Raw genomic sequence first — 144,179 nt, 5'->3', positions numbered from 1 at the left:
TCAACATTAGTTCCAACCAACAAGATCCATACACGTCATCATTTTCCCACATGTAGACTTATTATTGGATGATATTATGTTACTCGAACGTGTCAACCGGCGAAGAAAACTTCCCTCCCTCTTCAAAAAGCCCGATTCCAACCCTCCCTTTAGAATTCCTTCACAATACAAAACCGCTAACTTTCCGATTAGATCTGAAAACAGTTTCCTCCACCGTGGCGCCGTCGGGGCCGCAAGCACTCTCTCGCAGAAAACCATCTCAGCCGTCAAGTCCAGGTGCGAGCAGAGAAGATCGAAAAGAACAATTTAGAAAGAGTACGTCGATCGATTATCCATTTTGGCAGCAGAATTGGTTCATTGGATTGTTATTCCTGATGGCGATTGGAATCTTAGGTTTTGGTCTCTTCTTCTTACTCACAACCGGTTTCGATACAGACTCTCCTTCCTCCGCCTCCGCTGCCTCCTTCTCCTCCCAAAACGTCGAGGTTTTTAAAAATCACTTTTCAATGATCTCTCATGCTTTTTCTCTTTAAAAATGATGTTTTGTTTCTTAAATTCATTAAATAAAATGAATGCGATCAGATTACTTATGGGACGGTCCTAAAGCTAATGCACGAGAAAACGAAAGTTAGGCTACATTCACACGAGGTGCCGTACGGTTCTGGAAGTGGACAGCAATCCGTTACTGGCTTTCCTAGTGTAGATGACTCCAACAGCTACTGGGTACTCTCTTGTCCCTCTATTACCACCTGTTTTTCATCTTTGATCTGATTTTCTGAAGTAGTTTCCGAGAATTTTATTTTTGTTGCAAATGTTGTGTTTTTTTCAAAATATTTGTTGATGGTTAATCTAGTGGACCAATGAAAAATCTCAAGCTAATAGTAAACATTTTTGTTTGTTTCAATCACGATTAACCATATGCATATATCATTGTTTGTTTTTTTCATTAAGAATTTATATGATATGGTTCAAGAACATGAAATTCTTTGTTTCTGCAATTTCTATGTTTATGCTGACCAGTGCTATTGTTTTGTTTCTACATTTCTTTTCTTATATAATTTGAAATAATTTGATAAAGTTTGGATTCAAGTTTGGGCTTTTACTACTTTGCAATCAAAATCTTGACCAATCAAAATGCTTTGCAGATTGTTAGGCCTGAACCTGATACATCTGCTAAACAAGGTGATACCATTCCTGATGGAGCAATTATTAGGTTGCAACACATGAGGACTAGAAAGTGGCTGCATAGCCATCTGTATGCATCTCCAATATCAGGAAACCTAGAGGTTAGCATTTTTTACGGTTTCAATGGCCGATCTTAACTTAAACTTCTCAAACTTTGTCAATTTTTAAGCTAATGTTCATTTATGTTGGTAAACCGTGGCGCTTTCTAAAATTGGTTAACAGATGAATAATAGCTTTCAAAGTAGTGTCCATGCTTTCAATCATGCAAACTTACTGATAATGACCTTATCCTGTGGTGTTGGGTTTAGATTAGCTGCTTTGGAGGAGAGTCCGAATCCGATACTGGTGATTACTGGAGGTGAGACAAACTTTTCTTTTGCCAAGTTTATGTTTATCTTTCTTGGTTTTCTGTTGCGCTGATGTTTCATTATTGGACAATCCTCTTCAGGCTTGTTATTGAGGGAAATGGGAAGACATGGAAACAAGATCAAAGGATCCGGCTTCAACATATCGACACCAGTGGTTACCTGCATAGTCATGACAAGAAATACTCCAGAATTGCTGGTGGACAGCAAGAGGTAAGAATGGAATTATCCTTTTAATATTAAACATAAAATACATATGCCTCTTTAGTCTATCATAAGTATTTAAGTAATGCTTTTTTTTCTTCTTTTCTCTCTACTAAATTTCAATCAAGGAATATATATATACTTTCTAAGCTCATCATTTAGTGTGAAAGCTGCACTTATTTATTCTATTATACTTTTCTAACATGGATTTCCTTTTATGAACTGTTAATGGTGAAGGCAGTTGACCAGAATGTATATTTCTGAATTAAATCGGCATTTGCTACTTGTTTGTATGTTAAACCATTACAACATTTCGGTGTAGGTTTGTGGCATTCGAGAAAAGCGTGCCGGTAATGTATGGTTGGCCGCAGAAGGTGTGTATCTCCCCATTACTGAAAGCAAGTAGTCTATACATATGTAAAAGCAGGTGCATGGGTTTTGGATTTTCAGGTGGACACTGCCTGCTTATTTAGTACCTTGCGAAACACTTTTCTTTGCTATATACACTATAATGCATGCTTATGCAACTTCGGATTATATGTATTGAGTAATTTTTTTCATTATAAAGATATTAAATTTCCTCTTTTTACAAAAAAAAAACTTTACCAGTATGAATGAGGAAAAGAGGATAAATATTGTAAGAAAAAAAATGTGAACAGTGTCTTAAACTGTGGCATTGCTCAACTCTGGTCAACAAATGTGACCTTGTTGAGGATATATACAATGTACAAAATGAGTTTGACACTGCATCAGCAATATGTGTAGGCAGATTAATCCATGGGGCATGGTAAACCAAGCTACTTTCCTTTATGAATCACGACAAAATGTCGTTCTGAATATGTTAAGATACCAACGAATGAAGAATGTTTACTCTTTGTTTGTTCACATGTGGCAAGGAAACTTTAACACCATGATTTTGACTTGTTCCAAATCTAAACCTGAGCTTGAGGGATAGTTGTTTCCATAAATTGGCAAATAGCGAAGGATGTATGGATTATTGAGAAGACAGAAATCATAGAGGTCTCCTCGAACCACCGAGATCATACGCAGAGGCGTGGCTGAGGGTGTGCAAAGTGTGCGACCGCGCAGGGGCTCAAAAAATAGGAGCCTCGAAATCGAGTATATCTATCAGTTGTTGTCATTAAGAAATCCAAAAAAATAGGGGTCCAAAAATCGAATATATCTATTAGTTGTCATTAAGAAGCTCCAAAAAATAGGGGTCCAAAATAAGTTCAAAATCTAATGGTTCCTTTATAAGAATTTGCACAGGATCTCCAACAATCTAGCCACGACCCTGATCCTACGAGTGAATAGATAGCTGGTAAAAGCTACAAATACATCTCTATTACTTTACTAGGTTACTTAAATTATCAAAAATAAATCAATGCATCACTGGCCAAATTTGATAAAATGTTGTGGCGGACAGGTATTATCTAGAGTGGGAATATTCATCTCAGACTATTCAAAAAATGGCAACTCAAATAAAATGTGAATAATCAATATTCTAATAAAATGCTTGCAAAGCGTCTATGAGACAATGCATATAAGGAATAACTCATGCACACTAATTTGACAATTCTTAGCATTTAGAGGTAATCTTCAGAGATAACTTATGGATCGAAATTGTGAGGTAAAAGGAAGGGTACGTATACAGATTGTGAGTAGGTTTACATGCATATTGTAACTGAAGTCTAAATGAGAATAAAAACAATATAAGCATCTTTTTTTGTTCAGTTTTCTTACATCTGTTCTTCCTTAATTACTACAATTAATTATAGGTACAAAAAGCCATGAGAGATTTTTTTGGCATTTTTATGGTCTGTTTTGCATACCAAATAGGTCGTGGATTCTTCATTGTGCAGGCAGGTGTGTATCATATTGGTTACATTCCAGATAGACAGAGACGACAGATTTTAGTTACATTCTTCATTAACGGTCAAATTCATATCATATTGTATTGACGACATATTTATATGATTTATTTTTAAGTAGATATAGAAAAGCACTGTTCCGACAATACAAGCTTCTTGGATCATATGCTTCCAGAAGTATTTTTTTTTATCAGGGATTTATTAGATTATGATTGTCATTATATTTTTAAGTGTGTTGTGTTTACCGTAATTGTGATAATAACAAGTGTTATCTTTAAGTAACCTATCTGTAATTTTAACAGTATACATTTATTATATGTAAATAACTTAAACTTTAAGGTTTAAAGTTAAAATATCACCGCATAAAAATATAATACTATGTTTAGATTGTCAAGACGATATATTTAATAATTGATCATGAATAAAAATATTTAATATATTAACTTTCAAGTGAAAGACCATAATACCCAAATAAAATAAGGGTAAAGTTTACAAATAGTTTCTAATTATAAGATACTATTTTGTTAAATCATTCGATTATTAAAAGTTATAAAATGATCATTCAATTATTCTTATTCATGCGACAAAAAATAATATTTAAAAAGTACTTGATATGAAATTCTATTGATTTTTTTGAATAATTTCTATATAGGGAGAAAGGGAGTAATTTTTGCTGGTATTGAACCCACAACTTAAAGAAAAAATGAGGTATAATTTGAGAGGATTCAACCACTTGCTCTATAGATTGTTGATAAATTTTATTAAAAATAAAAAATATAGATTGCCATTTTATTTAATATTTAATATTTAATATATTAATCCTCAAATGAAAAGACCATAATACCCAAATAATTTTGTTGCCCTTAATTACCATAAAAATAAATATAACGTATAATTTTAGCCAAATACATCCTCTCAAAATGTCAAAAATGTCTTTTACAGCCTGTAATTGCAATTAAAGTGCGATAATACCCATCCTAATAATCCATATTATCATGTTCCCCATAGTAATTACGTCACTTCATAAACCGAATAAAACCCGGCGGTTCATGTTAATTTTTATTTTATATTTTTTGCACGGCATCGGTTATTTTCTTCGCTACTTTCCTTCCCCGCCCCGGCCCACCACCGTCTCTCCGGCTCTGGGTCTGACGGAACTTCAACGTGCTTGAAGGGAGCTCAGATCCCTTAATTCTTGGTAATTTGCTTCTACCTATCTTGTACATTTTTTAAACGTTTTGACATTCCAGTTATTTGATTCTAGTGCCGAAGAATGCTGGAAATGAGGTTTTGATTTTAACTTCCATGAGTTTTTATTTGTGGATTGTTTCTTTCTGTATGAAATTTTGTGTTTATATCAAGAATTTTTTACTTAGATATGCTTTGGTTTAATTTTTGGTACATTGTTTGCTTGTCAGCTTGATAGTTATTTTTTTAGGGTTGATAATTAGGTCATTTCGTATTTGTTTTGTTTGTTAAAATATTCATATATGTGAGTGTATGCCTTTGTTTCGTGTGCTTGGAGTGAAATTTGATTCAAAGTTATTGATCAGTTTAAGGAACATGTATGAAAACCTTTAGTTTATGGTTGTTTGATGGTAGATATGTGAGTGGAAATGTCTTTTGCATTAAGTTTCAGCATCTAGGGTAATTTTTAGCTTCAATCCTGTCATTCTCTTCCCCCTTTTGTAGATTCTGTACAGTATGGTGACTGGATATTTTGATAAAAGTTTCAAGATCTATGAACGTCGATTTGACGATATGAGCTAATCTGTGTCGTTGGATGTTGTTATGATGCATGTTTTCCTTCTTTCTTCTGTGTATTTAATTGCTGTTCTGAGTTTATTTACTGTGCCATTATCCAATCAGGTATTTTGGGGGTGTCTTGTCACTTTTGGATTAAACTACATGCTGGTTTATCGACTCAAAAATTTTCTTGTTGTGATCTGAGCTATTTTCTGTATTGACCATTTCCTTTGTCTTCCTGTTTATCATACAGTGTTTCTTGTGTTACGTATAGGTGGCTGTGCTAATTGCACAAACTTATGCAATCATGATCCATTGAGAGACATACACTTACGAAGTATGCTCTCTGCATTTTCGTTTCACGTGCATGCCTATTTTATGCATGAAACGCTTTTAATTAAATGAACACCGAGACAAGGAACATGATCGGTTGTTTATTTTTTCTTTGTTGATAGAAATTGGAGGTCTCATTAAAAACTCCCTTCGTATTCGTTCACATACTAAGAAGTATGTTAACGAACATTGGAAGGAAGAAAAGAGTACCTCATAGTTTATTAATAATAATACCCAATACAAAAGACAACACGGAAAATCCTCCTATGGTGATCTACACCATTACGACAAACACCTTAAACTCATATATCCTCATCCTAAGCCACAGTCGAATAACCTTAATTCTAATTACACCTCCAGCAATTGGATTAAAAACAACGCAAAAGAACATAATACAAAGGAAAAGCAACACCTGCAATCATTTAAACTAAATCAAAGCCACAATTGGAGAGACGAGATCTAATGAGATTCATCTTCTTCAGGAGCCCAAGAGTTTGGTTTGAATGAAGGCTCTATCTCGTGCACCATGATCTTGAAATCTATGTTGTGGAAATTCAGTCTTTGCGTTGTGAAAAGTGCTGATGCCTTGGATAAAACAATGTTGGCATTCTGTTACTCTTTAATTTATGTTTTTTGTTTGTTCAAATTTATAGATATGGAACATACAAATGGTTCTTCGTAATTGGTTTTACTACCCCTTTACCATTTTTAATGATTAAAATCACAGAGAAAACTCCTGTCAAGCCTGTGGAGAGACTGAGAATCTCTTGAGTTGTGCTACATGTACTTATGCATATCATCCAAAGTGCTTACTTCCTCCATTGAAAGCTCCTCCTCTTCATGACAACTGGAGATGCCCTGAATGCGTATGATTAAATAGTGCTTTCTGATATTGTTACTACCTCTATATATTGGATTTCTGTGAACCGTTCACAGCAGCTTAGGGTTACCTTTTTTTGCTTGCAGGTTAGCCCTCTGAATGATATTGACAAGATACTGGATTGTGAAATGCGTCCTACTGTGGCTGATGATAATGATGCTTCCAATACGGGTTCAAAGCAAACTTTTGTGAAACAGTATCTTGTTAAGTGGAAGGGGTTATCTTATTTGCATTGCACTTGGTAATTTTCAGATTAATTATGTTTATAATATTGTTTATAGTGAACATTAACTATATATCTACATGGTGATGTTAGGGTACCTGAGAAGGAGTTCCTAAAAGCTTTCAAGTCCAATCCTCGTTTAAGGACTAAGGTGAACAACTTCCATCGACAAATGGCATCAAAGAATAGCTCTGAAGATGACTTTGTTGCCATTAGACCTGAGTGGACTACAGTTGATCAAATTCTTTTTTTTTTTTGATAAAAGTTGGAGGCCTCATTAAAAACCTCCCTAATGGTCGTCTATTTCCTGAAGGAAAAAGACAACCAGCGGAAAGAGGAAAAGAGTACCTCAATTTATTAATATAGATGAATTACAAAAAGTTTAGGAATTACACCAGGAACATAATATTTCAAAGAAACACTAGGCACAAACCTAAAACATAACCCTTACAAATCACCCAATCCCCTCCTTTGCTAATTGATCGAATTCTTGCTTGCAGGTTCACTTATCTAATAACATTTTCTTATGTATACAGCCATATGCATGTTATACATGTATATCGTAGTTCTTTTTCCTTGATTTTGGTCATCTGATTTCAATAATCATCTTCATGCACAATTGCACATTATCATCTGAATTCTGGATATTTATTTACTTTACTGTTTGTGAATCTGGTTGGTGTTTTTGTGCCATGTTTTAAGCTTTATTTCTGGTTCAGTAGCTAATGTACCATATGAATGTTTGTTATGGGTACTGATTTATTCAGGGGAGATGAGGATGAGAAGGAATACCTTGTTAAGTATAAAGAACTTCCTTACGATGAATGTTATTGGGAGGTCGAATCAGACATATCTGCATTTCAACCTGAAATTGAGAGATTTAATAAAATTAGGTCCAGATCTCGTAAATCTGATAGTCAGCAAAAAGGCAGCCTTCGAGATGCTGTTGAGTGCAAGAAAAAATCAAAGGAATTTCAGCAGTGTGAACATAGTCCCGAGTTTCTTTCTGGAGGTAGATCTATTTCTTTTTCCCTGCAATCTTGCACTTGTCTGAGTATGCTCGCACATAGTCTGTCATTATTAATTGCTAAAATCATTTAAATGGAATTCTAGGCACATTGCACCCTTACCAGCTTGAAGGGTTGAACTTCTTGTGTTTTTCTTGGTCCAAACAAACACATGTAATTCTTGCTGATGAAATAGGCCTTGGTAAGTCCTATTTGCAAGCGGGTATTTTTTTTGAAGGAATTTGAGTTGCTTATGTCTTATATAATATGTTGCAAATGCTTTGTCTTTTATGCTTGCAGGTAAAACGATCCAGAGTATTGCTTTTTTAGCATCTCTTTTTTGAAGAGAAGATTGCTCCTCATTTGGTAGTAGCACCACTTTCAACATTATGGAACTGGGAACGGGAGTTTGCAACATGGGCTTCCCAAATGAATGTTGTATGTACATGAAAAATATAAAATTACCAGTTACAATTCCCTACATATGCTATTTTAATCGAGAATTCTATGATGCAGGTTATGTATGTAGGTTCTGCCCAAGCTCGTGCAGTAATAAGGGAGTATGAATTTTATCATCCTAAAAAGGGTCATAAGTGTAGATGCTCGTTTTTGTCCTAGGTCCAATACAAGACTCAAAGTGGATTGCAGGACTAAAATAAGTATGACAGTTTGTAATACCCAGTGAATAACCAAGTCAGATTATTTTTGGAGCCACGTAAGAAGCAATGAGGCAAACGGTTATGGAAAAAGAGAGTAAAAACTGAAGAAAACAGTTTGTAAGTGGGGGCACGACTTGAAGAGCAGTTTTTGGGAAGAGTTAAACTAAAGGGAGGGTCAGTTGTTAAGGGGAAACTAACAGCCATTGACAAGGGAGGGGAAGAAAAACAATCAACGACAGCGAAACCAAAAACAATCCAAAAAAAATAGAAATCACCATTCTAAAAATCAAGAAAAAAGACTTACCTCTTGAATCCAGAAGCCTTGGTCGTCTTCTCTAGGAACTCACGACCCGTGAGAAGGTAAATCCTTCATTTTTTTTGTTATTTTCCAGTCATGCATGCTGGTTTTAAACCTTATTTGATGGGTTTTAAGTAGGTCTCGGTCGGGATTGTCCTCGGATATAGGGGTTCTTGTTATTTTCTCGTCGAAACTTAGGGAGAAGGAAACCTACAGTGGACGTAGGTTTGGTTTTTGAGGGGTCTCGAGGGTTCGATTAGAGCCTAGGCGTTGGGGCTTTGGTTTAGCGGTTGAGAGGCTAGTTGTCGGGGAAGTTTGGAGGTGGCAGTCGTGGTGGTTGCCATGGTCGTCTAGGGTTTGAAGGATGAAGAAGGTGAGGTTGGGGAAAAAACCAGAGAAAAGCGGCGAGGGGGGGAGTTGTCTGGCTTAGGGGTTGAGAGAAGAAGTAAATTAGAATCATATGTCAAAACGCCGTCGTTTCAGTCGATACTTTCCTAGTTTTTATTTCTGACCCAGTATTATGCGCGCATTCCATTTCGGTCCCCAAAATCAGGCATTTCGAGCTTTGTTGTTATTTTAATACTGTCTCTTAATTTTAAGCGTTTTATATCTTAGCCCATAATCATGTTAGAGCTTTTTTTTCACTGGTTTTACATTGGTTATGTAATTTACGGAACTTTCATTTTGGTCCTTGAACGAATCTTTTGTGCCTTCTTAATTTGGTCTTCACATTTATGAACAGTTTTCATGTTAGTCCTGAAATGTTTTTATGTTTTATTTATGAAATGTAATTTGTAATTTGGTTGTTTGACAATTTAGTCACTTAGCATGCTTTCTTAATTTAATGGTTAATTCCTACTTTACATGCTTAGTTTAATTTTATTTTATTATGGTCCTTCATGGTAATTTTGAATGTGAAGTCGAGTTATTAATAGCATGTTTTATTGTATATATTGTTTTATTCTAATGTATGTTAATGTCGTAAATACATATGATTTTTTTTATTTATTTATAAGAGTTAGAAGTTTGTTTGAGTGCAGGGCATATTTTAATTAATTTTGTTTTTGCATGACATTATTTTGCATAATATGCATGATAGCTTCATTTGCATAACTCGACCGTATTCATAATTGGATTAAGGGTAATATATTTTTAATTTAAAATTATTGAAGTGGGCAGTCATAACTGATTTGAGGTCCGCTTTTAATGATTTTAAAATAAAAGTGTATCCCGAAAGTGAAACAAAAAATTGATTTGTCATCTAAAATTCGGGAACGAGAGAAAAAGAAATGTTCGTTTATTTAAATATATCGAGAAAAGGTTGTTATATCTTTAAGATCCGGTCTCGATATTTGTAAATAATCGAACATTCTTTATCTTTCTAAAATGACTTGGTAATTTTAATTTAATTCGTTTGAGTGTTCTTGAATGTTTTAAATTTACATTTTTGTTTTATGGGATCAAAATTCAAATTAACTTCGAATTTGTAAAGTTCATTGCAAAAACGTTAATTAATCGATTAGGTACCGATTTAGGGCGTTGTGGGGGTGCTAATCCTTCCCCACACGTAACCGACTCCCGAACTCGGATTTTGGTAACGCAGATCTCAATTTGTTGTTTTAATAAAAATTAATTTTTATTTAAAATAACAAACATTTTTGGGTGCCCAATCACACCCTAATCAAAGATTGGTGGCGACTCTTTGAACTATATTTTTTCGATCATAAAGGAAATTTGATTTTTTTTGAAACGAAAGGTTTTTAAATCGTATTTGTTTTTAAATTAAAAATCAATTGAAAGAGATAAATTAAAAATTAATGTGGTTTTTTTAATCTCACCTTTTTTCACATTTAAGAAAAAATCGTTTCGACAATAAGAAGATAAAAAAAAGAAGAAAGAAATCTGACCAAATTGTTAGTGAAAGAAAACTAGATAGGATGAATTTTGATGTTCTTCTAACGTCATATGAGATGATTAACTTGGACACAGCATCGTTGAAGCCAATAAAATGGGAGTGCATGGTATATCTTGGTGCTCATTGAGTCTATTTGGTGGTTTTTTTAGTGAGTTTTTGCTCATACATGATTCACTGTGTAGATCGTTGATGAAGGACATCGGCTCAAGAATAAAGACTCAAAATTGTTTCTTTCATTGAAACAGTATACCAGTTACCACCGCACTCTTTTGACTGGAACTCCTCTTCAGGTTTGTTCTTTGTTTTGGTATTACATTAGAGATCACAAAAGTTATCACAAATAACATTAAAATTTGTTCAATAAGTCACGAACATGTTTTCCCTCAGCAGCACAATTATTTGCATGTTATTCCTTTCATATCATGTTTTGCTATATATCTTTTTATGTCTCAATATGAATGCTGCTTTCCTAGCCTTTTATTTATCTCTTCTACTTACCTAAAAGCCAGTAAACTCCTATGAGAAAATTTTCGAATTTAAAAGTTTGATGTTAAGAAATAAAGTCAGGCTGCATTATTTCTCTTTTGTAAGTAAGAGTTCCTAACCATTGAACTTAAAATATGTCTGCAGCACCTTGTATTTATTTCTAAATAAAGTGAAAGCTTGTTTACAAATAAAAAGGTTTATATTAAGCAGTTCTTTGAATGACTTTGTTTCTGTTTATATTCTCCTGGCCCATCAATTCTCTCCTAAGGATGCAAGAAGCTTACTAAGTTTGTTCTATTTTGGGTTTTTCGTTGCTGGTTCTTAACCTTTTATGATTATTTCTGTTTGTCTTTGTTTTGTGTTTTTCTCTCTCTCTTTTTTGTGATTATCTCAGAATTTACACACACTCATTTTAATATATTTATGATATTTTTTATTTATGACTTACTCGTGGACATTTGTTTGATTCTAGAACAATCTGGATGAACTTTTCATGCTAATGCACTTTCTTGATGCTGGAAAGGTTAGTATCAATTTAGTTATATGGAATATGGATTTTTATTAACGTAAAGTTCCTGGAAGATTTTAAAGTTTCTTGAGCATTTTCGAAAGCATTTTTTTGGTTCACCTATATGTAGTTCGGAAGTTTAGAAGAGTTCCAGGAGGAGTTTAAGGATATTAATCTGGAGGAGCAGATTTCAAGGATTCATACAATGTTGTCCCCACATCTCCTAACTACTTAGCTGAATTAGTTTTTTCCTGGATTAGATATCTCTAATCAATGTGGTTATGGAGTTGCGGAAGCTATGTTGTCATCCTTATATGTTGGAAGGTGTTGAACCAGTTATCGAAGATGCAAATGAAGCTCACAAGTAAACTTATATGCAAGCTTTTTTGCTAAAATTTCTTTTTATTATCATAATGTTTTTCATTTTTCTTCATCTTAATCTACTATTGAAACTATTCTTCTGAAATTTGTACTGAACCAGTAAATGTCTGCTTCTACCTTTTCTTTATGGCTTTTTACAGACTGCTCCTGGAATCTTCTGGGAAATTGCAACTGTTGGAAAAAATGATGATAAAGTTTAAAGAGCAGGGACATAGAGTTCTTATATATTCACAATTCCAGCATATGTTGGACTTATTGGAGGATTACTGTACTTACAAGGTAATATTTGCATTAGCATGAAGATTTTATGGTTAAATTGTTGTTTCACTGAAAAATTAGGAAGTTTTACTTATTATTGGTGCCCCTTATGTATTTTTCAGAACTGGCAATATGAACGTATAGATGGAAAGGTTGTTGGAGCTGAGAGGCAGATACGCATAGATCGGTTTAATGCCAAAAATTCTTCCCGGTTTTGCTTTTTGCTTTCTACTAGAGCTGGTGGCTTGGGTATAAATCTCGCGACTGCAGATACAGTTATCATTTATGATAGGTCAAACAATTACCCTCTTATATATCCTTTCTGTTTTCTGTTTCTGCTTTTTTATTCTTTTAATTTTTTCTTGTAGTGGGGGGTTATATTGATTGAATTGCATTCTTCCATAATTGTTGATCGGTTTAGTTTTATGCTTTATTTCATTTATGTAGGGTAAATCTTGACTGCTAGGTAAAATTAACTTGTCTAGGAATTGGGATTAGAGCATAAAGTAACAGTAAGAAAGTGTTTTCATAGATGATGGATAAAGACAGACTGCGAAGATGGAAGGACTTGATTCTCAAATTTAATGTAAAAGTCGTAGCAACTCAGTAAGTTGTATATTGTGTTCTGGACGCAACCCGAATGATCAAGAAGCACAAACCTGATATTGCCTTTACAGTACCATGTGACAGAATATTAGGTTTCTCATATTGCAGAGCGAATGGTATAAAGGTTACAATATCACGAACTATTGCCCGTTTGCTGATGTAATGTTGAAACCTTTTTTTGGTGACTTTCAGTTTGTTTATTTGTTTGTGTAATATTTTAAGGTTTAGGTATATTGCATGCTCCCTTTGGTTTCGTTCAATTGAAAAGTGAAAATATGGGTCCTGCCTCTACAGTGATTGGAATCCTCATGCTGATTTACAAGCAATGGCTAGAGCTCATCAAGAAGCACAAACCTGATATTGCCTTTTCAGTACCATGTGTCAGAATATTAGGTTTCTCATATTGTAGAGCGAATGGTATGAAGGTTACAATATCACGAACTATTGCCCGTTTGCTGATGTGATGTTGAAACCTTTTTTTGGTGACTTTCAGTTTGTTTATTTGTTTGTGTAATATTTTAAGGTTTAGGTATATTACATGCTCCCTTTGGTTTCGTTCAATTGAAAAGTGAAAATATGGGTCCTGTCTCTACAGTGATTGGAATCCTCATACTGATTTACAAGCAATGGCTAGAGCTCATCGACTTGGCCAAACGAATAAGGTCCAAGTTGATTCCTTGATTTATTTAAGGCAACCCATTCTCTCTCTCTCTCTTCCTGTTTTCTTATGAAGAGTATTTTCTGTGTTATAGGTGATGATTTATCGGCTCATAACTCGAGGATCCATTGAAGAAAGGATGATGCAGATGACTAAGAAGAAAATGGTTTTGGAGCATCTTGTTGTTGGGAGGCTGAAGGCTCAAAATATTAATCAGGTACTTCTGATTTATGATATAGCAGTTTATAAAAGGATTCAGAGATTAACTAATTCACGGGTTAGTTATGATGTTATAATGATTACATGGCTCAAGAAGGACCTAACTTACCTAGCTTTAAATAGTATTTTTCATATATTATTGAAATAAATCTCAAAACTACATAAAATCTGATCCAATGTGCAATGTAATATGGGAACTTTGATTTGGTGCAATGTGAACAATGACTAAATCTAACTATTTTCATGTTGTGTAAGTATTTTTTGGTATGCAATAAATTAACTTAAAATTGTACCATGTCGGTATTGTGTTAGTAGCATGTCAAATCAAAATTAATGTTTCATGTATACAATTGCACAAATCAAAATTCCTGTATTATATTGCCCATTGGATTGAAGTTCGTGTGTAGTTTTGGGATTTATCCTTATATTATTATGCTGGAATAAAATGGTTTTTAGAAAAAAAATAGAACCCTTAAATAAATAGATTGCTGGAGAATGACAACACTGTTGGGTTTGATATGAAAGTAGATTGTCATTTGGGATATCCCAACCAATTATGGAAACACATTTGTCCTTGCTAATTGTCTATGTGGTGTAAATAAACCGGTATAGTGTTGTGACTTCTTGAAATTCCAACCGTCTATTTCTCTTGCACATTCTATTGAATGGAAGTTTATGCTCGAAGGAACTATTTGCTGATGAAAACAATGAAGCAGTAAAGTCCCGCCAAATTCATTATGCTGCTGCTGCTATTGATAGGTAATCCATTATTCACTATTGTTTCTACATCTTGATTGATAATGGCCTCTGCCAGTTTAAAGTTAATTTCTCGGTTTTATTTTCCCCTTTGATAGATTACTTGATCGTGAACAAGTTGGCGATGAAGAGGCTTCAGTGGATGATGAAGAGGAAGATGGATTTTTGAAGGCTTTCAAGGTTTTATTAATTTTTATGTCTTAACTTCTTCTGTGTTATTCTTTTACTGGATGATGAACTAATATGGCTTGCAATTATTCACTTCTTGAATTACCAATTTTAGGCTTGACACAAATATGACCTGATACATGTTAATTGATTTTCTTCCCCGGAATTCTCATCATTAAAATTCCAAATTTAGCATATTTAAAGTAAGCTTTTTTTTTTTGGAAGAAAGAGTTCTTATTTGTGTGCATCCTTGGCATATTGGTTTGATTTTTCTTTTTTTGAGTGCCAAAATCTAGTGATTATGGCATTTTGTTAAGCATAATATCTCGACTAATAGAATATTCAGTGCAGTGATAGTTTACTGGGCTCTTGAGGGTTTCAGTGGTGGATTTGTCATTTGAGTGATGAGACTTGCCTATTAATTGTCCCAGATATTTTACTTTGGGAATTAATCAGCACCTTATCATAGTCTGTGCCATTACCATATATGTAAGGCTGTTTATTTCTACATGGGTCCAGTTATTTTAGGGCAGCCATCTGTCAAAATTTCATTGCTCTTTTCAAAGGTTTGATTTCTTAATTACAGGCAACTGCAGCATGTAACGCCATAGCCTGTGCCATATATTTAAGGCTCTTTATTTCTCCATGGGTCCAAATATGTTAGAGCAACTATCTATCAATATTTGCGTTACATAATGCTCTTGCCTGTATTTGAGAAATCAAACATTTTAAAAGAGCTATAGAGTTTTCAAGGTCAGTTACATGAATTGGTGGTTTAATGAAATCTGTTCCAATGGAAAAATTGGAGCTGACATTATCATTGGGTCGTTTTGTTGATTCTTTGTAGACAGTTCATTGATAAGAAATGGGTGGGTACGCATGGTTTGGATGTATTTGGGATGTAGCATATCAACTTTTGGCCATTTTCAATGAATGACATTCAAAACAGTGGTAGGTATAAGTCTGAAATGGTAAAGTTGAGCAAGTCTGACCTATCATTATTCATTTGGCTTTCTTGGACTGCCAAATACAGAACTTTACCATGTATACCGCTGTCAATATATGTTTAGTCTTGCAAGTTTGTTGAATCACGCAGTCTCTCCTTTTTAGACTCACTTTCAGATTTCAGTGCCTTTCGGTTTACTAAAGAAAAAGAACTACTGGTGTTTGCTGCAGGTAGCTAATTTTGAATACAAGGAAGAAGAAGCTGTTGCAGAGGAAGAAACTCAAAAATTGACCACGGAGAATAGCAATACCATGAACAATTCTGAAAGAGCAAGTTACTGGGAATAGTTGTTACGAGACAAATACGAAGTTCAAAAAGTTGAGGAGTTCAATGCTCTAGGAAAAGGAAAGAGAAGCCGTAAGCATGTATGTATATGCCATAATGGCATAGCTCAAAATTTGATTGAGTCAGGAATTGATTTATTTGAGGTGTCTCAGGAGTTGACTTAGCTCCACTCTGGTTATTGATTTTTTGTTAGTAATGTTGTTGCGGTACTTATTGATTTCCTAGCGTTATCTTGGGAAGATTTATTTATTTATTTTGCTAAGACTACTACCCTCTAAATTTCTATAGACGGTCTCTGTCGAGGATGATGACCTTGCTGGTTTGTAAGCTCTGATGGCGAGGACGATAATTTTGAAGCTGAACTGACTGATGGTGATACAACTTCATCTGGAACTCAATCTGGTAGAAGGCCTTACAGGAAGAGAAACCGCGGTATGTTTTGTCTGTCCTCAATGATGGCCATTATTTATTCATATGGTACTTATAATTTCTCCAAATTCTAATCATTGCAGTGGATAGTACTGAGCCAATTCCTCTAATGGAAGGTGAAGGAAAGTCATTTAGGGTGCTTGGTTTCAATCAGAGTCAGAGGGCTGCATTTGTTCAGATTTTGATGAGGTCAGTCTTTCCATTATTATTTTGCGTTATTTAATGGAGATAATTTCCTCTCTGTCCCTTTCTTTATGTGGATGAATGTATTACTTTCCTCTAATATTCCAAGCATCATCGTGTTATTTTGATCGTGATTATTTTATTGCATCAGGTTTGGGGTTGGGGACTATGACTGGAAGGAGTTTGCACCTCGTTTGAAACAGAAGTCTTATGAAGAAATAAGAGAGTATGCAGAGTGGCTTTTTCTTCTTATTTGTTATTTTCTTGCTAGATATGTATATTATAGACGTTTTAAAAATTTAATGGTTAAGTTTTAGTTTCTTGTTATTTTTTAATGGATTTGAATGATCTGTGTGCATATGTCATTTGAGTTTGTTTAACATGCGGTTTAGGAGCTTTTAATTTCCTGCCACTTGGTGTGCTGTACAATTGGTGGTTTTTTTAATTCATGCTAGCATGAATGCAGTTTATGCTTTCTTGATCTCCTTCTCTTCTAATGCTTGGTTTAAGAACATTTGATCAGTTTTTTAAGTCCATTATTGCAATTTGCTTGTGCAGATTTCTTTCTCCAGCTATACTTCTCGTATTGCATGTTGAGAGCATAAGAATAGAAAGTAGTCATTTATGGTTCCTTTTTTCTCTATCTTATTTTCAGATATTGGTTTCTTTTCTTGACGCATATTGCTGAAGATTTAACCGACTCTCCAACATTTTCAGGTTATTGATCAATGTTGCAGGGCATTATTTTTTTTCCTTTTTGTTTTAGTACTTTACCTTCAATTTTTGGTTTCTTCCCTTGGTGTTTGACATTTGATCTGCAATATATACATTTGGCTGTAGATGGTGTTCCCAAACAAGGTCTCAAAATTCCAGTTGTACTAGTGAGGATATCTGTTCTTATTTTACTAAGTAGGAAGGTAAGCTTGCCAGTTTGTATTATTGGAGCTTGATTCTGCTTGGACCGAAAATTGGTTTACATAATCTTAATTTTAAACTATCCTTGTGCGTTTCTGAAGGATACTTCAGAGTTGGTGTTTTGTGCAACCAAAACAATATGGGATATCTGTTCTTGTTATATCTATGTTTGAAATAACAGGTTAAGACTGTCTCAGAACAGCCTGGCACCCCTCTTTTTACCAATGATATTATCATGCGCCATCCAGCATTAAAGGGTGGGAAATTTTGGAAAGAGGAACATGATTTATTCTTACTGAGTGCTGTTCTAAAGTACGCATCTCTGATGTTCTTGGACATACACTGAATGGCTGCACTTATTTTTCATATGTTTTTTGTTTTTTTTATTGAAGTTATTGAAATATTAGTCTGGGTTATCAGAAAATTGATGCTTTTGACTCAATATTTTTCAAAGGTGTTTCTAATAGTGGAGATGCATTTTTGAAGCTGTATCCTTCTCTGTAATAAATGCCTGTTGACAAATTGTGGCCTGTTTTTTGTACTCTTGAAGTCTAGTGAAAGTGGGTGCTTTGATGCCTATGACACTACTCAAATTATAGCCAAAGATAACTGTTTTATTACAATATTACTCCAACCTAGTTGATATTGGAGTTTGGTGGGATATGCTCCAACCATAGTGACCTCTCTGTATGGTGTCTGCTTTGCATGCTGTTTATTACAGGATTTTCTTAGATGTGAAGAAAAGTAAAGCATGTGACCAACATTAACTTCAGATATGTTTATTTTTGCATGCTAAGCTATATTGGCACCTTCATTTCTTTGGTTAGCTTGCTGGGACTAGTCTGTTATATTTCATTGCTAGATGCTTCTGCATTTTTATTTAACCTTTGGCGTACCAAGGTAATCAAAGGCATCTGTTGAAATCTTTGGGTAGCAATTTGCGTAAATTTATGATAGCCTTGATCGACAATCAATTTTATGTGTTATATAGTATACTCTTGCTTTATCTACTGTAATGCAATTTGTATGCAGCTATGAGCGGATTGGAATTGGCCATATGAATATTTTTTCACTTATTTCCTTATTTGATTGTTAGGCATGGGTATGGAAGATGGAAGGCTATTGTTGATGATAAAGACTTGAGGATTCAGGAGGTCATTTGTCAAGAGTTGAATCTTCCCTTTATAAATCTTCCTGTTCCGGGGCAAGCTGGTTCTCAAGTGCAGTATGTCGTTAATGCAAGTAATGCGGAATCTAGTGGAAACCAGACTCGGGGAAATGACTCTGGGAATGGCATAGGAGGTGAAATAGGCCAGGGAGTTGCTGATCCTGTGAACCAAACACAATTGTACCCGGATTCTTCCATTTTGTATCATTTTAGAGATATGCAGAGAAGGCAGGTTGAATATGTCAAGAAAAGGGTGCTTCTTTTGGAAAAAGGGATCACTGCTGAGTTTGCGAAAGAACAGATGGTAAGTTCAATTACATCTAACCGGAGTTGTGATGTTGGCTAAGGTGTTGTTCTATGAATTATAAATGGGCATTGTCTGGCCGAGATATAATACCTGGTTGGAAGTTATGGCCTGGGCAATTACTACGAGCTTTAAGCTTTTAGTGCATTATAGTTTTGGACTTAGTTTTAATAAGATGAGAGAAAGGTATATCATATTGCATTCAAGGACATCCATGGGAGACTTGTTATTGATTACACCATTTCTTTTTCACTCGGAAATGTACCGAGACATTCAAACGATTTTGTTTGGTGCCTTGACGTATGTTTTCTTATAATAATATGAACCAAGGACTAATTCCAGCTTTTACTCCAGTAGACAATCCATAGTTTACTATCTTGTAGACGATCCATTTGGTCGTGTCCAATTGTTGGTTGTTCCGACGATCTTCTAGTTTCTTGTACCATGCTTTCAGGTTTCATGTTAAATATGTTATGAACTTTAAGATACTTGCTGACTTACTGCTCGCTTTCGTCCATAATTTTGCTCGTAGAGGGAATTAAATGCAAATGAGGTGCCAAGTGAAGAACCACAGATTGGACAAAGGGTTGCTGACATGCCAAGTTCAAACGCAAGAGAGATTCCTTCCAGAGTGATTGACCAGTTACCTTCAAATAGATGCAATTGGTAAGCTGTAATTTCTTTTAAGCATTAAACCAGTTGAGAAATTATTACCTACGGACAATATATCAGACACCATTCTCATATGTAGTAGTACCATTGTCATACACAAGACACGTTAAATTCATGATGGTGTCTGAATAAGAGTGATTAGATATTAGACGGCCTATCACCCTCCTGTCACCTTTATATGCTTTATTTATGTTGGTTAAAGAGTTTGTTCCTTGTGTTTTCGATTTACTGTTCCCAAGTATGCTTTGGTTATGACAAAAATTATCCTGGTGCAGCATCAGGGCATTTCCTCAACATTACAGTAAGGTACTTGATTGTGTTTGAAGGGACTCGAATTTGCTATAAGATCAAATGGATAGAATGTTGCAATTTATCCGGCATCTTAGAAATGGAAATTTGTAGCAAGTGAGGTCTGAGGATCATGTTTTGATTTTCTTTCCCCGATTCATTTGCAGATGTGCAAGATCTTGGAGGACAATCCTGATGAGAATCAATCAAGCCTTGATTGGAAGAAATTTATGGGGACATAAGGCAGACTCTTTCACCCGTAGTTGGCACAGGTGCAGGTTCAGAGAGCACTGCTGTTAGGTCCACTTCACCGCCTAACCAACAGTCTGCCGATGGGGCAGAAGTTGAGATGGAGGACACACCGAACGATTCAGAAGCAATGAAACCAGCTACCGCAAATGACGATGTGATGATGGAAGAAGCTGGGAATGAAGGTCATGTTGGATGATTAAAAAGCATTGCTGCAGAGAGGAGCCTAAACTATCATTGATCTTTATTTAATGATCCTGTTAGACTCTGGCTGGCATTACTAATCCAATCTAGGAAACCCACAGGATATAGCTTAATTAGTCACAGTTGTTAGGTTTAGCTTTACAGACATTTCAAGAGATCTTACTCATTGCTGAACTGATGATTATATGATCTCATTTCATGTTCCTTTTCATTTATCATAATTATAAATAATCTTTCAAGCAAACCCACTTCTTCTAATTATTTATTCCATATCCAACAGGAGATAGTTTTTTTTTTTTAATCAAAGAATGTTTGAAGTTAAAACAGTCAAGCCTATTCAAGTTTACATGTCAAACCTATGTGGCTTTTGATGTTTGGGTCTTATAGTGTAAACAAAATGGTGATGGCTTAGGCTTTAATTAGGGCTTTGAGGATGTACATATATTTTACATATACAAAACTTCCTAAATGATTAAAGAATATATAACTTTCATCAATGTCCTCCCCTAAATCTAACTTTCTTAAAAATCATCTATAAAGTAACATGCTATATTCTTCACTTTATCCATGCAGTGCTCGTTACACTGCTGTCCTCCCTACGTGTAAAACTTGCAAGCTATACCCATTTTATTAGTATTAGAATTGTATTTATCTTCTTTTTCGATGCGGATGTAGGTTAAAAAGATAAACTATATTACATATTATCTCTTTTAAGTATGATTAATTTTGTGCTTATTTTGTATGTCAATTACTCTTCATGCACCTATAAACATAGGCAGAAACATATGGTGAGTAGGAGTGTCAAATGTGTCAGTTCACACTCCCAAACTTTTTTAAGTGATAAAAAATGTATATAAAAATATTAAAAATAAATTCATTAACACTCCAATTTTAAATATATATATATATTAAAAATAGTAATACTATTTTAAAAGAATATTGAGATTAATTTTAAAAAATAATCGACACCCCTTAAAAAATTAACATTAATCATTTGTCCCCACTCATATGGGGGAAAACCGTTTTTATATTTTTTATACATTTTTATATCATAATTTAATTTTTTTATTTTGGTCATTGCCTATAAATTAATATATATATATATATATTATACAAATATGTGAATTGATAGATCTAATTTAGGAAATAATGTGGAAAACTGACTACCCTTTCATCTATGTCTTGTCTTTCTAACAAAATTTAGAAGAAAAAAAAGAGTAGGACCTATACCATGTGCATGTATGTTACCAAATCACATGATCGACCATGTGGAGAGGAAATGGTGAACATGAACAAAAGTGGCAATGACATGCAAATGCATTGCACCATTAACCTAAAATTCTATATTTAATTTTAAAAATTAGGGTTTTTTCATGTTTCCAGATATGGTTGGCCTTTTCCGGTGGTGTAGGCCACCAACCTTTTGTTCTACACTCCTACATCAAAAAACAAAAGTGGTTATCCTTTTGGATTACTCGATTCAACGTATCAATTAAAAAAACATGATAAATTCCTCATTACGAAGACAATCATGATACAAATAATTTTAGGGTTTGTTTGAGAAAATATTTTTTATACTTATTCTACGGTATTATCTATTTGAATGACATGTGTCTTATTTGCGATTACGGTTTTAATGTTTAGACGTTAAAGTTTGAGATTCATAATATATGTTTTTAGAGATTAGGTTGTAAGATTAAAATAGATAAGATTGTGTATATGAATAACGTATCAAATAATTTTTTTATAGGGTTTTATAGCCATATGATTATGATTGTCTCTTCCCCAACATTTCAGCATGTGATTCTTTACACCATGATTGGCTTTGACTACTTTTTCTTCACATCCAAGCTCTGCAATATTCAAGGGAAACCCTTTTACTATGGGAGCTTGTCCGACAACAAAGTTGGTAAATTCTTTTCCCTTCTCACTAGGTTTATCATTCCATTTCTTAGACAAGACAAACTCCTGTTATTTTCCAAAGTTTCTTTTGATTAATTATTGGTTTAGACAATACACATTTACAAACAGGTTCCAAGCTTGTTTGTTTAATTTCTGCTCGTTAATTATACATTTGTTTAAGAGATGATTGAGAAATCAAAGGAGTAGCAGTTGAGATACTGAAGGAAATGATTGGATTAGTTGTCCTAAGAGCCAAAACTGACCCGATAGTTTAAGACTCTTTGACTTCAATGATTAAAAAATATATTGGATCCCATATCACTATTTTTTTCATTAGTCTAAGAAGAATACGACGTAATATATGTTTGAATTCAACTATTTGACAATGAACTCTCATAGATCCCTACAGTGGTCGTATATAACAACAATCCCTTAATCACTGAAATCCCTTAATCACTGAAATCACTTAGGGTCTGTTTGTTTAGCTGTAATTGGTTTTTCAGAAAATGAATTACTGGAATTTGAATTACTGGAATTTGAATTACTGGAAAATGAATTACTGAAATTTGAATTCTGGAAAATGAATTACATTTCTGGAAAATGAATTACATTTCTGGAAAACATCTGGAAAACGTTTTATAATGTTTGAAAGATGTTATTTAAAAAAAATTTCGGTATATTTTAGTGAAATAAAATTTTATAAATTATATTAATTATTTATTAAAGTAATAGTACTATATTATATTTTAAAAAATATTAATTAGTATATTTTAATATCTTTATTAAAATATTATTGAAATATATAAATAATATTATTCATTATTAAATATATAAAAAAATTTATTATATATTATTAAAATAAAAATATAATATCTTATATTATTATAATATAATTGATTATTTTATATAATATTAAAAATATTATATTATATTATTATAAATATTAATAAATATATTTTAAATATTTTAATAATTAATATTTTGATGAAAATGATATTAAAATATTTTATTAATATTAAATTCATAAAATAAAATTATTTTGAGTATTTTTGCTTTGAAGTGAAAAGTTCGGAAAATGACTTACGGAAAATGAATCCGTAAGTCATTTTACAGAAAACACAAAGGAAATTCTGTTACTAGGAAAATGAATTACATTCCGGAAAACGAATTACGTGAAACAAACACGGGAAAACGTTTTCCGGAAAACGAATTACGTGAAACAAACACGGGAAAATATTTTCCGGAAAACGAATTACGTGAAACAAACACGGGAATTCGGGGAAAACCAATTCCGTAATTCCAATTACGGGAAACAAACAGACCCTTAATTCAAATTCATTTCGATATCTAAATGCATAATAAATCTTTATTTTTTTTAAATTTAATAATTTGATGTTCTTCTATATTCAATCCTAATTACGTTTTGGTGACAGAGTTCAAACCACGTCATGATGGTAAACTCACTAACATGCCACGATTTTTAATCACCTTTGCTGAATCAAAAGTAGGACGATATCATTGATCTATTCATGCTTTCTTTTAAGGGTTTGTGGGGGAACAAAATCAATTTCCAAACATCATGTATCGAGTGAAAAAGATGAGGTTGTTGAAATTTTGGAATAGGGAATGTAAATAATAATAAAATGGGGTTAAATATTTAAGTATTACGTCTTTTTATATATTAAACTGTAATACCAATTGAATTAAATTAAGATGTTTGGGTATATCTTAATATGCTTCAAGTCTCTCAGTCATATGGATATGGGACTGTTGACTTACCTGTTTTTAACAGTATTGCTATATTAAATTGGCATTGATTAACTTCATATTTATGGAAAACAAACATGGAATAGATTATTTTTTCGATAGTAATGTTATTGAAAGGAATAATTACGAATCCCGAAAGAATGATGCCCCCTTTTGTTCCTCTATGTTGCTGCAGCACTTGGGATGCTCTTCTTGTTGCTCTTGAGAGTGCAGTGGCTGGACGGGCTCCCAAACCATTTGTGATAATCAAATCGCCTGGAATAAATGAACATTACTTGTTGAGGACGGACCTACAAAAATAAAATTCATCAACACTCAATCACATTCAGTATCCCCTTGTCTTTATCCCCAACCCAAAAGCCTGCGCTTCGTTGAAAAAAAGTAACCTAAACCCCCCCCCCTTCAAACCTAACAATTCCAACCAAAGCTGCTCCCTTTTATCATCCCTGAACCCATCACAAAGAAAGTTTATCAAAAGTTACTGCATTTCATGTGTTATATCATTTAAAGTGATGATGAGTTATGTATCACATTAGCAATTAAATATATATAGAAATGTCACACTATTAATATATGTTGACTGTTAGTCAATCAACAATTTTCATCTAATGGTGTATGTTTTAACCAAAATTAAAATGTTTTAAAATAAAGAATATGGGACAGAGATCATTTGTGCAGAGCTGAGGGTAATTTTGTCATTGTATGACCATTTGTGCAAAGGATATCTTAATTTTTAATATAGTAAAGGGACTAAAACTAGAATTAAACCTAAAAATGGTGAACCGGGGGTCCGCCCATCACGCAAATCCTTGTGACAGGGAGTAATAACTAGGTAGCATGTTGCTTATTGTTACATGCGCATTGCTCGACAGTTTGGTGTGTGAATACTTTGAATAAAATAAAAGGACGATGGCGTTGCATTTTTGGCAAAATTAAAAAATTAGAAAAACAAAATTGATGAAAAACTATTTGAGGATTTTGATATTTATTATAATAATTTAGAATTCGTTATAAGAGTATAACAAATTTTATAAAATATATTTTTATTAGAATTTCTAATATATTAGAATAAATACCTTAAATCTCTGAATATTTCAAATTATTTTTAATGCTAACATTATTACGCTAATTTGACCGTATTTTTTTTCTCTGAAAATGACAAGCATGACAGTGCTTAGTTCTAGACAGCTAGCTTGTGAAAATTTTGGCAATGAAAGTAATTTATTACACAAGATTAGGTACCTCGTAAACCCCAAAAAAAGTAGTAGAAAATAGAGAAATTCCCACAACTTCATCCATAATTGGAAACAGAGCAGATGTTAATAATATCATAGTACCAGAAGCTTACTGTACATTAAGCATCATCTCCTACTAGATTGTTGCTAAGAAGAATGAGTTAATATTAGCCAATGCCAAGGGGTTGAATTCTCTAAACATTGCAGAGTTCAATGGAACCATAGTCCAGAAGTTCCTCGATCATCTGCTCGATGTGATCCTCTTCAAGTGGTTTGAACTGCTGCTGGTTGGTTTCCACTTGAGCATTCTTCAAAACCCAATTGCCTTCCGTCTCTTTCACCGGCATTCCGTCTCTCACAGTACGGTTAATGCCGGTGAAATGCGGAGTCGATGCCTTGTTTTTCGGCTCCTGAACCGACTGCTTCTTGGCGATTTCGAGCGATGCCAAGTAGCATTTATGTAGTTTAGCTGTCAAAGTAGCGGAGAGAAGGCTTGAGGATGATGACCGAGGTGCGTTCAGGTTGTAAGGGAAGTTTGTTCTAGTCCTCGGTCCACACATAAGCCTCGCGGCCTCGTCGTAGGCACGGGCCGCGTCTTCCGCCGTTTCGAATGTTCCTAGCCAAATCCTAGTCTTCCTGCACAAAATGAAACGTTCATTTTAGTACTTTTTTCTTGAATATTTGACGTGCTTACAAATTAATATATGTTCAACAAAGAAAAAATAGAACTGCTCGAACCTAAATAAAAGGGAAATCATGCATGGTTTTCGAAACTAAAAAGTAACTTACAAGACAGGGTGGCGAATTTCAGACACCCAAGAACCCCAATGCCTCTGTCGGACACCACGATATCGTTGTTGTGGTCTGGCCATGTCAGGTAAAAAACAAGAGGTTTTCTTGAAAATGTTTGTTGGAATGCCTGAAAGAGAAAAATGATGCTAGGGAAGGAGGGAAGCAGAGGGGCATTTTGTAGTTGACGCTGGACAGACATATGAGGGCAATTTACTGTCATCCAACTTGACAAAAAAAAACCTTGGTTTGGTCCCACAAAAAGTTCAAGGGTCTTCATTGAATTAATAGCACTGACCAAATTCAATTAACAAGCTTATAATAATAATCTTTTGTTGCAGACACAAAGATTTTTGGAATATTAAAAAAAATTATTAAGCTATAGGTGATTATAAAGTAATATTTATTTTAAATATTTTTTATCATTTAATAATGAACGCGCAATCACCCTTGCAGTCACTGGTGCTTGAATCATAATCTCTAAAAACAATAACAATTCCTTTAACTATTAAGATAAGTTAGTTACATTTCAACATATCTTCATGGCTCTTGTTGAACTATAAATCAAATAATAGAAAAAGGTTTATACCTTCTTTTCAACTATTAAAAAAATTATTATAATCATCGATAACTAATTCATTAATAAACTTATTCATATTAAGTATTGCATAGTCTCAATATGGGAATGATGTTTTTAACCCAGGTTTTTATTTTACAATATCATATTTCGAATCCATAATTTTGTTTAAAATATCTAATATCTCATTTAGTTAGAATTTTATGGAACTTATCTTGTTATTATGTTTTGTTTGGGACCAGATTAGCAATCAAGTGGGTGAGTTTGGGCACATATAATATAACATAAAAGCAGCAAATTAGCAAATTGTTCCCTCAAGGAAAGATTCCATGCATCAAATTGCAGTGGGGAAATGATGGAGTCAATCTTAATCTTGGACTGCATGATTACCAAACCAATCCATATGATATGATCGAATCCCATTCACTGTTTATCACATCAATTTGCCCCCCCCCCAAATCACCTGATCTTTTTGGCATAACTCAACATGCCTTTTTAATCATGATAAAGAAGGGTGAAGATAGAATTTTTTGATGTAAAATAAGATGGGTACTTTACAAGTTGAGCATGTAACTTATCGTCTACATAACAAGATATTCTTTGTAATTATTAATATTTAATTTTAATCAATTTATTTGTGTTAGATATTGTAAAAGTTTATTATAAAAATAATTATTCTTGTTCAATTCATTCTATTTATAATATTAAAATTAGAATTTAAATATTGTATATTAATATTTAATTTTATTAGATCAACTTATTGTTTATATAAAATAATTTCGAATTAGTTAAAAGGAGTAATTTGTAATTTTTATACATTTATTATTATTATTATTATATATATATATATATATATATATATATAGATTAAAGGATGAGAAGAGGAGCAGATATAAAATAGGTGCAAATTTATGGGCATTTCAATGAACATAAGGCATGTGTATATGTCCCATATGTTCTGTTTAGGCACGTGCATCAAACAAACCTTCCATGAGCCTAGGTTTGTACTATTCTTCACGTCTGCTCTGCCTTTAGCAATCCACACATCGTGAAAATAGAGGAAATCCTAAAATATAAATCTGATAATAAAATGATAAATAATTGAAAATTTAATTAAGAGTATAATTTTTTATATTGGATATAATAACTTTTTAGATTATATAGTTTACAACCAAGAATGTTATATTTTTTATAATATTTTTTATAATAAGTCTTAAACCCTGTAATATAACTTTTTAGTTGTAACAAAAATATTATAAATTGTATAAACTTTTAAATTGAGAATGATAACATCTTAGGTTGAAATTAAATATCTTGAATATTGAAAATAGTAGACAATTTTTTGTGATATATGTAAAAAGAAAAAACTGCTTTCAAATATAATTATTTAATATGTTTACGATAAATAAATTATATTTAAATAATGATTTCTATATTATAGAGAATATTATTTTGTTCTGATGATACGGATCCAAACAATTTTATATGTGGATTTAAGTTAAATTTAATATAAAAGATACATATTATTTTATGTAATCATATTTATTAAAAAATCTAATAAATTCGATGGAACTGAACGATAACCCTACTTGTTGGTTATTTTATGGACTTTTAACCCTAGAATTTATGGAAAGCTTAGAGGAACCGTTGCAAGTTGTTTTGAGTGATGGAGACGGGAGGATTAAAAAAGTTTGGTTTCATAATCATGCTTGGCTTACAGCTAATTAACCTTGGACTGCTAATAAATAATCAATATTCCATTTCGCAGACGCGTTAAAGATGCAGCTTAAAAGCCTATAACATGGGTGATGAATTCCTGATTTGACATGCTGTTGGATTAAATTAGTTCATTAGTGTTAAAACCAAGCTACTTTAGTAGTAAAAAAAATTGTTCTTGTTCTTGGAGGTCTTAAGTTCGAGCATTAAGAATGTCATACGTGTGAGTGACAATGTCAAATGGTTAAAAGTTACTTTTAAATAAACACTATATTGTATTTATCTCGGATTAATAAAAATAATATTTTTGAATTTGTCAGAGGTGATTACAAGACAATATTTATTCGAAAGATTCTTAATCGTTTGACAATGATTATTTATACACCCTTATAATTATTGTACTGAAACCTATAACTTATAGAGATAATCATCATCATTTTAATCACTGAGATTACTTTATTCATACTGATTTTAAATAAATTTTGAATATGTAAAACGACGTCGTGTTAAAATTTTAAATAAGATGTAGTAAATAAAATCTTCTCACAACTAATTTCACGGTCCACTAAATTTACAAGTAAAAAAAATGTTAACATATTGAAATGATACATTTTAAAATGTTAGTGTTTAGGATTATTTTTTGTTTCGATAAATAAACATTTTTAGAAAAGCTTAAGGCTGCTATTAGAATATTTTAAGTTTAAAATATATTTATAAAAGAAAATTATCGATACACAAAATTAATGAATTTTATTGATTTTGAGGGAAAAAGTAAATTAAAAATAAAAATCAGTTTGATAATAATTAAGTTACAAACAAAGAGCAATGGCAGTCGAACGACGATGGAAAAATATGTCGGTCGTGAGAGAAAAATATTATATTAGATTAGTTTCGTACATAAAACTATCTAAAATGCCATGTTTTGATGTTATAGTTAAACAACTAACTATCGATTTAAAAAAATTAAAAATCAAATAATCAAAACAAAAATTAAATAATAAAAAACGTAGTTTATCTTAAAAAATATAATATAAAAAAAATCTCTAATATTATAGTTTGATATTGTTTTTGAAAAATGATTTTAAAAATGTTGTAACGATATTTTTTAAGTATTTTTAAAAAAATTAATTGTTTGAAATTAATGTTAAAAGATGATTTTAAAAAGATAAAATGTTTATGTTAGATATTATGTTGTAAATTAAAAATATAATATTTGGTGATACAAATATAATTTCATCCAAAAGTGATTTTTCACAGTAAAAGCTAAAAAATTGAGCTTATGATGTTAGGTTAAAAATCAATTTTCCAACCATGATTTTAAATTGGGTGAAAAATCAACTTTTAGATATTAAGATTTAAACTCATAATGTTACTTAAAAGGATTTAATATTTCAATATTCCAAAACCAATTCATTATTGATAAAAAAAAAAAACAGTACTTATCTACGTTTAATGGACAACTAGAAACAGATCACTTTATCAGCGTACGCGGTTTCCTCGTATTACAAGAAAAACATAAGCGATAGGCATTACGCTGTGTTTGAACCCGCAGTCTAGGGGATTTTGTCCTATTTAACATCTCTATCATTTAATTAAAAATTTATTTAATTTGATTCATTACAATTAAATATTTTGTGATTTTATTTAAGTACCAATAAGGTCCTTTATCATTAAAACTTTTAATTCAATATTTTATTTAATTTGATTGACATATACCTTAGAATTAAATAGTTGTGATCTAATTGATATGATTTTAATTTTAGGGTAAAGTGTACACATGATTATAAAATTATGTTGGAAATTATTTTTTTTTATTATTAAAATTTCAAAAGTTATTAAATGATTTTAAAATTTTAAATTATTATAAATCGATCATTATATGTTATAAAACAATGATAAAGTTATCGAATAGTAATATTTGAAAATTACTATAGTTTGCTTTTAATATTTATTATCCAACATGTTAAAAGTTAATAGATTGTTCCAAATCTAAAGCCTTGTTCAAAGTTTAAGAGATTTCAACAAAAAATAAATCTGTAGGTCACTTAAAATATGGCTCAATCAACTTATATTTTGAGTCTAACTAATCTTTCTTAAGTTTAAAATAGGTATTTTACCCTAGTTTTTCTTTTTCTTTAGTCTTGCGCGGCTTGCCTTCTTTTCTGCATTGGTTGGACGATAACGGCATCAGTTTTTATATTGATTGTATATAGTCAGTATTTATTATCTTTTTAATTTTTATATTGTATATTTGATTTTCTCTTCTTTTTAATTTTTAATAATTTTGCTTTTATGGTACAATTTTCTCTGTTTTTTATGATACATTTTCGTCTGTCTTTTGATATGTTTCAGTCTTTTTTATTGGTTGTTTGGTTGATCTTATCGTTTAATTTTCTAGGCTTGGATTTGACATCGCATCGACTTATTAAGATTGTGTTTATTTATTATCGTGATGATCTGCCCTAATTTGGTCTCTCGTATGAATTTGGATATACGATTTGCGTTCAGATATAGTTTTCTCGCGACGTTCGACTTTGATTTACGATTATCGGTGCGATTATCGATGGTCATTCAGTAGTTTAATCTCTTGTTGTGGTTTGTTTGCCGATGCATTCAAATCTATTTGCATATTTATTTTGTTCTAGATTTTTTAATGAGTTTTTATTTCCCCCCTTTATATGGTCCTTATATAGTCTTTAGTAGCGAGTTTCATGTCTATGATTATAGGAAATATCATAATTATATATTTAGTTTACACTTATGATTGTAAATTGTTATTGTAATTTTGAATTTTTCTATTTTAATAAAACTAACGACTTTTATTTGATTAAAAATAAAAGAGTTTAAAATAGGTTCATTTAATTAATTTTTCAAAACACTATTTTTTAAACCAAAGTTTCCTCTTAATATTTATGTGTCATCTTTCTCTTTTCCTTTGATTTTTGTTTAGCTAGCGGTGACACCAATTTTAATATTAGTTGTCAACTGTCGGGGATTATTATTTTTCTGTCTTTTCTATTATTATGTCCTTTTTTTTCTTGAATTATTTTCAATTTTGAATAAGAATCTGTCTTTGTGATATGCTCTGCTCTACTCTTGTGACATGCTTTTTCTCTGCTCATGTGGGACACTTTTTATCTGGTCATGTGGCACGTTCCTTATGGCTTTTGGTACGTTTTTTGCATACATTTGCGGTCGTGTTCGTGTTTGCACAAAGACCCTCACAACATTTAGTTCTTATTGGTTTGCCGATAGTCGCATATTGTCAGATCCCCTCTTTGGTAAGGTTGTTTGATAATATAATTAGAATTTTTAGGTTGCTCACCACTCCTTTATTACTTCGTAAAGCGTCTCGTTCGACGGAGATAAAGAATATTATGAAAATTACTGAATTCTTTTGATGTTAAATGTAATTCTCAAGGGAATGTTTCATTTTTTTCGTAATGAAATTCATTTCATTATTTTTAGTAATAAAATTCAGTTGTCATTATTAAAAAAAAAACTATATTAATTGTTTTATTGTGGAAACCGATCATAAAGGGGCACTTATGCGCGATTAATACTTACTCGGACGGGAGAGTTGGGTCTCCGATGGTGCCACATGTAACAAAGCTCATCAAACGGGATTGGAATTTGCGATTGGTATATGCTCCATGCGAATGTAATCGGGTTTAGCTGAGTTAAAGGAGTCGATTGCTCTCTAGCATGGCTTTCCCCGTGTTGTTTTATTTTAGCATCTGATTTTTTTTTATGAACGTCGATATTTGATTTACTGCGATTAATTTAGATCGAGTTCCGTAAAATCTCATTATGAATGAAATCTTTCCAATCCAATTTGCTTCATTCACAACGATATGATTCGAACCTCTAACTTTATATAAAAAATCTAATATCTCATATCACTAAATCAAGTGATTGCTCATTATTTAAACATATTTAAAAAGTACAATATAATTATATTTAAATTCTTCGTGTCATGTTCAGGTGTAAAATGTAATTAAATAATTATATAAAATAAAAGTTTAAATAATATAATTTATTATAAAAAATATCTTTAAACCCTAAAATTATTTTGTAAATACTTAGCTAAAATTACTTGGATCGAAAAATGTTATAAATATATGTATAATATATTATAATATTCTTGCATATAATAATAATGATTTTTAAGTTGATGTTGTAAGGTATATATAAGAAGTTCATGTGTGTGTATATATATATATAATTGATGTTATAGGGAAAGAAGAAGTGCATGTATTTATAATTATTGTTATTATCTATAAAAATGGAAAAGTTTTATTAACTGTATAATTGTATTAATTTTTATCTATTAGAATTGAATACCAAAATTGAGGGACTTCAACGACACCTAATTAAATGAAATTTATAACTTATAATGATTGTCTAAATATTTCATAACTGTATAATTATATTCAATTACGCTTAAATTAAGTACATATAGGGTGTCCAATTGCATTCTATATTTGTTCATAATTTACATTTAAAATATTATTGGAACCGGTTGGTTGAGATGAATTTCATAAATGAAACTGAACAAGCACTCACAAAGGACTGTCCCAATAAAGGAGTAGCTGGCCAAGGAAGATGATCATTTGATTTTCATGTAAGAATCACGTGACTTTGTCTTCTCTTCCATACCTATGTATGTACGTAGATGGATGAAGGGGAGCGGGGAGGGAAGTGGTTGTTCTCCCTAGAAATTTTAAATTTTTATATATTTTAGATATTTGTTTTTATATTTTTGATTGAAAATATGTTTTTGCTCACCTAAAATTTTATAAATTCGTCATAACTTAGAATTTTATAAGATTACTCTCTCTAACATAAAACTATACGTCCGTCCTGAGTACGTAGCTATTCGCAGCATTGCATGGAGTATGTTTGTTTTCATTGAATGCTTCTGACAGCAAACAAATGTAAGACCAGAAGTCTAGTGTTTTGTCCAAAGTATCATTGTATGAGCAAATCAAGAAATAGGGCCATTTACAAAAGATATGAACAATCAGAAAATCTTCTCTTTCCCCAGAAGGTATGAAACTATCACCAAATCTATGCATATAGCTAGGCAATTTGCAACACAGCAAATACGGTATTGTTTTCGAGGCAAGTTGAGTCGGTTTGTCGGGTCAAGGAGCTGCAGGTTGTGTAACTCTTAGTGTCCCTCCAAGCTCCACAGGAACAAGAGGGATGAGTGAGTGCAGAACATCGGTTATCAACGGACGATTGCACACACAGCACTGCTACAGCAGCAACCTGCATATTACAATCCCACTTTGCTAAATCAAGTTGCCTAACCGAGTAAGCAATGTCAGTCCAAGTCACTAAAACATTACCAACCTGATATAAGTGCTTCAGATCCATGGTATCCCGTATCACCGGATCCACGATGTTCGGGAGTTTAGATCGGTCGGTAAGCTGAGGCATGGCCTGCATTCATAAAACATCAATGGCATTAGATTTTCAAACGTTCTTCCCTTTCCTTTTCACTCAAACCAGCATTAGATTGATCAAGGCCTACCCATGTGACGATCGATCGGCACTGAGACGGTGCTAGTTTTTCCACAGGCTTTCTTCCCAATAGAAGTTCCAGCAGCACAACACCAAACGCATAAACATCACTCTTATCTGTTAATTTACCTAGAAAAAGTAGATAACAATAGTTTAGCATACTCATCAGTGTTTCCGATATGCCATTCTAAGACCCCGGTTTCCCGAAAATCACAGACATCACATGGATTCATACTTCAGACCTCATCTTATCGCATAGTATGACAACTAAACATGTTTTAGACTCATGTGAAGCCAACTTTGGGGAAAACAGCCTAATTAGTGTAAGATGCCTTGGGGATGTGCAGCACATGTGCTGGAAGAGCAACATGTAAACAATTATTGAAGCCTTGAGGATCTAAACCAACTTTTTTATTACTTCCTACAGATGGAAGAGAAAGTATCGAATAACAAGAACAACATGAACTTAAAAAAAAAACTAACCGAAATCGATCGTACATACCGTCTAAAGGTATCCGGAGCTACATAACCCAAAGTACCCGAAAGCTTCAAATTGTTCTTGTCTTGAGCTGCATCATCAGTCACTGCAAGACCAAAATCTGAAAGCTGTATCCAGAAAATGAGGTTTCAATGGATTCCATGGAAGGTGGTCTAATCATTTACATTATTTATGACTATTACCTTTGCATTGAAGTCCAATCCAAAAGTATATTAGATGATTTCAGATCTCTATGGATCACTGGTGGATTGCAATGCTCATGTATATTCTAATCCTCTGGTCAACAATTAGGATTCATTTCAACAACTTCATCAACTAAGAGCCATAAGCAAAGTCATATGAAACGTTACCGTGCCGTATCTAAAGCGATCCTCATCCGGCGATGCCAAGTTAACGACGAACAGTGAGATGGTCCTACGAGTACAATGAAGAACATCTCAGAAACAAAAACCAATACATTAGCCAGAGAATTCATCATTCATTTCTCAAAGATGTTACCATGTAGTTGAGTTTCCAAAGAACCATTTTGCATCAACTCATAAACAATGAACCTTGTGTCATTGTCACTGCTGAAACCCAACAGTGAAATGATATTCGGATGCTTAAATTTACATAGAAATCCGACCTCATTCTGCAAATTTCAAAGCAAGAAAGAACTCAACATAAAACACAGATGAATTCTGCAATAACACATAAAAGAGAAAAGTGTTCCTGCTGAAATGATACCTCATATTCTTTCTCTGCATCTTGGCTTGTACAGTCCAATTTCTTAACAGCAGCAAAAACCATCGTTGAATTGAGCCTTGTAAACACATCCAAATCCACCTTCACCAAGAACATTACCTGGATGGAACTTATTCGTAGCTTTTTCAAGCATCTTGTAATCCATAAACGAAGCACAACCCTGTTTTGAAACCGTCCGCATGGACTTGAATTTACCCAGAATGGTGCCAAACCATGCCCTTTTTCACAATCTTCAACAACAAAGGAGACAACTCTCAAAATTCCAGAACTAAGAAGAAAAAGAGTGGGTTTTGGCTCAAAGAAGATTTACCTGAGCTCTTACCGCCATTTTTAGATGATTTGATTGAGGCCTTCCTGCAATAATCCATAAACAAAACAAAGAAGAGATATTGCACCCACTGAAGAACAAACAATACGAGAGCTATTAACATTTTCTTGGGCAGATCCATTCTTGTATGCTCTTCACTTCCAAATCGATTCCCTTCTGTTTTTGTTAACATAAAACAGTGCAACGTCTTCATCACTGGTAAACACAGTGGAAACTCAAGCAGAAGGAGTGCAAAAAAGAAGTACCTGGAGAGAAGGCAGCCATTGAAGCAGATATTGGACTGGGAATGGGTGATGAAACAGGGCCTTGTATGGCAAAAACAACGATGCTTTCATGAACACAAGCAAGGGAAATAAGCAGATGCAGTAAAAGCTTCTTCTTCTTCTTCATACCTTGCTTATTTTTTTCAAAAATTGATTCTTTGACCATTTACAATAAATAATAAACTTTCATATAGGCATGGGGATAGAGATACAGGAACACGGATAGATGGTATTTTGTCTTTGGATGTTGTAAAAATGTAGACTTTGCCTCTGGGTGTTTATCTTTCTTCTATTTTGAAGCTCTGAAAATACTAGATTTTGTAATGTTTTTATTTTTAATCTTCTCTTGACTGTCATTTTCACAGCTTTGAAAATGTTGAAAAAGCATGAAGGAGACAAAAGGAAGAAGAAGGAAGCTCTTTCATGTTGGAAATGGGGCAAGCTCACACTACAACCATGTGGTTTTCTTTTTCTTTTTCATTTTAATAATTAATTATCCAAACATAAATTAATATTTAATACTGATCTGTTTCCATGATCATGAAGCTTAAGAGTTCCATTTTTTTTTGCTTTGTTTGCATTATCTTCAAAATTACTTTAGAGAATATGTGGATTCTTCAAATAGCATTTATAATTAAAATATAAATAAAGTATTTAATACATATTTAAGTATTTTTTAATGTTCAAATATTACAATTATAAAGTTAAGAGTCGTTTAATAATATTTTGATTATTCTAAAGTGTAGCTTCTTGTTGAAATAGATAAGTGATTTTTTCTTAACCATTTTTTTTCTTTGGCCAATAGTTTTCTTAACCTTAAACCATGAGAAAAGGGCAATTCTTCACTTTCATGTTACTTTCACTATTTAAATGCTAAGCCAAAAATATATTTTTATATTTAATATTTTTAGAGGCTTTCTATCGATAAATTATTTCGTTGAGAGTGAAAATTCAAATATTTTTTTTAAAAATCTCTTTATATTTTAAAATTAAATAAATGAGATCTTAGATCCCTCTGTATTAAATCTTATATTAACAAATTAATAGTTATACCACGGCCATCATTTTTTTTTATTTGTATTTACCCTATAAAGTTTCATTCACTCTATCTATAATCTGGTTTTAAAATAGAAAAGGCCCAAACCTTGTAATATTTTGCAAAAGGAAATGTTTTATTTGTAATGCTTTTAAAATTATTATTATAAATCCAGATAACTATTAAATTGAATTTTCAATGGAGTTTTTTTAAATTCTCAAGAGGAAAATTCTCTAGAACATAGTGTTTTCAAATTTTAAATATTTATTTATTATGAATTAATAATGATTATTTGATTATATTCAAAATTTATGATAGCCTTCATATAAAATATCCAAAATTAATCCTCCATAAAATGATTTAAAACATTAATAATTAAATATTAAGATTTGATGCATGGATAGTGTATAGTTTAATGAATTATAAGTGAATCCTATATTTATATCTTATTATAAAATTAAAATTATTTTTATAATATAATATTATGTAACTCTTTACTGATGCATAAATTACGAAGGATTGTAAAGGTATGGATAGAATAGGAATAAAATAGTAAGAAAGACAAATTATTTAAGTGTAGAATAATAAGAAATTATTATATATATATATATTTTTTTTGGATAAATTCCATATTATTATCCAAGAAGCAGTAGTAAACACACTGCTACAACCAATACAATGCACAAACCAGCACCCACCTCCTAGGAGGATCTAATTCCCCAAGCTAGACAAAGGTCCTTGTTGGCTACACTACTCTGTATGACCATACGAACAGATTTCATCCTAACAACCTCAATAATACAATTCACTACAATTAGCAACATCCCTACTGTGACCCCTAAACTGTCTATGATTCCTTTCCTCCCATATATAGTATATATATGCACACCAGGCAGTTCTAAGTATAAAAACAATAAAAGTTTTCCCCCTGAATCTAGAGACAGCCCAACTTAATTCCTCATCCCAACTTCTCATTGTTCTGTCGATATTACACAATCGATTGATCACCTCCCAAATAGCTTTCGAGTATGAGCATTCAGAGAAGATATGGTTGCGGGTCTCGGCCTCGGCTCCACATAGCCTACACTTATCATCCACCCCAATCCCCATACGGATAAGTCTGTCAGCCGTTGGCAATCTGTTGAGGATAGCCATCCGAACAATGAGAGAGTGCTTGGGAGTGTGCAAAGGAAACCAGATAGCCTTATGCCATTCTACCTTCACTGTCCTCCCTCTAATCTCCTGCCACAACCAACAAGCATTAATTCTGCCCCAGTTCATGATCCCCGATAATAGGGGTTGCACTTCCTCTCTAACTTTTAAGATTTTTCGTATGCACAAACTGAAAGATGGTTTTCTTTCAATAGACCAGAGATCCACTCCCTTAAAAACGTAAGATCTCACCCAAGCAACCCAAAGTGACCCCTTTGGCATAAGAAGCTCTTTAACCAATAACAAAATGCAAGCTTTATTCCAGCTAGCTAATTGCTTAAGGCCTAAGCCCCCCTCAGACTTAGGTGCAGATGCAATCCCAACTCACACGAGCACCCTTAGCTGGAATGTCACCACCCTTCCAAAAAAACCTTGCACAAAGCTGATTCACCCTTCTAACCACTGCTTTAGGTAGAATAAGCTGTATACACCAAAAATTGGTAATGCTAAGCAAGACAGATTTCACTAGCTGCAGTCTACCTGCATAACTCAGCCATCTGTTGGACCAAAGTCCTAATTTTGCCTTGATTTTCTCCACCATGCTAAAACAGTCTTTCTCAGTTAGCTTCCTAGTCACAAGAGGGACCCCAAGGTATCTCACAGGTAGGCAGCCAAGTTTAAATCCAGTAACCTCGTGCACAGAGTCCTCAAATTATCATTCACACCCGCAAGAAAAATTTCAGTCTTTGAAGCATTAAGTCTCAACCCTGACATCTCATTCACACCCGCAAGAAAATTTCAGTCTTTGAAGCATTAATTTCCCCCCAACTATATCAAAAAGTTTTGAGAGAACATTAATGGACATTACAAACAAGTAGGGGGATAGGGGATCCCCCTGCCTGACACCCCTTCTACCTCTAAAAAAACCCACTAGGCTTCCATTTAACACAATGGAAATCTAGAGTTCATAACACAAGCTTCTATCCACTTCCTAAACTGTTCAGGTAGCCCTAGACTTTTCAGAACAGCAAGGAGAAACTTCCAGCTTAAGGAGTCAAAAGCTTTCTGTAAGTCAGCTTTAATAGCACACCTAGGTGAGATGGAACCCCTACTATAACCTCTAACAATATCTTGAGCCAAGAGGGTGTTATCTTCAATTTTCCTTCCTCTCACAAAGGCTGCTGGTTAGGAGCAATCATCCTGGGGAAATAATTGACCAGTCTGTTCACAAGGATCTTAGTAATTGTTTTATAAAACACTGAGCAACAATATATAGGCCTAAAATCCATGGCTTTACAAGAGTTGGGCAGTTTAGGAACCAGAGCAACAACAGTAGAGTTAAAAGCAGGCAACATTTTAGAGGATTCAAAAAAATACCTCACTGCTGCCATAAAATTTGTTCCCACAATGTCCCAGGCAGATTGGAAAAACCCAGTTGTGTATCCATCAGAGCCAGGGGCTTTATCATTTCCTTGGCTCCAAATGGGCACCCTAACTTCATCACTTGTGACGCCTTAACCAAATCAACATTGGCACCTGCAGGCAAGGCATAACCCAACAGGTCACTCAGGAAACGATCTGAACACCCTTGCACATTACTATCTTCAGTACCAATCTGCCTTGAGAAGTAATTCACTAATTCATCAGCCATTAAATCAAAGGTATCCAGCTTATTGCCCCTCTCATCAATCAACACCCTTATAGTATTCCTCTTCCTTTTAACTGCAACTTGAGAATGAAAAATTTTTGTGCATTGGTCTCCATCAAGCAACCAATCAACTTTAGCCTTCCGCTGGTAAAACAACCTTTCTGCTTTTTCTAGATCAATGAGCTCAAAGTATTTTCCTCTCTTCTGCCATATCACTTGGATTTCCACCAGTTAAAGTCACAATCTGTTTTTCTCTAATTGTTCCCTCTTCTCAACAACCTTCCCATAAATGTTAGAATAACACCTTTTATTAAAAGCTCTTAACTCAGCCTTCAACCTCTTCATTTTGCAAAATAAAGCTTGCATGGGGTCACCCTGCACAGCTTCAACCCAAGACTTCCCAACAACTTCCTTGAAGTCAGGATGCAATGCCCAGAAGTTGAAATACTTGAAAGGATTAGGCCTTGAAGCAAGGCTATCATGAGAGTACCATCCATGCTATGGTCAGAAACTCCAGGGGCTTGAAATTCCACATGGGAGTTAGAAAAGCCCTCACACCAGTGATCATTCACTAACACTCTATCCAACTTCCTAGCCAGAAACCCCTCATCATGCTTATTTGACCAGGTAAAGACAGGTTCAAAGAAAGGGTGATCCACTAACCCCAGAGTAGTCATACAATTCTGTAAGTCCTCTATTTCTGAAGATAGGAACCCAACCTCAAAGCTAGAACTTTCCACAGCTTCAGCAGTAACATTAAAATCTCCTCCAACAATCCAAATATTATTTCCAACTAAAGTACTTACCCAGAAAGTTGATTCCACAATTCTTTCCTTATAGCTTTCTGTAAGTCCTCTATTCTGAAGATAGGAACCCAACCTCAAGCTAGAACTTTCCACAGCTTCAGCAGTAACATTAAAATCTCCTCCAACAATCCAAATATTATTTCCAACTAAGTACTTACCCAGAAAGTGATTCCACATTTTCCTTATAGCTCCACTATTACTGCCATACACAGCAGAAACATAGACATTTCTGCCCCCAAATTGCCTTGAATTGTAATAGTTTGATCAACCACTTTAAACAAAACTGCAGATTCTCTTCCATAAGATTCAAATCCTGCCATTATCTAAGCAGCTATAATTCCAACAGTATTCCAATCAGAAACAAATGTGCAATAATTGAGCTTTATTCTCCCTTATTCTGGTTTCAAGCAAACAAAGAGTTTTAACTTGCAACTTCTCTACACGATCCATAACATTTTTTTGCTTTTTGGGATGGTTAAATCCCCTTACATTCCAGAAGATCACAGTCATGAGGCAGAAAGAGTGACTACACCTCCCACTTGCTCACCAGTCCTCTTTGTTTTATCCAGGAAATCTTTCTTTTTGGTTTCATTTCATGCAATATGTTAGCTACACCCTGAGAAGCAAGCCTAGGCTTCCTCCCCCTCCCTCAACCTCTTCCAACAAAGACCCCAATACCTCAAATTTATTGGCAGAACCAACACCAGATGAACCCTTCACTTTTTCACCTTCTTCCCCTTACCTCTTCCATGTGATATAGGGTCAAGAGGCAATGAACCATCAGCCTTAGGGAATATACTACTACTAGCCTTATCCTCAACATTACTCATCTTTAATTTCAGCCCTTTGTAGGTTGTTCCTTAGTATGTAGCTCATTAACCCCTACCTTATCCTCAGCAGGGTTAGAGGCAAAGAAACATTAGCCTTAGCATCCACATTGCCATTTGCCTTATCTCTACAATGCTCAGCACCGAAGGCTTACCAGCAGTCGATTGCGCCTTAATGGACAGCTCACAAAATTCCACAACAGTTGAGCCTTGCCCAACATTAAGAGCCTGCCCCTCAGCTTCAACCACTGTCAATCCATAGCACATCCTTCTCACGAGTCAAACAGCCCAAATTAGATCCAGAAGCCTTATCTTTGACTCTCTATTCCCTTTCCTTCACCACCACCAACATTGCAAGTCTTATCCGAATGCCCGAAGATTCTACACTTAGAACAACATGCAGGAAACCAAGGAACGACCACTTCACAATACAAATTATCTCATCTTGCAGCCTAACATCAATCAACCGGGGCAACCGAGCTCCAGCCTCTACTTCAACACAAACCTTGGCAAATTCCAGACGCTCCTTAGAAGCTGTAACTGAGTCCATGTATAAAGGCATACCAAGGGCATAGCTATATATCTAATCCCTTTCCTGGAGAACAGCTCTAATGGAACACTGAAAAGCGGATCCACACAGGCATCCTTTCCAAATTAAAATCGAGACACTTTAGTTAGGTTCACTTCCTCAGCACCAACGGTTTGTGCTGGAAGTGCCAGGGACCATTCTCAAGGACCCAGTCTCGAGTAGCACCATTCGAAAAGGAGAAAATGTAAAGATTAGAACCAGCAAAACTAACCTTAGTGTCGATTCCCCACACTATTTCCACCAGCTTCTGCAAGGAACCAAAATTGGGCGCCGATCCAATAAATTGACCCACTAAAGAGAATTTCCACTCCGAAATCCCTTATTCAAACAGTATTCGGAGGAACCACCATCATGGAACCCTCACGACACTCCGGGGAGAAGAAATCTAGCGACTGTTCCTCATCACCTACGAACAAACTCCCAATCCATAACCCAAACCGTCACCTAGAATCCATCACGAGCAAAACGCACGAGCCAAATCAGCAAGAACCAGGAAAAAACCCTAAAACCCAAGCATAATAGGCCACTATCGAGAGAGAAAAAACCGTTTTTGGGGTATATATTTATTTTAAAAAATAAAGAAAATAAAACTTTAAATTTACTTGTATTTAAATCGATAAAGACATATAATTTAAACAACTCAAAAAATGTGAAAGATAATAACTTTATCTATTTTTTATATACCTTCGTTACTTTAAAAGTATTATATAATATATATATATATATATATATATATATATATATAAATAAGATAAATATAAAATAGTATAGTTTAAAGACTCTTAATCATTGATAACAAACTTTCGTATTTCTATATACGTAATATTCGAACCAAAAATCATATGAGAAATAATAAAATCTTTTAACTAATAAAATCACTTCATTGGTACAAAACTTACAATCAGAGTTATACAAGTTAAGACATCCGAGAATCCAGAAGATTGCAAAATCTAGGTAGCCTTGACCCTGCAAATGGTTTAATTTCTATATGATCTCTGTAAAAATTTTGAAATTATAATTTAATGAAAAGGTAAAATTCTATTCTAACCCCCAAAGTTTATGATTAATTTCTAGCCCTTAACATTGACTTCTGTATGTCTGCAATGAACGTAGATGGTGGACAGTGGATGTACACCTTGGTCACGTGTTAGGTGAATATTGTGCTAGAAAATCAGGCACCACGTTGCTTGCTAGCTGTGTCTGTGCCACAAATTGCCCAACTATGAAAAAGAAGGGGTAAAATAACATTTTTAGTCTCCCATGTTTACAATTCTTCTCATTTTGACCCTTAATCATTAAAAATAAAAAATATCAGTAATTGAACAATACATTTTTTAATCATTTACAGTAACGTTTTTAAGGGTCAACTTAAAAAAATGTAAACACATAGAGCTAAAATATATTTTATCTTTTTATGATTATCAAATCAATAATTAACGATAAAATTTGAGTGAGATCAAGATTTTTAAATAAAAATATATATACCATTTGATTGGAAGTTGCTTTCTAAGGAATAGAATACAAAATTAGAAATTACTTTCTAAGAAATATAAATCAAAACTAAAATCTATTTTCACTAGTAATTTTACAAAATTTTAATTTCTTTTAAGAAATTACATTTTATTATAGAACTCAAAATTAAAACCCATTCCCATCTATGAACAAAAAGCAAAATAACTTTTATAGTATTCATGTTTAAAATTGCGGGAGTAATTTTATATTGAAACCTTTTTATTTATCTCATTGCTAATAAACATAAAATATGTGCGGAGGAGGCCCAAACCGATAAATCAACTGTAGTAAAGAAGACCCAGAAACAGAAATGCAAAACGGAGGTTGCAGAATTTATTTAAATGATTAAAGAAAATATTTTTTTAAAAAAAATTGTGGATTTAAATTATGACGTTTGTAGTAAAATAAAATGTTATTCTGTCTAAAAATTTTAATAATAAAAATAAAGATTATTCTTTAGATGTTAAATTTAAACAATTATGTCTATAATATATATTCGACACTATAAAGTCCTGTATCGTTAAAAGGCCATGGACCCTGTCTGCCATGTCCGTCTACGAAGAAGGAATTGAATTTTTTAAACAAAGATAAAAATTTTGGGTAGTGAGTAATTTAAGTAATTTTCTCACTATTTTTTTATTTAATTTTATATTATATTATATTATATGTGATTAAATTTATAAAATAATTAAAATAAAAGGATAAAACTATTTCAAATAATATTTATTATTGATAATTTTGTTTAGCTTAAAATAAATGATAATGACATTTTCACTTATATTTACAAACAGTTGCCAATATTATATTATAGTCTATTGACAATATTAAATTTAAACATAATATTGATGTTTCAAAATTTTATATTATCAAACTTATAAAATGGTTTCATGATAAAAGTGAATAATATTTTCTTTAAAGATTTTGTGTTCGGACAGTTTCGTCTACAGGGTACGTTATCATTTAATTAAGAAAATTTTAAACATATGTTATACTGTAATTACTTCATACTATTAAAATATCTTATATTATCAAATAAGATGCATCTAGAAATTTGTTATTTTTTTAAGATTTTGATATAATTAAAAGATAGTATTTATTTTTAAATTCTAAATATAAATAAATACACATTTACAAATAAAATGATTCAAAATTAAATCATTTAACGGAAATGATATTAGGACCACTGTTTGAAGTGGAAGCTGATATGAAAGCCTTCCAAACAAGTAAAAAGCCTTGAACCAGCTCATAAAAGATCCAGCCAACCGGCCTTGCGAAATAGCCGCTCCCATTCTAGTCGGCCTACCGATGAGGGCACAAGTCAACGTCATTCCACCTTTATTGAAACGTGTACTTATACGATTCCTCCGGCCGTCCTCCATAATATATCCCCCCAAGCAGTTTCTTCTTCCACAAATCTCCACTCATCTTCAATAATAATTACAGAACCTACCCCTCATTCACCACTAGGAGATTTATTCTTCGGTTTAAATCGATTTAATTAATCAAACCTAATCAATTCGGCTAAACGGTCATTCATCAAAATTATTTTTTGGTATAAAAAGAATACACGGTACAAATTAAGTGCTCAATTATTCGTCTATAAAGGACAGGCACAAGAGAGAGTAACAGGAATCATTCTAAGTAAATAGGTTCACCATTCATCAACATTTGTTTAGCCAGAGAATTATTATTCAAAAACTGATTTGTTGATGGAATTATTTAAAATTATTAAATATTAAATATATTTTATATATTTTTTAAAACTTAAGTCCACTAAATTTTAACACATAATAGTGTATCCAACCCTAAATAAAAAAAAACATAAACCACAATTTATCCTTAAAAAAATATGGTAAGTATATGAATGATCTCTAATTGTAGGGTTTGTTCTGTTAAGTATTTTGACTATTAAAATTTATAAAATAATCATTCGACTATTTATTATATTCTAAAATTGTCATTTTATGTTAAAAAATAAATAGTCGTCTGAGTTGAACGTTAACATGTTGATTGAGATATGATAGTCGTATGAGATTATGATATCAAATTTTATCATATTTCAAGTAGCATATTAACGTCCAACTCAGACTATCATCATTTTTTTAAATGAGTCAGAGACATATAAATAGTCGAGTGATCATTTTATAGTAACTTTTAATAGTCGATGACTCCAATAAAGTAACGTCATATAATCAAAATAAAATTTCATACTTTTTAATAATATGATGACTCAATAAGATAACACCTTATAATCAGAGAATAATTTATACCTTTTAATAGTCGTAAGACTATATAAAACATCACCCTATCATTAAATGACTATTTGTATATTTTACCCTGCAAGATATCCATATATTATAATTATAACGAATTGAAAGCAATTCTAAAAATTATTTAATTAATTAAATTTTACTTAATTTAATTAGTATTTTTTTTAAAAGAATTCAATTATCGACTGAAATAACTATTCCAATAGTCCACTCACCTCTGGCCTTATTGATTTTAAAGTGGTTCACCCGTTTACTTTACCTTCCCAATACGTGGCTTATATCACTATTACCAAACGTCAACGATTTCGACACGTGCTGGTGTCACAAAGAGCCCAGCCGTTGGATATTTTTGGGATCTCCTTTTCTTTTTTGTAATATTTTGAAAGAAAAAAATACGTGGGCGCTTTCCTTTTTAAACTTTGACGGACTTCATAATGATTACATGCCACGGCCTAGTTTTCTTATATTTTATAAAGTAAAACGGAGTCGTTTAACTTAGTTAATTATAAATACGTTTGCACAATTATATATATTGTTTGGTCAATGCAATTCAAATGATCCCTACAAGATAATTCCTTATAACAATCGTTTAGAACCAAGAAGAAGTCTTAACGATAAGAACAATATTATTTTCTCTAGATAATTCTATTTGAATAGTTTTATCTGTATATTTATAAATTTACTTTTATTTAAAATTGAATATATTAAAAAATCATATGGATTGTTTACAAATTATATTTATTGTTTGTTATTTTATAGTTAAAAATATATAAAATTAACTTAACGTATTTAAATGTGAACTAATTTAAATTTGATACAATAATTAATATAGGCATTTAATTATACCAACAACAAATTAAAAATTGCAGACAAAATAGAAACCTTGACCAGTGGCAGATCTTATGCGTATTTGTAAATAAAGTAAAATATAGGGTTAGTTGTACAACCGGATGTTTGGAACCCACGTAATGGGTCAGAAACCACAGCCCTGATAAACCGAGATTTCCGCCCAAAATACCACTTTCCACGCGCCTCGATGACCGTGATTACTACACCCTCAGATAGTAATTATTTTTCATGAATGATTTGTTAATATTTGTTTTTAATTAAACATCGTTTTCTATTTATTAATTTCATCAAGGGTTTCTCTTTTTAAACAAATATTTTTTTATTAAGTCAAAAGCGATTACAAATATTTCTTTTACTTGGTAGGATTTCATTTTAAATTTCATTTTTATTTTAAAAATGAATATCAAACTAAGAACATATTAAAATAAAATTAATTTAATGATTTAAAATTTTTCTACACTCTTTTTTAAATAACTAAAATATAATAATAATGAATATAAATACAAATAAATGATAGATATAAATAATTTAATAAAAAAATAAATATTAAATTAAAATGATATTGAAACTACATTATTTATTAAAATTACACACTTTTAACAAGGATGTATTATTTGAGAAACACTTTTCAGAAAACAGATTTTATAAAAATTGGTTTTACTGATGTGATATATTTTTCAATCGATTCATATTGACTATCCAAAAATAAAATAAATAAAATGAGAATTGTGAGTCAAAATTTTAAAAATTATACGAAATTTATTGAAAAAATGTTACACATATTTGTTCTAATAAAATTCATATATATATTTAAAATTTTAGCTCATTTATTATTATTTTATCCATTTTGTTATTAGATGACATTAACAAAATCACTAAAAAACTATTATATAATAAAGATATATACTATAAAATATTTCTTTTAAAAAAAATCACTTAAAATATCTTTATTATAAAATTATCATTTTAATAAATAAATAAAATTATATATTATATTCATAAATTAGCTAATTAACTATGAGACATTAACGATTATATCAAATAAAATTGAGAAAGAAATACAGGGCGAGTGGGGTTGGAAACCGTCACAGGGGCGTGTGATAAGCGGCCACGCGGTCAAATTACTTTAGCTCCACTTTATAACACCTCGTTCTTTTCCAACCCTAACTCATTTCTACGACTCTCTCTTTCTTTCTAAAGCCTCATAGTTTTTCTCTACTTTTCCACCTCTTTGATTTCTCTCTGAAAGTTCGTCTGAAGAATTTTTTTTTAATTTGTAGATTCCTTTCTGTATTGCCATGAGTGTTGCTGTTCTAAAGCCAGAAGATTGTTTAAAGCTTCCTAATACCATGAAACACCTAAGAAATTCTCGCCCTAACCCTAACCGGACGAACGGGAGGAAGCGTTCTACCAAAACCTCTTCTCCACCTAGTACCACTGTCGCCCCCCTGAAGGCTCCGGCCATGAATCTCGTGATGGGTCAAGTCAAGATACTCAAACGCGGTGAAGATCTTAAAGAATCTAAGCCGGATAAGCCTATGAAGCTCGAAAACGAAAACGTAGATGTAGATCTGCGTTCCACTAACTCTTTGGGTAGAGATCCCGTGTCAGATCCGACCCAGATCCGACCCAGCGTGTCCGTAAATGACAGCAATAAGGTTCTTCCGTTCTCGTTCTATGCCGGATCGGCCTTTGTAACATCGCCGCCTCCGAGTTCGGTCCCGTTGCCGGCGTTTTTCACAAAGAAGATTGGTGTTGCTTTGAAAGATGATGTTGCTACGAGTGTCTTGAGGAGGATGCTAAGGCTGGAGTTGTAGGGATTGCTGATCTCTTTGTTTGGGTTCTCGAATCTTCAATCCTCCCTTATTTTTTCAAGGGGAAAGATCGAAAAATAGCTAACTCAAGCAAGTAGGTTTAGTTGATATCTAATCCAAGATTCTGTCGTATAGCTTAGCAATTGTTTGCTTCGATATGCATATATCACCTTGTTTTTTAGCGTTGTTTAATTTCGTTTTTACGGTGTATGGTAAGGTAGATTTCTGTGTTTGTATTTAAACTAGGTTCAGCGTGTTGAAAATGGTATATTAGCTTTGAATTTCATCAATAAAATCCCAGTGTTTTGTTTGTGTTAAATCCTCGTCTTGGGTTTTTAATGTCATAGAAGCCAGGAAATGACAGATTCCAGAAATGAAATATTAAGAAAATAGTCTTAAGCTTGCCAGCTTGGGCAGGAAGAAAGTTAAAGCTCTGGGAGACCTTGGAAATGGAAATGCTTTCGAGGAAGCCCAGCCTTATTTTCATAGATTATGTTCTGTTTAGATACGTTAATTCTAATTTTTAAAATTTAGTTTTAGTTTAGGATTTATTTTAATATTTTATAATAAAAAGTTGTTTCAATAGTTTGTAAATAAAAATTTAATTGAGTTGCGTGTATAGCATCATATCATCATCAAAAAAAATATCAATGTATATCATCATTAAAAATATCATTAAGAAATTTAGTGAGTTTTTTAACTTTATTTTATTTAATATATCCGATCTTATTATAAAATAATATATATATGATCTTATTAGAAAATAAAAGTTTTATTGTTGCTCAATTGACATCTTTTGCATTGTTGCCTTTTGTTTTAAATCGTATCCATCTATCTTTTAAAATTTTATTTAACTGACAAATTGTTAATTGTTCAATTACTTATATGATGTGGCAACTCACAACGTTAATGTAGTAGCTTTTGTCCCTTTAAAACTTAATTTAATTATTGAATTTTTCACTTATATACATATATTTTTTTAAAAAAATTAAATAGTGAGAGTGATTATAATATTATGTATATTAAAATATTTTATCAATTTATTAATAGTATACACATCTGCTAAATATAATTGTTAATTTTTAAGGAAAACAACATTTTACTCTCATTTATATCTTTTTATAAATAAGAAAAGTATTATAATTTCAAAATAAATATAGAGATTTCTCAGAAAAACTCAAAATGACACAATGTAAATATCGTTGATTATCAATTAATTAATAATTTTTCTTCTTCATTTATATTAATTACAATTTATAAATATATATCATATTTTAATATATGTATTTCTTAATACTTATATTTAGCTTCAATATTTTTTTTGTTGGACTAATGTTGATACCTTTATGCGTGCTTATCCTTTTTCTTATTACGGTGTGCGATGTTATGTTGTGCAGTGTAAATAAAAATTTTTTGCGTCACAAGAGATGCCCTACGTGAACAAGAATATTAAAAATCATGATGTTTTCATGTCCTCTTCTTCCCTTAAGATTCCATTTCTTGTCTACATTATTCATTACATCACCTTCACTTACCATAGTTTGTGTGCAGAGATGGATCACAACAATTGTCTTTTCAAAATTTTAAATTTTTTATTCTTTTTATATTTTCCATTAAAAATATAATTTGACTCTCTTTAAAATTGTACAAATTAGACTCTTCTTAAATATTATATTCACACACACTAACATAAATTCTACCTGTTTGTTTCTGTGTTTTAAGAAGACCTTCGGTTCAGATGAAGCTTTTCCAAATCCCCAAGTCCCTTATTACAGTCACTTTTCAATTTGATCCAATTAACTTTTTTTAACAATTTATCGATTAAATCTTAAACTAAATAATTAAAATATTTTATCATTATATTTTTAAAAACAATGCTAAATTAGTTTCAGCTTACTTCTTTTAATTCTTAAATTCCGCGTTTAACTAAAAAGATTAAAGATAAACTACATCCAATATCACTTAATTATAAATTTAATAACAAACATGTTAATTTTCTTTTAAAATTTGAACATTCAATTATAATAATGTTACAATCAGGTCATTCCGTCATTAAAATTGATCCCATGTTTTAAAATTTTATTAATTTAATCTTTTTTTATACTATCAAAGCAAGTGAACCAATCGGATCAAAGCAATAGTTGGATAATTGTATTATGTCATAAAACAAAATAAGTTATTGTTAAACTATTATTATACCAAAAAAGTAATATATCATTTATGAGAGAATAATAAGTAATTTAGGAGAATAACAAAAACTATTATTGGTAAATTGATTGTTTTAATTAGGACCAAATGTATAAATTTTAAGAAGTAAAAATATTTTTATACCAAACCATGTTCCTATTTCCGTCTAATATTTAGTGACTAGTGATCCGTTTATAAAATATTTTAATTGAATGACATATATGTAACTTTTAGAAGAAAAAAATGAACTATTTGTTACAAAATCTATTATTAAATGACTTTGTACGTAGTTAACCCATATATTAATGGAAACGGGAGGCTATTAAAAATGAATGAATGGGCGGTCATTAAAAAGCCCAAAAATTACGATTCAAATCTCACACTGCCGCATGGCATCCGTCTGATTTGTCATTTATTAATCATCAAATGCATCTCACGTACTTCGATTATAAATTAAATTTAAAATTAATTACTATTTTTTACGTTTGACTAAATTTTTAAACTTTTAACTTAATCTCCTGTCGCAGTATTAAATTATCAACTTGAATCCGACTTATATTTTAATCAATAGCATAACAACTCCCAAACTTTGAGGCAAATTGTACCACATGTTTAATTGCATAGGTGCATTAACCCAAAAGATAAAAAGGTATATATATATATACATACATATATCAATCATGATGTTAGAAAATGTTCTTAACGTTTGATCTCTATTTTACAGAGTCCAACATTTAATTTTATGGTAAAAAATCATAATGTTGATTAGATAATTATTTTCTTTATATTTTTAATAATATTTTAATCTTTAAGTTTCTCTTTAGAGAAAAAAATATTTATCTTTTAGTGTATTAATTATTTGTTAATTAATGATTTTATCTATGATAGACTTTTTATCACCAAATGAAATATCGAGTGCCAAAATATTTCAAAAAAAAAGGTTAATTGACTATTTAGTCAATTATTAAGAGTATTTTTTCACATTATGCCTATATAGAGTATAATACTTATTTTTTTACTTTGGGTTCGAGATACTACCTTTACATGGTGTGTGTGTTATTATCAATGGTTAAGAGAATTTCTGAACATATACTATATTGTAAATAGTTGTAATCCCTTAAACTGTTTGAGCTATATTTTGTGGATAAACTATTCGTTTACAATATGTCGTCTAATTAATGCTTGAAATATTATGTCGTTGAGTTAGTGCTTAAAAGCAACATTGATGCTAACATCATTAAAATACGATTTTATTATATCACATTCAATAAGTTAACATCTAGCTCAAACGATTATCATTTTTTAACAGAAAAAAATAAATTTAAAACATATAAATAATTGGAAGACTAAAAAAGACAACATCCTATAGTCAGAGAGTTATTTATGTACTTTGTCCTGAAGAATATTAGTTGAATAACTAAAATAGAGATTAATTAATAAATGAGAGATCAAATATGTATATAGTTCACCAAAATATTTATTATATTTACGAAAGGAGAAACCAAATCGAATAAGCTGGAATCAATCTACAAACAAAACTTTCGATTTTTTAATTTTAATTTTGTATTTATAGAAAAAGCCACCAAAAATCGAGCAAAAAAGAACAAAGCCAGAGCGCCCTTCCCTATATAACATTTCTAACTTTCTTTTCTTTTGTTTTCTCTTTTGCCTCATTCTTTCTCTGCCACCCTTCCCCTCTCTCTTCCCAACACCATATATAATTATTTTCTTCAAATCTGTAGTTTCATCAATATCTGGGTTTCTCTTTCTCTCCTCTGTTTTTTTCTTTTGCTTTTCGTTGGCTGGTAGTTGTTATAACGATGATGGTGAAAGATGAGTGGGTTCAGGCGGCCATCAATGACGACAACGTGGTGGTTGAGTTATTGGTAAGGCTCAAGCAAGCCCAGGCGGCACCATCGGCTCCTAAATCTGCCTTGCCTGCACTTAAGTGGGGGATTCGTCACCGGAGGTCTAGACCCATGTTGTTACGCTGCTACGCCAAGAGAGACGGAGGTAGTCCCACCACGCCCTTTGTTGGAGTGGTGGTAGCAGCGACGCCTCTACTTCCGCCGCCGACGTCTTTGAAGAGACCGGTACTCATCTCCTCCTCTCACCTCCTATCGCGCCTTCCAGATCCAAGGTTTTCTTCTCACTCTCCCTCTGGTGGCTAAATCTTTACCATTGTTTTGGATTTGGCTTTGCCTTTTGGACTTCCGGTTTTGATTTGAAATGATCATCAAACCCTTTTGATCTTATTTACGCCGTAATTCATCGTTACCCAGCCAACTCACCGAGTTCATCAGATCTGCCTTTCTTTTACGTTTCTCTTCGTCTTCGAACTTTCAGGCTGGATTCAATCTTTCCGATCATCATCGGGTTAACAGTCTTTGAAACTTTAAAATTATGAACTAGATGTCCTCAAATTATCTAGTCATTTCAAATTGGTCCCTAAATTTTAAAACTTCATTATCAGTCCTTAAATTATGGTCCTGTTCTAAATTAGTCCCTAAATTTAAAATGTTTTATACCAGTCGTCAAAATATCAGTATCATTCCATTTTAAAGCTTCGAAAGTTATAAAATTGATGGACTAATTTAAAATATGATCATAATTGAGGGCATCATTTGCAATTAACTCTAATAATAATAACAACATATAAAAGGCCGTGTCATTTCACCCCTACTGTTTGGACCAAAAAGCCCTTGTTTTGAAGGTTTTCACCATTTTCTCACGACGACGGTTTTTTCTTCATTTCACGATTTTGTTCTTATCTCGTTTTAAACCGGTTATGTAAGTCACGTGCATGATATGCCACTGATCTATCAAATTCAGGGCTTAGATCAGATTCATCACGTGTTGTTGGTATTACGTGGCGTGTTATTATTGGCTTTTGTCATTGTCCAATCACTTAATTCTATGGCCCTTCGCCCCCATTGATTCTGCCACCTGTCCTAAAGGTTGCATGTTTCTCGTTGTATCTGATCTTGGTAGTGTCGTCTGATTTTCTCTTCTTCTTTTTTTAATAATTCAAAATATAAGCTCTTAATTCATTTTTATTAGAGGAGTTGACTAACATTATGCCTAATGATCAAGGATTTACTCGAATTCGGGTTATCCGATTGTTTGAGCTCAACTCGATAACGATTGAATCGAATTTCGAGTGTTTTTAACCCGAACTTGAAAAGCTTCAGTGAATTGTTTACAAGCATACAGGATAGGACTCTTGCAAATTTCAAATGATATATTTTAGATTTTTTATATATATTTTCTATTGGCTCCTTATAAATTTTAGAAGTTACACTCTCAAAATCTTAGAAATTGTAGTCCCTAATCTAAAATCTACGTCGGTTCTGCAAGCATGTATTAAGTTTTGGGCAATTTGGAAAATGTCAATGCATACTTAATTTATTGATTAATGGTGGGTTTTCCCGGTTTTGCAGGGCAGTTCTTCTAGTGAAACTTACAGAACAAGTACCAAGTGCTCAAGAAGAAATAAGGTAAACAAATGAGTTGAATATTTTCCCGGGAAAATAAACGTTGTTTTATGATGATTGGTGTAGAACAATTTATTGTCATTTTCCAGACATTTGCTGGACTGGAGGAGGAGGATAATCTTCTTTTGAAGGAAAGGGTTCGTTTAGAAAAGGTTTGTGTTTTGTGGATCTTCTTCAATCCGATCATCATGTATTCTCTCCACTGCAATTCATTAATCTTACCGTCATCTTCTCTATTCATTCAACAGGAGATAGCATCGACGCGTGCAACTCGTAAAGAGCATCGAGCCGAACGAGAGCTCGAAAAGAATCAGGGTTAGTGGGAAGTATATGGTTTTTCGTGTCGATAGATGTTTCTTATTTTCGTCCTCGTTTTTACGTGAACTTCACTTGTATTGCAGCTTGGTTTGAACTCGAGTTTAACTGACGATGAACCTGAGATGGCACCTTGTCCGAGAGCACCGTCTTCTTTGGACTCGACCTTCGATGACAACGATGATCGTGAACGAGTGTTAGATTCTCACAATGTAGGGAAGAGTATTTTCGTACTGCCTGATTTAAATATGATGCCTGGTGAGGAAGATTCTGGTCCTGAAAATTAGTGACAGTGAGCAAGGCAAGTAACAAGATTGAAACTCGACGAGGGTCGGTAGGTTTCCGAAATTCGATCCCCTCATCGTCTCGTTTCAAAATTTATGTAAGACCGGGTTAAACTAATTTCATAATTTTGGCCAATGAAATTCTTTAGATTATTTCTTACAGCTTGCGCGCTTGTTCTAATGGTCTGCTTATTTTCCATCTATACAATTAGGCAATTTTAATCAGTATTTTAAATGTGAATATTGTACATGCAAGATATGTAATATTTTATGTAATCGGGATAAACTTTTGAAATTTTAAAAGAACGATGAATTTATAAAATTTTAAGTGGGATGAAAGCATATTATTAGTATAAAATACAAAATAAATTTAAATTTTTTAAAAGGATTAAAACTCTCAATGGTTCCTTTTTCGATCCATCTTATTTACATGTGGATAATGATGAGTAATGTGTTATAAGGAGAATAAATAATAGATAAAATCTCTAAACATGTGCGGGGAGATTTGACTCGTTAATCAGTCTTGGCAAACTCAAAATTCCGTGACAAACGATGTGGGATCATCTATGACGTCGACCAGAAGCAAAACTTTAAAATGTAAGCTTATGATCGGAACAACTGTAGCATTTGGTTACTACACCTAACTTCTTAAAATAGTGTACTTGATTATTTAAAAATACATTTTATGAAATTATTTTTAAGATTAATTTATTAAATTCAAACTATAAAATATAAGTAGCTGGGGATTTTCTTTATAGATAATTTATTTTCTTTACTTACTGTTAAAAAGAAGAAAAATCCTTATAAAATACGGTAAAAATACATAATAGTCCCTTAATTATATAGATTCTTTATTGAGATTTTTAATTATGAAAAATTATAAAATAATTGTTTAATTTTAAATCCGTAAAAAGGATAATAGCAAATGATGCACTGTTAATAAAATAATCACCTAATTACAAAATTACAAAATTGATCTTTTAATTATATAAAACCATAAAAAGTCGGTCAATTTAAAAAGTAAATTAATCTTAAAAGTATGATGATAAATGATATACTATTAATAAAATTGAAATAATAAAAAATTAACCCTCAACTTATAGATATCATAATTTAATCATAATTATATATAAAAAATAATCCTCAAAATTTCAAAATTAAACTAATTTATTTTATGGACAATGAACACACATCATGTATACACAATTATTCAAATTTGAATCTTTTAAAATAAAACAACACTCTTTTTATCACTAAAGTTGCTCAATAGTTCAATATAACCGTATGAAGATTTTATATTAAGATTTAAGAGAAAAAAAAAGTTAGGAAGATAACCTAAACAGGGTGGTCCATGGCATGAGAATAAAGCTGCGAGTTAGCTTGTACATAAGGTGTTGTACATGCTCCAATTCATTTCGTACAATCACGTGGCGTCGGATTTTCTCTTTTCCGACATGGATTCATTTTTTATAGTTCTTTTATTGGGAAAAGAAACAAAAACTAAATTAAACCCAGAACCAAAGAAAAGAGAAAATAGAGATGCAATTCAATAAAATTAAACCCAGACTTGATACAATCAACTTGGTCTTGTGGTATGAAATGCTAGTTCCCTTGAGAAGGTCAAGAGTTTGAATCTGAAAGTTATGAATCGAACAAACTAAACTGAAAGAATCACCTTACGATGAACCTCTAAAGTATTCAATTCGGATTAGACGATCAATATTAACATATTACCGGCTTAAGTAATGTTCACCCAAATACGTAAGGTTACCCCAGTAATATTAGACTCTGGAACCAAATGGCCCCTAGATGTAAAGGCTACAGCACTAACTCTCAAGTATGCTAGACTGGATGTTTTAAATTTTCTTCAACGAGTTCAAGACACCGGTACAAAACCAACTCAACTGGGTTCAGAGCACATACAGTGTCGACTGCAAGTTGACCATGATCATTCTTATTTGCTGCCTCCATGCTGCTCACAAGTACTCGAAGAGGTAGGAGCCATTCGTTATGGGCCTTCTTCAAATTGTTCTTGGACCGCACTCCCGTGTAATTGGTTTCCCCTGTTCGATTTCCCAAACAGTCAAATGTAATTCGAGATCTATTAGAATAGCATTAATCATAACAGGCTAACGGGTATCAGATTTCATTGTTTAAAAATAATATAGCATGCTAATGTAGTTTGCTGATAGATGGATAAAGCTGCAATTATTGAATGTACAGTAACTATCCAAAAATCAAACTGCAGGGCCACTACTCAAATGCCTATACAGAGGCTAAGCTTCGTAGAATACATTACCTTCGAGTCGCTATGTTAACACAAAGACAAGTAAGCCGTACATTGCAACAAGATCATCAAAACTCATATATTCTCATCTTAAATAAAACAGTAAACCATGCTTTACCTGCTGATTCGGTCATCAATACATATCTGTACAGGTTAAGGGCAGATAGAACCTGAAGAGCATCATAAGAATCTGTTAAACTGAGAATGTCAATTAAGATAACAACACAAGTACCATCAAATGTGTTATGCAGTATAAGTCGAATAATTGAAGCATCGACAGGCAAAGGATGCAATAAAATACCGCGTCACTATTGTCTGGAAGGATAGGAGGTCCTCCCGACACAGGCCTCAAAACTGACTCGACCAACTCAAGGATGCTTGTACACCAAAATAAAGTTTTTTGAATGGATTTATTGTCAACATCTAAGGCTTCATCTTTACATATCGACATTCTCAGGGTACGTTCTCTGTGCATTTCCCCTCTAACAAGATCAAGAAGAATTGCAACCTACACAGAATTTGAGGAACTGCTTTGGTTAATATATCCTCAACTAGAATTACATCAAATAATAGAGCAAGTACACTGGGTTTTACCATAGAGGAAGAGTCACTATTTTTAATTAGAGCTTTTAAAATGTCGTATCTCTGAGAATCTGGAATATCACCCAGAACCTGATAGTCGTAAAGATCGAAAGATGAGAATATGAACTTGGTAAAATAATACATTTTAACAAAAATATCATAGTTTCCTGATTGAGGAACTATAATATATAAAAACCTCACCCTTTTGAGTGCTTCAAAGGTATTTTTCCTTAGTGCCACATCTGATGTATATATGATAATCATTGTAACTGCCTGCAATGTTTGTTTTGGCGATCAGACTGGTAGAGAGCAGGAGTGTATAAGAAGTGATGCATAAAAACAAGAAAAGAGACTACCTGTAGAGCAGAAAAAATACTAGTCATGTAACGAGAGCAATCATTATGCTCATCATCTAACTCATTAGAGATGTCTCCACTCGTTATATAAAGCAAGAAATCAACAGCATCACTCTTAAATTCCCATGGAAGATCGAAAGATGAGAATATGTGCTTTAACATGCCAATTGCTTGCCACCTTTTCGTCTGGTTATTTTGAAGTTCTGTCTTAACAGCACTCAAATCCAACTTTGCAGCTCGATCAAATTCATCGTACTTTTGTGCCAAAATCACTGCATCAATAAAACAAAAATCTAAGCAAGTCAAAGGAACACTTAACATTTTCTGCAAATGATGATGACAAAGAGGATAAGACCTCAATAAAATTAGGAAATTTTGTGCTTGCAGAGCAAACCTGAAAGTGATGCACCAAGATAGACATGAGATGAAATGCTCGAACAATCTTCTTCGTCCTCTGTGCAATTCACGATTATGAATTAAATTACACATGTTAGAGAGAATATATGCAAAAGGTGGAAACTTTTTCACTCTTGTAATTGTTTAGGTAACAATCATCACGAGGTTGACATAGCAATGAAGTTTACCTCCTATAACAAAGCCAGATAGTGTGTCAATACTAGACCCAGTTACCAAACCAAGACAAGATGTACCACAATAAGGAAGGAAGCTTGCCAATTGCAATGCAAATGAAAGATGATTGGAGCTAACTGAAATCAATGCCTGCACATAACGGGTGTATTTTAAGATCAAACTACAAACATACAAATTAGAAAGAAAAAAAAGGAGCAAGAGATCAAGAGTGGAAGTCAACTAATTCTAAAGACAAGTAACTCTAAAATCACAGTGAAATATTAATATCGGTAACTAAATCGCTTTAATATGTACCAACATAATGAATATCCAACCCAAAAATTTAGTTCAGCATACAAACACCGACCAAGATTTGCAGAACATATAGACCAAGTAAAGCTCGAAGCTTTTCCTTTTCTCCATTTTCCTGCTATAAAGAAACACAGAGAATTATTCCGACTTATTAGAGAAACATATCAAAGAGTCAAAAATAGCCTAAAATGAAGTCAAGTATGACTGACCATATTTGAACAAACTGTTTGTATAGCGTGAGCATTTACAACAACTCTATCAAATAAAGTCTCTAGTTCTGTATCTTGAGAATCTGTTTCTAATGAAATGACCTTTACAACTTTAACAACAACTGGCACCGCAACTTTAATTTGTTCAAAAAGCCGCCTCTGAATGGAAAGAAACACTGAAACAATATAATGACATTCATCGATTAGGCTAAACAATAGTTCATATGGCAGCAAAGAACATTATCAGCAATCCCAAGAAGAACAGGCTGATTACCATATGAAAGTCCACTTATAAGAGGAGAAATATAAGCGGCAGCTTTGATTGTCTTGTTTGGAGAATCTAATGCCTAATCAATTAAAAATTAAAAAACAATTATGATTGTCAACACAACAGAAATTAATAATAAAACTTACCTCACAAATAACCGAAAGCATGTCGCGAGGACTACTTGTTTGTATAAACTGACGAATAACATTATCAGCAACCTCCAAACACTGAGGCGAAATTCCTGCAAATTTCGAAGCTGACTTTGGCAACTCAAATGAAAGGGCGTCGATAATCTCCTGATGAAATAATCCATTAAAATTAAGATTAAACAAATATGCTGATTGCTAATGAATAAGCACATTCAACGATCCTTACATGATCTAGAGAAGGTGAGCACAGAAATTGATAAATCTCGGAGAGAATTTTGAATGCATTAGCCTTAGCATCTTCGTTTTCTGGTTCCGAAAGAGCGGCGTCTGATACGGAATCGAGGAAGTTGACGAGCTCTGACTCTGAAGTTTGAGATTGACTAAAATCTCCACCGCTGATTGACTAAAAGAAAGTGCCGGAAATTAACTCGGACAAAAGAAGCTATGATTTCTCCCCTTAAAGTTAACTTTATAGCATACCTTAGAGCAAGAAGTTAGAATTTGATGGAGTTTTAGAAGGAGAGCGTTAGCAGAGGAGGATCCGTTAAACTCCGCCATCCCTGACGCGTCGCCTTCAAACGCTGCGCTTGACCGTATCGGAGAGGTATCAGTCAAGTGACTCGGTTCGATTGCCACAAAAGAAACACTAACTTTATATATTTTGAAATATATACTATATATATATATATATATATATATACTTCCTTTAACTTAACGGGCTGCGATCGATTGATCTGGAGAAGAGAAGCGACTTTGGTGCAGTAGAGTTGGTTACTGTGCAGTTTCTGCTTTCAGATTTTGAAGAAGAGAATACCGCATCCTTTCATGTGGGCTTTAACTCCCGAAAGAAGACGGGCTTTTGTCAAAACAAGGCAACAAAGTCGGGTATCGCAGGCTTGGGCTTTAGTTTGGATTTCTATACTTTAAGTCTTAATTGTTTACTCAACAAGAAATGCCAGTCTAAGTTTTGGCTACTTCCGATTTCGACCAGCAATAATAGTTTCCAAGATATTTTTTATATGTATCATACAAATGTCCAACACCTAGTTACTTTGTAAAATCATCCTATATATAACACATATGACATGTGTAGATAATGAATGACTTGCATGATATACATCTCAACGTCAACATGGTATAGAAGTTAAGACCTAATAAGAGAAATAAGATTAACACAACTTGATATGAGATGGAAACCTAATACTAAATGGGGAAAAAACCATCACTAAACATAATCGAAGAAATAGTTTCAAACCAAGTGATAAAACTCTCTATGAGTTGGGCTACATAAAAATTCTATTCTAAAATGGATGTAGGTTTAACTAAAGCACAACATAGGTTATCAGCTTGATAACCGGCAATGAGAAACTTTTGAATTTATGGATCAATTTGATATTTTATCTAAAGTTTACGGTCAAAATGATATTTCATCTAAAATTCAAGGTCAAATTAGTATTCTATCTAAAACTCAGAGGTCAAATAAAAATTAACCCCTTTTGCCTAACATGGCACACCATCAAACTAATAGAAATTAAGGGCTCAATGACCAAAATGTAATAATTAGTAACATAAATGATTAAAATTTAATAAAGTAATAATATAAGTGATTGAAACATGTTTTTTTAAAATTTAGTGAATTGAAGTGTATAAATATAAAAGAAAATTGATCAATCTAATAGTTAATCCTTAACGAAAAATGATTTCTTTGTTAAAAGTCGATTTCCTTTTTAATTTACGACAAAGTAATTTTTAAAGTTTATAAACATTTTTAATTTAAAAAATGACGAAACAGATAAACTATAAGAAAAATAAGATATTTATTCATATTATTTTTAACCATATGTGTTCATTATAAAATATTTATTTCATGAAACCACTTAAAATTGATTAAAATTTATCTAAAAGTTTAACATTTTAACGCTTCGATTTTCTTTAACTTTTTTTTAATGACCGTTCAATGAAGTTAGTTTTGAGATATTGTTTGTGTTCTCAAAAGAGTATTTTTTATTATTCGTGTTTTCAAACAAACACCCTAAACTCTTCAAATCTGATAAAATTTCCAAACTCTTAAACCAGAGCATTAGAATGCCAAACCTTTAGCTGAAATTTTATCGATTTTGATTGAGTTCCATGAAAAATAAATTTGAGAAAAAGAAAGAGTAGTGAAATAAAAATATTTTGGTATTAATTTTGTCACGAACGACAATCAGTAACATGCAATGATTGATCGTGAGCGACAACGACTAAATGTCAATGACCATATAGATAACCAAACTAAAGTTCAATTCCTAAAATTTAATTGTTTAAAAATTTAGTGACAAAATTAATATATAAATTAAAATTCTACGTCAATCTCAAATCTCAAAGTATCATGTTATCCTATTGTTAATGATTTAATGATTTAGTGTTTACATTGAACCCAAAATCAAAACTTTACTAAAATTAAAACAATTACAAATTTAACAATAAAAAACAATTACTAAAAATATTTGTGATATTTGATATAGTTTATTCTAAAATTTAATCTAATTCCCATATGGAAACGAAAGAATGGGAAAACGACTGTGCTTGAAAAGGAACCTTCAAACAATGTGAAATTCGTGAGTGAAGGTGATTGAAACACCTTTGCATACAGGTAGGGACTGGAAGGACACAGAACCATAACGAAATCTCGTCAGATTTTTTTATTTCATATCAGTTGATTTATGCAATTATTCTTTTAAAAAAATACAATTGTTCCATACGGAAAAAAGCAACAAAACAAGACATCACTCTTTCTGTACTTTTTCCCAAGTTAAATTCAAGGGAAATTAAGGGTGACAAAAGGTTAATTTAAGGTAAAAACCCCACAAATTATTAAAATTGATGTTAAAAGATATTAAAAATATTATCGAATACGTATAATGTTTGTAACACTATAAACATTACATATATAATCTATGAAAAATAGATATATTTTATGATCAATCATTTACTTCTTAATAAAAACATTTGTAATGAAAAAATAATCACTACTATCGACTATAAATATCTTAATTCAAACTATATATATTCAAAATTCATAAAAATGAAATATATTTTATAATCAATTATTTACCTCTTAATAAGAATATCCGTGATGAAGAAACAATGTCAAGATGTGCAGGAGGGATGGTGACGGCATGAAGCAACGACGTCGTTTCTCACCTTCCAATGCCAAAAATAATAACGGGACAGGTGTCAAACAAAACCCTATTTGAGAAATATCTCTAAGTATGAGTATAGACAATTGGATCAAGAAATTCTAATTATTTTTAAAAATATTATTTTCTAAGGAAAGCAAAGGTGATTATTGAAAGGAAAAGAAAAAAAAACAATGCGTACGAGACAGGCAGCATTGATTCGGATCGTCTGTCCGCCTCGTGTTAAATGTGTGGGTCCACAGGCTTTCTTTTATTGTTTTCCCGAATTTTTTAATTTTATTTTTTTAATTTAGATCGACTCATCTCGTGTCGTACACCAATCAGTATTCAATTCAGTTGATTTTGACAGCGACCCGTCAAACGTATGTTTCGCCTTACGAAGGTTGCTTCTCCAAACCTAGGCTGCGTCGCACCAGATACGTTTTGTATGTTTGTGTTTGGTTGGTTGGTATGAATCTCTTAGAATTGGTGGGAATTAAAATCCAATTTCATCATTTTTTCATGTTTGGTTCAAGTTTTCCAAGAGAATTGAAATCTCTCATGACATCAACTTTCCATCAAATGAGGGAAAGTAAATTTCATCCAAGAATAGATGGAATTCAATTCCCTTGTTGGAGGGAATTGAAATTTGATCATACTATCCTCATCAATTTTTGGTAACTTATTCATATATTGAATAAAAATATTTTTTTATTATTTCGGGTCGGGTTTCTAATTCATATATTCGGGTCGGATTGGGTGAAACTTTATTTTGGTTGGGTCGGGTCGGTTTTTTTTAAATGTGATATTCGGGTTGGGTTAAGTTCGGGTTTAGGGTGAAAAATACCCGACCTGAGAATATATATAATTTTACATTATATATTTAGGAATAATTACAATAATACCCCTCTATATTTAATTTTTTTCAATTAAGTCACTGTTTTTATTGAATAAAAATATTTTTTATTATTTCAGGTCGGGTCGGGTCGGATTTCTAATTCATATATTCGGGTCGGGTGAAACTTTATTTTGTTCGGGTCGTTTTTTTAAGTGTGATATTCGGGTCAGGTCGGGTTTTTTTAAGTGTGATATTCGGGTCGGGTTCGAGGTTAGGGTGAAAAAACCGGACCCGACCCAAAAAAATATATATAATTTTACCTTATATATTTAGGAATGATTACAATAATACCCCTCTCTATATAATTTTTTTCAATTAAGTCAATGTTTTTATTGAATAAAAATAATTTTTTATTATTTTGTGTCGGGTCGGGTCGGGTTTCTAATTCATATATTGAATAAAAATAGTTTTTGGTATAGTTTTTGCTAACTAATTAACATACTCCGATTGGAATGTATCGAAATATTGTTATATCTTTTGGTAACTTATTAACATATTTTGATTACGATGATTTTAACTTATGATGTTTATAAGCATGCTTTTTATAATTTATTGAAATGAATAATCAATCAATAAAATGAAATTTTAATATTTTTTAATTTTTTATAATATATTACTACATGTAAGATGTAAAACAAATTAAAATAAAGCAAAAAAACAAGAAGGGCAATTATGTCATTTTACATTAGTGAAATTAAATTCATCTGACATGTCTGGGAACCAAACAGAATATGAAATTAGATTCTAATTCCATTTCCTGCCAACCAAACAGAATATGGAATTTGATTTCAATTCCTTCACAGATTTCAATTCCCTCAGAAACATTCCAGCGAACCAAACGCCACTTAAGGGTAAAAAATACGTAGGTAGTCCCCTGACTATATGTTTGGAGGAACAATGAATAATAAAACTCTATATATTAACACTAGGAGCAACCATTGATGAAGAAAAGGACTATATGTTCGGAAACGGCAGATTCAAGAGAGCTAATATTAACACTAGGAGCAACCATTGATGAAGAAAAGGAAGATTGGTTCGAATTAGTAATCATATTTGATAATGCATTTGAAACAAGCACACCCAAGCATCTCGATTTGCACATGACTACCCGAGAGTGTAGGGATGAAATTGTTTAAACTTTTAGTAACTTTTAGTATTGTTGATGATAATAAGTTTGTTTCGTCGGTTGTTGGTGGTTTATTTTTTTTTTTAAGTTTAGTATTATTTGTTGGTGTTTCTCTTTAAAAGAGATTTGATCATAAGAAGAAGAAAGAGATACGATATCTAAATTGTAGAAGATTTAACCCTTTATTAATCTTAGTTTAAGGGTACTTAAAATGATCCTTAGTTGTTGGTATCATACATTGGAAAATTATGACTATTTTTAAGTGAATAGACTAAATATATCTAATCGTATCTTAAATGCTGTTCTAATAGTCACATGAATTTATAAAGATCTTATTTGTGTATTGTATTTTACTTGGAGGCCTTTACCCAGAAGATGCGGGCTCCAATGAAACTCTAATAAACGAAGTGTATGTCCGAATATCACCACCGACAGAGAGTTGAAATTTTTTAGAGGTTGTTAGATAATGGTTATACAATTTTAAAGTGATATATAATTTTTAATATAATTTTTGTAGAACTCTTTATCTAGCCTAGAAGCAAAACACCTACCTCTTTATAAGAGTTTATAGATTTGAAATCCTTTTTTACTTTTAGTAGAGGAAATATAATATGTGATTTTCCGACAATCAGAGATATAATTATATATAAAATTACATATTGAAAGTTACAAAAAATAATAAATTTATATATTATCGTCGTTAATTTTTTAATGATCTATGATCAAAATAAAAAAAGAAAGATATAAAGTCATTGATGGGCTGTTCAGAAGCAAGAAAGAAGCAGTTTTGATTAAGGCAGATTTTAGTAAAGCTTACGATACTGTGGATTGGAGTTTTTTGAATCTGATTCTTAAGAAGATGAGCTTTGGCAGAAGATGGAGGAATTGGGTCAAAATGTGTATTTTGACTCCTATGATTGTTGTGCTAGTTAATGGGTGCCATTCAAATTATTTTCCAATCAAGAGGAGACTTAGACAAGGCTGCCCTTTATCGCCGTTACTTTTTAATATTGTAGGCGAGGCTCTTAGTGGTATGTTTAAGAAGACGATCGATATTGGTCTTTGTAGCGGGGTTGAAGTAGGGTCTGGAGGTGCTATTTTATCCCACATGCAATTTGCAGATGACCTACTCATTTTTTCCGAAGCAAAAGAGTCGTCGATTTTAAATTTCAATCGTGTTCTCAAAATTTTTGAAGTAGCTACTTGTTTGAAGTTAAACATGAAAAAGGTTAAGCTTTTTGGAATCAATGTGGAAGAGAGCAGAGTTAAAAGTTGGGCCGATCCTATCTTATGTGGATTAGCATATCTTCCTTCGACTTATGTGGATGAAATTATGGCAACCCATTATGGTCAAAGTCAAGAATCGGCTTCGAAGCTGGAAAGGTAAACTACTCTCTTTTGGTGGTAGGTTAACATTGATTAAATTTGTCTTGGTTAATTTGCATGTGTATTATATGTCCATATTTATGATTCTTAAGTCCATAGTTGAGCTGATCAATAAATGCATAGCAAACTTTGTGTGGAATGCTAAGTAGGATAGGAGTATTCACTGGATTAAGTGGGACAATATTTGTGGGCCGAAATCGCATAGGAGTTTGGGTATTTTTGATGTTAAAACCAGGAACCGTGCATTATTGCATTACTTAACAAATGGTTTTGGAGATTTATTGTGGAAGATGACAGTTTATGGAGGAAAATAATCATAGCAAAGTATAACTACAATAATGATTCGATTCTTCCAAAAGCTGCAAATAATAGAAACTCGTCTTGGGTGTGGCGAAATATTATTAATCCGGCTATTTCTTATGAGGTGGATTTCTTTTCTGATTTGAAGTGTGTAATGGGCAATGGGAACAAGATCGATTTTTGGACCGATCATGGACTGATATGGTTCCCCTTAAAGATTCTTTTCCGAGAATATTTGGGATTGCAACCAAAAATTTCGGCAAGATCAACGGGTTTGGGTTTTGGGAACTAGGAGTATGGGAATGGAGGATTGAGTTGAGAAGAGCTCTCTTTGATTGGGAAAAGCCTATGTGGAGTGAGTTCAGTCTTTTGTTGAGTAGAGTTGTGAGTGCATTTCCAGGTGTAGATAGATTGTAGTGGACCGGTGCGCAAGATGGCATGAACAACCCGAAATCATACTGCTTAAAATTGGCTTGCACTGGAAAGTCAGAAGATCCGATTTGGAGATTGGTTTGGTTTAAATTTGGCCCTCCAAAAGTTTATGCCTTTGTGTAGAAAGCAGTCCATCAAAGGTTACCAGTAATTTTAGAGCTGGAAAAAAGAGGAGTTAAGTGTAACGAACAATCTTGTTGCTTGTTTTGTAAGTGTGAACCGGAAGCAATCAATCATGTTTTGTGTCAATGTATAGTCATTGGGCAAGTATGGCAATGTTGGTGTAGCGTGTGGAAAGTTAATATGGTTCTCCCTATGAATGTTAAACAGTAATTAGAGGTTTGGTTCTCTCAAAGAATAAGGAAAAGAGTTTGGGATCTATGGCAGCTTGGTTTTTTCGGTCTGATTTGGGTAATTTAGATATGCAGAAATAAATTCAGGTTTAAAGGTGTTCTGTTCTCGGTGGATCAGATTTTTACTAAAGCTTTGCTCTAGATAGGGGTTTGGGCAAATTTCTTATGGTCGTCGTTGATTCCTTACGTGCAAGACTTTGTAGACCGGAATCTATTGTCCTCGTTTGATGCTGACTGTGAGTTTTGCTGTGTGATTTTCTGTTGAGATTTAATTTCTGTTTGGTTAAACATTGTTCCGGTTATTGAAGTGTCTGTATACGTTTTAGTTGCTGTTTTTTCCAGCTCTTGTTTTAGGCTTTAGTAACGAGTGGTGGTTGACTTCTTGGTATGTTGATGAGTTTTTATTGTTGGGTTGTGGTCTGTTTATGGGTTATGGACTGATCTATTTGATAAATCAGAACGTTTGATGTACCACTCAAGGTATACTCTTTTTCCTCTATTAGGTATATGGATTTTTTTAACGATGTCTTTGGGGTGGTGTACTTTGTAATCTCTATAATACAATATACCTTTTTTCAAAAAAGAAAAAGAAATAATAGTTTTATAACTAATATTATAATTTACTTGAAAAAAATGTTGAATTATGTAAGTGATGTATATGTCAATAACTATCGTAACTACTTAAGTGATATGCATGGCCTGAATTTTGATGTAAAATTACATGTATGAACTAAGCGAATTAGGAGATTAAAGAGTTGTTATTATTTTTTGAGGTCTCAAGTTCGAGTATCATGTATGTTCAGAGTACGAATGTTCAATGTTAAATAATCGAAGGTCTTTAAACATATACAACTTTGTACTCACATCATATTGATAAAAAATGTGAAATTGTACACAAATATTAATTATTAAATATTTTTCAAACGATATTACTACAGGTAAGGACGAAGCCAGTATTAGATATTGGTAGGGTCCAAAATATTAGATTATTTAAGAAAAATAAAATGAGTTATTAGGTATTCATACTCAAAATTCAGCACGAACCAAACGACTTTAATGAATAAGGGATTGTTGTTATCCTCGAGTTTCCGAGTTTAAGCATTGCGTATGTAAGGGAATGAGCATTCATTGTCAAATGATTGAGAGTATTTGTACAAATAGTACATTATATTTGTAACATCCCAATTATCGGGTAAGTGACTAAATTGTAAGAGTTTATAAATTTAGTTGGTGAATTAGAATCAAGTGATAAGTCTAGTGATTTATGGAGGAATTTTGTGTGTTGGGTATGATAGTAAATATGGAATTATAATAAGGGTAAAAGGGTTATTGAGTAAATAAAAGAATAAAGTAATAATTGAGGGTATTATAATACCCATATGAATGAATTGAAGAGATAAGCTTTGAGACTTATCTTCTTCATCTTCTTCTCTCAACGTGAAGACACAAGCTTAAGGTAAGAATCTAAACCTTGGTCGTTTCTTTGATTTTTAGTTTGGAAATGGAAGTTTGGATGTTATACAAGCTAAAGGAAAGCTTATATGACATTAAAACAACAAGATATGTGTTTTAGAGATGGATTTGAAAAATGGGTTTTTAGATGAAATTTTGATATGGATGAGTTTTTGAAGTTTGAATAAGATTTTTTGACTTGTCAAGAAGTTAATTAAGGAATATGGAGTGTTAGAATTGATTAATATCATGTTTGAAATTTGGGTATGATTCTTAGTTGTAAGAATTTGAATGAAGTATTGGAAATAATAAAGTGTGGAATTTATAGAAGTTAGTTAAAATGGTTGTAGTTAAGTTGGTGGTATGAAAGGAACTTTGTATGAGAAATTTAGTGAAGAATTGGTGATTTTCGGATTTGAACAGTAAATTTCTGGATAAAATTTACAGATTATGCAGAGGGAACCGATACCCCTGGGGGGGAATCGATTCCCCCTAAATGAAAAATGGAATTTGGTTCTTTAATCTGGCTTAAGTTGTTAACATCAAGTTTAAGGTTTAGGCTTCTGATAGTTGTTTTGAAATTTTATATTTATGTAGATATTGAGTCTAAACAAGTTCCGGAATAATCAAAGGATTAGGATCGAATCAAAGAAAACAAGGCTAAGGTGAGTGCAATTTTAATTGTACTTATATTATTGAACGGGCATTGACTTGCGATGAGCCAGTGATAGAGTTACTATGGTAAGAAGTGACTCCTAAAATGTTATTTAATTTGTGATTCTTATATGTGCATGAATACATGAAATGAGTATAGGTTATTATATATGTTACATGATATACATAAACATAAGAGCATAAAACATAAGATATATGATATGATATACATGATTATATGTATATGTGATATATGCTATGAGACATGACCAATGTGAAATGAGATAAGTTATGTGAATATATGAAATGATATATGAATATGCAATACGTGATACATGTGATATGATATGAAATACATGGCTACACATACATGTGGTATGTGACAGAAAAGAAAGAACAAGTGATGAGAAAAGTATTCATTGTAAATGCCCATAGTATACGATATGAGAGCTATAGGTATTGTTGGCATGCCAAGAGTCGAGGGTTTCATAGGTCCTTTGGGACAACTCATAGGTCCTTCGGGACATATTCACAGGTCCTTTGGGACAAATTTCATATGCCACTCAGTGGGACTTATACGAGCTGTGGTGACAGCAATAGTGCACAACCTCAATTTACTCGAATACCTTGAGTTCTCAGTAATGTACATTGGCCTCTAAAAGACATTGAAAGTATTTACAAGATTCATATGTGATATTGTGTGCATTTCTAAGTGAAATGTATTTGTTATATGAGATTGGTAATTATTTATGCAATAGTGAGATTTGAAGTTTATATTATATGTTGATATAGTATATAAAGAAATTAGTGATGATCAAATGAGAAATGATAAGTACAAAATCATATGATAAATAGAGATTATGATGATGATGATGGTATATGAATATGTATGCATTTTATTATATGAAATGTTATATGGTTTTCTTATATATTTTATATGCCTCACTAAGTCAACGACTTAGCGTGTGATTGTTTCACGCGTAGGTTATGAGAAGATGACGGTTGATAAAAGTTACTCAAGACAGGTCAGTTTCTCCTTTCCATAGATCAGATCAGAAAAGAAATGTATAATGTGTATTTTGTAATAACGATAGTGGTTGGCATGTAAATAAATGATTAAATCTGATAAGTTTTAATCGGTTTTGAAAAGTCATACGAATGAGTTTTGTAATGTTTTAATGAGTATATGTAATTAATAATATTTAATTTATTTTGTTAAATAAATTTGGAAGCATAGATGGGAATTTTATAGTGATGAAAGGTTAATATGTAATTTTCGGAAATTTCTGTAGCAGTTACTGTAGCATGAACAGTAACCGCGAGTTTGAACAAAATTTTCCAGTATCTTAGAGGGGAACCGATTCCCTGCTACAGGGAATCGATACCCCCACTGTTTATCGTACTATTCACTGTTCACTTGTCACTATTCATACAGTATTTTTACTGTTCACAAATACGTATGTTTGAACTCAAAATTTTATAACCAGCACAAGTGAACCATATATGGTCGTATTTTCTTAATATAAATTAAAATGCTCAATTATTTTGAAATGAAATCATTTTTTAAAGTTAATGTGACATCTCGGACTCGTATTCGGGTCGGGTACGGGTTGTGGTGTTACAATATTCACTCTATTTTAAATATAATATAAAAAAACTCAATTTTCATAACACAACACCTAAATTGTCTAATATTTAAAATTACAATGACTTAAATTGATACTGAACCAAAAATTTGAGAACACGAGGTTATCATTCTTTAATTCGACCCATACTCGATTAGATATTGAATAATTTTTTATATTTTTAATTTAAATATTTATTTTTATATGAACCAAAATATTATTAGACCAAAATTATATCAAATATACTAAACTTTTAACAAGGGTCGGGACCCCTTTAGGCCCCAACAGAGCTCTGCCCCTGACTACAAGTCTACAATGTTAACGTGATTACGTTAAGATGTTACTCTTTCTTAATGCACTTAATTTTATGACGTATACAAAGTAGTGTATGTTCAAAAACTCTTAATTATATGACAATAGACGCTCTTACTTTTGATATATCGAGACTTAAACATGATACCCCAAGAGATAATAAGTTCCTTAACCACTAAGATCTTTTAATTTGTGTACAACTTATTTATTATATTTTTAATAATTTATAATTTTTAAAAGGTTATCACGTGTCACTTTTTGATAGGGTGTTTGTGGTTTGGATCAGTTTTTAGCTAAAAAATTTATTCGATCCGAATGTATAAATGTTTGCGATTTGGATTGGTTTGGATGTTTCTAAAAAATCCAATCCGATCCAATTAAGTGCTGCTTGATTCGATTTGGATTTGTGCAGTTTTTGGATTTGTGCGGTTTTTTTATTCTAAATTTTCAAAATAATTTGAAATTTTTTCATTAAAAAAAAGCATATGTAAAACAAAGAGAATATATATATTTTAACAAATGCAAACTTATGAAGCTTACAAAGAGAATATATATTTTAACAAATCAAGAAACAAATCAGTTTCTCGTCAATAAGTCACCCATAAAAGTAAAACGACATATTTTCTAAGTTTTGCCCTACAATTTTCTCTCTACCTCAGAACTGAGGAAATACCAAAAGACTATACTATCCTTCTTTGCTATTATCATTTACTGCACCATTTTTTTCATTGCCATCGATGACTAGAATCTGGGGCAAAATTGTTACGTGTGTGTCGAGGAAAGCTGAATTTATATTTGTATATGGAATTTGTATTTATATATGGATTTTGTGAGATTTTGTGGGGCTTTTGATGGGTTTGTTTCAAGCTCGTAAATTCAATATTCCATTTCATTGGTTTAGCTCGGTTTGGATCGGTTCCGGATTTTAAAACCGAAACCGAACCGAACCAATCGATTTAAAAAAACAAACACATTAAATCAGTTTCGATTTTTTCGATTATCGATTTTTTGGATTGATTTTCGATTTTTTGTTTGGATCAGATTGGATCTGAACACCCCTACTTTTTGATAGTGTCACATTATGTCATTTTCATCTTAACAACAAATTTAACGTATATATCCTACTTATTTTATAAATTTATATTGTGCGTATTTAGTTTGAACAAAAAAGTAATAACTTAAAAAGGAGTATACTTTAAGGGTCTACTATTCAATTAAGTCAATAAAAAATATACATATAGTATTCAATTTTCATTATGTGTATAAATAAAATATTATTATTTTAAAAATATTGAATTTAAGTAGTTGTGTTTATATAATATATATATTTATTATTAATTGATTCAAAAAAATTAATTAGATCACTCGGACAAATTAAAGGAATTCCCATAATGAGTAGGTCTTTTCCAAGTATAAGTAAATTTAGAATCAAACTCATTATTAGGGTAAAGTAAATCAATAGTCACTAACCTATTGTTTTTTTTTCTAATTTAGCTACCTAATACTTTTCTTTTACAAAGGCATAATAATGTTAATTTCTTTTATTTTAGTAATTGCATATTAAAAATTTAACGATAAAGTTGATGTACTTATTTAATGATGTGTCATGTCAATTATCATTAATGATTTAATGACATAATCAAAATGAAATTTTTTCTTAATAATAATAACTCTAATTAAAGTTTTTATTTATTTATTTTGGTGACCAAAGTTAAAGCACCCTAAATATTTAGTGATGATTTTTATAATTTACGCTTTTAAAGACTATCATTTGTTTTAAGACCGAGAAAACAAGTAGGCAGGGGACCAGCTGAACAGTTTGCCATAAACAGAAAACAGTATTTTCTCTTAGTGGGACCCAGTCTTTTTTTATTATTTTAATTATGTGATTAAAATACGACGTAAATAAACGTGATTTAAAATATTATTAAAAAACACATTTTAAGTTGAAATATTATGTTTTTATCACTTTTTTATTGCTCTCATTTTTTACAAGTTTTTAATTTTAAATTAGATTTTATTTCTTTAGAAATTCGTGTTTTTATTGCTTAAGCCGGTCGGCATTAGACGGTCGGCATTGATTAAGCCGGTGGCTGCCGGAGAATTAGAAATTCATAATGATTTCCCTTTTTTTAATCCTCTTGAGATTTAATTAACGATTTGTTATTATAATAACACGTTCTATATAATGGTAATAATATTGTCTAATATCATTATTAAATTATTACAATATCTAGAATTATTATAATAACACTTGTTATATCAATATTACAATTATAATTTTAAATATATTATGTTTATCGCAATTACGGAATAACAATATAATAAAAATATATTCGTAATTACAATTTAAATCACCACGACCACATGTACGGTACCAATGCAATACGCTTAAACCTAACTGCATGCTTTTTATCTAGGAAACCCTTTTGGTTCATGAAGCCATCTTCAACGCGTGTGCAGCGCGTCCTTGTACCGCGAGTAGCGAAGGAGTTAGCTTCTTCTTCTCATTCTTCCTCTTCCCTCGCGATCTCATTGTCTCAATAGTGGTTTCCAGTTCTGCATTAAGAATGTCTTCTTTTGCAGTTTGATTTTAAGGATAGATTACTGGCTAAGCTAGTAGATTCTACATTGTGCTTCATGCGGCAATGTACTGTCGTTCCAAGGCACTTTTACAGGTATGGGTAGTATGGTACGTAAACATGTTTTTCATTTTTAGTAATACAATATTTGATATAATAGTTATTTTAACTTTTAATTTTTCTTTTATTTTTATGTAAAATATTTTCTAATTGAATGAAAATTATTAACATATTAATGGTTTATATTTATCGTTAATGTAATAAGTATTATGTGTTTAAAGTGGTGATATAATATGTCTATATGTGTTATGCTATCAATTATGTACATATGACACATATTATGTAATCAATTATATATACCTGACATATATATTACATCACCATTTTAGATATATAAATTTTTTCACGTAAAAAATATACGTGAATCATTAATAAATTAACGATTTCCTTCAAACTGCCAGATAATTTACTCAAAAAATGTTAAGGAAAAATATTTTAGAAAAAAATAAATGTTATTTGATCGGATTTGTTTCTTTATTATCCCAATTATTTTATTAGTGCCTCCACTTGCGAGAGAGATTGCCACGGTGACAGTTCTGAACCGTCAGATCAAATTCAATCATCAACAGTACGTTTCCGTCTATCAACGACCCTGTAGGTCCAAGCATTTCTTCCATGCCTCTATTTTCTGCCCACCTAGTCTTTTCAGAAAAAACGACAAGAGAAAATACTATTGCTAGTTTATTTAGCAAAGACTAATATTGTTAATTATATTAATTAACGATAGCAAAGATTAATATACAAAAAAATTATAATAGCCGGTGAAAGCTGTTAATATTACGTGGTTAAGGATGAATTCAGCTGTAGGGGGAGACAGTCGTCTTTTAAATTTTACCTTTTTAATATATTTTTAAAACTTTATATTTTTTTATAATATATTATCATTATTTAAAATTTTATAAATTTATTTTCTTCTAAAATTTTATATATTTAAAATTTCTAATATAAAATTTTACATTTATTTCTATATACAAAATCATCAGGATTACATGACGATTTTTATTCAAAATTATGTTATTATTCGTTATCTGCTTGAAAAAATGGCCGTATAATCTTGTCGATTTGTAGAAATCGATGTATAAATCTGACGATTTTCTTCAAATAATATAACAAAAATCTTAATTTTAAAAATAATTTTATTATACATTATATAAAAGTAGATTTTTTCCTGATCCCATTATTGAGGTAAATTTACCGCAATAATAGCAATCAAAATAAAAATGTAAAAAAAAATGGCCCCCACGCCTTCGGTTGAACTACCACCATTGTTTTCATGATAATAAGCTGATTTCTTCACCTGAAAACCGATTTCCTTCTTCTTCTTGTTCCCTTTCTCTCAAACTCTCTATGGCACGTTTCTGACAGTAACCGAAAGACCTTTACTTTGGTATACAAAGATTATGTCTTTAACTTGACGAGACTGTAAAAAAGAAAGGGGGGTTGGGGGGGAAGAAGCTGTCTTTTTCATCATTTTCTTCGTTTCCTCTCTCTTTATCAGATCATGAATTCATAATCATAGTCGTCGTCTTCATCCATATATCTTTTCCGAATACGTTTAGAGAAAGAGGGAAAAAAAGGGTACATGGCGTTTCACCATAACGGCCACCTCTCTCAAGACCTTCCTCTTCATCACTTTTCCGAGCAGCAACAAGCGGAAACAACCGGTCCCAATTGGTTAAACGCCGCCCTCCTCCGTCCTCAGCAGTCTCAAGCACCGCAACCGAACAGTCACTTCTCCGACCCTAACTTTCTTAACCTTCATACAACTGCTTCAGACTCTACCGCTGCTACCCAAGCTCCCAACTCTATGCTCTCCCGTTCTTCCTCTTCGCTTCTTCACCGAAACCAAAGCGACGTAATTGACGAGGTCGCTGCGGCAGCTGCAGTAGGAGGAGGTGGTGGGGTCTCCATGATGACCGTGGAATCGGGTGATTTGAAGAACAGCATCAGCGAGACCATGAATAATGATAATAATAACAACAACAAGAGCGAAGGCGTAGTGGTGGAGAGTGGGGGCGGAGATGGGGCTGTGAATTGGCAGAATGCGAGATACAAGGCAGAGATACTCGCTCACCCTTTTTACGATAAACTATTGTCTGCACACGTGGCGTGCCTTAGGATAGCCACGCCAGTGGATCAACTTCCTAGGATCGACGCTCAGCTGGCTCAGTCGCAGCATGTCCTGGCTAAATACTCAGCTCTCGGCGGCGCGTCTCAGGGCTTGGTTAGCGATGACAAGGAACTCGATCAGTTCATGGTATTCTTTGAAATCGAATTCATTTTTACGGCTTTAAGCAGTAGCAAATTTCTTGATATTAATGTTCGATTAATCCCTTTAAACACCGGTGATTCATTCATTGGATTAAGATGCGCAATTCCTTCCATGCCAATACAGACACATTATGCTCTACTGCTATGTTCATTCAAAGAACAATTGCAGCAACATGTTCGTGTCCACGCAATGGAAGCAGTAATGTCTTGCTGGGAAATTGAGCAGTCCTTACAAAGCTTAACAGGTAAATGCATTTACATGTTTTCCATAATCCTCTGCTTTCAAATTCGAGGAAAAATGTTATAATCTCCGTGACGTAAACAGGCGTTTCCCCCAGTGAAGGAACCGGAGCAACGATGTCGGATGACGATGACGATCAAGTTGATAGCGATGCCAACTTGTTCAATGGAAGTTTGGAGGGTCTAGATTCAATGGGGTTTGGACCTTTGGTCCCAACAGAGAGTGAATGGTCTTTGATGGAGCGAGTTAGGCATGAGCTCAAACATGAACTCAAACAGGTACAATTGAGGAAACTTATTGGTTCCTAGAGATTCTTATGTTTACTGACTCGGTACATAAACTTCCTTAATAGGATTACAAGGAGAAAATCATTGACATAAGGGAGGAGATTTTGCGTAAGAGAAGGGCCGGAAAACTTCCCGGAGATACGATGTCAGTGTTGAAAGCTTGGTGGCAGTCACATTCCAAGTGGCCTTACCCTACTGTAAGTTCTAGTTTACCGTCAACCGCGTTTAACAAACAGTTCTTTGAGAAAATTTGATGGTCAATGATATTGGTAATGTTAATTTTCAGGAGGAAGATAAGGCAAAGTTGGTTCAGGAAACAGGATTACAATTAAAACAGATAAACAATTGGTTCATCAACCAAAGGAAGAGGAACTGGCAGAGCAATCCATCAACGTCAACCGTCTTGAAGAGCAAACGTAAAAGGAAATGCTCAGCAAATGCAAAATCTGAACCTGTAAAGTAATGCAGGTGAAAACAACGGATGATCGATTCACGCAAACGGAACAGAGTCCAGAACAATCAAAGATCACTTCTCGGTTATTGTATCCAACATAATGAGACCGGAAAGGATCAGATTTTGCTTGAACATGAGAAAACGACTGACGTAGACGATTGTTTGACGATGATGACTCCGAGTTAAGCCGTTTTGCAGGTATGCATCGACTGCGGCATGCATGTTTAGTACCACGTGGTGGATATGGAAGAATATTGCGAGAGAAGTTTAGGAATTATTTTTGTTGTAAGTTTAATTGGATAAATTCCATTTGCTTTGGCAGATTATGATTTTTGTTTTTTGGCCTCTTCATATATTTGTGAACAAGTGTACTGAGGGATTGCGAGTGTAGAGCGTAATATAAGGATTGTGTTCATAAATAATTTAGGGTCTAGCAGTGTATACATGATAATTGTGTTCATAAATTACTCTAATTTGATTATGATGGAGTGCTAGAATTATCTACCAATTGCTGTTTTTCAAAGAGTTTTCTTTGTCAATAACGTTTCTTTTCATAGACAAGATCAAATACAAGGCACAAAGGCCCAACAAAAATATAAGGATTGCACAAAGCTCTAAGGCCCAAATACAACTATAGACTCAGCTGTCATTGTCGTCGTTGTCGCCACAATTAAGAGAAAGAGGAGACCCTCGCGAGATTGAGGACCGACCCAACCCAGTCAGAGTGGAACCAAAGTAGTAGACAAACACAGCCATTGGCAAATAGAGCATCACAGCTAAAACGAAGGCACTAAAGATTTTAATGTTTAAGGTTTATGGAAGTCTAAGGTTGTCTCTTCTAATAATATCATCTTCAAAATTTAAATAAGTATTGTTTTATTAGGAATATAACATGCCTTACCATTATATATAAGTGTTTTTGAACACCATGGTCTTGTAATTGTATGAAAATGTAATTACTACCTTAGTAATTACACGAGTTCACATATAATTCTAAAGAATCCTAACTTTCAAGACATGTTTGACTTTGCAAAGTGTAATTTTGACTCTAAATATTGTTCCATGAGTTCACATATTTAATGTGAAGTCAGTTAGTAAGGTTTGTCTCTAAATATTGTCATTCCTACGGTACATTGTCCTTATTTTTACTGTATTACTCTCAGTAATTTTGAGAGTACCTTACTTTCATACACACAGTGCTAGTGGTAATTTTACAGAAAGTTTTTCCAAAAATTTTCCTTAAAACTCCAATAATCCGTACCAATTTTACAATTTAATTTCAAATCTATGTAAATATTTGCAGGGTGAATTGTTCAGCCTATCGTAGTACATTAGAATCTCTGGAACATTACAGTTAATCTGATCCAGTTATATAATTGCATCGTTTTTTCTCTCAACTGAACGCATAGACTTCCCTCCTTACCGGCACCGGCGTACCATCCAAGTGTTTGATAGCCGGCGATCGATCCGGCGTAGCTGGAAGCCGCGACGAGAAATTGACGAATGGAAACTCGTCAGCTCGGCTCGATTCATCCTCGAAATTCAGTGCGTAGCTCAACGGATCGTAACTGAAATCAGAGGAGCCGTAGTGCTTGTGGTGGCCACCTTTCCCGATCCAGGCCATTAGGTTCCTGCATTTTTCCTTTATGCAAGGCGATCTCGGCGTCCTCGACGACTTCACCTCCCCCAACGGCTCGAAACCGGCTCCGCCTGGCGCCATCGGACGGAAACAACAAATGGAAGACCTCATCTTCTCTTTCAGTGACTCTGTTTGGGATGAGAAATTGCAAGTGCGTTTGTACTTTAGTTCTGATGTGAGTTTGGAAACGGTGATGATGAGAGAAGCGTTGGTAGTATATATAGAGAAGATAAAGAGACGGATAAGGATCCGATTTTGGTGGCAGTTACGGTCGAGAGTGACGACACAATATTTAAAAAGAAACCGTGGGTGAGTGCGTTCTACTGCTGGCAACTGGTTTTCTAGTTAATACCGAGTTACGTTTGGTCACTGGCGACAAGTGGGTTTGAAAAAGGAGTTAAAAGTGGAAGAGAGAGCGTAGGCAATGCGTGGATTGAGGATAAGGATTCAACGGACCACGCCGCTTTATTCTTTTTACACGTCATTAATTAAATAACGATAAAAAAAGGCGCATTCAAGTGAAAGGTGAAATGCATTCGGGCATTTGTAATTTCGGTGCGTTTTGGGATCACGAGTTAACAACTGAAACGTGGCATCCATGTATGTCAAAAACAACAGTTCCCGACTGAGGAGTCGATGCATGCACGCACGCATAGCCCACGAGGCAGGCCATGTGGACTCGATGCCCGCCGTCCACCCTCTTCTCCTCCTCCTTTATTTGATTACTGTTTTCCATATTCAATTCGAGTTTTTGGTTTTTTTGACTTTCTTTTAAAAAGTTTAAATACATCTTAAAATAAAGTCGATATATTTTAACTTTGAGATATTGAATCTTTGCACTATTTTCCTTCTAAAATTTTGAGTAAATTACCTACCTGATTACCCATCAATTATATAGTTTTTATTTTGATCATTTAATTATATTTAAAAATTTAAATATAAATATTACATTTTGATCATCAACCATTAAAAAAATTAATAATGATACTGACTTGGCATCTTCTAATAGCACGTAATTAACGATCAATAATTATGATGAATTTTAATAAATAACAATAATTAAATAACTAGTTGTATCCAGGAGCACCATCAATGAGGGAATCTTCATCATTTTTTATACTCTTGTTTTTTTAACGGGGATTTGTATCAATAGAAACTTACTAGTACATGTACGTAATTATGGCATCAATACTTTTATTTCGTGTTGTTTTGATTTAGAAAAATGTTGTATTACGAAACTCTTATTTTTATACAAACGAGACATACTATTTATTATTTATTTCATAATTATTAATGTTTTATTTTGAAACACCATTAATCTTAAACGGGAGTATTTTTGAATCAAAGTCGGAGACATTATGATGGTTTAGCATGGCATCTTAGGTTTATTAAAATTTACGAATCGACTTTAGGATTTTTATTTAATGGTATCAAAATTTAAGTTTAGTTTATCTTAAGATCAATTGATTAGTTGTAATAAGAATCGACGGATACATGCATGTAGGTTTAGATATACTTTTTTTTAAGATTAAGATCTTGACGATGTTTCTTTTGTTTGTTTTAAATATAGATTTATTATGACCGATAATCTTGATAGTAGTCCAAAGGCTTGAGATGAGAGTCATGGTGAGAGATTGTTGAGAGATAGGGTCAGTGGTGGTTAGGGATAAGGGATAGATCAAACTATGCCTTTGTAAAGATGGGATTTTTTTAGGGGTTGCTGGTGGAATTTGGTTTGGAGACTGGAGGTTACATATGTAAGGTTTGGTGGGGCTCAATTTGGACCCGGGTCAAGATTTTAGGTTGACTCAGGGTTGGGTCAATTTTTTTCGAGTCCGAAAGTTTGAGGGTTTGGACAAATTGGATTCACGGGTTTAATTTAGGCAGAGGCTACTGTTTTGGGTCTCGGGTAAGTTGGGTTTAGTGTGGGCTGAAAGAAATTGGCATGTGATGAGTAATAGAATTCTATGCAGATTAGGGATGGACATGGTAAGGGATGTGCCGGATTTTCGATCAATCCACATGACTCGGTAAAAATAACCCCTCCACTTGAAACTTGATTTGACAAGATTTAGGGTAATTTTACCCGATCCAAAACCTGATATGTCTCTTATTATAAACCCTACATTTGACTCAGTCCGACTTGATCCAACATAAGTAAATATATATAAGGATAGGATCTTATTGTACAACGTAAAACTCTGTTAGTTTTATACATATTTAAAATTATTGGATAAGTGAAAATAAACGGCTGAGGTTAATAATAGGAAATGAAAAAAATATTCATTGAAGAAAAATAAGATAGGAGAACTAAAAAAATGTTACATTATATAAGTAGATCCTAACTCATATATATATTTATATATATTTAATTTTTTTTGTTATAAATATATTTAACTTTATTCAATAAGATAGGAGTTCAATCGAAAAAACAATATAGAGAAATATTATTGTAATTATCACTAAATATATAAGATGTAATTATATTATTTTTTGGATTTTAAATCTAAAATATTATACTAAATTCGAAACTTATAGTTTAAAAAGTTCGATTAGAGTTGAACCTAATTTTTAAAAAACTTAATAAAATCGATCGAACCGGAACCGTGACGTTGGGGTCGCTCATCCGGGCATTCCTAGTGCGGACACAGATAACTTGTACAGCCAATAATGGAAATATAAAAATTCAAAAAGTATTATTATTATTCAAAAAAATAAATAAAAATACAACGTGAACGCAAATGTAAATATTATATTCATTTTATAGGAAGCGAACTTTTCTTCAACCACTCTACTCTGACAACGTCTTTCTATAGTCGAAACGACGACTTTCTTCATGTCACCCTTCACCTTCCCAAATTCGGCCACCGCTATCGGCGGCTTCCGTCACTACCTGTCGCCTCTCCATTACTCACTCAGGCTGCCCTTCTCCGCGTCCCATAAATAAAAGTAATAAAAAAGATAGAACCGGGGAGAGCTCTTGAGGCAATAGGCTGAAAAAATGGGGTTTGGGAATGTATTCTTTGCATTGATTATATCCTTATCAGTGGCTCTAATCACCTACAACATCCTCATCTCAGCCAATGCTTCTCTAAAGCAAGAGCTTCCCGGGCCTTCAAGATCATCATCAATCATTGACCCTGTAATCAAGATGCCGGTAGAGAAATCGAGAAAACACGGGTCAAATGCAGGGAGAAGGTTGTTTCACACGGCGGTGACGGCTTCTGACTCTTACAACACTTGGCAGTGCCGGGTCATGTATTACTGGTTCAAGAAGCACAAGGATGGACCCAATTCAGAAAGGGGTGGGTTCACTAGGATTTTGCACTCCGGTAAACCTGACAAGTACATGGATGAGATTCCCACTTTCATTGCTCAGCCTTTACCTGCTGGAATGGATCAGGTATTTCTTTTAAGGGATTTAGTCTATAATATTTTGTGTTTATTCAATTTAAAAGATAACTTTCAATTTGTGAAAAGGGCATCTATGTTTGGAAATTTGAAGTTAATCTTCATTGATCGGGTTAATCAAACCAATAAAATTAGCTGTTTTTCTTTATATCAAACTTTAGAAGTAGTATTCGTAGCTTTATTATACATACTACTGCTATAAACGGACGGAGTTGGAGTATAATTGAACTCAATTCGACTTGAACAGTGAATTCGATTCAACTCAAAAGTTTGTGACTTTAAAATTATCAAGTTCGATTCGAATTCAAAATCAAAAAATTAAAGCTCTCGAAAAATCTCGGATGTTGATTTCTATTAATCCAAGAATTTTATATCAATGTAAAATCACACTGTATAAGTGGATCTGATATCATCCATCTATTTGACATATTTGTTTGCTTTTATGTTAATGACAGGGTTATATAGTCCTGAACAGGCCCTCGGCATTTGTGCAGTGGCTTGAAAAAGCAGATGTCAAAGAAGAGTATGAGATCCCTCATTTCCAAATTTTGTATTGATTTAAATCTTCTCCATGTTGGGTTGGTTTTATTTATCCCATCTTTACCATATCTATACAGTTACATTCTGATGGCAGAGCCAGACCAGATTATTGTGAAGCCTATACCGAACTTATCGAAGGACGGGCATGGCGCCGCATTTCCTTTCTTTTATATAGAACCTAAAAAGTACGAGTCCGTTCTGAGGAAGTTCTTCCTGTATGAGAAAGGCCCAATAACCAACATTGACCCCATAGGAAATTCTCCTGTTATTGTTGGGAAGGTATGCGTTTTCGGTGTTTGCTCGGTTACTATAGCTGCAAAACAATGAGGTATTTTGGTTTTGAGTTTCTTGATCTTTGGTTTAGGATTCTCTCAAAAAAATTTCTCCGACTTGGATGAACATGTCATTGGCAATGAAGAGAGATCCTGAAACAGATAAAGCTTTCGGTTGGGTGCTTGAAATGTGAGTTGTGTCCAATTTGCTCCATACTTTTACTGGTTCCTTAGGTGTTTACCTTGAATATTTGTTTCAAAACCGTAGGTACGCCTATGCTGTTTCCTCTGCGTTGCATGGTGAGTAACATCCTGTACAAAGATTTCATGATCCAGGTTCAACTCGATTGTCTGATGTTTTTTTTTTTTTGCATAATTTCTTCTCCATGGACAATACAAATGCCAACTGCTTACCACTGATAAGTCATAACTGTGGCTAGCATTTTGCAACCATTTACGACCGTCGACTCTCTGCCTAAACTTCGGGTTTTTATTATTATTTTGGGGTACGCTTGAGAACCGGGGACAAAAGCATTGTTGATGGGGATGAGCTTTTAGTTTAGGAACAACCTATCCTCTAGTGTGATTCTAGCAGCAAACTGGATCGAATAAGAATATCGACGGGTACTTTTCACTACCTTCATTCTGATTAGTTTAAGGAAACAGGCTACATAATCTCCTACCACTCCATCTCTCTACACAAAATTATAAATTATCAGCCTGAATTCTCCAAACTGAACAGTTGCTTGTTTTGTGACGCTTATCAGCCTCCTTGGGATACAGAGATCAAAAACAAGTTCATCATTCATTACACATATGGGTGTGACTATGATTTGAAGGTAACTTTCAGTACTGAATTCACAATAATTTTGTTGTAGGATAATGCTTCTTAGTTATGACCTTTTGGATTAACCATTTTACCTAATAGCTGTAAAATTTCTGCCCCAATTTCAGGGTAAGTTAACCTATGGAAAGATTGGAGAATGGAGATTCGATAAAAGATCATTCGAGGCAGTACCACCTCCCAGAAACCTTCCCCTGCCTCCTCCCGGTGTTCCCGAAAGCGTGGTAAGTTTTAACATGTAGAAGTTGAGTAATATTCAACAAATTCTATGAAATTTTAGGCCATGAAGTACAATTTTGGTTGAGTGTGTGTTAAAACTAAAGTCTCTAAGCAGTCCCTATACTATAATCAACAAGTGCAAGATATTATAGTTGATATTAATGTTGTGCCAAGTCGATTTAAACACTGATGTGGACTTTCAAAACTTGGTCTTTTGTGAGATGATGTAATAAGATACAAGGGTATTTTGTGGCAGGTAACTCTGGTTAAAATGGTAAATGAAGCCACTTCAAAAATTCTGAATTGGGGTTCATAGGAGGAAAAAGGGATTTGCTGCAATTGCATGATGTAGACAGGGCTCCCATCAGTTGTCAGCTCAGACATTGGTGCAGGGAAGAAAGATGGGGAGTGTTTGGTTATATGTGTGTGTCTATTCTGGTAGGTTAAGAATGGGATTAAGATAAGAGAAAATCGCCTCAGTGACCAAAAATACCTTATAATATACGATTTTAACCAACTTTTTTTGGATTTGCCAAAATGACCAATAAAATCGCAACGCGATATCAAAATCGCAACGCGATTTAGAAAATCGCAACGTTAAAAAGAAAATCGCAACGGACAAAAGAAAATCGCAACACGAGCTTCCAAGTTCGCAACGCGATTTAGAAGAAAATCGCAATGCGATTGATTCAATCGCAATGCGATTTATAGAATCGCAATGCGATTGAGAGAGTCGCAACGCGATTTAGAAGAGAATCGCAATGCGACTGAGAGAATCGCAATGCGATTGAGAGAATCGCAATGCGATTTAGAAAATCGCAACGTTAAAAAGAAAATCGCAACGGTCAAAAGAATAGTTAAAAAAATTTTGTTTCTTAAGAATTTTCTCTAAAAAGATAGTATCCGCGCGGACGTGTCGAAGACACGTATTACCACGACCACGACCACGACCACGACCACGACCACGACCCGACCCGACCCGACCCGAGACGAGACGGCGGCGGCGGCGGCGCGCGAGAGTCCCCCTTGTCCTCTTTCACTCAACAAGGAAGTGCAAAATACAAGCCTTAAATATAATTCCCAATAGTGTTTCCAATACTATGTGGGATTGAGCATTACCAACACTTGTTCCCAATATCATTATTCTTCATAAGTTATCATCCATTACAATATGAATTATCGATAATAAATTAATTCATTTTAATAAGTATTTAAAATTATAACTTGATAAATACATGAAATAATTCTATTATTAATAAAAAAATATTTTTTATATTAAAATTATTGAGATAGATATTTACTATAAAAGTAAAAGATTTTTTTTTCACGTACAACCTCTATGTGAATTAGTTTCACAATAAGGTATCGGTTATGCATTGGATTCTTTCGTATTAGATGGTCTTTAATAAGATCATCATCATCATTCTTTTGTTCAACAATACCATATATTAATGAGGTATATTGGTTCATTAACACGACTAATTCATATTGTAATGGATGATAACTTATGAAGAATAATGATATTTGGAACAAGTGTTGGTAATGCTCAATCCCACATAGTATTGGAAATACTATTGGGAATGGTATTTAAGGCTTGTATTTTGCATTTCCTTGTTGAGTGAAAGAGGACAAGAGGGACTCTCGCGCGCCGCCGCCGCCGCCGTCTCGTCTCGGGTCGGGTCGGGTCGGGTCGTGGTCGTGGTCGTGGTCGTGGTCGTGGTCGTGGTCGTGGTCGTGGTCGTGGTCGTGGTCGTGGTCGTGGTCGTGGTCGTGGTCGTGGTAATACGTGTCTTCGACACGTACGCGCGGATACTATTTTTTTAGAGAAAATTCTTAAGAAACAAAATTTTTTTAACTATTCTTTTGACCGTTGCGATTTTCTTTTTAACGTTGCGATTCTCTAAATCGCGTTGCGATTCTCTAAATCGCGTTGCGATTCTCTAAATCGCGTTGCGATTCTCTAAATCGCGTTGCGATTCTCTCAGTCGCATTGCGATTCTCTTCTAAATCGCGTTGCGACTCTCTCAATCGCATTGCGATTCTATAAATCGCATTGCGATTCAATCAATCGCATTGCGATTTTCTTCTAAATCGCGTTGCGAACTTGGAAGCTCGCGTTGCGATTTTCTTTTGACCGTTGCGATTTTCTTTTTAACGTTGCGATTTTCTAAATCGCGTTGCGATTTTGATATACGCGTTGCGATTTATGTGTTCGCGTTGCGATTTACATATTCGCGTTGCGATTTTGGAAAATCGCAATGCAAATTTGTACTATCGCATTGCGATTTTCAAGAATCGCGTTGCGATTTTGGAAACTGATTTGCGATTCTGGGGATCGCGTTGCGATTTTTATTTCGCGTTGCGATTTTGTTGGTCATTTTGGCAAATCCAAAAAAAGTTGGTTAAAATCGTATATTATAACTTTTTTTTGGTCACTGAGGCGATTTTCTCTTAAGATAATACCTCATGAGCTTAGCGGCAAAACAAAGTTGTATACAAGTGGGTCCTGTGTGAACCCAAAATGCTTGTTAATTTGCAGATAAACCTGCAAGTGTTTCTTTTCACACAAAAAAAGAAAAAGAAAAACTGCTGTTTGACCACGTTTGTAGCAATTTGCTTTTGGGAAGAATTGAAACTTTCAGGTGTTTTCCATTGATCAATTTTAACCTAATCAGATAATTAGTCAACGGATCAATTAATGATTAAAAATTTTCAAAATGCAATTATCATTTAATTAAATTAATCAAAAATATTAAATATATTTCAAAACCTGTTAAAAATTAAGATCTAATTATATTTTAACCAACTCATTAAATTTTCAAGACTCGATCATTAAACTCAAATAAAAAAAAAACCTAAATTAAGAGCAAAACTAAAAGAAATCTATAACAAAATAAAAAAATTAGTTCGATTATTTTTTTTAAATTGATTTGGTTCATTTAACAGAAAGAAAAAGAATCGGTTAAGTCAAGTTTTACTAATTCGGTTTGACTACCGACCTAATTGTCTATTGAATACTCTTAATTTTCGGTCCGGTCCGGTCCAGTGTTTCTTTAGAATGATTAGTTTCAATAAGGATTTTGTGTAAATACAAAAACCAAAACGCAAATAGGGAAATTAGTAAGATTTGATTTGCATGTCTGGGCGTAGAAATTCAGTTGAGGAAACGCTTACAATTCTTGGAATTACAAAAGCAAGGAATTTTCTTACCTTCATCCTCGTGGTTGAAATGGTAATCATACGTTATCTCCTCTCCTGGATATATGTCCCTCTCTGCGAAGAACACCACCTGCCCACCCAACAAGTTTAACTTGTAATAAGACATTTCTTCTCAACAAAAATGATTTTAGACCAACCAAGCATACATATGCATGCAACTCAAGCAGCCTGTGTTATTAAGATTTACTAACCCCAATCAGAACTCGGAATTACCTTCTTTTCATTCCTCACGGAAATCACTTTGGCGACGCAATTAGGCTGTCGAAGATATTGAACATGATGTCAGAAACCTTGATAAACGCTCGACTGATGGTAGAAAAAATACCAAGTAACCTCATGTACCCATAGGGTACTTAATAAAAACGTACAGTTTGATAAAATTTGATAAGCATTTTATAACTTTTGAAAGTTCAGTGACCAAAACGATCAATTAAGTATAGTTCAATGACCTCTGGTGTACTTTACCCTATCAATAACGGAAGAAACACAACGTAGAAGTTCTCCCCAGTTCTTAAAAGAAAAAAAATCCTTCTAAACAAATTTAAGTAGAATTCTAGGAGAGAGAATTACCAGACATGAATGGTTCACAAAACGTGCAATCCCCCCTTTGCGAGTAGCATCAATGATATGCTCTTTATCTATCCTGAAGAAGTAGCAAGCGCTTTTGTACTGAACTTTTCTGCCAGACTGGTATTCAAGTTCTCTTTATCAGCAATATGTTGCCCCACAATCTCACCGACGTACTCAACCACCTAAAAACACCATGACTGATGACATATTTTTGCGATTATGAAGAAAACTAGGTTTACTTGATAGATGAGGAGAACGAACCATTTCACCACGGGAAATGAATCTTGATGTGTAAAGACCAAGTGCATGTATGCCAGACTTATAAACGACCAAATGCTTCCAACCTTTAGCTTCTTTGTAACGAGCATATTCTTTCTGCATGTAATGGGAAAGACAAAACGGTTAGGCTTAAAAGTTACAACTCTAGTTACAAGGACTAATTATGGTATAATTATCTACCATATGAAAAAAAAACAGTAGGCATAGATGCAGCGGGCATTGGAAAAAGAGGAGTTATAATTAGAAGAACCCAGTAGGGTAGCACAAACTGAATCCCAATTGAGGCAACTGTTGAATAAGCAACTTAATAACGTACCCGGCAATCATGCTCAATATCTGTCTTTGGCAGCTCAGTAAGCCCCTGCATGTATGGCTTCTGCCCATTAATGTGAATCCAAGCGTTTAACTGCTCTTGACAAACAATGCATCCACTCTTTCTTGACCGATCATGGGTGTTGTGCAAAAAGCCATCTTGTTTGCGGCCTTTAAAACCCTACCAGAGTTTTCATTAGATCATAAAAATGAGTGTCTCGCTGCTGTGATATCTCCATGAATCCACTCCCACAAAGAAAATGGAAAAAGTACCTCAGTTCGAGCACAGGTTGATTCCCCTGTCTTAGAAAGGCTCAGTTCAGCATCTGTGGGATCACTACCGGACTCACATGTGGGGTTTAAGGCATGAAGCATACATCTTCCGTAGAAACCAACATTTTCATTATCAAGCCCCTCAACCTCACTTTGTAATAGACCCTGTAGGTAATATAACGAAGTAATTAGGAAAACCCAACAGAGCTATCTGACAATGAGCAAAACCATATATGTGATGCCTTATACATTTAATTGAGAAAACAAATAGAAACAGCGTTAGGAAAAGCCCTATGAGATGCGTTATTACTTATAAGCACACCAAATTACAACATTCAAGACATTTTGAAAATATAAGGTTGTGATTCCATTCACAGCCTACAATATAGAAGGGAACAATTTAAACCTAAGATAAAAACTAATTGCCCATATAAAATAACACTAATGCAATTAAATTAAGGTTCTCGAGTACAAACCTTTTGGTGAGCACACCAAGGATGAAACTGAACTGAACAATCCACAACCCTGCACAGTATGCATGAGCCACCCGATTGGTTACATATAGAGCAAACCTGGAAGAAATAAACTTTATGGTCGCTTCAAGGAGAAATTTATCCAAAAATACAATCAACCTCCTAAAGTGAAATCATATTTATACTAAAAAAGCATGCAAGAACCTCTTTTTGCTTTTGTTTTTTCAGCAGACAAAGAAAAGGCAAATATACAATAGGAGAGGAAAAATCTATTTAGAATATTTGTTTTAGCATCAGTGACATAACATCCAGAAAACAAGAAACTAAACTTCCATGGAACACGCATGACCAAAATTACATGTCAAATTTGCAAGTGTGGGCACTGTTCAGGGTATTCCATATTTGCTTAATCATTAAACTTACCACATTTTCTCTTGCTCGTGAAACACCAGATACATCAAAAGCACTCATAGTGTTAACATTTGGGCATCGTGTTCCAGGAGTCCAGAGCCCACAGACCATATGAACCCACTGTTTTACAGAAGGATCAAGTATTCCTGATGTTACACTATTGTATACATTTAGCTTGCTAACAGAGCAAGAGGAATTTTCAATAACGTTTAAACCATTCTGCACGTCCTTTTCCCACAAAGCAGTTCTTGATAGCCCAAGATCTTTACATTGCAAGTTACATAACTCATTACCAACAACTAGACTCTGATCATCCACCATAGTTTCAGCAGAACTTCTGCCCTTAGGCTGACACTCTGCTTCAGTCTTCCAAGCTTTTAAAAGGCCTTTTACAAATGCATGACTTTGTAATGCCCGAGTCATGGCACCACCACCATATCCACAGAGAACACATACCTAAATGATAATAAACAGTGACAATGACAATTATAACCATGAGAAACATGGAACAAAAGAATGTCATAAAATTATGCACATAAAAAATACAACATTAAAACTCAAAGAAGAAAGATAAGCAACCAATCCATGGGTTGAAACTGGAGTGTAAAAGCCTCAAATGTTAAAGAGTCAAATTTCTTACTACATCTTTAGAACTTGTTCTGCATGGTCTGCAATACCAGTAACCCTTCGGGACTTTTGAAACACCATAGCAAGCTTGATGCACCTGTGTATCATGAAAACAGAATCAGATAATTATAATTAACAGATGAGGGGCAAACTTGAGATAGTAAAGTACCCTGATTGAACATTGACTACACTCCAATAGGCAATTAAATTCGTCTTTGTTTGAACTTCCACAAACACAGCAGAATACATCTGAATCAACACTGGATGAGCACCTAAGATCTTCAATAGCTCTGTAACATAATTTATAATAACACTGCAGTTAGTTATAATATAATTCTCGTCAATTTTGAAGTTGAACAAGCATCTATCAAAATTTTGTGAACTTATCCATAGGAATCGAGAATCAATTCACAAGCTTACTTTTCAGCATTATTGCGTGATATATGTCCATGGCATTCAACATCACCAATTTCCTTTAGATCTTTCCTCACTTTCATTTTAGGCATGGACTTTGAGATCTCCATAGGGTGATAACTGTCAGAACCAGAATCTTCTCCTGCTAATCAAAGGGGTAACATCAAACCAGATTCATTGTAGCACAACTTGCAGCATATCCAAAATTATTCACTTAAATGGTAAACAGAGATTCTATGATGATTCTTTCTCATCAAATGCTCTAAGAAGATCTACCACTAACAGCATATGCAAATTTTATTAGGCACACCAAATATGACATACAACATATCATGAAGGGAGCACCTCATCAGTTCATCAGATGAGACAGACATGAACTTTAGTCTCTCCAGCTAGAAGTTCAAATTTTAAGGGGTTTCCAGGAATTTCAACTGTTAAGAATGATAGGAAATAACTCTACTGCAGTGTCCACAAAAAAAGGGAGGGAAGGTTTGCTCAAATTTCTTTGTAAGAATGATAACCACTGTGAAAAAGAAAGGAGAAAAGGATAAAGAAGAGAGGACAGGATAGATCCAGGGATTTTATAATTCCATCAAAACCACAAAGTTGAAATACACAAATTAAGAGTTGAAAATTGCAAAATCAACACAATAGGTGTAACAGATATAAATGTATGCTGGAATCAGTGTTCTGGGCATACAGTGCAACATAAATGTATTATTTCTAGTTGAGAGTTTTTGCTTGCCCTAAAATGCCATGCATTAATCCATATCCTTGGGACACATTTCGCTCCATCCTTTATTAATACGAGGAAAAATATATCATTGGGATACAACTACCATGAAATAAATTATTAAAATTTACCTTTTCTGGTTAGCTCATAAAGGCTACGTTTGCGAATTTCTTTGCATCTTGCATTTGACAGATTATAAGTGATAGAATCTGAAATACATCTTTTCTCACTTCTTTCAGCATTCCCTTTCTCCATGATGAAAAGCTTGTTATGGGATTGATTAATTCCTCCCAGATATGTCTTATTGCCTCCTTCAACAAGACAACTTCCTACTTCATGAAAGAATGAAGCATGAGGGGCTCTATTTTCGTCCTCTTTTTTCAAATCAGAAGACAAGTCCAAGTACGCTGTGCTGCCAGCTGATCTTTTCTTTGACTTCCTCAGAGTACTTTTGGGGTTACAGCTGTTTCGAAGGTTAGATTGTTCCATTTTTTTAATAACCCTGCTAAGAGGAACAATTTTTGCAGGCTTTAGTTCATCTGTGGCTGACTTGCAACTGCATATTTCACCATATTCCCCACATACGATGGGCCTAGCTTTTTCATCACAAGCAGTCACCTCAAGACTTGAAAACACTTTTATGCAATGTACAGAATAGCTCTTAGAAGTTTTTTCAACAGTTTTAAAAGGCTTTGGTGACCCTAAATTATCAAAAGAATCATAGGCCAAAACTCTTTTCAACTTTTTTCTATCTGAAGCTTCAAGGATATTGCCAACCCTGTAATCACCTTTCGGTTCAACCTGATAATCTTCACCATCTTGATCATTATAAACATCACACAGATCTCGTTTCCGAGAAACAATTTTAGCCGAATCCAACTCTCCTGGTTGAATCAAATGGACAGAACCATGTGAATCTAAACTTGAAGGAATGAGGGCACGTTGATCTTTGGAACAAGAGGGCATGTCACAACTGCCATTATCTTTGAGACAATGTTGAAAAGAAACTTTAGGAGGAAAGTATTTATCCAGCATCCTAAATTTAACTGCTCTTTTTCTCTTGCTACCTTTCAAGCTTCTCCTACTTTTTTTCAAATGATTGATCCTCTCACCACTAGTATGGCTCATATAACTTTGATTTAGACCTTTTCTCCATGTCAATGAATTTATGAGTTTAAGCTCATCAAGCAGACTACGAGACGACTTTGGAATTTTGGAGGACTTGTTATTCCTTACCTTTTTCCTGAAAGGAGCACTAAGAAACTCAGCACTTCTTTCACTTTCAAGGGCATCGTTTGATGAACAACATTTATCAATACCAGATCCTGATCAACTACAAGACCATGTCTATATCCATTATCCCCAGCTTCAATGGTAGAAGATTCCATATTGTTAACCTCAGTCGATGCCTGGGTGACAGCAGGACCAGAACATTCGGAAGAAACATTTGACATGCCCTGACCTTTAGCTGAGTCAGGTCTGATTACAGCAGAAACAATACCATGCATGCCTGAAGCAGCTCCAAGCTGATCTTTTGCACATCCAATAGCATCAGCTGATGAATTAATGTGCGTCACTTTACAAAACTCCTTTGGCTTTCTTGGAACATCTCTCCACTGAGAGGCATGACAGACAACTCTCTTAGGAAGTTGCCCATTCACTTTTCCTCCTGGATCTAGTAATATAGTTCTTTCATTCGGAATAATATGATCTTTAATAAATTCAGAAGCAGCTGGAATAGCTGCTTCACAACATAACCTGCTTGTTCCTTAGAGGCAACATGAGATCCTTCAAACCTACACTTTGCATGGGCTGAGCAGATGCAATCCCCCCAAGTATAAATACAAGGTACTCTCTGACAGCATTTTGCATGCCCACTCGAATGTGTGATGTTCTCACCTCTGATGAACCTAAACATTGAATGATAAAATTAAAACAAGGGAGGATACCATCCAGAGCAAACTTCACCACTCAGACCTATGTTGTAATACACACCTAACCAACTAGCGTGTACTAAATATAATATAAAGTTCAAATATTGTTTGCATGCAGCCAGTGAGCAGACCATTATTTAACAAGGGAAAGAAAGAGGAACAAAAATGACAGATATGAAACCTCATTGGTCATTAATTAAACTTGAAAGCTTCAAGTTACTGCAAATTTCACATAATCATCTAGCATTTTAAAGACTAACCTCAATGTAGACTGATCACAAAAATGGTCATTAGAGAATTGACATGGAGAATGATGAAGACCTTGTGTCAATCTTGAGAAATCACAGCGGTTGTTTAACCCTGGATGATGAAGAACAAACATATTAAAAATATAAATTAGAGAAAACCAGGAAACATGTGCAAGTCACAAGCAAAATCTTCACATTATCACTTGCCTGTCATGGAGATTGATTTCTCAACAGCAGATGGAAATGAGAGTGAAGCAACTTCAAAAGCATCTTGCCTGCAGGGAATAATAGATCCATGCTTTCCTTCTCTAGAATTTGGTAATCCAAGAAGAGAATGCAGTACATTTGGATTAGAAATTCTATCCAATCTCCCTAGCTCGCTCATTCCAACTGAAGAAATTGCATGTTGCTTTGACAACTCTGAAATCTGCCTCAATGCAAGCTGTCTCAGACCATCATCAAGCAAACAAGGGCCTTCTCGTTTTGAGGGGGTAGAAGTTGAAACGGCAGAAGATTGTGAAATATGTTGAGAGCCCAAATATGAACTCATTGTGAGAAAAGTTTTATCAGTATGTGCATTATTTCCATCAAAGGACGAGTTCCCAGGAAGGTTGAGACAGCTTCTCTCATCAAATCTGCCATAAGGATTATTAGACGATTGACAGGAACTCATGTCGAGCACTGCTGAAAATCCAGGCACCACACCAGTGACATTCCTAGAACTTTCCACCTCCTTATGGACTCTAAATGCTGGATCTATTGCATCAGAAAAGCCAACAGGAACACATCCCAATCCTGCACCTTTTCCTTTTTCTGTTAATCTGCAGAAACCTAACTCAGGCATATTCAACTGCCTCCCTGAACAATTTCCATTTTTCATGGGAGCATTTAGTGGGTCAAAGTTGGTAGTATTAGATCCACAATGAAATATCATTGGCGTACTACATTCACTGACCATATTATTAGTACCTTTAGAGCATGCACTCCCTTCCAGCGGGAGCACTGGAAGTAATGGAACTACAAAACTTTTGGTGACATCACCTCTGCTTTCAGGTTTGGTAGCATCCACAAGACTGCTGGCAGCAAACGCATGGTTACCAAAGTCCAATAGGCTTCGTTGTCTTCTTGTAGTATGGTTAGAAGAGTCTGCATCCTGATGAAGATATTTCCTAGATTCTTCCTCCCCGCAAAACATAGCTGCATTATTTCAGCATCAATCATAATATGATTACTTAGCCATGATACAAAAACCTAAAATGATACAAATAATAACCTATAACATGTATCCTATGAAAAATGAGCAGAGAGATCTACCCACCACTACCAACCATCTTCTCAGAATAGCATGACTTAGGAGGATTAATAAACGTGTCAAAATGTTTGGGTGCAATAACTGGTAGAACAGAGTTTCCTATAGGCTGACTTGGCTGATATGGTTGTCCAAGCTTTAACTCCACGTTTGAGGAAGCAGCATCTCTGTCAGAAATTACATCATCTGTAATTTTAGATGCACTTGCATCATAATTCCGACCCAAGGTTCTTAAATTTTGCAAACTAGAGTGGGTAAGAGATGAGTTTCCAGTCTTCAATATAGAATCAATCCAGGCAGACATGGACTGACAACCATTATCTGAATCCCTACCACCAAAGTTGACATTGCTGAGCTCTTAGAGAAAGCACATTCCATTATCTGGCCATCAGCAACATCGTGCAAATTGCTTCGGGAAGCACCAAAAAAGTGCTTGCGAAGAAAGTTATTATTACCCTCATTCTTCGCTCTTGTTTGCTATGCAAGAGACCAATAGCAGAATTTTGTTCCGTGTGAACATTACTCAGAAACATGGAATTGTCCATGCACCTTGACAATCCTTGAGAAAACCAACCAGATTAGCCACATGAGAAGTATTGGATAGATTCGGCATGGCTGCACTAGGTTTCACCAAACCAGTAGTTGGCAATAGTCCTTCAGGCCAGTCCCATCCACTCTGATCTTCCGGAACCCTGATCTAAAGCATCAGAAAAACATCACCATCCAGTGTTCTCGTTGCTTCAAACACATGCCAATAAGAAATACAGTTTTCAATCCCAAAGGTTAGGAATAGGGAAATTGATAATATATTGTTAGAATAGTGGTAGTAAGGTCTATAATACCATTGCAATAAGAAACCTGGTATGATTTTTCTTTTATGTGCCCCACCCCAACCACCGAACCCCACCACCCCCCAAAAAACCTTTTCCAGAAGCATTTGACTTTCACAATTAAATAACACAAGATTTGCAGAGAAGTATGAAAACTAATACATGTAAAAGAGTTAACATCAACTATGAAGAATGACCCTCTTATGGACAAAGAGCCAAACTTTCAAGAAGCTTGATTAATCATCTTATAGAAGAATATTGATTTTCTACGGTAGTCATATTTCTTAAATATAAAATAATTCTCGAAGGAAGTGGACTATCTCAAATTCTAAATCACACACAATTGACATACGGAAACATATGCATAAACATGCATATTTGTGATAATGAAGCAAAAGCTCAAGAGTTCATTTGAAGCAAACATTGGGTACAAGGGCAATGTAAGTGTAACTCCTACCCCAAACTTCTCAAAGCTGAGTTTCCGCCATCGTGCAATGGTCTCTCCGCTTTCCATACGAACAGCATCTCCAGGGTTCATATCACATAATCCTGAATGCTGCAATATTACAGCAGTGGCAGCAAATTGTAAGCATGACCCAACTCCAAATGGATAATGCAAACATGTCTTAGGGATACAAAACACAGTAAGCATAACAAACATAAGCAAGTTACCTCGCAAAATTTGGCAACAGATGTGTGAAAAAAATGACAGGAGCAAACAATACCAAGAAGTCCTGTATTGCTGAGAAGCAGATACCCACCTTTTCCATCAAAGTAATAAAGAAAACATGTTAGCCACATCCAATATGCATAACTATTAACTAAAAGCATGAATTACATATCATGGACTCACCTGTACCCAAACAGAATACGCGAGGACACCCACTTAAAATAGTTGATGGCTGATCAGATATAGAAGAGTTTGATTCCTCACATATCTTTGTTGATATCTGTACATTTTTGTTATGGGGATTCCCAACTTTTGCAGTGCCGGTACCATACCAATCCCCTTTCAGGCTAGCAAAGTCCATTACTTTTTCAGTACCAGGAGGCATCTGATGATTGACTACCTTGGTCAGATCTGAAGTCTGAAGATTTAAGTTAGACACATGAAAGTTACCATGCAAAACTGAAAAAGCACTACTGCTCGAACTCAATCCCATCTAGATGGAACAGAAGAACAATTTGCCTCATTTTCTGAGGTTTGATTGCTCCGATTTTCTGGCAGTAACATCCCATAGGTTCGTGGAATTTCACTTGCAAGATCATTGACATTGGCATTTCTAGAGGCATTGAATACTTTTTGGCTTGACAGTTCCTGAAAATCACACTGTAAAAGTGACGGTGGCCCAGATAGAAGAGCTAGAAATGAATTTGCCAGCTCAGCTTGATTTGACTTGTGGGAAAATAAGTTTGTGTTGTTCGGACACATGGGATCATGCATTCTTTCATGCAATGTTGAATTTAAATCTTCTGTAGCATGTTGGCGAAAATACTGGCCATAATTCATCTCCATCTGTATTTAGAAGTAATGATAATTAAAAGAAAAGGTAGGTGGTGATGAAAGTATATCAAGCTCAAAAGCAAATGAAACAACAAATGAATAAGTTGACTTCATAAATAATTATTGAAGCAGAAAATAAAATCAGGTATAACATTTAACAATTTTGCACACCATAAATTTTGAATAAACAATACCCAGAAAGGAAATTTGAATGCAATGCATATATCATTCCTCTTCAAATATCATTCCTCTTCAAGTATAAACAAGGATGATAGCAGCATTCATCGAGCAATTTTCCTACTCTACATTGTGCAATCGTCCATGCAACATATCCCCGCCCCAACAAACTTGGATTCTAAGGGCATAATACCTACTTCTCTCGTCACTGAAATTTCAAACCACACGAATGATTATGGTCAGCATCCTCCTTTAGATTCCTACTAAAATATAAAATATTGATCATTTGCTCCAATATCATTTGGGTGTGGCAAGGTGCTAAACAAGATTCTTTACACTTTTCCGCAGTAAAGACCGTGTACTAGAGAAAAACTTTCCCATAGTCCGAGCTGCACCGTTCATTCAATATACTGCCCCTTCCGAATACTAATGATTTTTCCCTCTCCACCGATTTCCACACATAAACAGACCTCAGAAATTGTTGTACAACCACCGCACGTCTCAATGAAAGAGCATAAAACATAAAAAAAATAACTACTGGCCCTTCAGGAATATCATATTCCAGACTAAGTTATCCTAATAGAAGCACTAAAAGTCTAAAACCCCCAAGCAGAAAGAAAACTGACATCAACACTACCTAGTTTAAACTAGCAAAAATGATAAACTAAGCGCACTTCCATCAACGACTCTCACCTTAACTTTTAAAAACAACATAAACAAAGGCGTAGATTACCTGATCTCGAGGCTCCTGCGATGCCGATGAAGCCATAGAAAGCATCGATGACTGCATGTGGAATCGAATTTGATCCGCCAAGGTTATCCATCACTCAATTCTCTAATAATCCTAACCCTTCTGCATCAAGGAACCCTAGAAAACAAAAAAATAAAGAAAGAAAGAACACGGTAGAACAACTCGCAGCGGCCGAACACTGCAACGTCCCTTCACAACTCAGCTTTACAGCAAACTGAACAGTAAAAAGCAACCGAAAATCACATGCATAATAAAGGCGGAGGCGAAGAGAGAGTATTATTAATGGAGAGCTCAGAATTTGAGATAAAGAAAAAGACGCTTTACTTTACAGATAGAGAAACAGTGAGTGAGAGAGAGAGGAAGGGTATCTGTGAAATGTATTCGTTCGAGACAAGGTTGACTGGACAGTGGACACTGATATAGTGACGCGTGTAACGCGTAAGATGAATCTGGACCGTTGGATTATTCTACTCGGCGAATGGATCGTCGATAGGGGAAGAGAAAGAAAGAGGGTGGGATTATGGCAATATGAGGCATGCGCGCGAAATTGGAGTGGGACCCAATGTCTGAGCCAATGGGAAGGGAAAGGGGAAGGTGTGGTGTGGGTTCCAGTTGGAGGTGGTGTTTGGATATGGAGTGGGGTTAAAATAATTCCATTTCAGAATTAGTAAAGAACAGCGAGTAAGCCCTTTATCCAATGTTTGGGGAGGGGAATGCATTCCCACTTTTGCTCTTCTTTTGTTTATTCTGTTTTGAGTCCATTGATAATGACACTATGGTTCAGAACCCAATGTCAAATAATACTCCCAAAATTAATTTATTTCTGTCATACTTTATTTAAAAAAAATATTAATTTTAAAATTATTTAAGAGATCATTATTTGTGAGGTGAAGTTATATTATTTAAAAAATATATTAAAATATAAAATAAATGAAAATAATTTTACAATTTTATTTAGAGATTTAAAGTACATTCTATAGATTCAGTCGAAATTATCGGGTAAATTTAGGTGTATTTCTCGAAAAATTATCGGTGATCGATATATTTATCGATTTAATATCGGTTAGATTATATTTTTTGATCTAACATCTGTAGCAGTAAAATGCCCACTGAATCGCGCTATATGTTGATTTGGCGTCATGTGGATATAGCGCGCCCCCTGTACCGCGCTATACGCTGACATGGGTTACACGTGTGTATAGCGCGGCCCCTGATCCGCACTATACGCCACGTAAGGGTATAGCGCGGATCAGGGGTCGTGCTATATGCCACGTAGGGGTAATTATATTTAACGCGTCTCTGGTCCGCGCTATATCATTTATCTGAATAATTACATATAGTGCGGTGCAGGTACCGCACCTTATATGGTTATAAATACACTCCTCCGCCGGTTAAATTTCTTACATCTCCTCGCATCTCTCCTCTCAACTTATAAATTAATACAACAATTCTGTCAACGAGTAATAATTCTGGTAATCTTCTCATATTTGATTTAGAAGTTTGTGCAATTTTTCGTTATAAGGTAATTTTGTTATAATTTTTTAATTATATTTATTGTTTATTATCATTATTTAAAAAAATATTATATTAATTATTTTTAATTAATTTTTATGTTTGTAAAATTGAAAAACGGGAGCATACGTCGAAATAGTTTTGCGGTGCATGTAATAATATAAAATTATATTATTTAAATTATTTACGTTGATGTGTAAAAAATTTATTCTGTTATATTTTCGTTCGTATATAATTAGTTTAATCAGGTTTGTTTTAGTTATTTTTTTGCATATATAATATTGCCGCACTTTTAAACTCAAAGAATGACGCGACTTTCAGCTATTGTTTATTATGATGGTGAAATTCGAAAAGATGAAACCAGCATTGTAGAAACCCATGACACACTAGAAAAACATGTCCACTTCTGTTGTCATCAAGTAACAATTGATGAGGAAATGATGTATTTGTTTATCAAATAATAATTCTTGTATTTTAATTTGCATTTACTTCAAGTTAATGTCATTCGATAATCGCTGATGAATATTAAAAAAACGAACACATTCATTAAATTTTATCAAACTAATAACAATTTGGTATTTAAATACAACAAACTTACAATAAGAATTAAATGATAAATGATAACCAAATTACAATAACTAATATTAAATTGTAATAAACAAAATTAACTGAAATATATTAAAAATAAGTCCAACAAATTTAACAAAATAAAGTAAGTATTAAATGAAAAATAAAAAAAATTTACAATTAAACAAAATAAAGTAAATACAAATATAATAAAAAAATCTATCGATGCATGCGTCGTGAATGTGTTCCGTAGGGCGATGGTTGTCGGTCTCGAGGAGGATTTCTTCGTATCACTGGTTCTGACTCCTCGCTGTCATCGTCGTCGTCCTGAGCAGGTACATTAGGTTGATGAGGAACTGATGACGATGAAACGCCTCCATATAATAAGGACCTTGGAGGTGTATGACTGACTATCCCACCGGCATGCGAAAACTGGGAAAACCCAGACATCACTGAGTGTGAAAACTGTACAGAATGTGTCTGTGATGCGGCCATGGGTGATGAGGCTGAACCCGCCAAATATTCAGCATATGAACCCCAAGTCGGATCTGCAAACATAGACCCATAATAGCCTCCAGGAGGGGTCATCTATGACGGCGGCGGCGGCGAGGTCATAAAACCAGGTGAAGGCGGCGGCGACGACATCTGGTAATGGAAAGGCGATGGCGGTATCATATATGGTTGCAGCATCATAAATGGCTGTGGTGGCTGTTGTGAAGGTCCTGCTGGTGCAGCTGAGGATGAACCGGAAGCACCTGCTCTCCGTCCACGAGTCGGGGGACGATGGTGCTGTGTCGGTGAACGTCTCTGTCGATGTCGTGGAAAGGTCTGCCCTCGTGCATCCTCGGCGAGGTGCTTCGGGAATTGGTTGAAAACAACCAAACTGCCGGAGCACGCGATCAGTTGAGTGCCACTCGACGGTCGCATAACAGATCAGAGGGACCATCGCCATCCAAACATCTGATGGACCCCTCAACTCAGGTGGGATCACCGCCCTCACATCATCAATAGAATATGGCACCCATTCAAACTAAAACAAATAATATATAATTTTTATAAAAATAATAATCTAATTATATAACTATAATCTAAAATCGATTTTTAAACATTAAAATTCATACTTGTGTGCCAGCCTTCTGATCGATTAACACCCTAATTTGTTCTAAATCATCAGGTAGCTCCTGATGATTTTTCCTATTAGTAGACCACCTATTCAAGGAAAAAAATTTATTATACGCTGTATAAAATTATTAATATACAAAATCAGTTTTATAATTACCTCAGAAGTAGTGGAAATACGAATGGGTTCTTCACAACGGGACATAAAAAGGGCAATCGATACCATGCCCAAGACTGCAGCAGTAGGAGACATCCGCCGATAACATTACGGCTGTAGTCAGTGGCTCTACACATCTCTCTGTATAACAAAGCCAAAACTATTGAGCCCCAACTGAATGATCCGACGAGATGAAAGTCGCTAAGATGTCGCAACCACATGCAGTGGACTAGGTTGCGCGATTTGTTCGGCATCAGCAACCCTCCTATCAACTGCAATATGCATGCCCGTGCATACATCTTAACCTCATCCTCAGAGGCGTCTGCGCTCAACTCCCGAAAATTGGCATTTAACCAATTTAACGGTATCCTACCTCCGATAAAACTTTCCGGGACACATCCTAGATTATCCCGACACAAAGTAGTCCAAGAACCGGAAGTTATCCCTGATATCACATCTCCATCCACCGGAAGCCCTATGTGCATAGTAACATCCTCAAGCGTGATCGTGCACTCTCCGCACGGAAGATGGAATGTATGGGTCTCCGGCCTCCACCGCTATACTAAGGCAGAAATAAGGTATGGTTCTATCTTACAGTGACCCTGATATCTACCTATGTAACCAAATCCAGCCTCTACTAAATATGGCAAGACACGGCTAGGTATCACTAACTTAAGATTCCTAATAAAAGGATCTAATACACGGTTCTTCTCCTAAAAATAAATAATTATAAAAATTAATTCTTAATCTAATAATCATGCATTAAATAAATCAACTAATTATTACTAATAATTTAAATTAAAACGTTAAAATGTTACCGTATCAGCAAAGTGTCGAAAAATATAATATGACCGGTGTTAAATCGATAAATATACCGATCACCAGTGATTTTTGAGGGAAAACGCCGTAAATTTAACGACTATAATAAAATCATCGTTCATTCTTAATGACTTCTCATGAAACCCAAAACGATTTAAGGGAAAGTATCATTCTTTCTAGATGATTTTCCTCAGTTTCGTTTTTTAAAATACAAGAGCCAAAAAAAAAATCAGGGGAAAAAAAAAGAAAGAAAAAAAACTAAACTATTTAAAACTAAGCAAAATTTGTTAAAAAAAATACATATGGTATGTATTGAAGACATGTTTACACAAACATAAGTCGATATATAAACTCTGTCTTTAATCATTTAATAAGTCTAAATTTAAAAAATTAATATCTAGAACAATGTGTTCACGATCAAAGTGGATGGTTTTGATTTCAAGTTTGTGATGTTCGTAGGGGTATTCTGTGTTTATACATACAATTTTCCAGCAAATTATGGCTTTGATTTCATTCCTTGGATATGCATATGCAATTTGATGTTTATTGTTTTACAATTGGACCAATTGGTCCAATCTTCAATCTGTAAAGGCAAGTATCGGCCGAAGACATTTTTTGTAAAGGCAAGTGGACTGGTGTTGAGAGCAGTTATGCACATTGACAGCCATTTATTTTGAGATTTCATGACATCGTTACATATTTGTCATTATGTTTGAGAATTTCCCAATAAAATGCTTGTCAAGGAGCTGTGCATCAAGGAATGTTTTTGTGGGAAATGTTGCTTCTCGACACTAATGTTGATAGAGGCTTTAATAACAAAAAAATGCACAAGGAGACCATACCATCAAAGATGGAGCCGAAGGAGAGTTGATAAACGAGAAGCTAAATCACCCACATAAACAAACCGGGAATTCTTCGAGCCAAAAAAAACCTATGATGTCCATAACAATAATTTCCCTAAATTTTATTTGTTTCTGATATCAAAGCATCAACAATGAATTAAGTTCTGCAGCTATGGCCAAAAAAAAAACTACGTAACCTTTGAGATGCCGCTAATAATTCAAAGGGTATCATCCATTCTTTCCGCAACCAAATGATGTATGTTAGGGTACAAGACCAATCCAGGTTGACATTTGAACCGCCTTTGATTTTTCCGAACATTAACTTCGAGTTCACGGTTCTTGATCAAGAACTTAATTCCTACCACCTCCTGGTAACAAACTAGCCAAAGAGGGAACCCCTTGGTTTCTCATTTCTTCTTGTGCTCGCTTCATTTCTTCCGGATCTGTTGCAATGGATAATAGATTGATAAAATTAGCAAAAATGGAATTTCCAGCCTATACGTTGAGAGGGGCAGCAGCATTTAGAAGCAGATGCACAAGAATGTTGTATTCATAAAAGCCAAGAATAAAAGATTGCCAAAACTGTAATGAGAAAATTATAGAATGAAAAAATGTAATGTTTGGGAAAATTAATTGCTGCTCAACTATTCTTCATACAAGCGGAGAATAGGCAACATAGGAGATTTTATCCCGATCAAGAAAAATATGCAAGCAAGAAATTAAGTAGCATATTCTCCATCAAAATCGACTCATAAATATATTGCCAGTCAGAACTTCAATGAAGCTACCAAGTTATGAAGTAGTAGCAGAGTACTTTACCCATGTTTTCCACTAATTTGGGCATTAAAAACACAACCACTAGCATAAATCCCACCATGAGACCCATTGGGCTTTTCACAACATTCATTATGGAGAACGGTTCCCTGATCTGCAACAAAGTAGGATAAACATGAAGCAAAGGATAGGCAATAACTGCAAACAAAGGAGACATAAACATAAATAGTAAAAGGTTCGTTAACCTCGTAATACTGTTCGTCTCTCAATGGCTCTAAAACCAATTCGCTGAGACCCCTCCTGTTCTCTGTTAATGCTGCCTGCACCTTGCCTGGGTTTCTAGCACTAACATCAACTCTAACCTAAGCAAGTTCAAAAGGCATTAAAGTTAATGAAGAAAACCAAAATGATTTGATGATTAAAATTCTCGAGAGCCAAGCCAGAAATAAAAATCTTACAGGGGAGAAGAAATAGCCGATTGCAGCTACTTCAATCAAATGAGTTCCTGCTGGTATTTTCTGGCTTTAGGCATTTTATATTAAGGAATTATAATAGTTCAGGGGAAAGGTTTACTACCACCCATTTTATACGGTGCCAGATTATTTACTAACAGAAAACAGTATTAAAAGAGCAATGAAAAAAGTAAAAATATATGGATTTTCAATCGGTGATATGCACAAGAATTGCAAACAACTTCTTGGTCTAAGTGGCCAGAGGTTTGTGAGGAATGAAAACTTGGGTTCAAACCCTAGCAACGCCACCCCCAAATTAAAAAGAAATTGATAAAGATTAGGATACAATGAAAAATATCCATCAGGCCTCAGATAAGTAACAATTTGACCACCATTGAGTATAACTTTGATATTTGACATTTTTCCGGGAAAAGCAAACCCTGCTGTACCCAGACCTGCCAAATAAAGTCATCAGTCATCTGCACTAAATTAAATAAAAGATTAACATATCATAACAGAACATGAACAAATATATAGTGAGATGCATACATTGTAGCCGTGTTATTAAAAGCATGCCTCAGTGAAGAATAATTAATGTCAATTTCTCAAATGCAGAATCTGCACCGATGTTTATAGGTTCAATGGGGTGAATTTCATCTTTTGTCAAAACCTAGAATGGGATGGATTAATGGTTAGATATATCACACACATCCTATTACATAACATAAAAGCGACTCAAATCGTCCTAATCAAAATTTGAAAAACAAATTCAAAAATATCTAATTAATATATTCAAAGACTGCTTTGCATAATAAATCACCATATATTTTACACACTGGAAAATCAGCATGAAAGATCAGTAACTTTATGTATCTACTTTCATTCTAAAGTGAGATTAACACTATCACAAGAAAATTACTAAATTAGAATGAAGCAAAGATCCGAAACAACAAAAAAAAATCACTAGATAATAGTATAATTTTGAAAAAGTGCAAAACTGATAAAAAAAAGAACAAAGAAAAAGGCCAAAATACCTTGGGGGATCTTCACTCGACCATTGATGGTGTATCCATCACCAGACCTGCAAAAACAGGTACATAAACGAGTAAATAAGTTGAAAACCTAATAAAAGATCCAACAACGATAGAGCAATCAATTAAGAAACTAAACAAATTTACTTGATTTTAATTTTAGCAGAAACAAGGTGACTACGGTGATAAAGTCCCTAAATTGAATTTCTAGTTAATCTAGGGTTCAAAAGAATCCAATCAGAGTTAAATTTGATTTTTCAGCGGTAACAAGAGAATCAGGAGTACCAAATAAAAGGCGTTGAAGATAATTTCGTACCCTGATGAAATCGTTAGTGCAGTTGACAGAAGCACGAGCAATAGTAACCGTGCGATCGGCGCCATGGCAGCAGAGATTTGAGAGCTTCGACAGTTGATGAAAACTAGAAAAAGTACACAGTTCCTGGATTTTCCAGCTTCTAGAAATATGTTGAATTTGGGATCGGTGCTTCTCACTTTGTATTGCCTATTGAACCTGGGCCTTTCACATGGACTATATTTGGGCTTTTGCCATTTTACAAGGAGAGACTGAACTACAACAACAACAACAACAAAACCCAATTCCCATATGCAATGGGGTAAGGGGAGGTAGGTAGTAGGCTGCCCCCAACGTCAGGTTGAGAGTAACTTCCGTGGAAGACCTCCGGCATTCAGAAAATTAAAAATATATATATAAAATGCAATGCATGTATAAATAAATACATAAATACATAGTTGTACAGTATTCATATGCAGTCATTAATATCGTTAATATCATATGCGCGTCTGTAATGGGCAGTAATCTTTGTATATAGACAGAAACGTAAGACCCGACTAAATTTAAAAGTGAAGAGAATGATACACAGAAGTCAAACGATAGCAAGCCCAGTTCTAAGCCTTCATAAATACCAATAACAGAAACGGATAAAAAGTTGAAGTTATGTAAATTACTACAAAGGCAATAAAAGAAGACAGAGATGATACACCCTAGAGATGTGACCCACACTACTCGACTATCCTAGTCTTAAGTCTCCATACTTTCCTATCAGAGGTCATGTCCTCGGTAAGGGCTAAATCCATCAAATCAGATCTCAAGCAGTCTTCCCACTTCCGCCTTGGTCGTCCTCTCCTTCTGGCACCGTCGACTGTAATCGACTCTACCCTCCTGACCACATCAGATGGTAGTCGCCTGAGGACATGCCCAAACCACCGTAGTTTTCCTTCCCTCAATTTCTCGGAAACAGGCACCACCCCCAAGGACATCCTAATAGCAGAGTTTGTTGTCATATCCCACAGAGTCCTACCGCATGTCCACCGAAGCATTCTCATTTCTGTGGTCTCTATCCTCCTTACATGATCCTTCTTGGAAAGAGAGAGACTGAACTAACTATGGTTTAAATTTGAGGCTTATTTAATGGTTAAGCTTAGATTTTTAACCCGAATCCAGTATCACAACGGTCATTCTAAATATAACTTTTCTAATTTAGTTTCTTCCATTTATAATATAAATTAAGATTTGAATCCTTTTCGCTCAATTTATTATATTCTTAACTTTCAAACTCTTCTATTTAGTTGAGAGATTTAGAGTAATACAAATGTCAATTTGTTATATTCACAACTTTCAAACTCTTCTATTTATTCAAGAGATCTAGAGTAATACAAATGTTATTATAGAGACGATTTTTTAATATAATTTATTCTATTTACAACATTGATATTCAAATAGGGATGAACATTTAACCCGAATCCGATTTTGTAAGATACGTTTTGTTTTGAAAACCTTGGTTTAGGTCGGATTTTTTAAAATATGATATTGGATTGAGTTCAAGTTGATGTGAAAAATATCCTACCCAAGAATAATGGTATAGTTACCTTCATATGTTTAGAGATTATTATTACTATAATTATCTTTTATATTTCTTTCAATTAAGTCCTTATTTTACCTCAAAAAATCGGATTGAGTTTCGAATAGGTGTAACCTTCCTAAATACTGACAAAGAATGTTATACTCGATTCAAGTTTAAGTGGATCAAAATCTCAATCCGACCCAATCCATTATCATCCATAATCCAAGGTCTTTTAACTCAGCTGGTAGTTGATAGCGAGACTGCATCTTTTGATTAAAGAAAAATATCTTACAATTAGGGCCAAGTGCCAAAACAAAATAAAAAAGAGTCTCTTTTATGTTTGTCAAAAGTGGAAAAAGAAGAGATATCATTTACAAGATGGAGCAGACGATAACATTAAGTTCAGCATTTTCGGCAACAAACCAAAGTTTTCAACAACAAATGAATGGAGACAAGGGCTCCTGATAAAGAATGAATTGTGTTCTGATTGAGCTATACGATTGATGATTTCCACAGCTGCTACAATCCCAACTTTCTTGTCAACCAACCTGAAGCATTTGCTATTACAAATCCAGCAAACACCTGCAAATTCACCATCATAACACAAAGTCAAAGATGAAAACAGATGGTTCTACACAATAATCCAACACACTTGCATGCATTCGACCATGTGCTTTACCTGAGCCGAGCCGAGAATGTAAATTGCTGAGTAATGACGGCCGTGGATGAGCATGTCAGCCACCATCGCGAGAGGGATGGTAAGTGACATGCCTAATGTGGCTACTAGAGGAGTCGTCCACACAACACACAATGCCCTAGAGAAAAGACGAAGTTCAAACAAAGATTAAGAATGCATGAAAGAAGAAAACCGCAACGGTTTGGTTTGTGAAAGTGCTCGGAAAAAAAGGGTGCGTACCAAAAATAATCGGAGAGGACACTTCCAACAAAGCCATTTGCAAGGACTACTTCGTCCAATTTAGCAGAGTGTGGAATCGTAAATTTGGGTTCTATCCCCAAGGCCGTCAAAGGCCAGACTGAAACAGTATTTAAAGGAGAGATTAGTTCGCTAATTAAATGTTGGGATACACTCTCAAGTAGGAAGTCAACAATTCGTTACAAGAATTTGGAAACCAATTTTGATGACTTATTCTATACGAACGCAAATTCTCAAAAAAAAATTCTTACCCAGCCACCATAGTGCCACAAGTGTGAAGAGTCCAATGTATCCAAACAACTTTTGAACATCTACCTTTTCTCCTTCTTCACCTGCAAACTTTTTAAGCAGCACTGCAACATATTTTAAAAAAAGGAAGAGAAGATGACAATTTTCCTTAAGAATGGATAAAAAGTAAATGAACTAAAATAAGAGATTCAGCCAGACCTGTAAATAACCCATATATGGCGGAGAGGAGGCCGAAAAGATCGCCGACAAAAGAACGTTTCCCATTGCTAAAAGTAAACATTAATTGTCAATCTTAAAAACATACATTTCAAAGATCAAACTAATTGGGGGGGGGCCTTGGACAAAGTAATTTAGTCTTTTGTGAGATCTTCTACAGGATGAAATTTAATTATCACTTTCGTTACGATAATAACAAAAGCCATGCAGTTTATGAAAGCAACCAAGAAAATTTTGAATTCGAAAAGAAAGCAATTCCAAACACTAATCTTTTCTTTATCACAATTTAGAAAATTGTTGCAGAAAGTTTTGATGGTAATCTGAATGCTTGTATAGGAAGTGTCCAATCCACTAACTCTCTTCTTCAAAATAAAGTGGCTTTGGAAGCACTGTTTCTTACATGACGATACTAGTTCCAACTATAAATCATAAGTGCATAAACATATACGCGAAGTTCAATCAAGACAACATAGTCCTGAATAACAAGCACATCATGTTAAGGCATTAAAGATAAATGAACTTACGCAGATCCCATTGAATCGTCAGCAGCCCAAGTTTTTCCAAGAGTGGTCATAACAACACCAGCCATGCTGACAAATACAGCAACCACCTTTGCGACATTTAATGAATCTTGGCCCAGAAAAGCACCAATAAAAGTGTAAAAAGTCCTGAAGTAGAGGACAGCACCGTTGTACTTGCTACACTTGTACGTGCAAGAGCAGCATTTGATAAATACTGCAACAACCAAAAACCATTATCAATAACTCTTTTGGTTCCTTTGCTTGTATGTTTCATATACAAAAATAGTGCAGAATATTGTCAGTACTACTCTTTTGGGGGAGAATTCATAGCTTATTCAATACACAAACTAGAGGCTTTGAAATTTTTAACAGAACAAAAGAAATCGAAAAGGGAAAAAACAAAAACAAAATGATGCACTGAAACTTTTACCTCTGTTACAAACCAGATAGGCGCAATATAAAATCCAAAGGTAGCAATCTCCCTCGTGGAAAGCTCTTTGTCCTGTTTCATAAACTGCAGTTCATCTTTTTGTTTAGGAACCAACGACTTACCCTCTATGTGAGGTGAAAGATCTGCATCACTGTCCTTCCTAACCAAAGTCCCTTGAAGTTCCATTTCGTATATTTTGTGCCTTAGAGGAGAATTAAGTTCAGTGGAAGTCTCGTCTAAGCTTTCTATATCTTTAACAGTTTTAGAAGAACGACGCCTTAGAATGTTACACACCCAGTCCTTTATAAAGGCTACTGGAAGGTAAATTACCATAAGAGAAGCTCCGAGATATGTAACCGCAAATGGCTGCTTATAGTCGGTAAAAATATCCTGCACACGAGACATCAATTAGTTTGAAATTCAACTAGCTTCAAAATATTGTAATGCATTCTCAAAACATCAAAATATGCAAAAGACCACAGAGTTCGAAAAAGAACGCATGTTACTTCTAAATCGAATCAACCCATTCGGGTGCAAGAAATTACAATAATACATACATAAAGGCTCTTAGAATTGCATCCAGAGATTATAAATACTTTGATTCATCAGATAGCCTATTCAGCTGAACAGGATAGGATCTTTACAAAATTTAACCATTCAACGACATTAAGCAATCATGGCACCTACAAGCATGGTACAAGTCACAATATGAAATACAATTAAATGCTATTTTTCCCCTTCCTGGTAAGATTTTATGCAAAAAAAATGAAATTAAACACCATATTTTCCTACAAGAATTCTCTATCTAGAAATGAATCATGCAAAAAAATGACCAAGACTAATTAAAACCCAATTAATAAACGATATACATGAAAAAAAATATGATGGATTAATGAAGGAAAAACACTTTCAAATGTTTCAATTGTATACGAAAAGTCAATTACAGCAACCTAACCCAAACCGATACATAAACCATAAAATGAACTAATTGATCAATAACATTAACAAATGCATGGCCATGGATAAAATAATTAAAGTTAACAATTCAAATCCAAAGACACTTAATTATAAAATAAATGAAAGAAAAGAAAACGAACCTGGGTTACTTCTGCAGAGGTTACCCAAATAACAACAACAGTACCTATCAAGAACAAGCCAGCCTTATACCTCCAACCCATTACAGATCAGATAAAAACCCAGATTCAGAAAACAACAGGGATTTGTTTCAAAGATCCAACTTTTTGCTTCAGCTGGATCTTTAATTCAAGTCTTTTTGGCTTTCTGATCTGCCACCGACACGTTAATGTAAGATCCAGGATAGCGTAGGCTTCAATGTAGGCGGAAGGTAAGTAGTAGCCACGAGACAATGGAAGACTCTTCCGAATATTAAGAAATAGCCAAAAAGAAGAGCCTTGTTGCAAACAAATTGGAGATGGCAGGATTAAAAGGTAAACCAATTCCTTTCCGAGTCAAATGAAGTCATTTTTTTGTTTGTTTGTTTTAACGGAGTCAAAATAACAGGACTCAGTTGATGAAGAAGAAGGTAAATTGCCCAAACATCTCAAACTATTGTGTAGATTTTAAATTGGATCTTAAATCTAAAATATTCTAATTAAATCCTCAAAGTATCAATCAAGTCATTCTATGATCACCTTATAGGTCATCTTAGGCATTAAACGCTCGGTTCTGATTACGATTGTCGATGATCTTTTAATAGTTTGATTTCATGTTATGATTCATTTACCGATATAGTTAAATTTATTCTTAATATATTATATTCGAGTTTTTTTTATAAGTTTTTAACATTTTATTTGAATAATCTATGTATGATCACAAGTGGCTAGTTTCTTATATCCCTAGTTATAGAAAATGTCTTGATTATATGTTTAGTTTATGTTCATTTGTAATTTTTTTTTAGTTTTAGATATTTCCTCTATTTTAATACAATATTTACATAAAAAAGATACATGATTTAAATCATACCGTAAATATTTATTTTTTTACTCAATCAAATCTAAATTATTCATACAAAATCGTATGTCACATCTTGGAGAGAATGAGAATATTAATCATACACAGAAAAAATTGAGATCTTGAAGTTTAAAAGCTGTGGTGTTATAAATTCTATCATACATATCTTTTGGAAAGATGATAATGATCCCACGACAAGTGGTATCATAATGATCATTTGACCGTTTGATTTCTCGTCGAGTGTCTCAATGAATAAGATAGATAGAGTGGACAATTGTGACGATGGTCCGTGAGGAAGACATCACGAGATTAAGTCGATGAGAATATCATGCTTTAAAGAGGTGGAGAACATTGTTTCTCATTAGAAATAAAAACGAAATGTCATAAAGTTTAAAAGCGATGGTGTAGCACATCCTATTGGACATGTCTAATTAGTGGCTATACTAATGGAAGAATTTGATTGATACAAACGAAAATTTTAAGGATTAAATTATATAATATATATATATATATATAATTTAAGGATTAATGTAAAATTTAAATTATAGTTTGGATACTTTTAATAAAATTAACCCAAATGGAATTTAATTTCATTTCAAGTCGACGTTTTTTTCCTACAATTAATTTATATTTCCATTCCTTTCTCTTTCTTTGTCATCCCTTAAATGCTGAAAATCAATGAAATACAATATATTTATTATTTGCATTTATGTAACATTTATTTAATGAATAAAGAACGTCAACTTTGAGATAAATTTGGGAATGAATAATTTTAGGTCCGTTTTCATACGTTAACGATAAATTTACCTAAATCATTCTCCAAATTATAATTCATTTGTATTTATATGACTCATGATCGTAAAACCGACATAAAAACATTTAAAAACATGTTTTATAATCAAATTTTAAATATATTCTTATATAATATGTAAATTATACGTTATACATTACGTTTTTTCTTAATAGAAGCCACTAGTTTATTAAACAAAAAATATCCAAAATTATAATAAATGTTTATAACTATGACTGTCACCTAAATATATAACTATGGTATTTTCATATAACTATTAACACAATAAACTAATCATTGAGATCATACAATGAGTCAATTACCATATAAGTAAAAACTTAAAAATTCAACCAAAATACTCGAACAAATATAGATACGAATAGATCTGTCTGTATCGATAAACGATTCACAAATGGGGATGAAAACTACTGAAAGACCACTGACAAACTGCATATTAAAAAGAAAAACATCAAGATAACAAATAAACACTATTTTGATCAGTTGAGACATCATCAAATCCAATTATGAGAAAAAGATAAAAACGAATATCACATAAAAATGTCTAAACGCAGTTAATGTAATATCAAATTAATAGTAAGTTATCTAATGCATCGATATATTAAACCTTTTAAATAATATTAAAAATTATAGATAAAATTAAATAAATTATTTTTATTGTAAATTTTTATAATATTCTATTTGAATAATTTGATTAATAAATTAACTACCTTATAAAAAATAAAATAAAAATATAATATCAAAAATCTATTAATGGATCACATTGAATATCACAATAAAGACCCCGTACCTTAAACGCGCATTGTTGTAGGTTTATTTATATGTATTGTTCGCATATCATGAATCAACAAAAAGGTAAAGTACCATACACATGTTTTAAATTTTTGTAGGTATAATTACAATTTTAATTTGTAATATTTATATTTTTATAGTTATTAATTTTTACCTAAATTTTGACATAAACATAGAAATTATAAAATTATTTTTTAAATAAAAGTATTGATTAAAGTTTAACTTTTAATAATATTGATGTGACATTTTGTATAATAATACACGTTCGATGCTCACATAATATTATCTATCAACATATAGTTCTTAATTTTTACCTAAATTTTGACCATCAACATAGAAATGATAAAATTATCTTTTAAATGAAAGTAGATTAAAATTTTAACTTTTAATAATACTGACGTGACATTCTGTATAATAATACACGTTCGATGCTCACATAATATTATCTATCATCAGGACGAATGTAAAATTTTATGTTGTTGAACGAACTTATAAAATTTTAAAAACAATGAAAATAAATTATGAAGAAAAATATAAATCATATGAAAATGTAAAATTTTTAGAGGACAATCATCTTGCCCACCCTGTTATTATCAATCATCTTACAAATCAAGAAGGTAGTGGGATGAAACTCATTAAACGATCACAATAATTAAAGGGAGTGTTGTTCTTTCTAAAGGTCTTGAGTTTGAGTAGTTATGTCTGCATGATGTATAAATTGCCAATGACTAAGAAAAATTATAAACAAATAATACTTTATAATCGCCTCAAACTATTCGAAAAGAAAAAACTGACATGTTTACGTATGAGTAATTAACGTCATAAAAATATTTATTAAACCAATTATAAATAACTAATTTTATTGAATCAATTACAACCAATTAAATGAAAATCAATTACAAGTTGTTAGAAGAAGTCTGCAGCCTTAAATGGGCATCATATAGGCACTTAAATGGGCCAAATCCTCAGGGTAAACTTAAAAATAAAATCACTTGGAATGGGTCTTTCTATGTTCTTATCCGGTGCTTCAACAATAATAATGTAACAAAAATTTAATATTTTATAAAAAGCAAAAATTTTAACTATAATTATGTAAAAGATATAATATGATTAATATAATATATTTTTAAATAGTTTCGAATGATTACAATAGAATATTTGTTCATAATATTTCTTATTTATTGCTAACGCAGGCACACCCTGCAGATACATATACTCAAATTTGAAACATTTAGAAAAAACAACACTCCTTTTAATCATTAAGGTTACTTGATAAGTTCATTAACATAATAATTTAAAAACGCGTATTTTGTTTAATATTTTACATGTTTTCTTTTTTTTTCTTAAAAAGACATTCAATCACTTGTAATATGTTTATATTTAGAGTGCGTTTGGTTCACGGAATGTAAGATTACCAGTGGGAATGTAAGATTACCAGTGGGAATAAAAGATTACCAGGGAATATGATTACTGAGAATGTTGTATTTTGTGTTTGGTTGGTTTAGCAGGAATGTAATATTATCGTGTTTGGTTAAAGGAATAAAAGATTATTGGAATGTATATTTGACTAAATTGTCCTTATTATATATTTGTATAATATTACAAATTTTAAAAATATTTATATATTTTATTTAAAAAATTAAATTCATAATATTTATATAATTTTTTTTACAAAATTAAAAATATAAAAAATGTTTAATGAAAGGGTAAAAAAAAATTTAACACTTGAACTTCATATAAAATTTTATTTATAGATTTTTTTTGTAAATCTAAAATAATTTAAGGATAAATTTGTAATTTAACATTCGTAGAATTTTTATTATTCAACTACAGAAGAATGATATTTTTGAAAAAAAATAAAAATTTAAGGGCATTTTAGTCCAAAACGTCGGTAATGTTACAACACCTAAGGGAAAGGAGGTAATGACATTCCCGGTAATATACCCTAAAAAATCTACTATTGGTAATAAAACATTACCGGGAATGAGTATTATAACAAAATCATTAAATGAGGTGGTACGTATGACACCCGGAATCCCACATTCCTTGAACCAAACACCCCTTAGGGTAAACTATACCTATGATAACTTAATTAATATCTTTTTTTTTGACCGTTGATTTTGTAATTTTATCAATCAAATCACCTAATTATTTAATTGTTATCAATCAATCATGTCACATGCCGCTAATATTTAACGAGGAGCTAATGTGATTGTTAAAAATGAGTATAATTACATATTTAATCCTTAATATTTATAAATTTGATCAATTTAGTCATAATTTTGGTTTAATTTAATAAACTTAATATTCAATTAGATAGTGATACGTGTCACAACATGCTTGGAGAAAATTAACCATAAGATTGGATAGAAAATAAATTGAAGTCTAATTGATAACACCATTAAAATTCTCCATTTAACTTCACTTATGTGCATTTTAAAAATAAAAATACTGGGTTTGGTCCTCACAAAAAGAATTCATTTTTCTTATATAATTTTATTTTATTTATTTGGATGATAAAATATAAGTGAAGGTGTTGACATGTGGATCAGAAATCAACATTTCATAGGAAAAAGATGATGCTACTGAGGTGGTGCCTATATATGGTCCTTAGCTGGGGTACCTGGTTCAGAGATGGGGGAAAATATATCTTGTTTCATGGCTCACATGGCTCAATCTGCAGCCACCCAATACATATTATCTTTATAACTGGAGATAAAAATTATTATGTTTAATTTAAAATTTATTAAATAAAATTTATATATTATTTATAAAATGTAGTAATATTATTAATATATTATATTTATTAACTATAAAAGTAAACATAAGATACATTTTAAGACCCGTAATTAGTATTGAATCTGTTTGCAGGTTAACATGTGAATTAACAATTTTAAATACATTATTTATACATATAACAATAATAGTTTATTTTGCTAATAAGTTGGAACCAATTAGATAAAATTATGGGTATCATACGTACCACCTCATTTAATGATTTTGTTATAATAACAAAAATAAGTGAATAAGAAGTGAAATAAACAATTTTAACTTTTTTAGAAAAATAGTTTATCTTTGAAATTAGATGAGTATTCAATCCATCGAATTGATGATTCCTATTTTATGATTTAAACTTTATTTGAATTTTTTAAGAAGAGTTACTCGATTTTTTATTAATTTGGAGTAAATACAAGGTAATATATATTTAAAGATAAGTCTCAACCTTTGATATTGAATACTCATACTCCTAACATTTATGATGCTTGAACCTAAAATCTTAAAAAATAATTATAATTATTTTATCACCGAGATCATTTAATTTGTGCGATGTATTAAGAACTTAAACCGGGGTTAAGGTACAATACAATGATGGTAGGAGTAGGGATGGACATGGGTCGGGTTTCGGTCAACTAGACCCGACCCAAAAACTTTACATCCTTCACCCGACCCTAACCGATCCGAAAAATATATACTCTTCACACGACTCGAACCCAATCCGATTTTTGTGATAAATCCGAATCCGACCCGATCCGAAATAATATAAAATATTGTTTTTATTCAATAAAAATAATGATTTAATTGGAAAAAAATATATAGATGAGTATTATTGTAATTATTCCTAAATATATAAGGTAAAATTATATTTTGTTTCTTCGGGTCAGGTCGAGTATTTTTCACTCTAAACCCGAATCCAACCTAACCCGAATTACCTTTAAAAAAGCCCGACCTGACTAAATCCAAACTTGATTTTTTTTAAAAATGAGCCGATCAAATCGAATCGTATCGAAACCCATAAGATTCGTGTTCATATCCATCCCTAGGTGGGAGGCGCCCACCATTATAATTAACATCCATTCTTCTTGCATGTGAACTATGAAAGGATATATATATATATTAGATATAGAGGACAAAACACACGTCAAGTAGACAAGCTACAAGTCACGTTTATTGTCACAATCCCCAAGAGCTGGATTCCATTTCTTAAAGAAGAAAATCACACCACCTTTTCTTTGTTATCTTCTAATCTGCCAACTTCAAATTACGCGTTTTCTGTTGTATCGTTTTTTTAATCTTTTTTTTACGTTAAGAAGGGAATATGAAATCACTTTTAATTTTGTTGATGAAAATAAATTGATTGTCTTGATAGGTTGTTAATAATTTACTTTTTCTCAATTTAGGTGAAGAATTATAGTCATTTTTATGACGGTCGCTAATAGGTGCATGGTTTTATACGGTAGAAAAGGGAGAAAGGTAGAATGAGAATAAATTAGAGTTAATTATATCATATGTCTTTAAATTATAACTCTTATTTTAAATTGATTTTTAAACTTTTGAATGTTTCAATTTTATCTCTAAACTATGACTCTCATTTTAGTTATTAAACTTTTAAACATTATAATTTCATCACTAAGCTATGACCCTCTAACTAAATTGGTCCCAAAATTTTGAATATTTCAATTTCATCCCAAATACGTCTAAATATGTAATTTGTTTCAACCATAGTTTAACCTATATATTTTTTTATTTTTCAAACATATAATAACATAACTTGGCCTAGCAATTTTATAAACAAGGGATGTGATTAGTATATACATATAATTTGGGATGAAATTCGAATGTTCAAGAAGTTTGGGGACTAATTTAGAATGAAAGTCATAGTTTAATAATGAAATTGGAACATTTAAAAGTTTATAGACCAATTTAAAATAAAAGTCATACTTTGAGGACATATAATACAATTAACTTAAAAAAGATGAATAATGTCTATAGGAGGGTTAAGAGGAAAGAGGAGTGTCTCCCCACCTTCTTAATCGTGATTGAGATGTATTTATATTGATTCTAATTGATAGTATCACATATAGAGTCATTATAATTATTCGTAGGTCAGTAGGTTAAAGAGATATGATTTTCATTTCTCGGATTTTGTTCTGATTGATCATGTGGACTTGTCGAAGATCTTATTTATGCATTGTAGCGGGACCAGAGGCTATGACACTCTTGTGTGCAAAGGATGTAAATTCTTTAAAGGCTATGATAAGCGCAGAGTCTATTTGAAGATCTTGACTGATGAACCGTCGATAGATTTTAGAATTTATTTGCAGAAATATAATAAATTTCAAAAATTGACATGTCATTAATATCATTTTAACTAAATAGTACTGATACAATGATATAAGGTGGATTGACGAAGAAGATAAGCGATTCATCTTGTTTAATAAAAAATGAAAAATCACATAGTAAAATGAGTAGTTGGAAAGAAGAAAGGTAGAAGATGGAGTTTAGTAAGAAAGAAAGGAAATGGACTGACTTTTATTATCAATGAAGTTTCAAATCTTTTTAAATGATTATGAAATCTTTATATCCTTTTATTATAGGTAAATATTTATTTTGATATTTGAACTTTATTTAAGGGTAAAACCTTAAATTTGTTTTGTCCGATGATTTAGGTACTTCATTTGGTACCAAAAGGTTTTTTTTTTGGGTCCAACTAGGTATTTAAACTTAATTTATTTATTCAAATTGACATTCTAATTTCATTTTTAGATCCAAATTAATACTTAATAAATAATTATTTAAATCAATTTGAACCATGAAATCAAATTTAAATCTAAAATCATGTCTGGGTATCTAATTGACCAAAACAAATGTAAATTATCAAATTGTAGCTTAAAGTTAAGTTAAAATATACATATATGTATTTATGTAAACAAAGGTCATGCAAATAACCGAAATCATGAAAGAAAGAGACGTAATATTAGATTGAGAAGGGTATTAAAATACGTGGCTACGGATGAACAAACTTGTCAAACAACCATCACAATTTCACAACAATCCAACCTGTTTACTGTATCTTCATCGATAACAGACGATTGCGTTTTATTTTATTCCATGGATGCTTCTTCCATTTGGCGTCAAGACAACGAGATGAAAGAGTAAACCCTACAGTAGAAGGATAATTATTTCGTACGATAAAGGTTAAAATTTCTTCACAGATAAGTTGTAAACTTGTTACACGTTATTGTTTTTTTTTAATATTGAAAGTACTATTTTTGTCGATGAATAAATGGATCCGTATCTACTAACGTTAAACATAAGTGCAGAAAAATAATGAGAGAATAACATGCTATGTTTATTAACACAGTTCGAGTTTAATTAACTTTATGTCTACATAACTACCCTCTAAGTTTAATTGATTTTATTAACCAAACGAGTTCAGTAGTAAAGGTATTTGTTATTATTCTTTGATGTTCCGGGTTCAAACATCGCATATGCAAGAGTATGAGCGTTCATTGTCAAAAGATTAAAATTCATTGAACATACACTATCTTATATTTACTCCATATTTAACAAAAAAAAATACACTATCTCATATAAATTTAGATGTCAAAATACAAACAATCAAAAAGATATGTGAAGTCAAGAGATATCCAATACCAGTCGAGATTTAGTGTAAAAGCTCACATTAACAAATATAATTAAAGGACACATCTAGGGTGATTTTATATTTCCAATTGTTCTAGGATGATTATATGGTAACAATTATTTTTCATGAATATGATAACAATTGTTTAAAATTATATTTTATATTACCATTGTAAACATTTTTTTCCTATTAACAGTGTATATATATATTCTACATACGTAATAGTTCAAATTCGAATATAGAAAAATAATATTTTTTTATTAATGAGATCACTTAATGAGTTCGTGATGTAATTCTTTAAAGGGTAAATTCTATATTTAGTCATCTAACTATTCGAGTGATTCTATTTTAGGCATCCAATTATATTTTTTTTAAAAATCAGCACTAACGTTACGTTTTGGTTTCATTTTTAGCAATATCATTTTTTTAGCGGTGAGTCTACTTAATGGATGCTTGACATAATTTTTTATTTCTTTTAAATAAGTTGGAGTAATTATAAGATAATATTTATTCATAATTTTTTAGTCTATGATAATGAACACACCCTGTAAACATAACCATTTGAATCTAAATTCTCCAAGAAAAATAACATTTACTTTTACCGTTGAAATCACTTTACATATTTGTAATGTATTTTTATTAATTGAAGGTATATATATTTTAAAACTTTATATCACCCTTGTATATAAAACTTTCCTTCCCGGAAGCTTACAAAAATCCAACTGCTACAACATATCATCCATCTTCACTCTCTTCCACTCAATCAGATCTCTAAACAGCCACCTCAGAATTCTTCTTTAAAAAACCAACTTCTGGTTCTACACTTATTCATCCACAGTTATTTCTTGTGCTGCAATGGCTTCCACCAAACTCTATGCTCTTTTCATAATCTCCACTCTTCTTCTCCACTCAACATTCACCACCGCCTGCAACTCATGCAAACCCAAGCCAACCGCATGCCCTCCACCGCCGGCGAAGCCAGCTTCCTGCCCCAAGGACACACTGAAGCTCGGCTCCTGTGCCGACTTGCTCGGCCTCGTTAACATAATCGTGGGAACCCCTCCTTCGAGCAAGTGCTGTGCTTTGCTTAAAGGGATGGCTGATTTGGAAGCTGCACTTTGCCTTTGCACCGCCATCAAAGCTAATGTACTTGGGATCAACCTTAATGTTCCTGTTACTCTTAGCTTGATCCTCAGTGCGTGTCAGAAGGAGGTTCCTGCAGGCTTCCAATGTGCATAGTTTGTCTGTTGTTTTTAGCTTTGAATTCTGCTGTTTTGTTGGTGTTTTTCATGTTGGATTTTTAGGGTTTTGTTTGACTTGAACACTTTGTGATTACATTTTTATCAGGAATTCAGGCATTCATGTTGTATTGTTTTGTTCAAGTTCAATAACTAGGCATGTCGGTTCAAGTACCTCTGCCTAATGTAATGTGTCATTATTGTTGTCAATGTTAAGTTGATTTGCTTAAATATTTTCAATTTGGGAGCATCATTCGTTTATATTCCCATATATCAATTTATATAAAAGTTATTAATATTAAATAAATATTATTATATAATTACTTCATATTATTTTAAAAATATATGATTTATGAATAAAGTTAGTGGCTGTTTGTTTGGCTCTGAATGACGCTGAATGCTGAACCGTTCAACATTCAACGTGTTGTGTCGCACCTCTAAATTCGTGCTGACTGATTCAGCAAAATAGTGTTGAATGATTCAACAGAAGTACATTATGATTCAGAGGCATTACCAAACAACATGTCACATTCAAAGCTAATTCATACAGAACATTTGAATCATTCAGCGCTTAATCATTATGAAGTAAACAAACAACCCCTTAATCTAACTCTTTTAAATAAGTAAATTGTATTAAGAAAAGCCTTAGATACATTTTTTGATTAAATTTGGTATCACAAACTAATTAAATAGCAGCCCATTTAAAAAATTTAATAATCAAAATTTAAAGAAAAATAATAATATATATATTATATATTTTTAAAATTATATAATTCATCAACACCGTTAGTGAGCAAGGTCCTAGAGAAAGCAACATGGTCCCTTAAAATTTTTGATTGAGTTTGGTATCACAAATAATTAATTAAATACCATTTTAATTAGATAAAAAAACATTTTTAAAGGTAAAAATATTTTTATAATTTTTTTTATATTTTTGTATTTTCAATTGATTCGAGTTGATAACATGGTCCCTTAAAATTTTTGATTGAGTTTGGTATCACAAATAAAATTAATTAAATACCATTTAATTAGATAAAAAAACATTTTTAAAGTAAAATATTTATAATTTTTTTTATATTTTTGTATTTTCAATTGATTCGAGTTGATGGGCTTGCCAAAATTTTAAACTATTTGGATCGATGTGGATCCACATCTAGTTGAGGGTGAATATACTCATTTTGAAATCTTAATTTATCTGTAAATTGTGTATTTTATTGATGATAATCGCCTGAAATTTTATTTGTGTTCATCTCATTGAATTTGTTTGCGTTATTAACATATATCTATGATCAATCCTATTTTTTTCCGGATCACCCCTTTGGATGAATCTCTATCTATTTTTGAATCTGTTCATAATTCTTACATGATGTTTTGTACAGGAACTTATATGGTCCCTCGTATTATTAAGCTCGAATTCATAATTTTTTTATTTTAAAGATAACAACATAATCAACCAGATACTAATTTAGGGCGCTATTGGATATTAATCTTTTTTTTCATATTAACTCATTTCGAAAAACTCGTTTTTTGATAAATAGACTTAAAATTATTATCTTAATATTTCTCTAAAAATGAATTTTATTAAAATAATAAACTTTTCAGAGATCCAACCACATCCTAAATAAAAATTGGTGGTGATTCCCCACATTATATATTTTCGTATTTTTAAAATAAACCCCAATTCATCAAGCCTTTTAATGACTTTCAATTTTTAAAGACGTTTCGACAACCCTGAGACAACAACGACACTAATGATTGAGCGATTACCACTGCAGTTGGGGAGAAAAACAAATTTTAAGTTCAATTTTCTTAAGCAAATGAAGTTTTAAAAAGGATCAATATAATAAAGTGTAAAAATTCTAAAATTAAATTGTGTTACTAAATCAATTTATTAAACTGATACATCATTCCACAAAAGTTTTTTTAACAAAAAAAACAATTTATTAACTTTTTTTAAATCAACGATCAATTTGTATATATTTTTAATTACGAGACTCATAAAAAAAATTACCCTAATCATGAGACTGTTTGCATATTTACCCATTATCTTAATAAGCACCGTTGTTGGCGTGAGAATTAAAGCAAATGGAGAACAAGAAAGTTAGGTCAGACGTTCTTTCTTCGTTTACTCCATGTGTCTAAAGTGAAAAAAATAAATAAAAACAAATAATTAAATTAATGAATAAATAAGAGAAAATGGAAATTTCGGCATCTAGGACTTGAGAGACGACCAAGAAGAAACCAAGGTTCAGGTCACACGGTACGCTCAAGGCTTATTTTAGCTCACCCCCTTCCCTTTTACCTCTTCAATCGCGAAATCGGTCTCCGATAACAGAAATTCCGACGTCAAGGCCCAACGCCTGTTCACACGCTTTGCAGTTTTTTACTTTGTATATCCCCCCGATCCCATGAATTAAACCCTAAAGCTCTTTGCTTTGATTTTATGTTCAATTTCGATTCCGTTAGAGAGAGATCGGTATCGTTTTCGTAAAAGAATAATTAAAAAAAAGGAAAAAAAAATAGATGATTCAGAGACGGAGTCCGCCCAAGCACAGGCACGATGGGACTTCGCCACTGCCTCTCGGGATGGATTGGAGTCCTCCCCCTCGTAAATGGGTTAGCTTTTCCTCCAATTGCATCTCTATTTCCTTTATTGTTTAAAGTTAGTTTTTGGAATCTGAATTAGCTCTCATTTTTTTTATGATTGTAGAGTTTAGTTATTGAATTAGTGCTTTCAGTGACTTTATGGGGGATCGAGGAAAATACAATAAAGAGGATCAGTTTTGCAAAGATGAGATTGCTACCTTGTTTAGTAATTTAGATAGTTACTTATAATTTAGAATTTTAGGTTACTTGCTTCATTTTTCATTGTTTTTAAGCATTTACAGTATTCCAATGATTTTTAACCAGCTTTTTGATACAATCATCTAGTAAAATTTAGAATTTAGGTTACTTTGCTTCCAACTTTTCATTGTGGTTTTTAAGCATTTACAGTATTCCAATTGATTTTTAAGCATTTTCAGTTTAAGCAGGATGGTCCTAGAACTCAATCACAAATTTAATGTAGAATTTTAGGTTATTTTGCTTCCCAAATTTCATTCTCAATATGAGATCACATGACATGACTCTTAAGAATTTGTAGTGTTCGTATTGATTTTTAAGCAATTCATATTGATTATTAAGCACTTTTAGCTGAATTTTACTAGTATTTTTCAGCGTGATGAGAACTCAATCAAGAATCTAGACATCATCTTAAAATAGGGATTAATTTGAAGCATTTTTATGCCAGTATATGTTTTTGTTTAGCATTAAAAGAAAAGGATTCCTTCTTTATGTTCTGATTCTGAACTTTGGCTTTGTAGAGAATTTTGATTGGATCTTGATTTTAGCACGAACTAATTGTAAATTTACCTGCAGAATGGGAAGGAAATGTTTGGCCACATGATCCTGGACAGGATGGAGTTACTCTGTACAATACCTTCTTGGGTTGTTCTTCCCAAATCAAGAGATTCGATCCTGTAGTGGTAATCACGTTTATCTATGCCATGATAAATGTTTCTAATCTGTTTTTAGTATCGAAGTTAGTGATGTGTTGAATTCTCTTTCATAAAACAAATTTTCGCCGCACCATTTATCCCTAACATTCAACATATCTAATGTATTCTTATATTACAATTCAGACTTTCAACATCTAAAGGAGGTTAAAGTCTTTATAGTGGAAATTGACACCATGGAGTTAATTTCAATTTTGAACAGACACATTGGCATTCTGTGTAATCATCATCATATAGATAGTAGCATTTGAGTCACAGTTCTCTGTTAACATTCTTAGGGGTTCAGTTTTACAGGGTACAGATTGGGTTACAATCACCAGAGGTGTGTACGACTAAACGTGTGGTATTGAGAAGATTTAATGATTTTTGAAGCTATTTACGGAAGTAAGTCCTCAAGTTGGTTTAGTTGCAACAAGAACTCCATATTAGTAAAATTGTAATGTTAGGTAACTGAAGCTTGACATGACTGCTTGAGCATAACTATGGACACAGATGATATTCATTCTGATTAAAATATATTATTGAATAATGACTTCTGTCTACAGCTAAAAGCAGCATTTCCGAAGAAAAGTCTTCCCCTGCTCCACCAAGGGGTTGTTGCGTATGAAAGCAGGGTTTTGCTGGAAGAGGTAGGTAATAGGTTTTCCTTTAATGTTTTTAATAGAAATAGTGTAGATTTCTCTTATTATCTGGAAAATGTGGCATAAATCAATTTCAGCTCTCTTTTTTCTTCTCTTGATGATCAGTACTAGCCTTTTTGGTTCCCTATAGTTGCTAATAAAAGTGGTCCTTAATAGCTAACTTAGAACTCCTTAGATCATTGTGGCATGTAACTTTGTTTTTATGGACATTTTCACGGCATTACTTTGTCCTAGAACCAGTTTGCGCAAATTGTGACATCTCTTGTTAGGCTATATTGATTGAAGCATGTCAAAGTTACCTCTGTACTTGATAGGGATAATTTGAAACGCAAACCCATAAAGGTCTTTTCTTTCATTTGTCTGATATAACTTGAAAAATCATGAAGTTTGGAATCATTTGAGTTTCAAAAATGAAACTTTTTCTTGGGCATTATAGAAACTGAAGCAGTTGATTTATGAAGTTGCAACAATAGCAATTAATTGTTAATGTGACGTGAATTTGTCCTCAAAAGTCTTAGCTTTGTTGCAGAGAAGGTGTTCATTGGAGGAGTGGATGACAAGCTGTTATCTGACATTGATTTGTCGAGAAGTGTCACAGTGGCTTCCTTTCTTGAACTAGAAGGTGCTGCGAGATCTGGTATGCATAATTCTACTTCATTAAGATGTAGTTATCTTCTGTAATTTTCCAGTAAAAGTTGATATGATAGAATCTAAGTAATAGTGGATGTCATTAGAGGATATGTATTTATCCATGATCGATATTATTTTATCATTACCTTGGATTTTTACATTTTATATATTCTTTTCAGCATTCCAAGAGGAAAATGAATGCTCCCCAGAACCGAATGCTGGACATAGTACAGTTTTATCAAATGGCGCTCCTCCCAGTTCAAACACTCATGTTGCTGGTCATCAATAACATCAGATTATGGTAGTGATACTGCTTATGAGACATCTGAGCTTGGGTCACCTAGGTTAGGGAGAGATGACAGCTCTGACATTGGTTTCGGAGATCTGACTTTGGATGAAGATTTGTCAGGTTCAATAGAAAAGTTTGTGAAGTATGGTATGTCCAACATCGATGAGGGCTTGGTTATGGGACAAACAATTTGGAGCAGCTAGAAGATTTTCCTAGGCATAAAACACACAGCAGAAACATCAATAGTACTACAGAGAAAGAAACTTATAATGGAAATGGCTAGAGCTTCATTTCTTGGCGGAACGGACTGGAAACTCTTTCCGAGCCAGAGCCAGCTAAGATGGTTGGTCATGCTCAAAAGCTATCAATTGAAAGTGTTGGAAGTGATTTAACTTCTTTGCGAGGTAGTGATATGGAAACTTAGAATTCCAGATTCATCTGTCGACCTTCCTGGAGCTTCCGAAGTTTCAAGCACCATGGCTACTCTCGGAAAACTGGATCTCTGTTTTCTGGTGGTACACAAATATTTCTTCCATTGGATCAGCGTCAGAAGATGAACAGGGTTCTTTTGACAATGCAGCAGAGACTAGTCACTGCAAAAACTGACATGGAGGATCTTATAGCAAGACTAAATCAAGAAATAGCGTGAAAGGCTATCTTACAACAAAGGTTTGTAGAAGCAGTTAGATATTATTTTTGAGAAATTTGAAAGTTATCATAATATATTACTTAGTATCAGTACATTTGAGATACTTTCAGTATTTGGGACTATTTGCAGAGACATTTAATATTTTTGAAGCTTATTTTTGATATTTCACTATATTGGTTTCCGTTTTCTTTCAATCTACATAGAGATGAAAAATGTGCAAAAGAGGATTTTTATGGTTAGCCCTTTTTAATGTATGCTCCAGTATTTGCAGATCTGTTTACGTTCCAACAAATTTTGACCAGAATCCTTCGTAGCATTCATTCTGTTTTCAACATCTATCTTCAAGTGCTTTATATTGCAATAGAGGTTAAATGAGATTTATTCTTAGTGAAGTATTAGCGATTTGGAGGTAGAATTAACATATTGGAGATTTCAGGTTAAGGATTTGGAAGTGGAACTTGAAAGCACCAAACAGAAAAGTAGAGAAAACCTGCAGCAAGCTATCCTGATTGAAAGAGATAGGTTTACTCAAATGCAGTGGGAAATGGAAGAACTTCGGCGTAAATCATTGGAAATGGAGTTGAAGTCTAATCCTAACAGGTAAAGCATATAACCCCCATTTAACATTGAAATATATTTCTTTAATAATTGCCACACGAGTGCACATGCATGGTTGATGCTATGTGCAGATATTTGTCAATTAAGGTAAATGATGAACTTGGCCTGATAAAATCATGCATGTAATGAAATTGCTTAAAATTGGTGATTGTATGTCTGTAGTCTCTTACTTCCATTAAAAGTGTATCTCCAACCCTCTGCCTCTCACTCATCCCACAGGATAAAGCCAAACTAATCTATGGGTAGGAATGTTAGGAAAATTAACTTCCATGCTTCCCTTGGACAAGCATTGCAAATCTTTTCTGAGTGCCTGGCATACAAATTTGAGGCACTTTCTGCCCTGAGAGTAAAATGTACTTACAGGTTTTTTAGTATTCACTAATAAAAATAAAACATGAGACAGGATGAGATGCAAATAACAGAGACAACTATCCATTTTGCCGCTGAGGAGAAAGATGCAATGTTGCAAGAGTTAAATGCTACTAAGGAGCAGCTGAATAGTATCTCAAAGCAATATGAAGAGCTAGAGGCTAAATCAAGAGCAGATATTAAACTTCTTGTTAAAGAAGTGAAGTCTCTTAGGAAATCCGAAAAACAACTGAAGCAGGAGGTTGGTCAATCACTATCAAAAATATCTGATGTCGAGGTAATTTCTGTACCAAAGCATCTGTTTTCTTCTCTAGACATTCAACAACAACCACCCCCACGCCGCCACACATACAGAGAGACATTAGGTGTGGTCAAAGTAAATCATCGCTAACAGATTGTCCTTGGGATTTGCAGGTACAACTAGAACACGAAAGACAAACCAGCAAACATGTAAAGACTGCTAGGGAAGAGCTGCTAAATGAATGCCGGCTTCTTCACAATAGCCTTCTTGAGTGCAATGTTAATTTGTCCACAGATGATGAAAATTTGATCAAAGATTCTTCCTTAGTCGAAGAAGCATTGGATTTGTTGACTACATCTGATGATAAAATCACTCTCCTACTTGCAGAGGTTCCTTGCTTTATGCCTTTATTCAATATTCATTTATATCAGAAATCTTTAGATAGAAATCGAAAACCTTTTCACGTTGTAAGTGTAAACCATAAATGGATTCCGGATTTTGTCTCCATCATTTTCTCTTCCCCACCACCTTCTGGTTTCTGGTAACATTTAATATAATTTTCCATTCTTTCATTATCTCATCTTCCCTGACCTTTTTCCGTTACTAATTTTTTCTCTGCACAATATGACCTAGGTGCAACTATTAGCAAAGGAAGATGCAACTGCCATCGAGGATGTCAATAATTTACACGACAGCCACTATGATGGTAGAATAGATGATGAGTTAAGGAAGATCATAGCAGACATCTTCACCGACAATGCTAAATTAAGAAAGCAGGTGAATTCTCAACTACGGTATAGACTCGAATGTGATATCGCTTCATAGAATAATGACAAGGAGTTAAAACAAATCTTAAAGAGAAATGAAATGGGGTTATTGGAATAGAGTATGAAAATCAACCACCAACAATGTCCATTACAGTTCCCGGTACGCAATCCATGCTGCTTTTATTGCATGATCTTAACAATTATAGTTGTGAATTTTGCGGTTACGTATGTATCTGTGATGCTGAGAAGATGCCCTTTTATGAAACTTATGTATTCTATTTCTGTTGTTTACTTGAATAAATAGAAAGATGAAAGTAAAAGTATCAGTGTTAGATATCCTCTAACCATGGGGCTGTTGGCCATAAAACTCTGATTAACTCTATCACAAAAACTAAAAGCCGGAAATGCTTATTACCTAAGAGTTTTATGACAGTCCTTAGATATTGACTCAAATTCTAATTAGAAATTAAGTTGGATTTTGTTATAATTCTATTGATTGAAGATTACTTTAGTGATTAAGAATTCTTATTGAATAAGGATTCTAGGTGATCAAGTATTTGATTTTATAAATAGATAATATGTATTAACCTTTAAAATTACGATAGAAAAATATTTTGGAGAGATGAAATCTTTTTATAGTCTCAAAATGAAATTTCTATGTTAATAGTGAATTATTATTCTTCTCATTCGTAGAGATAAACAAGGCCGAATCACGACGTTATATCTCACCTCCCGTTCATAATTCTCCCCAATTTCTCCAACCATACATGCATTTATCAAGTTCAGATTGCATTAATCCGTACTCCATACCCAGCATAAATATTACAAATAAGTTGAGTATATGTAAATTTTGTGAAATTTGAATCTACTAATTAGATAAAATGGATGTATATTATTTACTTTAAATTTAAATTAATTAAATTAACCGTTGAATATATAATTAACTAAAAAATCATATTTATTAAGTTTTTTCTAACTGGAAAAAAAGTAAATAATGATGTATATTTGCAAGTCATTTTCTTAGTACATATTTAGATTTCTTGTTCTTACGTTTCATTTACTTCCACTCCTTTGCTTAAAATATGTTGGTGGGAGTGGACACCACTTTTTCTCCCCTAACTAATAAATGGCACAATGTGATTCACATAGCGTTGAAAAAGCCTCCCTCCATACAACAAAGTGTGAGGGTCAAGAAAAAAAAGCTTACTAATCACTCGATCATATTTATATTTGTAAATTAATTATAAATAATATTTAATTTTAATTATTTGAATTACGTTCAAATAATCATGTTAAACTATACAGAACATTGAGAGAATTATGATATGAAAAACTAAAACATGATAGAAAATAAAACAATAACATGAAAACAATGGTCATATACGAGTAGTAAGACTACTTCAAATAAAGAGGTTGAATATCAAGAAATAAATCATTTAAATAGTTCATATCAACTTTTGAGTGATTCTATATGGACTAATTTGTTCAAATATGTCATTCAAATTTAAAAATAAATAAATATGTATTCATTATAAGATGTTATAGGCAAGTTTAATTCTTTAAAATTAATAAAAATTGAATTTTATTGCACTGACAACGTTAATGAAAAATATATATAGAAATTTATTGAACGAATAATCACAAATAGAACGATAAATTATTTGTATATAGATCTATTAACTTTATACCTGGTCATGAAGTGATATATTTTAATTTTTATTTTAAAAAGATAAAATTATAATGAAAAATGAAAAAAGGCAATAATGAAAAAAATCAACGTTTGCTTTATTTAAAAATTGAAATTTTAAGATTTAGATTATAAAAATAAAAACATTATTGATAAATGTGTAGTATCTTATATAATTATGTCTTAATTTGATATTGAATCCATTCAGATAATTACATGTGGTGTTGTCTAGAGCTACAAACTCTCATACTTCCCCTGGTCCAAAACGTTACACGTGCATCTTCACAGACATCTTTCAAGTTTAAAAAAAACACAAAGTTCTGCCTTGTGACAAATGGCGTACATGTATTGGTGAATTCAAATTTCGTCCGTAGGTATCGGACGCATGCGATCACTCACCCCCATCTTGCACGTAGGCCATCGTTAATTATCCGAATCTCAAATTTCTTTTTCGTTTTGTTTATTGTTGTAGCCAGCGAGTGGCGTAGAAATCTAGATTCTCCCTTTGCTCAAGTAAGCTCCTCTCCTTCTTCTTCTTCATTGAAACCCTTGCCTCATCTTCAAGCACCGTTTCATTCGAGCTTGAAACTTGGTATATTGTTCAAAATCAAAGGTCGCGCTTCTAATTAATGAAGGGATTAAAGGGATGGTTTTTGTTGGAGTAAATTAGAAGAGATTAGGGGATGCGAGCTTTGCTCAATACCTAAAATCATGGGCTTCGCTGCTTCTTTTCGACCCCATCATCTCCCAGCTACCTTTCCTCTTCGTTCCCGCGAGGTGCGTTCTCCATCTCTTTATTATTTTTCCTTTTTTTTGGATTTCCCAATTATTTTGTTTGTTTTACTCATCATCTTTCAGTATTCTGGAATCTACATGCTAACTCGAATGTTTATTTTTAGTTGGGATTCTTGAATCCACTGATTTTTTTTTGCCGAGCTTAATCCATGCTTCTTTAATGCAAGAGAGTGAAAATTCTTTAAAAAGTATATAGTAAAATGGGTAAATTTAGCAGAAGGAAACCATGGCAATCATTTTCTGGATTTCATGGAAAACAAAGCCGTTCTAGATTTGTGTTTAATGGATAGTAAAAGAAAAAAATGGATGTATCATTGTTTTGGCAGATTTGATATTGTTGGATTGATAATTTCAACATTCGAATAGTAGATTTACTATTTTCATATTATATTTAATATTTGCAGGGATATCGATCTTAATATACCCTGACTTCATATTATATTTTATGGTATAGTGATCGAAGATTAGTTGTTGATTAAGTTTATTTAAATAGAAAGGATTTTGATATCTATATATGGAGAGAGGTTATGCTTTAACATGGAGAGTTTGGAGGATTATAATCTTGTTTTGATCCTTGCAACTATTAGAGCCTATATTGTAGAGATAATCATGTAGTGACATGGGAAAGTGTCTTGCGATACATCAGATTTTAGTAGACATATACACCAAGTTTGTAAGATGTAGGAAATTTTTTTATTTGTATTCTTCGCTGTCTCTAAGCTTACACGAGATTATTTGTTTCTCATCCGTGGAGATAAATAAGGCCAAACCACGTTAAATCCAATCTTGTATGTGATCTATTTCATGTTAATCTTGTATTGTTCATCTTTCCGCTTACATATTTCTAACCTGTTCAATGCAGAAGTATTGTGTATTTGAATATAGCATTTTATTTTATACGGATATATTATCCAATAAATTGTTATATGATTCATGCGTGTATATATTGTGTAAAATATTGGGATTCAGACTAATATATTTTAAAAAATTATCCCTAATTACTGTTTTCCTAGTGAATGAGTAGTTATTTATAGTTTAGCAATGTTTTTATGCAGTTATCTTCCTTGAGGCGCGGTTGGAAACAGAAAACGCTACCTTTTGCGGCAGTAACAATAGGGAAAGATCATTCCATTCTTATTGTCAAATCTGGGTTAAATAACAGCAAGTCTAGCATCAATGACAACGGGGCATCTGAAACTGCAAAAGTTCTTCTCGAGAGGTTGTTTGCACAGACCCAGAAACTCGAACAAGGAATGAGCAGAGATGGTGAACCGCTCGAGGATTTTCATGTTGGTTTCGACCTTCAGACTCTGGAGTCTGATCTGCTTGCTGCTCTGACGGCATTGAAGCAGAAGGAAGATGATCTGCAGGATGCTGAGAAAATGGTCGTGTTGGAGCAAAGTGAGTTAACCCGTGCAAAAGATGAGTTGGAGCGACGGGAGAAAGAAATTGCTGTCGCATCTTCTAAGCATGAAAAACTGGAAGAGCAGCTGAAGCAGGCAATCTTGCATTTGCTTCTCAAGCCAGCCAGATAGAAGATTTGAAGCTTCAACTCAATGAGCGAGATCAGGAGGTCGGTGTTGCACAATCTGCACTGTCTGCAAAAGAAGATGAAATTGATAAAATGAGGCATGAATTGGTAAAGAAGAGTGAGGAAGCTGAGAAGATCCGATCTGAACTTGCATCAAAGTCTCAGATCCTGAATGAAGCCAACGAAGTTGTGAAGAAACAAGAAATCGAGCTTCGAGAACTCCGAGAAGCAATTCAGGAGAAAGAAGAGCAGTTAGAAACGTCCGTGAGTCTTAGGAAACTTGAAGAGGAGAAGCTGAAAATTGCTGAGTCTAAATTGGAGCAGCAGACCATGGAGTGGTTATCAGCCCAAGAAGAACTGAAGAAACTCGCAGAAGAAGCATCTAAGCACATGGGAGAAGCTAATGAGACCTTTAACGATTTCACCAGAGTGAAGCAACTACTTGCTGATGTTAGGTCCGAGTTGGTTTCTTCTCAGAAATCTCTAGCATCTTCGAGACAGCAAATGGAACAACAAGAACAGTTATTGAAAAGGCAACTTGAAGAGCTTGAAGAACAGAGGACAAGTGTTGCATCATACATGGAAAGTTTGAAAAATGCCCAGATAGAAGTAGAGAGTGAAAGAGTGAAGCTTAGGGTTGTAGAGGCTGGGAATAAGGATCTTGAACGAGATTTATCCGTGGAAAGGGAACTACTAGAAGAGTTACAGGAGGAACTGAAGAAAGAGAAATCTTCACTTCAGCAGGCTATCCAGGATGCCTCTTTTCTTCGACAGCAGTTAGAGCAGAAGAATGCTGAGTTTGGTGATATGAGCAATGTTCTGCAAAATAAAGAAGCGGAGTTGGTAGAGGCTAAACTAGAAATCCAGCATCTGAAATCTGAGCAAGCTTCTGTGCAGCTTATCTTGGAGGAGAAAAACCAGGAACTCTCCGATGCCAAAAAGAAGTTAGAACAGTTAAATCAGGAGATTGCAGAGCTAAAGATGCTTATGAGCAGTAAAGAAAATCAGCTCACTCAAGCAACTGCTTTATTGAAGGAGAAGACGAATATGTTCTGAGAGTACAAGATGAGTTGAGTGATACAAAGATGAAGTTCTCTGAAGCTGAAACTGTGATAGAACGAATTGCAGAACTCACGAGCAGACTAGTTACCTCTGTTAAGGATGAAGATAACAATTTGTTGAGGCCTGTTGATGATATTGGCCATGAGTTAATGCATCAGCTGGTAGATAGACCTTCTAATGATTCCAGATTGCAGAAGAAACAGCTTGAAACCGAACTCAAATTGACTAAAGAGACCTTAAAAGAAAAAGAAATGGAAGTTCTTGTTGCACAGAGGGTCCTCACAATAAAAGATGAGGAGCTCAAAACAGTTCTTGGGAGGTTGGAAGCCAGAGAAAAAGAACTAAAAAGGTTGAAGGAAGAAATGATTGAAGATGCCAATGATATGAAGAAGCTTTATGCTTTGGCACAAGAGAGAATTGGGGGAGAAGTATTGGTGATTTGGCCATTGAGAAGCTGCAACTTGAGGCAGCTGAACTGGAAGTTGAAGCTGCCACAAGCGCTCTTCAAAAACTTGCTGAAATGAGCCATGAACTTTTGATTAAAGCTAGCACAAGTGTTGAGGCCGATTCTGATACCAGTATCTTACTGCAAAGTTGTTCCGATCCTATGATCAAGAACGACGAAAGTTTCACTGAAGTTAAAACAGGAGTAGCTAGGCTTTCAGCTTTGACAGAGCAGCTAGTGAAAGATGCTGGACTTGCTGGTGCACACCTGCGAAGTTAAAGCTCCTGACCTGATGTTGCATCTAAATATGTGACTGTTTTCACTCGCAGTGAGAGGGTGGCATCAGGGAGGTAGCTTGTTCAGCTAAGCAGAAATTCGGGTTGTAGGTTAGCTGCTTGCATCTTGATCATTAATCATGTTCTCATCGATCATGCAGATGTCGAAACTTACTGTACTTTTTTGCTGAGTTGAACTCCATGAACTTCTTGTCCCTTTCTCTGAAGTAGACTTAGGCAATTTGTGTACTTGTATCATGTCATGTATTTTATCATGTTATAAACATATTTAAGGTGTTTTATTTTTATGTAAATTTTGATTCTATAAAACCTTAAACCAGAGTTCTGTATTCAATAGTTTTGGTAACTTTTATATTAAGCTATTTTCTACTTTTAATTTGTAATTACCTTTTACATTTCGTATAATTTTGCAAAAGGAAACTAGATGATGTTCATTTCTACTTTTAATTTGTAATTACCTTTTACATTTCGTATAATTTTGCAAAAGGAAACTAGATGATGTTCATTGGAGTACGTATTATTAGGATGTCTCTTCCCTTGCATACTTATTGGTTGACTTGATTTGAACAGATAAAAAACCCGAGTTTTATGGAATTGACGTAGGCCATGTCTCATGAATTATTTGGAGGATTATCTAAATATTTTGTAGCTATCTTGCACGCATATAAGACTTTCCATTTTCCAACATGGTTGAACACTTCATTGTCGATTTTGAGGTATTGTTCTTGCGCATTCTGTGGAAGAGAAAATGGATGCATACAACTGTGCATCTTTGATGCTGCAATTGTTCTTGGTGAGCTTGTATAAATTCAGTTGATTATCAAACGTTGTGCTGTTGAAGTTTATACAGCTTGTCTGCAGGAATGATTGGCGTCAACCTATTGCAAGAGAAGCCAAGTTAGCGTGCTCCATTGATTCTTGGCCCTTTGTTCCACAACTACCAGTTGGCTGATGGAACAATATTACCTTTTGTCGATCATTTTCATTAAAGTAAGAAGCAGCAAAAGCAGTCGGCATTAGTTTTGAAACTGTTTTTTCTCCCATATTCATTGGCTAATGTTCAACTTTCACCAATGGCTATCACTGGAAGTGACAGTAACCCCCTTCAAAGGAATCAATTTCTCTTGCTCCAATGGCGGCTGCTTGTGATATTCAAAGCATATTATAAATCCTTTGGTTTTGTCGAGGGGAAATGTAGGATTGCGGCAGCTGTAGGCAGTTAATTTTTTAAATTTTGAGAGTCACAACCGGTAATTTTGATAAACTGAAGAAGATGATACACGATTTGTGAAGAGAGAAATTGAGAGTTTAAGATCTCTAGTCATGGATGATGCCTTTTTTTTTCAAATTTAGGTGGAGAGTAAAACTGGTGATTCTGATAAATTGAAGAAGATGATATACAATATGTGGAGAGAAATCGATTCAGGATTTATTCTCTAATCATAGATGGTGATTTTTATGTTAGATTAATGTTAAACTTAAACTAACAAGATAAAAATATATGACTATCGGATATCGGATTTAACTCTAACAAATTAGATGAGTTTATCAATAATCATTTTAAGAAATTGTAATTGATTGGAGGCTTCCAGAAAATTTGGAGACTTCGATCAACAAAAGAATTCCTCTTAAACTTCAATAGATACAAGTGTGGAGTATAACAGGTTTCCTTGAAGAAACTGAACAAGTACAATCCCCCCAACCCAAATTGATTCTCACTTGAGAAAACTAGTTTCATAGATGAACTTAACTCGGAATATAATCAAGCAACCCTATGAACATAACCCATAAATAAAAGGAAAGAAAGAAAAACAAAGGGTTCAGATTTCAATAAGTACATAGAGTCGTCCAATGCTATAAATATGTGAAATTTAGAGAGGAAGCACCTTGTTGACAATGTCCTGACTGAGAGCAGCAATCTGGGAATCAAGTGACTTAATGGTCTCTTCTTTCTGATTCTCCAAATTAGCCAAAGCCTCCTGCAATTCAGCCTCAACTTTCTTCCTTCCTTCAGCCAGTTTCTGCTCAACTTCCAACTGAGTCTCTTTCTTCATCTTATTCAAAGCGGCTGAAATCTCTGCCCTTGCAGCTCTCATGATAGCATTGGCTTGTTCTTCAAGCTGCTTCACTTCCTCAGACGTGTCCTTCACGCCGGAAAGCTTCTTCTTTATGGCTGCATCTCTCTCGTCCATGAATTTCCCCAGGGGGTGAAGTAGACCTTGTCGAGAGCAAACATGAGGAGCAAGAACTGAACCATCATGATTGGGAGAGTTAAGTTGAAATAAAAAAGTGCAGCCTTTTCTATCTCTGCAGCAAGTGAAGGTGGGGCAAAGGACAAAGAGGTGAGTGTGAAGATGGAGATGGATTTGAGAGTGGGGATTTGTTGGGCTTTTAAGAACTTTGGAATGGGGATTTTGGGAAAGGAAAGCTGTGGAGTTTTCTGAAGTTTGGGTTTTGAAGGGAAGGAAGATGAAGCAACAATGGTGGTCACAGGTTTTGAGGAAGCCATTATCATGCTGGCCATGGCTTCTGGTTTTTGATGAAATGAGGGAAATGGCGAGTCTTTTGAGCTTTTGGGATGTCTAAGGTGGGATTTTTTTGTTTGTTTGTAATTTTCGGTTTAAATTGCAGAAAAAAAGAATGGGTTTTTCCAATTTTGTTTGGAGATGACGATGAGTGTGAAATTTTGCAGAATGTTATCTCATTATTTGCCACACAAATTGAGGAGAAATACAACTTTCTATTTGATCATCCTAGTGTTTTTATTATTATTAAATCATTTTTATATGATAATTTTTTATTATCTTTTAATTTTTATTTATTATCAGCAATTTAATTACGTGTTGGTTAAATAAAGTCAAGAGAAATTAATTTGTGAGGATAATGAGATTTAAACCCTTATTCCCTTATAAGGAGGTCAATAACATGGTTAACGATCTAGACATCTTAGTTGTGTTAGTTTCATTAAAATAATATTTATACCTTCATTTAAAAATAAAAAAATAATTTTTTATATTTTGTTAACCCATCAATATTCATTGTTTGAACGGTTTAACGATAACAAGATTAATATGTGATTATTCATTGACAGTTGATCTATATAATATATAATTGATTAGTGTTTTTCTTCTGGGATTGACGTTTTCTTCTTCTTCTTGAAGATAAAGATATTTATATGATAAATTTGTGCTTAAGGTTCTACTTTATTTATGTTGATATGTTAATTCTGGTCTTTGTTCCTAATAATATAAACGTATTTTATATTTAAATATGACAGCATATTGAGAATCAAATAGTGGTACCAAATTATGAAGATTTTGGTTTGAAACTTTCACCAGAAAGCACACCGACTTGATCCGTTTCTGAAAGTTTCCGTATCTTTATTCTTTAAAAGGTGAACACTTTGAACACGACGACCATAACCCACCACATCTTCCTTCTTTTATTACCTCGTAAATGTCTTCTTCTTCTTCTTCATCTTCAAGTTCATCCACCAACAGCCTGCAATTTCCCAAGCAGCTTCATCATCTTCCCATGTCGAGTTCATGTTAGTGTTAAAACAGGGTTAATAAAGAGAGGCTTACTGATATGAATGGTTTTGAGGAACAGTCTCTTTACTTTTCGGAATCTTTATCGAGTTGGTGCTGGTGGACACATGTCTAATGAAATGAAGCTGAAGAGAACAGGAAAAGGAAGAAGAAGAAGAAGAAGAAGAAGAAGAAGAAGAAGAAGAAGAAGAAGAAGAAGAAGAAGAAGAAGAGATCAATGCAGGTAATTGTGGGGACAGAAATATGATGTTGTAAGAGAAGAGGAAACATGGTACGAACCTGATCGGCATCCTTGATGCCATAGTTTACGATCAGGTCGGTGTCTTGGATCAACTTCTGATCACCATAAGACAAGCAGAAGTGTCCCCAGACATGTATCCTCCATGTCCCAAAATGCAGATTCATATGAATCCATGTCACAACCAAGCAACTCAATGTCAACAACACGTACCGATGGATAACATGCAAGAAAAACATATGATAGAAACATGAAGTTACCATGAAATCTTGTCGGGACCATCGTTTGGCATATGATCAAAAACATTCTGCACCCCTAGCTTGAGATCTGCAACGGTAGCCGACTTTAAAACCTCGACATCTGCCGGAAAAAAATAGATGTTAATGGAAACCCAATGTTATTTGGGATGGGCAAGGAAGTAGGAAAAGCACCAAAGGAAGAGCCATCCAATTTGCGAATGCAGAGGCTGACGGTTTCTTCGGGAAGCTTCGAATAATGGAAAGTCTTCCGAGAAGAACCATTGTCAACCGCCGGGGATGGCATCGACGGCAGCTTCGAAGTTGAATTTTCCTCCACTTTGAGTCTCAACATGCTGTCAATCTGTCAAAAAAACAGGAGGAAAACAGACGAAAAGAGGGTAATGGGGAAAGAGAAAAAGAGGTAGCGTGAGAGAATATCCGGTTTTGTCTCTGGAAAAACCAGGTGTCAAAGGCTCAACTCATTTTGATTCTTTGGGAACAGGGACGATCTGTCGGTCGTTGGAGATTCAAAGAGAGAATAATGGAATGTGCGTTTCTCGTTATCTTTCCATATTAGCTATGTTTAGGAGGTTATTCGATAGGACCAAAAATTAAATCGAACTTAAAAATCAATTCATTAATCATTTAAAAATTGAATTATTTTAGTCATATTTTTTATTTGATTCTTTTTTACTCTATGGAATGTATCCATGAATGTAAAAACGTTTTGCTCTCAAGATATTCAGCAAAGAACTCCTTTCAGGCGAGGCACTAGACCAGAATCCGGTGATTTTCAACAATATAACATTTCCTATGAGAAGCAACGGCATGAAAGCGAATTGAATTACATTTACCTTCCAACCATAGAAGATGAAGAATACTTCTGAGTTCTGTCCTGCAAGAAGGAACTCACCAGGGACGGGCGTAGACCATTATAAAATTCTAACCGAACGAATATCAATAAAAAATATAAAAATATCACAATCATGGCAAACACAACTATAGTTCGCCTAAGAGTAGTGTACATGGGAACTCACTGCGCGTAACGAGCTTTCAGGGAGCAAGACAAAGAACCATTTTTTATCAGCCAAGTATCAAGAAAACACTGGGGGGGGGGAAATCTTGATCACTGCAATAAGTAAACAATTATCCAACAGATCGAAACATAATAGTACCATGTAAAGCAAAGAGGTTCGTGTAAGAGGAAGGGAACCAAACTCGTATTGCTATAAAAAATATAAAGCTCATATTACTTATTTTCTAAAATGATTTGAACAACCTATTAAACCTAAAAAATGCAATCAACAGTTTTATGTAAGATTATCAAAATATATACTGTTTGATCATAGTCAAAGAAGTCTAGTTTAGTTCCAACGACAAAGAGTTAAAACCTGTGGTAGCATTTTAACCTTATCTAGTTGATTTCAATTGTCACCAATGAATCCGCAGAGAATTGGTCGAAAGTCAATACAAAGATTAGTTGTTATGTCAACGTCAAAGAAGCTAAGACAAGAACTAAAGCACAAGCATTAGCTTTTCTCCCTCACAACAAAGTGGTAACACAACCTGATTAACCCTTTTGTTCTACGCTTTTATATTACAGAATAATACCCTTGAATCCGGGCAGTCAAAAGAAGCCTCCTCAAACAATGACTGCTTAGCCTTCATTCTCCTTGTTCTTCCATTGTTGTAAGAATCTTCCTCGTCCATCTCTTCTCCTTCATTTAATTTTCTTTCCTTTGTAAATTGTATGGCCGGCCTTACTTTTAATCCATCTCTTTCTCCTTACATGTCCCATCACTTGGACTAAAAGTGTGTATATATTATGCATCAGTTCATACACGTCTTGTACTGCTACTCGGCCATGGGGTTCCTCAGCTTTACTCTGCTGATTCTTGGGCTGCTTCGTCTTGTTTCTGCACAACAAACCACTGATCCAAATGAAGGTCTATATGCAAAAAACCATTTATCTTTTATAGAACGATCTGCAGTTTTCATACATGTTTTGATCTGCTTTTTTCTTTCTCAGTGGCTGCCCTTAGAACGATCATAAGTTACTGGAACCTTGGAAGTAAGATCAATCTAACAATGGACCCTTGCAACCAAACTGCACCATGGGCCACTGAGGATTCTAACCCTCGTGTTGCCTGTGACTGCTCCAGCAATCCATGCCACATCACTCATTTGTCAGCTTACAAGCATCACCATGATTCATTTCTTTTGTTTGCTGTTTTGGGTTTATTGACCTGAACTTGTTTTAAACATCTGCAGGAAGATTTATGCTTTGGATGTCAAGGGTGAGATACCCAAAGAATTGTTTGAGCTTAAGGAGTTAATGGACTTGTATGAGACCGAAATTTTTGAACTTTGATTCCGTTGTTTTAGCCATTGTTTTAGATTGATCTGATATGTCAACTTTGATGCAGGAACCTCGGTCAGAATGTGTTGAACAGTTCTGTTCCGGCCGAAATCGGACAACTATCGAAGATGCAATACCTGTAACTCTCTTAAACTGCTACTGTTGAGCTCATTTATATGAAAGGAACTTGAATTATTACTAACGCCTTTTTGTTTGAACAATTCAACAGTAGCTTAGGCATAAACAATTTAACAGGTGCAGTCCCTTCAGAGCTTGGCAATTTAACCCAGTTGCTTTCCCTGTTAAGTTCATATCTATCTGCAATATCTTCAACATTTTTCATATTCTTTTTTGGTTTTAAAATTAACCAAGATCCCATAATCATATTTATGAAAGAATTATATTGAACCATTTGATTATTACTAAAGGTGATATACTAATGGTTTAACTAGTAGTATAATACAAAATGAGAATAAAATATGCATCATTTTATTATTTATCAAGTTAATAGTAATAATAATAATAAATTATTCATTTACTTAGACTTAATTATCGGGTTAAAATCAGGTCGAAGTAAAGTTTGGATCGAATATGGGTAAATTAAATTCGGGTTGTTTTCGGTTTGGGTGATTTCGGTTCGGGTTGATTTTGGTTCGGGTTGCTATTGGTTCGTGTTACTTTCGGTTCGGATGGTTTTCGGTTCAACAAAAATTCGGGTCGATTTTGGTTCGATTCGGTTCATTTCGGGTTTCAGATCAATTTTAGGTCATCATATTTTGGTCTATATCGGGTCTCGAATCGGGTAAATCGGTTCGGGTAATCGGGTACGAGTCAACTTTGCCAGGTCTAATATTAAATAGTGTTTTTGGTTCGTTGGGATAAAGAGTTATATAGTAAAATAATGGCAAAATTAGTACTTAATGTTTATTGAAATGGTCGTTTTGACCCATATTCTTGTTTTGGAGCATTTCGGCCCCCTAACGTTTTATTTTAGGGCAAAAAGACCCCTAATATTTAAAAGAATAATCACTTTGACCCTTATTCATTTTTTCTAGAACATTTTGGAGCCCAACGTTTTATTTTAGGGGCAAAACCCCTCTATTTTAGAGCGATAATGGTGTTTTAACTAACGGTTTCCCTCTTTAGTAAAGGTTTTTTGCTCCAAAATGAAACGTTGGGATAAAAATATTTTAAAAAAATAATAGGGGCTAAAATGACCATTTTAGTAAATGTTGGGGGCTGATTTTTACATTATGCCTAAAGTAATTTAGGATAAACTACACAAATGGTTCATTGACTACAGGGAGATACTTTGTTGAGTATTCCAACTATTAAAAGTTATAAAATGGTCCCTCGACTATAGGGTGTTGTTTTGTTGAGTCATCAACTATTAAAAGCTACGAAATGGTCACCCGACTATTCATATGTTTCATACTCATACTTTTATGTTAACAATGTGCGGTTGTCTGAGTTTGACGTTAACTTATTGACTGAGATATGACAAAATCTAATACCAAAATCGTGAGTTGTATTTTGTAGATCAACTCTTCATTTACATTATGTCGACAAGTCAATGCTTGAAACATTTTGTCGTCAAGCTAGTGCTTGAAAGCAACGACGATACCACTAGACATCATTAACATATTTTATCATATCTCAATCAACAGGTTAACATCCATGTCAAACGATCATTGATTTTTTCTTTTACAGAAAATTACAAGTTTTAAACATATTAATAGTCAAATGACATTTTGTAGCTTTTAATAGTCAGGGACTTGACAAATATTGTCACATAGTCAAACAATTATTTTATAATTTTTTATGGCTGTGGATTCAACAAACCAGCGTCCTATGATTGGGTACTATGTATATACTTTACTCATTAATTTATACATGTATTTGTTTAAATTATTATGCATTATGTTTGTTTGTTTAATTAATATATTTTATTATATTTTACAAAATAAACAAAACTATGCTAATTAAAGGTAGGGTAAATTGTTCAAATATCATTTAGCCTTAGGTTATATATTATTTTTATCATTGAAATTTAAATTATTTTAATTTTAATAATGAAATTTGGTTGAATTCAATGTAAATACTAAATAATTAAATTTAAACGGCAATTAGAAGGCGGCAAAACTGCCCAAATAATGTGGTTTGAGATCTTTTCCCCAGAATCATCTACTTCTCGTATTATTTCCCCAACTATGGTGTTTTCACGATTTCTCGGCGTCTTTAGGCCAACCAAGAAGACTTTCTCGGCGTCTTCAGGTAATCTTGAGGCAACTCAGAAGACCTCGGGAAATCATGGCGTCTTCATCTTTATTTTCTGAACCAAAGCAGTAAAATCAGCTGCATGCCGTGCAAAACAGCGTTGCATGCATGCATGCGTTGGGGACCGGGATGAATAATGGAGCACCGGGAAGCAGCGAAGCTGTGCATGTCCAGCTGTGCATGTCCAGCTGTGGTCCCTCCTCGTCAGTTGCCACCCACGCAATGTGAATGGAGAAAGAAATACAGGTTATAAAACCCAAAAATCAAGCCAATATTTGAAAACCAAATCAGCAAAAATCGACCTTGATAAATATCAATATTTGAAAACCAAAAACCCTAGGGTTTACCCTAATCGAACCCAGACCCATATCCAGAAACCACTTTGTGCTCAGGTCTCTCTCTTTCTCCTTCATTCTCTGTATCTTCACTATTTTTCAACATCTTTTGCTAATTGAAAAGAGAATCTGGGTGTGTTCTGCAACGGAATCTTTGTTGGCTGAGACTTTAGTTCTGGCTGGAAAGTATCATGCTTGCCTTCTCATGTTGGTATATTTACTTCTAAAGTTTTCCTTCAACTTTGAAACTTGTGTTGTTTGCTTTATTTACTATGTTATACTTTTTGGGGTTTGTCCCAAAAAAACATTGCTTTTGTTTGTTTTTTAAGGTTATGCTGCTTATAGTGTGTTCTTCCCCAACACATTTACTGAATTTGCTGGTTGACTTGACCCTCTCTTTGTCTCCATTGAGGTTTTTGAGATACAAAAGTGTTAGAATTACTACATTTTCTGTTATGAATTTGCACATTGGTTGTTAAGGGCAAGTTTTGTTTACAGCTATTGAAACTGTGTGGACCAACTGTTGGGGTCTTAAGTTTTCCTCCTATTTTTAGATTAGGTGTTTGCGGAAGACTTCAACTTGTTTGCACTTTATCTTTCTCTTTTAATTGATTTCATTACGTTTTATTGCTTCTCAATGACTGAAGCTTTTACTTACATGAAATGGTGGGTTTTTTTTTCCATGTAAGTTTAGTTTAAGCTTTGTTACGATATTTAACATGTTCTTGCTACTAGAAAATAATATACCTTCTATTGTATGTTGTCTGCAATTGAACAATTCCATATTCTTTAATGTCCAGTGATGGACATTGCTGCCTGTGGGCCCTGCAAATTTTGTTTTTTAGTTAGATTCAACATAATATACTGGAATCCTTCTATACCTCTTCTAATGGTTTTCTTTATTTTTTTTTTCTTTAATCATTGCTTTATTATATTTTGCCTACGGTTTCTTTTTATTTACACCGGAAAATGGAACACTTCAGTCCATACAAATGTTATAATCCTACTATTCGT

General features: G+C 33.4%; 12 protein-coding genes and 8 pseudogenes across 16 annotated transcripts; 10 read left to right on the top strand and 10 right to left on the bottom strand.

Moving 5' to 3' along the window:
* The first annotated feature begins 115 nt into the window (after window positions 1-115).
* Window positions 116-2,288, top strand: LOC120150161 (stromal cell-derived factor 2-like protein). Its single transcript, XM_039162870.1, has 6 exons — window positions 116-485; window positions 583-723; window positions 1,146-1,286; window positions 1,494-1,543; window positions 1,634-1,763; window positions 2,077-2,288. Exons 1-6 carry the CDS (start codon window positions 375-377, stop codon window positions 2,158-2,160), a joined length of 657 nt encoding a protein of 218 aa, XP_039018801.1. The 5' UTR covers window positions 116-374; the 3' UTR covers window positions 2,161-2,288.
* Window positions 2,289-6,192: 3,904 nt separating this feature from the next.
* Window positions 6,193-20,549, top strand: LOC120150162 (annotated as a pseudogene).
* Window positions 20,550-25,471: 4,922 nt separating this feature from the next.
* LOC120150146 (ethylene-responsive transcription factor ERF003-like) lies at window positions 25,472-26,264 on the bottom strand. The gene is made up of 2 exons (XM_039162862.1): window positions 26,123-26,264; window positions 25,472-25,969 (listed from the first exon to the last, which is right to left on the bottom strand). Exons 1-2 carry the CDS (start codon window positions 26,203-26,205, stop codon window positions 25,528-25,530), a joined length of 525 nt encoding a protein of 174 aa, XP_039018793.1. The 5' UTR covers window positions 26,206-26,264; the 3' UTR covers window positions 25,472-25,527.
* Window positions 26,265-33,321: 7,057 nt separating this feature from the next.
* Window positions 33,322-36,231, bottom strand: LOC120150142 (annotated as a pseudogene).
* Window positions 36,232-47,765: 11,534 nt separating this feature from the next.
* On the top strand, window positions 47,766-48,284 carry LOC120150152. Its single transcript, XM_039162865.1, has one exon. It carries the CDS (start codon window positions 47,766-47,768, stop codon window positions 48,282-48,284), a length of 519 nt encoding a protein of 172 aa, XP_039018796.1.
* Window positions 48,285-52,136: 3,852 nt separating this feature from the next.
* On the top strand, window positions 52,137-54,722 carry LOC120150166. Its single transcript, XM_039162875.1, has 5 exons — window positions 52,137-52,608; window positions 53,909-53,965; window positions 54,052-54,114; window positions 54,211-54,277; window positions 54,364-54,722. The coding sequence occupies exons 1-3, from the start codon at window positions 52,289-52,291 to the stop codon at window positions 54,089-54,091; spliced, it is 417 nt and encodes a 138-aa protein (XP_039018806.1). The 5' UTR covers window positions 52,137-52,288; the 3' UTR covers window positions 54,092-54,114; window positions 54,211-54,277; window positions 54,364-54,722.
* Window positions 54,723-56,284: 1,562 nt separating this feature from the next.
* Window positions 56,285-59,924, bottom strand: LOC120150165 (aberrant root formation protein 4-like). Its single transcript, XM_039162874.1, has 14 exons — window positions 59,775-59,924; window positions 59,521-59,697; window positions 59,292-59,441; window positions 59,152-59,224; window positions 58,878-59,053; window positions 58,724-58,783; window positions 58,371-58,506; window positions 58,181-58,240; window positions 57,787-58,058; window positions 57,632-57,703; window positions 57,443-57,520; window positions 57,150-57,356; window positions 56,967-57,018; window positions 56,285-56,624 (listed from the first exon to the last, which is right to left on the bottom strand). Exons 1-14 carry the CDS (start codon window positions 59,850-59,852, stop codon window positions 56,404-56,406), a joined length of 1,812 nt encoding a protein of 603 aa, XP_039018805.1. The 5' UTR covers window positions 59,853-59,924; the 3' UTR covers window positions 56,285-56,403.
* A 14,963-nt stretch (window positions 59,925-74,887) lies between these two features.
* Window positions 74,888-77,369, top strand: LOC120150163 (homeobox protein knotted-1-like 3). Of its 2 annotated transcripts, none has more exons than XM_039162873.1 (6): window positions 74,888-75,892; window positions 76,031-76,146; window positions 76,227-76,425; window positions 76,500-76,631; window positions 76,721-76,866; window positions 76,908-77,369. In XM_039162873.1, the coding sequence occupies exons 1-6, from the start codon at window positions 75,218-75,220 to the stop codon at window positions 76,987-76,989; spliced, it is 1,350 nt and encodes a 449-aa protein (XP_039018804.1). In that variant the 5' UTR covers window positions 74,888-75,217; the 3' UTR covers window positions 76,990-77,369. The 2 variants fall into 2 exon arrangements, with proteins under 2 accessions (XP_039018804.1, XP_039018803.1); XM_039162872.1 differs by having other exon boundaries at window positions 74,891-75,892; window positions 76,031-76,151; window positions 76,232-76,425.
* A 3,989-nt stretch (window positions 77,370-81,358) lies between these two features.
* LOC120150164 lies at window positions 81,359-84,266 on the top strand (annotated as a pseudogene).
* Window positions 84,267-86,929: 2,663 nt separating this feature from the next.
* LOC120150133 lies at window positions 86,930-92,800 on the bottom strand (annotated as a pseudogene).
* Window positions 92,764-94,954, bottom strand: LOC120150135. Its single transcript, XM_039162855.1, has 4 exons — window positions 94,625-94,954; window positions 93,514-94,503; window positions 93,319-93,418; window positions 92,764-93,034 (listed from the first exon to the last, which is right to left on the bottom strand). Exons 1-4 carry the CDS (start codon window positions 94,917-94,919, stop codon window positions 92,800-92,802), a joined length of 1,620 nt encoding a protein of 539 aa, XP_039018786.1. The 5' UTR covers window positions 94,920-94,954; the 3' UTR covers window positions 92,764-92,799.
* Window positions 94,955-95,116: 162 nt separating this feature from the next.
* Window positions 95,117-98,207, bottom strand: LOC120150137. 3 transcript variants are annotated; one of them, XM_039162856.1, is made up of 5 exons: window positions 97,860-98,206; window positions 96,299-96,961; window positions 96,118-96,206; window positions 95,903-96,001; window positions 95,117-95,312 (listed from the first exon to the last, which is right to left on the bottom strand). In XM_039162856.1, exons 2-5 carry the CDS (start codon window positions 96,606-96,608, stop codon window positions 95,139-95,141), a joined length of 672 nt encoding a protein of 223 aa, XP_039018787.1. In that variant the 5' UTR covers window positions 96,609-96,961; window positions 97,860-98,206; the 3' UTR covers window positions 95,117-95,138. The 3 variants fall into 3 exon arrangements, with proteins under 3 accessions (XP_039018787.1, XP_039018789.1, XP_039018788.1); XM_039162858.1 differs by having other exon boundaries at window positions 95,171-95,353; XM_039162857.1 differs by having other exon boundaries at window positions 95,183-95,307; window positions 97,860-98,207.
* Window positions 98,208-102,965: 4,758 nt separating this feature from the next.
* Window positions 102,966-122,691, bottom strand: LOC120150138 (ER membrane protein complex subunit 7 homolog). Of its 2 annotated transcripts, XM_039162860.1 has the most exons (9): window positions 122,687-122,691; window positions 110,896-110,905; window positions 105,467-105,575; window positions 105,154-105,200; window positions 104,466-104,574; window positions 104,126-104,189; window positions 103,913-104,029; window positions 103,713-103,821; window positions 102,966-103,336 (listed from the first exon to the last, which is right to left on the bottom strand). In XM_039162860.1, the coding sequence occupies exons 3-9, from the start codon at window positions 105,529-105,531 to the stop codon at window positions 103,245-103,247; spliced, it is 603 nt and encodes a 200-aa protein (XP_039018791.1). In that variant the 5' UTR covers window positions 105,532-105,575; window positions 110,896-110,905; window positions 122,687-122,691; the 3' UTR covers window positions 102,966-103,244. The 2 variants fall into 2 exon arrangements, with proteins under 2 accessions (XP_039018791.1, XP_039018790.1); XM_039162859.1 differs by lacking the exons at window positions 110,896-110,905; window positions 122,687-122,691 and having other exon boundaries at window positions 105,467-105,644.
* On the bottom strand, window positions 107,363-110,733 carry LOC120150136 (annotated as a pseudogene).
* Window positions 120,083-120,811, top strand: LOC120150140 (14 kDa proline-rich protein DC2.15-like). The gene has a single exon (XM_039162861.1). The coding sequence runs from the start codon at window positions 120,213-120,215 to the stop codon at window positions 120,594-120,596; it is 384 nt and encodes a 127-aa protein (XP_039018792.1). The 5' UTR covers window positions 120,083-120,212; the 3' UTR covers window positions 120,597-120,811.
* Window positions 122,692-123,039: 348 nt separating the features above from the next.
* On the top strand, window positions 123,040-128,631 carry LOC120150141 (annotated as a pseudogene).
* A 1,906-nt stretch (window positions 128,632-130,537) lies between these two features.
* Window positions 130,538-134,462, top strand: LOC120150134 (annotated as a pseudogene).
* A 1,545-nt stretch (window positions 134,463-136,007) lies between these two features.
* On the bottom strand, window positions 136,008-136,764 carry LOC120150150 (annotated as a pseudogene).
* Window positions 136,765-137,545: 781 nt separating this feature from the next.
* On the bottom strand, window positions 137,546-138,752 carry LOC120150151. The gene is made up of 5 exons (XM_039162863.1): window positions 138,387-138,752; window positions 138,216-138,315; window positions 137,997-138,096; window positions 137,754-137,842; window positions 137,546-137,670 (listed from the first exon to the last, which is right to left on the bottom strand). Exons 1-5 carry the CDS (start codon window positions 138,544-138,546, stop codon window positions 137,550-137,552), a joined length of 570 nt encoding a protein of 189 aa, XP_039018794.1. The 5' UTR covers window positions 138,547-138,752; the 3' UTR covers window positions 137,546-137,549.
* A 1,299-nt stretch (window positions 138,753-140,051) lies between these two features.
* LOC120150132 (probable LRR receptor-like serine/threonine-protein kinase At1g56130) lies at window positions 140,052-140,907 on the top strand (the record flags this gene model as incomplete). Its single annotated transcript, XM_039162853.1, has 5 exons — window positions 140,052-140,140; window positions 140,224-140,380; window positions 140,466-140,537; window positions 140,621-140,692; window positions 140,783-140,907. Coding segments are annotated over exons 1-5 (508 nt in total), but the record flags the coding sequence as incomplete, so codon positions are not given.
* Between the last annotated feature and the right edge of the window lie 3,272 nt (window positions 140,908-144,179).

Source organism: Hibiscus syriacus, unplaced genomic scaffold (genome assembly GCF_006381635.1).
Source record: "Hibiscus syriacus cultivar Baekdansim isolate YM2019G1 unplaced genomic scaffold, ASM638163v2 tig00111014_pilon, whole genome shotgun sequence".
Taxonomy (NCBI): Eukaryota; Viridiplantae; Streptophyta; class Magnoliopsida; order Malvales; family Malvaceae; genus Hibiscus; species Hibiscus syriacus.
This window is presented reverse-complemented; position numbering and strand designations above follow the sequence as displayed.

Bases quoted from the DNA above. Each gene is read 5' to 3' on its own strand.
- LOC120150161 (XM_039162870.1), top strand. From the start codon at position 375: ATGGCGATTGGAATCTTAGGTTTTGGTCTCTTCTTCTTACTCACAACC. The intron at 1,287-1,493 runs GTTAGCATTTTT...TGTTGGGTTTAG, and splicing joins CAATATCAGGAAACCTAGAG to ATTAGCTGCTTTGGAGGAGA. The intron at 1,764-2,076 runs GTAAGAATGGAA...ATTTCGGTGTAG, and splicing joins TTGCTGGTGGACAGCAAGAG to GTTTGTGGCATTCGAGAAAA.
- LOC120150146 (XM_039162862.1), bottom strand. From the start codon at position 26,205: ATGGCCAGACCACAACAACGATATCGTGGTGTCCGACAGAGGCATTGG. The intron at 25,970-26,122 runs GTAAGTTACTTT...CATTTTGTGCAG, and splicing joins GAAATTCGCCACCCTGTCTT to GAAGACTAGGATTTGGCTAG.
- LOC120150152 (XM_039162865.1), top strand. From the start codon at position 47,766: ATGAGTGTTGCTGTTCTAAAGCCAGAAGATTGTTTAAAGCTTCCTAAT.
- LOC120150166 (XM_039162875.1), top strand. From the start codon at position 52,289: ATGATGGTGAAAGATGAGTGGGTTCAGGCGGCCATCAATGACGACAAC. The intron at 52,609-53,908 runs GTTTTCTTCTCA...CCGGTTTTGCAG, and splicing joins TCGCGCCTTCCAGATCCAAG to GGCAGTTCTTCTAGTGAAAC. The intron at 53,966-54,051 runs GTAAACAAATGA...GTCATTTTCCAG, and splicing joins AGTGCTCAAGAAGAAATAAG to ACATTTGCTGGACTGGAGGA.
- LOC120150165 (XM_039162874.1), bottom strand. From the start codon at position 59,852: ATGGCGGAGTTTAACGGATCCTCCTCTGCTAACGCTCTCCTTCTAAAA. The intron at 59,054-59,151 runs GTAATCAGCCTG...ATATTGTTTCAG, and splicing joins TATAAGTGGACTTTCATATG to TGTTTCTTTCCATTCAGAGG. The intron at 58,241-58,370 runs GTAAACTTCATT...TGAATTGCACAG, and splicing joins ATCTGGCTTTGTTATAGGAG to AGGACGAAGAAGATTGTTCG.
- LOC120150163 (XM_039162873.1), top strand. From the start codon at position 75,218: ATGGCGTTTCACCATAACGGCCACCTCTCTCAAGACCTTCCTCTTCAT. The intron at 76,147-76,226 runs AACAGGTAAATG...CTCCGTGACGTA, and splicing joins GAGCAGTCCTTACAAAGCTT to AACAGGCGTTTCCCCCAGTG. The intron at 76,632-76,720 runs GTAAGTTCTAGT...GTTAATTTTCAG, and splicing joins CCAAGTGGCCTTACCCTACT to GAGGAAGATAAGGCAAAGTT.
- LOC120150135 (XM_039162855.1), bottom strand. From the start codon at position 94,919: ATGTCTGCCTGGATTGATTCTATATTGAAGACTGGAAACTCATCTCTT. The intron at 94,504-94,624 runs GTGGGTAGATCT...GAAATAATGCAG, and splicing joins TGAGAAGATGGTTGGTAGTG to CTATGTTTTGCGGGGAGGAA. The intron at 93,419-93,513 runs GCAAGTGATAAT...TTCATCATCCAG, and splicing joins GAAATCAATCTCCATGACAG to GGTTAAACAACCGCTGTGAT.
- LOC120150137 (XM_039162856.1), bottom strand. From the start codon at position 96,608: ATGGGATTGAGTTCGAGCAGTAGTGCTTTTTCAGTTTTGCATGGTAAC. The intron at 96,207-96,298 runs GTGAGTCCATGA...TTGATGGAAAAG, and splicing joins CGTATTCTGTTTGGGTACAG to GTGGGTATCTGCTTCTCAGC. The intron at 95,313-95,902 runs GTAGGAGTTACA...CTGATGCTTTAG, and splicing joins TCAGCTTTGAGAAGTTTGGG to ATCAGGGTTCCGGAAGATCA.
- LOC120150138 (XM_039162860.1), bottom strand. From the start codon at position 105,531: ATGGCGCCGATCGCACGGTTACTATTGCTCGTGCTTCTGTCAACTGCA. The intron at 104,575-105,153 runs GTATTTTGGCCT...TTTATTTGGCAG, and splicing joins TCGAGTGAAGATCCCCCAAG to GTCTGGGTACAGCAGGGTTT. The intron at 104,030-104,125 runs GTAAGATTTTTA...GAACTTGCTTAG, and splicing joins TCGGCTATTTCTTCTCCCCT to GTTAGAGTTGATGTTAGTGC.
- LOC120150140 (XM_039162861.1), top strand. From the start codon at position 120,213: ATGGCTTCCACCAAACTCTATGCTCTTTTCATAATCTCCACTCTTCTT.
- LOC120150151 (XM_039162863.1), bottom strand. From the start codon at position 138,546: ATGTTGAGACTCAAAGTGGAGGAAAATTCAACTTCGAAGCTGCCGTCG. The intron at 138,316-138,386 runs GTGCTTTTCCTA...TTTTTCCGGCAG, and splicing joins ATTGGATGGCTCTTCCTTTG to ATGTCGAGGTTTTAAAGTCG. The intron at 137,671-137,753 runs GTAAGCCTCTCT...GGGAAATTGCAG, and splicing joins CCTCAAAACCATTCATATCA to GCTGTTGGTGGATGAACTTG.